Source organism: Miniopterus schreibersii, assembly GCF_964146895.1.
Source record: "Miniopterus schreibersii genome assembly, chromosome: 2".
Classification (NCBI taxonomy): domain Eukaryota; kingdom Metazoa; phylum Chordata; class Mammalia; order Chiroptera; family Miniopteridae; genus Miniopterus; species Miniopterus schreibersii.
In genome coordinates this window covers 14,719,709-14,863,887 of record NC_138102.1, presented here as the reverse complement: position 1 = coordinate 14,863,887, position 144,179 = coordinate 14,719,709, and positions in this window count along the sequence as shown.

The following is a 144,179-nucleotide window of genomic DNA, read 5'->3' as shown; positions in this document are numbered from 1 at the left end:
TTGCTTTCCAATGTAGAGTGATGCCAGCAAAGTATGAACGTACAGTTTTCCTACATTTTGACAGTACTGGATGTTGCCATCAAAACAATTTGTGGGGTTAGCATAGTAGATGTAAATGATAACTCTGCTCAGTGTTTAAACATGGAAACTGCTGCTGTTGGGTAGTGAATTAAATGTCCCAATTCCCTTTAAAAAAAAACCTTTTATTTGCTCTGAATAATTTATCAAAAGAACAGATAGATTTCTTTGTGAGACCTAGATCGGTAACATTAATGCAATAAAAAAATAAAATACTATGTGATGAATATCTGCTGTGTAATAATGAATAATCTTCATATTGTTTTTATTCATTTTGTAGGGCTGCGGAAGAGTTAAGGCCCCCGACTGCACACTAGAGGGTGCTCGTGGCTACTGAATCGCTCTGCCCCATGGTCCCATTCACTTTCCTTAGCCTTGTCTCTGGGGAAATGGCCAAGGGCCCCAACTCACGTGGCCTGACAAATGCAGCTACATTTGCTCCCTGGCATGATAGCCTCCGACATCCGAAATGCAAAGGGATGTTTACCCTTGGGAAACTCGTGTGCCTCTTACTTTTCTCCTGGTAAAGCACTACTTGGGTGCTCTCAAGAACAAAGATTTCAAAAGCGTTTTCAGTGGAGATGCTCAGACAAAACCCCAGGTGGGGTTCCCTCAAACGAAACCTCTGAGGAGGGATGTGAGGGGCAAAAGCAAACAGCAGGGATTGCTCAAGAGCATGGGCACTGACCAGACCGTGGGTTTTGCAGATATTAATTGTTGCATTGGATTGAGATGGGGACTGGACAGGTGGAGACCAAAGGAAGGCCAAGAAGGCAAGAAAGGAATAGACACATGGGCCCTGGGAGGAATGGAAAACGAGGGAAAAGGAAATAGCCTTGAGCTGCTGGAGCCAGGTTGATCGTCTTATGGGAGGAGATGAGGCTGGGGCCCTTAATTATTTGCTTCTCTCAAAAACAATTAGAACAAGCCCAGCCCGGCGTGGCTCTGCAGTTGAGCATCGACCTAGGATCCAGGAGATCATGGTTCGATTCCTGGTCAGGGCACATGCCCGGGTTGCGGGCTCAATCCCCAGCTGGGGTCGTGCAAGAGGCAGCCGATCAATGACTCATCATTGATGTTTCTGTCTCTCTTCCTCTCTCTGAAATTGATAAAGATATAGTTAAAAAAAAAATTAGAACAAGTTTGTCCTGAATCTTGGTTTCCTCTTTCTCTGAGGAGCTCAGAAGACAGGATGCCATTAGCCCTGAGGGCAGCTGTGGCTGGAGGATAATTCCCCCAGTACCACCTGGTCTTTGAGCAGGGATCAAGTCCCTGAGAGGTGAGGGCAGCGAGGCTGGAAGAGGCAGGGCCCTCTTTTCCCCTGTAGAGCGCTGGACCGGGACTGTGGGGGGTCTTCCTGGGGCTCAATAGCACCACTTTCCAGTGAGCTCACGCCTTCTTCAGAGCCTTCCTCTTTCAGTGTTCTGTCTCTATTTCTCTTGGATTTGTCTTCAAACAAATCCAGGTTTCTTCTACATTAAAAACAAACAATACCCCTCAAATCACTCTTCCCTCCACCTGCCATACCCTGGAGCAACATCCTCTCTCTCTTTCTTTCCAACATCAAGAAAGATGGATATTTGTAACAGTAAGAGAATTGAAATAACCCTGACTATTCTACCTGTTTACATACATTTTGGTTTAGGGAAAAGTTGGTCTAATTGCTCAAGAATTGAAAACAGCATTTGACAACTAATTACATAGGAAAATTCTCCAGATGTAACTTAAAAGAAACAATCAGGAATAAACCTACATATAAAGTATGATTCTAGTTTAAAAATACAAATCTCCCTAATGTATGCATAGAAAAATGTCTAGAGGTTACTATCCCAAGATGTTAATAGTGTTTATCTCCCAGGTGGGTATATGGAAATTTAAACTTATTTCTTTATATGTCCATAGAAACATTTTTTAAAAACAATAAATTGGTATTAATTTTTATAATCAGAAAAAGAGTATATTGTTATGTATTTGTCTTGTCTTTTCCACTTCCTCTACCTACCTCTTTAACCCTTGTGTTCCACCTTCCATCCCCAGGTCTCTCCAGAACTTGTTTGTTTCAGGGTTGCAAAGATCACCTGCTTGTTTAGTGTAGTGTTTTGTTTGTTTTTTTGTTTTTTAACTTCAACCTCATGGAGATCACTTCTACCTTCCTCATTATCTAGACATTTTCAGCTGGGTTCCTGCCGGGACCTCAATCTTAAAATGTCCAAAATGAAATAAATATTTTTTATTTCCTTGTCTCAGTCCCTCCCCCTCCTCCTCCCCCAGCCTAAAGCTCTGTCTCATTTCAGAATTTCTGATGAGGATATTACCTTGCACCCGTAGCCGTGGACTTGAAATAGCTGGTCCAGCCTCACTCCATCTTCTTCCTGATGCCTTTCCCCCATCCCCTCAATTGCTGAGTTCCCAAAATTCTACTCTACAATAGATCTTTCTTCCATCAAATCCCTTTTTTCTTTTTCTTTTTTGGTTCTCATTGTGCCTGGTCTAGTTCAGGGGCTCCCTGTCTGATACCTGGTCACTTTGATAGTATCCTAACAGTCCGCTTTGTTTTTAGTTTCTGCTCTTCAGTCAATCAGTCCACCGACAGAGGACCACAGCCCACCCCTGAGCAGGTCTCTCCTCTGCACGGCAGTCTCCATGAGCTCCTCATGGTCTTTCAAACCCTAAACAGATTTTCTTAGGCTTTCTTAGGCCTAACTATCCCTTTTACCTTTGTTTCCTACTTTACCAGTCTAAATCCTATGCTTCAGTCAGCCAGACTATATACCTTTACCCAAACCTACTCCACCAAAAGCTCACTTTCTCCTTCTGGTCAGAGAATCACAGATTCAGAAGGGACCAGGTTTAACATGTCTAACTCCTTCCTTTGATCATTCTTTCTTATCTTTTTTTTTTTTTTGAAAAAAAAAGCTCCTGCTTGTTCATGACCCTCTAAAATTTGGCATCCAGTTCTGATTTCAGTGTTCTGAGTTGAACAGGCCCTTGGCTGGGAAGGGGATTGGAGGTGAGGAGTTGATGCTGCGAAGTGAGGCTATTTGCAGCCACTCGTTTGCATAGGGCACTGGAGAGGTTCCCTTGGAAGAGGGTATGCGACTCTGACTTCCACTGTGGTCCAAGGATATAAAAACATGTCTGATAGACTGAGGTGGCTCAGGCAAGGAGAATGGGGACCCTGAGAGGAACTCACTCTTAAGGACAAGAAGAGATGAGCTGCAAGTAACCTTCACTATCAGGTCCAGAGGTGTAGAGGGGTTAGAGTTACGGATGGATAAGGAGCCCCTCCTGACCTAGCCAGGCTAAGATGGGTGGGTGGAGATGGTTGTGGTAGAAATTTCCTTTACAATTAGTAGTGAAGCCATTAGTTATAGAGTCTGGTTTCTTAGGCTAAGTATAAGTTTCCATTCTCCTGCCAAGAAGTGAGAAGAAATCTAGAATGAATTGTAGACAATTATAAACCCTTTTGGAGACTGTTGGATATATCTAAGGTAAGGAATCCTAGGAAAAGTTTGGACTTCTTGTGAGGCAAACACATGGAGATTAGGAACATCAAGATCTGGAGTAATATTTGTGAAGTGGTCCTTGTTTGCTCTCACAGGCTGGTGAAGCCAGTCACAAAAGTATGGTCTTCCCCCACTAGATTGTAAGCTCCATGAGCTCAGGGCTCTGCTTGTCTTTTTTTTTTTTAATATATCTTTATTGATTTCAGAGAGAGAGGAAAGGAGAGGGAGAGAGAGAGAGAGATAGAAACATCAATGATGAGGGAGTCATTGATCAAGCCTGCAACCTGGGCATGTGCCCTGACCAGGAACCGAACCCCGATTGCCTGGATCCTAGGTCGATGCTCAACCGCTGAGCCACACCTGGCCAGGCAGGGCTCTGCTTGTTTTTTAATTGTAGTAAAGCCTGTGCCTGACTCTTAATAGGCACTTTATCAAAATATGAATGAATGAATGAATGAATGAATGAATGAATAAGAAGTTTGATCTGCGTACAATAGAAAGTCTGATCACCTTTATTTTAGAGGCTCTATTTCTGTTAATGCAGCCCAAGAGCACGTTGATGTTTGTGAGTGCCATGTTGCATTTGTGGCTGACCCTGAGGACTGGTGGTCCTCAAATTGGGGTGTACTTCTGAGTTACTAGTGACATTTAAAAAGCATACAGATGTCTGGGACTACTGAATCAGAATCTCCCAAACCAGGGGTTGGGGCACAGGCTTGTATTTCCATTGGGTTTCTCTGGTTAGGCCTCTGCTGGGTCCTGAAGCTCCTACATAGTTTTCAGAAGCATTCCTGCTACATCATGTTTCCTTCCTATGTTTTTGTAGTTAAATTTTTAGACTCCAACTAAATTTTATCTTGTCAGTTTTGGCTCCTTGCTCTTGCTCATCAACATCTTTTTGATCATGGTTCTGTTGTGCACCATATTAGCTATTTCCCCCCAGATTTGTGTCACATGCAAATTAGATAAACTCCACTTCTTTCTCTTCATGTGAGTCATTGAAAAAAATGTTGAACATAAAAGGATAAGGGTTGGAATCATCAATTAACACCTAGAAATAAAATAAGCTTAAAAATGTTTTTGAACAACATTTTTTCAATATGCATTTCCTAAATCCACTTTAGTGGGAAAGAACATGGGGACACAGTGAGGAAATTGGATTTGTATTTCCAGAGATTAGTGCTCTGAGCTGATCTGAGTCCTCTCCTTCTGTGTTTTCTGTCTGGACCCGCCCGCAGTTCCATTCATTCCTTTTCCAACTTCAGCCAGGCATGGCCCCTGCCATCACCATGCCTGGCCTCTCAAGACTAGTGTAGACAGATCACTTGTTCCATTAGACCAGTCTGGATAAGGTAGAAATTTTTCAAAAGGACTCTTCTAATGGATAAAAAGAATCCTGAGGAAATAGCAATGAAACTGTATAGACAGAAATGGGGAATAATTGTCACTCATCGGTGATTTGTTCGGTTTCTATGATGTGTCAGTCACTGTTTTGGGTCCTGGGGATACAGCAGTGAAACAAAGCATTTGTCCTGATGAAGTTCACATTCTGTCATGGGAGAGACAGATAAGAAACACACAATCAGATACACTAGGTGGTAAAAATATTTCAAAAAAATGAAGTCTGGTAAAGGGCATAGAAAGCATGGGTGAATGGCTGCTATTTCATGTGGGGTATTAAAGGAAGGCCTCTCTAATAAGCTGGCATGCATGTAAGCAGAGATCTGAAGGATGTGGAGTGCTAGGGGAGCAAAGGCCTTGAGCAGGGTACATGCCTGTGAGGTCTAGGAACAGCAAGGAGGCATGGGAAGGGCAAGAGTAACTTGGTGGCAGATGCGATGGAATAGGCAGTGGAGAGGTCAGGTTGCAGGCCCTGACAGTCCATGGTAGAGACTTTGGATTTTACTCTGAGGGAAGTGAGAAGCCATTGGACAGTCTTTGAATACAGAAACAACATGATCTTACTTAAGTTTTTAAAGGATCATTCTGGCTGCTGTGCGGTGAATAAACTTTACTGGGGCAAGTGCGGAAGGAGGGAGGCCATTTGGATTAGGGTGAGGGCGAGGGGGTGGTGAAAGTGTACACTGAGAATGTCAGGGAACTTGGAAGGTCAGCCAGCAGGATGTGCTGATGGGGTTGGATGTAGGGTGTGTGTGTGAGTGTGTCAGAGAGTGAGAGGGAGAGAGGGAGAGAGGCAGAGGTGTCAAAGGAGTAACTCCATGATTTTCCAACCAAGCAATTGGAATGACTGGGTTGCCATTTGTTGAGATGGGGAGGCTTGGGGGTGGGGAACATGAATTTGATTTTGGACATGCTAAATTTCAGATGACTTTTCAACATGTGAATGAGTCAGGGAGGGGTTGGTTTGAAAACAGGAAACCTTCATAGCTATGTCAAGGAGGATTGTTATCTCAGATAGGGGTGCTTTAAAACGAAAGTTAATGCCTCTATAAACCCCAGGTCCTGAAATCCATCCTTGGCCCTGCACATTCTGTCTGTCCCTTTCATTTTGCCTAAGTATCCTTGTTTGCTACTTGCTAAGACAGGTTTTCCTTTGAAGAAGACTGATTTTCTTCAGCTGTGATTTTCATGAACTAGTCTCTATCACAAGCATTCCGGGCATAGACTGTGCCAATCTGACAGCTGATAGAAGACTTCTGGGCTCTTCCTAATTCAAAACTGGAGTCTTTGCCTGCCTGCTAAGTTCTTGTTTCTTCTTAGAGGGTTACTGCTGTTGGTACCGCACTTGCAAAGTGGAGATAACTAAGATACGTGGGCCTGGGTGCCCTTCCAGAAGTAAGCACTTCCCCAGGTTCCCTGTGGTGACTCAGAAAAGTGTCCCCCCATCTCTTCACTTCCTTCCATTACCCACAGGAGTCTGAACACTGCAGGTTTCCAATAGAAAACTACCTTAAACGGAGACAAAGTCTCAATAACAGAAGATTCATCCTATTCACATTTCTTTCTATAAATTAGGGGATGGATTATTATTAAGATAGATAATATCTTAAGATTCTGAGCATTGGGGGTCATGTAATAAACATTTAAGAAAAAAAAAAAAAAGAAAAGCAAAAAGTAGGGAACACTGTTTCTTACCTTGATTCTAAGGAGGATTCTTTGGTTAGAACTATAAGATGCTTATTTTAGATGATGCCTAGATATTAACTAAACCATTTCTCTGTTTCAGGTCAAGTTAGAATCAATAGCAGTTTGCCTCCACCCTTTTTGCTGTATTCCTTTAATTTCTGTGATAGTGTTAATGAACAGTTAATTGCTTAAGGAAGGGCTTGCTGGTAAAGAAAGAAGTATAAAGGCAGGAAACCAATAACAATAGGGAGTTTCAAAAACTGTTTATAGCAGGTTATCAATGAAATCTGTAGATCCTCAGATTAAACAGACTAGGGTGGAGCTGCCTTGCCTCTGGTTCCCACCAAGTCCCCCACCCTCCCCACCCTGTTATCTCTATATAGAGCTTTTGCAGTAGCTGTTGGTGCTTTTCTCACAGACCTCCAGAGAGAAAGCTCTATGCTCTCTCGTTGATTATAAAAAGCAAAGAGACTTCTGGGTAATCCCAGAGGTGTGTTTCTTCATCTAGAAGGGTTTTCTTCATGCTTAGAACCTATAATTGAGAAATTGAGAGTTAGGTACAGGAGAACCTGGGCTAACACTATTATTGGTTTAATATTTGTGGACCCCAAATTATGCTTTGCTTGTACCAACTTGAGAGCAAGAGTTCGAGATTCCGTTCACTTTGTGACGGAGAAGAAAGCAGAGTAAGGGGGGCTAAGCAGCAGAAGGATGCAGGTGGAAGGCAAGCCCGGGACCCATGATCTTGGCAGGACGCCTTGCCTTTTCCTCCTCTCATTCCCCAGTTTCCTGCCTTCGCTTCCACCCCCCTCGGACTCATCATTCTAGCTGTTTCTCCTCTGAGGGCACACACTCCTCCCAGATGGTGGTTTGAGTTTCAGAGAGACACAGTGGCCCGGCAGGGACGGCTTCACCTCTGAACGCTGAGAACATGATGGACCATGACTCACGCTGAGAGTTTCCATCCCCTGCGCCAGCCAGTCAGCCCATCTGAGATCTGTGGTTTGTCTCATCCTTCCTGAGCCTGTTAGCTCATCTCTCTGCTGAGTGTACTTCGGTTTTCTTCCTTTGTTCAAGCCTCTGGGACTGTCTGCCGCCTTACCTTCTTATGTGTGCATTGTCCTATACGGTGCCATTTCAGACACTATCACTGTGCCATTTACACTCTCCTGGATTACTAACAAAAATGTTAAATGAGTCAGAACTGACACCGTGCTTTTGCCATCTGCAGCCTGTTGACATTTGTCACTACCACAAGCGTGTGGCCTCTTCAGGCAGAAATCAAACCCCATTTGTAGCAGTCGGAACTTGGCCCATTCAAACTTGACTTTCAGCATTTGCAGTGATAAACACCCCCATTAACCATAATCAGTATTTACCCATAGTGTTGGCCTAGGTAGCACTGAAGGGGATGAGCAGGGTGGCAAGAAGGGAGCAAAGGGGTGAGGAGCTCTGAGCTGGTGTTGCCAGATCTGTGATTCAGTGGGTTTGGTTTTCTGGGTCCTTGAGGTCTGCAAGCACATACCAGTGACATGTTGTCACTTGGATCAAGTTGGGGAAGGGAGTGTTGACACAGGGTTGACACTCTGCTGGGTCATTTGGGATGCAAAGCAGATTCTTTTTGATTTGAATAATTGTCTACCCTGTCTACTGCAATGAAGTTGACACTAGCATATACCCAATCCAGAGATTTATAGAATATCAGTTATCTTCTTTCCTTGGCCGAATTATTAAATGCTAATTTATACATCTTTATTTTCCAGTGTTGTGGCTTGACTTTTCTTCTTTTTAGAAATTATTCTGGTTATTTAAAAAATTATTTTGGAATCTTATTAACTTGCAACTTTTCTCATTTATTGATTTCTCATAACTTGATTTTATTTCATGATAGAAAATTCTGATTCTCTTTCTTTCATTCTTTCTTCTTTTCTGGAAAATTGGACTGATTCTGTGTGTGTTTAACTCTGGACTGTAACATATTGGCAGAACACAATCTTACAAGTTTTCATGTGTCTTCCATTCTTAGTGTGGGTTATTTTTTTCTCTGTAGAGGTTTGAGTGATCCTTTCAAAGTCCATGCTGCAATTATTTCTCAAAACTGAAATTTCCCTTCCAAATTTCCTAGTTTGATTTCTACACTTTTAATATTCTCCAGGATGGACTATGATTCTTCTTTTGTTTTTGACCAGAGAAGGGAATGAGACATGAACATACATGACTTAAATGTATGGGGCAAAGTAAAAAGTGACACCATGCTGGGGCCAATACCTGTGTCAGGGATCTAGTCCCTGCCAGTGGACACTGACAAACCACTGTTGTCAAAGAAGGTGCTGCAATGAGAAGGAGAAGCCAGAGAAATTCCAAAATCAAGGGTCCATTTATTCTGAACTCAGAATGTCTGCACTGGATATCTGAAACCAGGAAAAGAGAGTTTTAGAATTAGTAGCCATATGTATCATTTCTTGGAGCGCTTTCCTGGAAAAGGTAGTAACAGGCAAGAAGAGGGTGAAAAATGAGCTTTTATGAACTTTCAACCATTTATTTAACTGACTGATCGAGCCAAACACTGAATTAAAGGCTCTACTTGCATTAATAATAGTAATTATGATTATCTTAATAAGTCTCAATAATATTTCCATCAACCAAGTCAGCTTAGAGAGGTTAAGTAATGAAAGCTTTCCAAGGTCACATAGCTTATAAGTGGGAGAGCTAGGACATTGTCCTATCTGATCCCAAAGTCTGAGCCCCTAGTCATTGTTCCAAATGTTAGAGACACAGACTTGAAGTAAACGGTGCCTGCCCTCAAGGATCTCATGATCAAACGGGAAGAAGGTGGGATTCTTATAAGCAAATTTAAAAAATAGTATGTGTGATAGGCGCAGTGATAGAAGCGTGCACAGGGGTCACTGGGGTACAAAGAAGGGCATGTTTGATTCTTTGTAATAGGGGTATTGAGTCAAGATAGAAGGAAGTAGCAATGAGCTGGGTCTTGTACTATGACCCAGAAAATCCCCTCAGGCCAACTTTCTACAGTTTTCTTTGGCTCCAGAGTCATCAGCAATCCTGCATTCAATTTAACTTTCAGGGCAGTGCTTTTTAATTCAACAAATATTTATTGAAACTTGCTACATGAAATGCTCCTTGTTGGAAATTAAGCAGGAATAGAAACAAAATATAAGACTTGGTATCAGCTTTGCAGTAGATAAGGAGAGAGGCTGAGGGGTGCAGACTTGCAGTGCTCAGCAATTCAGAGAGGAGGAGGTGGGTGGGGTGTGTCTCCCATAGAAACCTCCATGGAGAAGGCAGCCGCAGGGGTCCTTGAAGCAAGAGGGGGTGGAACTGGTGGGAGCAGCAAGAGCAAAGGCTGGGGGTTGTGACTGAGATACTGTATTCAGAGGAGGGAGGAGCTGGTCTGAAGCAGAGGCTTCTGATATATTAATAGGGGGCTATAGATGTGAACAAGAGGGCTGGAGCCTGCTTCTGGAAATTCTTTCCTAATGTCAGGCTGATAATGTTATCCTTTCTAACACTATAGTGTCCTCTAGCTCCCTTGACACCGCAGAGCTCACTGCCTGTGTCACTCTCTCCCCCTACCCCACTCAGCCTGAGATTAACTGGCATCCTTCACCCCTCCCACTGCTGGGGGGAGAAGCAGCTCCCTGCTACCCAGGTTGCTTTGTCATTGTCTTCTTAGCTAATTGCTGTGTGGCTTCAACTTCTTCTGGAGTTGGTTCTTTTAAGATCATTTCTTTGACTTAGGGACTGACCTTGAAGGCTCTCCTGACCTTGCACTTCTCACAGGTCCCCTGCCTCAGACACTGTTGTGGGTACCCTTGTGCTCCCCCCCCCCCCACATGTGCTCTGTGTACTTTTGCATCTAGTTCATCTCTGACTATAAACATGTAAACTTGTAAATTGCTGATGGTGGTCTCTCTTGGCACTTCTGTTAAAATGGAGGGTAGGTAGGTTTTCCTACTCCAAGGAATTGCTCTAAATATAAATTTTTAAAAGGGCACTTATCTGTAAATTTGTGGTAGTTCCTCTTACTTTTCAAACATGATTCAGAGTATTTTTCCATCACAGAGTTCATTATCATTATATAATAAAAGGTGTTTTCAGTGACCTCTGGTTCACCCTTCCATTCACCAGTGGTCTCAAGTCTCCTCTGTAAGTGGCTTTAGGAAAAAGGGGAGGAGGCAGGACGCAGTATTAGGCAGTGTTGTGGGAAGTGGTTTTGTCTTCCTGCTGGTCCAATCTTGGACTTTCTGGTCAATTTACTAAATGCAAGTTCAGTGGCACTAGGGGGCAGCATTCTGTTCTGGGCGCTGAGGGTAATGCCAATGTATGTAAGTTGTTCCCATTCCTTGGTTTTGCAGCCCAAACGGGTCTTGTTCTAGGTCCAGCATTCTCAGGTACCTGGAGCCATGGCTCTAGGGTGTCTTGGGTTATTGAGATCCCTGGATGTATAGGCTCATGGGAGCAATTGTGCATTCTGCTCCCTCTGCCTCTTACCCCCTTACCCTGGTGTCTTTAGGAGGAAATAGCTAAGAGAAGACCTGCCATGTCACATCTGAAAGATAGTTTTTCCCCTGCTATAGAGCATCAGCCAACCACAGAAGAGCAAAGGCTAAAAGCTGAGCAAGCAAATGTGAATAGCAGTTGAAGAGATTCTAACTATGAATGTTATTGAAAAAAATTCCAATGAGTCTGTAATGATGTTAATGATGACATTAGCTTTTAGAAAAAAATTATTTGTTCTTGTATTTACTGGGTGCCCATTTTTTAATGATTAGAGAAGTACTATATGAATAACAGTTTAATGCTGCTCCCTGCAGTGCTAACTTGTTACAGCGCTATTTGTCTCTAAAATAGATGAGTGTGTATGTAAAATGATTAATTACACTAAACAGAATATAATATAATTTTTATATAAAAATTCCATTTTCTGAGTGTTGTTGAACCATAGAAGCAACATAATAAACTTTAAAAGAACCAAAAAAACCCTTTGAATCAAGCTTACATAAAATTAGAAAAAATTATGGGTATCAATTCTAATTTATGGGAAGCCTTGATAGGATATGTGTTGTTGAGGGAAGTGCTTTGAGAATTTAAGTTCAGGCTGCTCTATTAGGTGGCTCAGTGAGGTAAACTAGAGAAGTTTAGAGTATCTTACATTTTGCTAACCACAGAGTACAGTGAACAAAGACTCGCTAGATACAGAAATTCCCCCTTATTGATGGGGTATATGTTACAAGACCCCCAGTGGATGTTGGAAATCATGGGTAGTACAGAACCCTATATACACCATGTTTTTTCCTATACATAACTACCTATGAAAAGGCTTAATATATAAATTAGGCATAGTAAGAGATTAAGAATAACTAATAACATAGAACAGTTATAATAGTATAGTATAATAAAAGTTATGTGAATGTAGTCTCTCAAAATATCTTATTGAACTATACTCCCTTTCACTTCAAGGAAGCACTTTACGGCTTCTTGTTGGCATATCCGAATTACCAGCATCACTGCTCTTGCACCTTGGGGCATTTATTAAGTAAAATAAAGGTGACTTGAATACAAGCACTGTGATACTATGACAGTCAATCTGATAACCAAGATGGCTACTAAGTGACTAAGGGACAGAACACAGATGCCGGACAAAGGGATGAATCACATCCTGACTGGGATGGAGCAGGATGGTTCGGGGTGGTGTGAGATTTTATCACACTACTCAAAACGGCATGCAATTTTAAACTTATGAATTGCTTATTTCTGGAATATTCCATTTAATATTTTCAGATCACAGTTGACTGCAGGTAACTGAAACTGTAGAAAGTAAAACTGTGGATAGGAGAGGACTACTGTCTTAGCCTAGTGGGGCAAAGTTCCTGTTAAGATTTAAATCTATATATGCTTTGCTTCTTATCATAATTGTAGTTCTTTTTTTTTTTTAAAAAAATATTTATTGAATTTTTAGAGAGAGAGAGGCAGGGAGAAAGAGAGAGAAAAAAATCAATTTGTTGTTTCACCTATTTATGCATTTGTTGGTTGATTCTTGTATATGCCCTAACTGGGGATCAAACCCAAAACCTTGGCAATATTGGGATGACACTCTAACCAACTGAGCTACCTGGCCAGGGCTGATTGTAGTTCCTTTTTTCATGTTTGCTGACATGCCAGGAGAAGAAGCAGAAGGCTTTCTAAGTCATTCTATTTTTTAACTATAAAGTTTTATTTCCTGGAAAAGTAATATTTTAACTAGAAAGCTGATAACCAAAAATGTTGAAAAGTGTGTTTGTTGTAGGAAACTGTAGTTGTTTACTTAAGCCATAAATTGTTTGTATAGAAAATTGAATTTGTTTACTTGAGCTATATATGAACTCCCCAGTCCGATGTTAATTAACTCACCACTCTTATAAATGAATTTACCAGTTTTATGTTAATTGACTTCCACTAGATATACTGTGTGCATTCTCTTGTTAGTCAGAAAGCAACCGATTCTAATCTAGTTTTCTCCCTGCAGGCCTGTTTGAAATAATGAGTGCCTCTTGCAAATTTTGATCCAGACGTAGTACAGTGTCTTTCTTCCACCATATACTCTCAGCCAATGAGAGCTAGCTCTTTAAACTCTACTTTCTTCTCTGCATACATTGGCTTTCATATTTTAGGCCAATGGTCATTAATACACCATGCTGCAAATATTTCCAGCCAGTGACTGCTCTATTATGCTATCCTGAGTTGAGTGCATTTTGCAATGTGTGTTGTTTACTGCGGCCTCTCTTTGTACCAGTTATTTTGCATTCTGGTGAATTGTCTTGACCCATAATAGCCGTCGAAGTTGTGTGAGTGATGGTGCTGGCCCACCATGAACCAAATGAGAGCATCATGGAGGACATTAAAAGCTTGAGTTCCACGGTGTCTAGAATTTATTCAAGCACATCGTTGAAGCAGCAGAGGTAAATTTCAACAAGCAGTTAGGAATTGGTGGACATCCTTTGACATTATTAATGACATTATTAAAATGATTGCAACCTGGGAATGACTGGGGGACAATTAAACAAACAGAGGTCAGGAGAAATTGGTCGGGTTGGAGAAAGGCCTGTTTTGATGCCAGAGGAGTTGAAGGGAGTAATCTGTGATTGCTGGTGGACAATTCTGAGGACACACCTTCACCTAGGTGTTGCCACAACTACTTTGTGAGCTCTTAAGGCATCAATGTTTCAAATTCCAGGAATGTATTCCCCACTCCACTACCTCCATCAAGTGAAAGGGGAATTTATGTTATTATTGCACATGGTGGAAAAACTACCTGTATGGAGGGAAGAAATGAAAAATACACATCTCCATGCTCTTCTTTCCAGGTCCATTCTGTAAGGGTAACTACTGTTAGCCACAGCAGACATTTTTAATACATATGTCTGCATATAGGTGAGTATACGTAGTGGCAAACTTCAGGCCACACCAGGTGGCAGGAAATAGAATTAATATTTTTTTCTATGACAGAAATTAATTCTGTTTTCATGCTGCCATTGGGAGGTTTGAACTTAAGCATAGACGTTTCAGGGTTTACCTCCTCCCTTTCCGGGAGCTGTGGCTAAGCTTTGAGGGTTTGGTGGATGAAACATGTTTTCTCGGTGTTACCCGCCACTCTGGCATCTTGAAGTTCTTGTCTTGTTCAGTGTCTGGTCCATGCTGACAGCTGTGACAGCCTTTCTCATTCTGGCTTCAAGGTCTCTGAGGTCTGGCCTCTCAGTTACTTCTGGGTCCCTTGGGTGCTTCAGAAAACATCTGATTCTTCCCATTCTTTTAGTGGGTGTTACACAGGGGAAATGTCTCAGGGCTATGTCTCTGGGTCACCCCATTTTGCTGTTTCTGCTCTTTTGCCTCCGCGTCATGGGGGGAGCTCTGGCATGATTGCCACCTCCCTGTGCTCTCTTCCCTGAATGAGGCCCAGGTCTTCTCAGATTTTTCAGCTTCTTTGGGATTTCTATACCCTCCTGGCTGGCACATGTTGGGGAAGGGTGGTGGCAGGGCACAGGGCCCTTTCTTAGGGACTTGATAGCATTTAACTCACTGTCCTCAACTAGTTCAAGGAGTCTTCATTTAGTCTGAGAGTGAGCAAGAACGGATGTGACCGAGCATACATTCTTCCAAAATGGTGGCGGTGGCACACTGTCCTATCCCTCTTCTCTTTCAGCATTGAGTCAGCCTGTTCCTAAGGGCTTTCCCGGCACAGAGGACATGCTGTGCTGCTGGGAACATGACACCCTCTGGGCTCCCTGGAAGGGATTAAGCCCTTTGTGGAAACAGCTTTCTACAAATAGTAAATTTTTGCTTAGCAGTCCGGGTGTGGGTATTTCAACGGGTTAAGTAGAGAAACACCTGGCTGTTTGGGATGAAGTTGGCCATGTGTTAGCTAGGCCCCTCAAGAAGCTCACGCATCTATGTGAATGCTGACCTAGGACCTACGCTCATGGAAGAGGCTGTGTAAGTGGCAGCACCTCAAAGCATTCATCCTACTGGATACTCAGCTCTGTCAAACCATCATTGAGACGTGCTGGTCACCTTCTGATGGTCTCCTCTAAACAGCTCCAATTTTAGTCAACAGCTGGGAACAGCCCTGCAATTGTTGTACTCAGGACCTCTGAGTCATTCCAGGGGGTTCTCTGGGGGGAAAAATTGGCCAAATTCAACCTCAATACAGAGTAGATGCTCTTAACACCAGACATAGGTTATTATAATAAACTTTCAAATTCCAGCTGATAATGTCAGCTTCAATGGCAAGAATATATGTCTGAAATAGTCTTAACAGGATTAAAAAATTAAAAATTCCTTCAGTAAAAGTGATTTCTGGGCTACAGTTCTGAAATCGTGGGTTGTGGTGGCTCTGGCTCTGTAGCAAGTGGGGAGATATTATCTTGGGAAAATTCTATATTTTTACATTTTAAAATATTTTTTCATGTAACATTGATTGGATAGAAATGTTCACTGGAATACCCACGAACACGAATTCTCCCTTTCTTTTCAGCATTGCCTCTTGCACCCTCCTTCACATTGCTGCAACATTGGTATGGCACTGCTGGCTCTGGATGGGGCCAAGCGGGCAGCCTATTTCCCCATCTGCACTCCACACCCATCTCTTGCTCACAACTCCATCTGAAAATCACCTACCTGGAAATGGAGGTGACACATTCTGCTTCCAAAGACAGGAAGGGAGATTTTGATATCAGGGAGAGGGAGAATTTTCCCTAAGATAATAGAGACTGATGTGTATAAAATTCTTAGCACAGCGCCTGACCCATGATATGCACTCAACAGAAGTTGCTGTTTGATTACTGGTCTTGTCTCTAGGTTGATGCTAAGTTTGACTGTTGGGGAAAATTCACCTCCTTCCACCTTGTTGGCTACTCTCTTAATGAGTAGAAACTCCCAGAGGATCTCTACCAGAAGAAAAGCTGTGGCAGAGCAGCTCAAGATTAAATTTAGTGCAGCTGTTTATCATACAAACAAGATTGAAGGGAAGAAGGATGGTTTTATATAAAAGGAGGTGAGGTCAGGGACGTGGCATACCTCCTCTCCTTCTTCCTGAACTTTCTAGCTAAGAGAAAAACAGTTACTGGAATTACCTGAAGTTACTGAACTTTAAGTCACTGAGGAACCCCAATGTGTAATAGATAAAAAGAAATGCAGACCAATAATTAAGCCTCATATTTGGACCCCCATCTAAACTTGCTGATGGAAATTCTACCTCCAGATTTTCACACAGAAAAACTGCTCTGCTCTTAGGATAGTCAATAAGTTAACTTTCCCTTTCCATCAATTGCTGGCACAAGACATTTTTTACTTGTGTTTATTTCCCAGCTCTTCCAGTTTTTACCCAGAATCTCCCAGCATGACCAGAGTTGGTCCCAGTCCCTACATATTGGAAAGTTAGTAGAATTGGAAGCACTCAGAAGCAAAATGCCAACCTCTCTCCTCAGATGGAGGAGACTGATAGCAATTAACGTGCCTTCTATTTATTTTCAACCTGCCTAGATTACTTTGCTTTGGCTGCCATAACAAAATACCACTGATTGGGTGACTTCAACAATAGACATTTATTTTATTGTAGTTCTAGAGGCTGAGAGTCCAAAACCAAGACGCTGGCAGGGTTGGTGTCTGGTGAAGGCCCTAACAAGGTCCTTCTTGGTGTCTGTGCTCTGGGGGCCGCTCAGCCTCACCCTGGGTTCTGGGATTGTCACAGTGGTGTCTTGTCTATGGATAGCTGCTAGTTGGTCTTGTGAGGGAGACTGAAATCGGGAATGATGTATGTCACCATCTTAATCCAGGGAAGTGCAATTTCTACAGAAAATGGACTGGTTTACTTATTTTAACCCAGAGTTTCTTTAACACCTGTTACCAGGAAACTCCCTTCTCACAGAGGCCTTTTTAATATCCATGCAATCCGCTTTGAGAAAGGTTGTCTAGGGTGATCCCCTAATGTAAAACAGATCTAAAGCCCCCAACATTCTATTCACTTATGTTTTCCCTATAAAAATGTGATGAGTAATTATAAATGATTATTATAAAATTTAAATTTAAAGGATATAGGAAAACCAGACTTGATCCAGGGATGATTTATTATAAAAGATGAATTTTCTCTCTCAAGTACCTCTGATACCTTTGAGGGTCTTGGCTGCACAGAGGAGTGTTAAGCTTAATAAACAGTTTGCATATGTGGGGCATATTTAAGTTTCTTAGGACAAGAAACTCTGTTCTTATCCTTCAAAAATGCCTCTAGGGTAGCTCTAAACAAGTTCCTGCAGCGTCTCTGACACTTGACAGAACTAAGAGACATCTTATAATTTCTGCTGGCTTCTGGGGTGACATTTCTGGGACTTGGTTTTCAAAGGAGAACGCTTTTGAAAGAGAATTAGTACATAGGCCTCTTTTCCCCAAGGACCTAGAGCACTTAATTGTCAGTTTCCTGTGAAGGACACAGAGGGACTGAGGCTCTTCTCCCCATTGTGCACTTAGGTCCCCAGCCCCCAGACTGACTAGTTCAAGGTCCCTCTGCTCTCTACTAATTATACTTCCTCTCTTGAGTAAGCAGTCTGGGCATTTAACAAATAAAATGGTGAGCAGATGGAGAAGACCAAACTCTTTGATGGAATTAAGTCCCTGAGATCCCCAAAGAGAGGTTTAGCAAGGTAGCCCTTGGTTGCTAATCAGGAGTTAGATAGATGGACTTCAGCTGGAAAATTTCATGGCTAAAAATCCTTACCAATGGGAGGCTGTTAGCCCAGAAACCTGTTCTAGAAACCTAGAGCAAGGAGCAAGTTGATTTCACATGTTCTGCTTGATTTGCATGTTTACCTCTCTCCTGATGGTGAGTTTGAACTGGCCCGCGAACTGAGTGCATGGATAACTGAGGGTCTTGGACTAGTCGACTTCATGTTAGTATGATATCATGCAAAGCTTTGTATAAGATTTAGGATTTTATTTTAGATTCTGGCCAAGACAACTTGTAGGTTTGATATAAGAAGGTAGGTCAAAGCTTTTACCCAGTTCAATTCCTCCACCCACAAAAATGGATGTCTTTAAGTAAAGACAATTAACTACTTAGATTAGCAAAGAATATATGGGACTTGACATCATGTCTCTAGCTGTGTGTTATTGTGAGGAGCAGGCAACCTAAACCTACATCCCAGTCAACTGAGGCAGCTGCTGCTTTGTCGTTTTCTGTCTTGGATTCTGAAGTTCTCTTTCTTTTGGCTTGAATTGTGTGTGTGTGTGTGTGTGTGTGCGCGCACACACACACACATATGGTGTTTTGGTGGGAGACAGAGACTGAGAGGAGATTTCTTTGTGTTTTTCTCTCTCTCAGTTTGTTGGCTTATAATCTCTTCAGGCTGCTTTTCTTCCTTGGCCAGTATAGTATCCCTGTTCAGTAATTAATCTTTATACAATATGGGAAATAATGCAGTGCTATGAAGGAATTCAGTTATTTAAATGGTACAGAAAACTTTTTTAAAAGGGGCATTTGTAATAATTTCAACATAAAGATAAATTAAAAAGAAGATTTGACTTGCTTTCATTAGGTCATTTTAGCTTTGGGATACCCTCAACTTGTGGCCTAACAACACATTTTTATGCTGAAGTGGACAGCAGGGAAGTACTATATTTAATTGTGGGTCTATGTGCATTTTCTGCTGGTCATGTTTTTATGTTACTCTCATGGGTCTTTATTGTGCCATTGGAATAAAGCTATGTAAATGCAGGGACCCCATGTCTAACTCAAGCCATTAATTTTCATTGCTCTTGAACTTCTTCATTAGTTACCTTTTTAGGAAGTGAATTTTCTTATGTCCATTTTTAATCTTATAGAAAATTGTAGATCGAGTTTTAAGGAAAATTTTGCTCAGTTGTTTGGGAGATATTCAAATGCAAAAGCAGAAAAAGTATTTGTCAGCCATTCAAAAAATTATTCAGATCTTCTGTTGTACTCAGAAACCTCAAAAATAGATCAATTTACATATGACATTTATTATAGCTATTTGTAGTTTGATTTACAAAATATGCTCAGCATGCAAACTTGCTGGATGCATACTAAAATGAATGAATACTTAAAGGAATTTTAAGCTGAAGATAAAGTTTAAGCTGAACTCTTGCTCATCTAAGCTTGGTTGAAATGTGTGTTCTTAAGTTGGGTATGTTTTGTCTAGAAAAAAGATAAATGAATATGCCTTTATTAAAATAAAGAATTATGTATTGAAGGATTCAATATAGGCTTTTACCTTTAATTTCATTACTTCTCTCATTAAATTCAATTATAGAGCAAGTTACACCAGGCACTGCAGGGACTACAAGCGAAAGGTAAGCCATGACCTGTTCTTTTGGAATCCTATGATTTAGGGAGATAAGACTGGCATGTGTGAGACCATCGTGGCAATAGGTAAGGCAGTCAATGACCAGATGGTACACTGTGATATGTGGACTGTAATTACTAAAGAACTTCAGACAGGGAGAGACGAATGGGAATTAGAATAATCAGAAGAGAAGAATCAGTTGTGCCAATTTGAACAGTTGAAAACAAAGCTTTCTGGGTTCATTAGAGTCTTTAACAATAAAATCAATCCCACTTTCCTTTGGTTTTCTCGCCTTTCAGGACTCTTTTTAGGTCTATGTTAGCCCTTTTTATTTTATCTTCTCATAGCCTCTGCCTAATATTTTGATCTCTTTTGTCTCTGAGATGCACACTGAACAATTTCCTTAGGTCATCTTTGCATACACCGATTCTCTTTTCTTATCTTGGCTCAGTTATTTAATTAATGCACTTGCTGAATTTCATAAATTTAATATATTTTTATTCCTAGAAAATTTACTTACTTATTTCCAATGTATCTTTTTTCTGAATGTTTTCTTTCCTGATTTTAATTTTTAAACAGTGTCCTGCTCTTCAGCTTTTTTTTCATATCTTCTTTTATGTCCTTAATCACTTTAAACATAATTAATTTTTTGATCTTATTCAGATTGTTTAATCTTGAAGTTTATTGCGCCCATGGTGGATAGATTCCCGGCGTGTTCATAAAATACTGCTCGTGTATTTACAGTGATTGAGCATCAAGTTCATCTTCATTGGTACTTACTTGATCTGTGGGACTCCTTTGTGGCTGGGATTGGGGGCACAGCCTTTCAGAGCTGTTTTACATTAGCATTCCAGGGTATTAACAACCTGGGTTATGCTGATTTCTTAGATTGAAGGTTGAGGGTTGGCATATCATGTGGTTATTATAAACTCAAATAAAAAATCTGTGTGTGGCCCAGACTCAGATATATGTATTCCTAGGAGAGAAGATTTTTTTCTAATCAAGGTCAGACTTAAAACAGACAAGTTTTTTTGTTTGTAAGTTGTTGTTTTTTTGTGTGTGTGTGTGTGTCTGTGCTTCTGGTGGTCCCCCTCCCCCTTCCCCAATCTACATTTTATGAGGATGGATCTTTAAAGGGTTCTAGTTTGAAGCAGAAGACTGAATTCTAATTCCCACACAGACAACAAAAGAAATCAAAACCCCTAGGGTACCAAAAAACCCAATGTCTCCTGCCTCCCTTCCTCTGCCTTGCAGAGTGATGTCAACTGGAAGGCTGACCTCTCTGGTTTTCAGTGGCTTCTTGTTTCTGGTGTTTGATAATTTTCTTTTCTCGCCAACTCGCCTGTACTGTTAAAGAATGCTTGTTAAATTTTATCCAACATCTTTAGATTGTACTATAGAAGAAAAATTTTCAGGACTTTTTTTTTTTTTTTTTTTTCCAGAAGCAGATCCTTAATGCCTTATAGGGAATATCCCAACCCTTCCTCCCCTTTTGAGCTTCAGGGCTACGTTATCAACAAATCTCTCTTCTTTTGGAGTCTTTCTGTCTGCCTAAAATAAGCACAGATAGACTTCATTTAAAAAGTTTTCACTTGACTCTGCCTTTTTTTTACATCTGACCTAATTCTTTTCTGCTTTGCACAGTTGGAGCCAATAATAGAATATTCTATTAATGTATTGCTAGCTGTACTGATTATCAACTCATTTCTGAATGTCTTATAATATGACTTTCATCTCTAGCTCTCCACTGAAACTATTCTCTCCACTGTAATCAGCAGCAACACATACGCTAAAACCAGCAGGCCTTTTCCTCTTTCCCAGGGCTAACACCGTTTTGCTTCTCCAAGGTTTCTGTGTTGCCCATCTCCTGCTTTAAGTTTTGTTTCTTTGAGCCTCTTGCCACAACACTGTTCTAAGTGTCCTTTGTCCTCCTAGCTATCCAGCCCCTCTTCTTTGACTTCTTCCTTGAATTCCCTTTTTCTTCCCCATCCTTTAAAATAAGGTGACATTTCTCTTCTAGATTCTATGTCCCTTTTCTGCATTTTCCCGACTTCCGTATAACTTTTGTACAAATGGTTCACACAGCTCCATCTTTAGCCTTACCTCTCTCTAAATAAAATCCTTGTTTTTCAGCTGTCTTTCAGATGCTTTTTCTGGGATGTCCTGCTCACATGCCATATTAAACCACTGGATTTAATACCAAACCCAATAGCCCATGCTTGCCATTTACCTAGTTAGGTCTAGGTTATCACTATTCTTCTCATGTCCTGGGCTTAAAAAATGATTAGAGAAATCTTTTATTCCTGTAAATTTTTCTTTCCAGTTTCTTTTTTTCCAGTCTTATTGTGTCTGTCCCTGTTTGTATCATTTTTGTCCTATTTGTCTTCTAAGTGGTTTGTTCAGTCATAGCTCCCTTTTCTACAATCCATCCCACCCTCCATCTTCAGGTTAGCTTATTTAATTTATTACCCAGCCCCCAAACCTAAAATGACTACCAAATACTAAAAGCATTAACCCCAAACTCCTTATTCTGGTGGTTTAAAAAAAAAGTTTAGAGAATCCAGTGCTTTTGTTCTGGGTTTGACTATACTCTAGGACTAATTTGTTTTATGAACATGGTCAAATCACTAGTCACCAGGTAAAAGGTCTCTTTCCTCTAAAATGAAGTACTAGCAAAAGTAACTACAAGAGATTTTTCTGAAAGAGGAGCACCAAATGGCCAATAAAAGACAAACAGATACTCAACCACAATGAGATATCACAACATACCCAAGAATTGCTCAAGTAAAAAAGATAGACAGTGCCATATTTTGACAAGGATGTGCAGTGACAGGAATTTTTACATACTGCCGGTCCACGAACAAGCAATTCTACTAGGTACATACTCAACAAAATGTTCACGTATATTCACCAAAGGGCATGTACAAGGATGCTCACAACAGTACTATTCAAATTAGCTCCAAACTTGAAACGACACCCAAACCCCAGTAAATGAATTGTGGCAACTCACAAATGGAATAGTATTCAGCAGCAAGAACGAGCTAATTATAAAGCATGAATGAATCTCACAAACATGATGACGAAGGCCAGGCACGTAAGAATGCAATGCCGTGTGATTTCATTTCTAGAATGTTCGAAACCAGAGAACACTGGCCTGTGCTGTGGTTACTCTTGGGGTGCGACGGGAAGGAGCACAGGAGGATTCTGTGGTGTTGGTAACTTATCTTCCTGCATCTTGTGGCTGGATACACAGGCATGTTCGGTTTATGAAAATTTATTGAGCTGTACACCTGTGATGGCGCATTTCTGGTATGTAGACTATGCTTAATAAAAGATTTAAAAATGGGGACTTGGGATAATTGCAGACAGTGGCAGTAGTGTAGTAAGCAATCTCCCCAGATCGCCTCCCCAAAGGATATGAAATAACTTCATATCTCCAAAATTTCTATGAAAACATTAAAGTCAAAGAATGCTGAAACTGTAAAATAACTGGAGTAAAAATAGAAAAGTCAACAAATGCCAGTGCTGTGGTCCACATGCCCCCTTCTCACACCATGGGGACTTGCGGCAAGGAAAGGCAGACTGAGAAAAACTGCGAGGACTCAGAGGGACACCAGTGAAGGGGCCTGAGGGTGAGTTGGAGCAACCAGCAGGAAGATTACAGCCATCTGAAATCTAGAAGGCCTGAAAAGGGAGCCGGGAAAGTCAGAGCCTGGCAGCAGAGGAGGAATTTCAAAGTATTCAGTCTTAAAGGACCAGGTCCACTGAGTAAAGGACCAGGCATGCGGCTTAAAGGAACAGACTATTTCAAAGGGAAAGGGAAACCTGATTTAGAAGGACAGGAATGATTTAAAAGGATCGTCTTCTGGGGGAAAAGCTTCTGGGGGAGAAAAAGGCAGAAGGAAGAACCACTCTTTGAAAATCTGGTGGTAAAGGAGAAAAGAAAGAGGGAGGAATTTTGTGTCCTGTAGTACAAAAGAGAATAAATAAATAAATAAATAAATAAATAAGCCTCACAATCTCTCCAGTCAAATAAAACCCCACAGAAGTACTTGGACATTTTTCACCCAAAAAGAAATTGAACGAAGAACCTCCTGAACAATGCAGTATTATAGAAATGAACAAAAGGAACGTGAGAGAGAAATAGTTCAGAAAACCAGGAAATGGATTTGCATGCAAAGCAGCTGAGGAAAGTTTCCTTCCTGAAGAACAGCCACGAAGCAGAAGAAATTGCGAGTCTAGCTCCAAAGAGAATGAAATGAACTGAAACAAGCACCCAAGGACATGAAAGACCACTTTAAATCTGAAACCCCAAAACTCCGGAATGAAATGGCAGAAAATGACAAAATGATCTCAGGAATGAAGAAGAACAAATTACAAGATGCTCGAAGAAGGATGGGCCAAATGAAAATGTGATGAAGGGCAGGAAAGCAACCAAGAGAATGGAAATGAGTTAAACAAAGAAGGAAAAAGGCTCAGAAAGTAGCAGAAATGGAAGACAGGCAAAGACAGAATAATATTCATAGTATCTGAGTCCTGAGAAAGGACAATGAAACAATGGAACAGAGCTAGGATTTTAAGCACAGTCCGAGAAAACTTCTAGACGTAGAGAAACACATTGAAAGGGCTCACCTGGCAAAATTAACCCAGAACTGGAAATTCTCAGACATAGCCTGGTACAATGATTAGTTCTCAAAAACAAAGGTAAAATCCCCAAGGTTTCTCTAGGCAGAAAGACAAATCACCTACAAAGACAAAAGAATTAGACTAGCATTAGGCTTTCAAAACCAATATACAAAGCAAGGCAACAATGAATATGTTTGTATTCCTATAAATCCTTGAGCTTTGTTCTGGGGTGCAGTTAAAGTTGCTTGGAAACAGATCCTGTCCAGCCTGGATGTTATAATTTGTTAGGTAGGTCTAGAGAGGTGCTCAGTCTGGGCTAATTATTCCCCACTATTGGGGCAGAACTCTACTTCATGTCCTGGGAGCTTTTCCCTCGTTTGGCTGGTGGGAATAGGCCCCTATCCTCTGCTCTGAGTGCTGCTTCCTGGAATCCTTTGGCGTGGTTCTCTCCCTTGTCTTGGGGAGTTCTCCACTGTGTATGCACCGATCAGTACTCTGCCGAATACTTGCGGGGGACCCTCCCCTGATGTTCTCTCTGTGCAGCCCTCTCTGCTTCAGCATTCTATCTGATGAACGCTAGCTGCCGTGGTCTCCTCCCCAGACTCTCAGTCCTGTCTCTTCAACTCAGAGCATCCTCTGGGCTCTGCTTCAGTTTCCACTCCCTGGGCCATGGCCTGGAAATTCTCCCAAGGCAGGAAGCCTGGACAATTGTAGGGCTTACCTCGTTTGTTTCCTGTCTCTCAGATATCACTCTCATTCATTGCCTGACGTCTTGAAAACTGTTGATTCACGTCTTGTTCCGATGCTGATTTCTAGCCTGGGGAATTATACTATGGGTATATGAGAACTTAACACCAGGGAAGGCTGGGTGAAGGATGCACAAACATTTCATGTGGTACTTTTGCACTTTTTTGTGAGTCTAAAATTAATACAAAATAAAAATTAAAAATATTTTTAAATGAGTTTAACTTGTTAATTTGAAATTTATTTAAAGCACTTAGATTCTCTTAATTTTAACTCTATTGCATATTAGTCTTCCATATAAGTCTTATAACTGAACATTTGTTTAAAATTTTTTTACCTTGGCTTATGTATTTAGAAAAATGCCATTCTTAATATAATTTTCTCCTCTGCATAGTCTGTCAGCACCTCTCACCTTAAGGATTAAAAGGAAAACTTGCCCAATACCTAAATCTCTGGGGATCAAAATGGAAAATGGGGGTCATGGAATCAGCTGGCAAACCAAGATGGCTGTGGATGTGGATCATAAGAACTGAGCACACAATGTCATACCCCTATGGTCCAAAGGTGGGACTGCTGGCCAATCCAGCACTCAGACTGTGAGATTATCTTCTGTTGAAGAGCTGTGCCTTGTGCCCTGTGCTGGATTTTGGATTAGTGAGACATCAGCACCAAGTGGATTAGCATCTTGGGTGACCATGAAGAACCAGGCTTTAACAGTGACACTGTGTGGCCCCAAGAAGCAATGGTGTTAGTGCATTGGACTGTTATCATTCTTTTCCTGCCTGGCTCTGTGGCTAGACTGTCTCGTCTAACCCCAAAAAGTTTTAGGGATGGCATAAATCCAGTGGTGTGCTGACAAATGTTTAACAATTGGCCCTTTGGAAAAAAACCCAGTCCTTAATTATAGCATTGCCAATCTCCATGGTGTAAATATTCCTACCATAGCCATGGTAGAAATCAGCCATTTCAAGGTATTGATGTGGTGCCACTGAACATGGTGTTGGGAGGAGATGTGCAGCAGTCCACCGTTATATTGTATTTCCACCATACAGATACTATGGATGTAAATAAGCTCAGAATAATTTATAACAGCGAAATGCAGTACAATAATTAGAAAGTGATAGGTTTTAAAAACTTATTACTTTTGTTTTTGATATAATTTATTTCTTAGTTTACATAATTTAATTTTGAATAATGGCTGTATTTACCAACTGCCTTCCAATTTCCTAAAAATTTAGCCCCCATGAGCTGATGAAAGCTAGCTCCAGCACATCACCGGATAAATGCATAGGATTTTGGATGGAAGGAATCTCAAGGTTGAGATTATGGCTTGAGGTAAAATTAGAAAAATGACAGATATAATTGCTTTTGTATTCATATAGGTTGCATAGTACTGTTGTATAGTAAATCCCCCAAATCTGAGACAAAAGAGTGAAAAAAAATGACATGGCTTTGAGGATTTAATGACCCCAGAAGTCTTGATGTATTTTTTTTAAATCTGAATTTTCAGAATGCCTGAGCATTTAGATAGAGTTGGATTGCCTCCCTCACTGGATGAAGTTTCCTTGTTATCAGAGTTTCTATTCTGTTTATTCAGACTGTTTTTATATGAAGGAGACATGGCAATGCATATTATTGTTATGGCTAATGCTACTGCTTCATTAGGACAGTGGCCAAAGAGATAAATTAGCTGAGTTCATTAAGTTGGAGCCAGTGACATATCCACTCACCCCCGTGCTCTTCTGTTTATTCCTTCTTTCATCCACTGAACAAAGAGCTATTGAACTCCTACCGTGTTCCAGAAATTGTATTAGCATCAGAAATATAAAGATGAATAAAATATGCACTGCACCCTCGGGGTGTTGGCAGTGTCCCATGAAACCTCTGTTCACTTTGTGTGAGAAAGAGCACCCCTGGGAAGCACATGTAAAGTAATGGAAGTATTTTTATTATTTTATTTTATTTATTTTTAAATATATCTTTAATGATTTCAGAGAGAGGAAAGGTAAGGGAGAGAGAGAGATAGAAACATCAATAATGAGAGAGTCATTGATTGAGCCCGCAACCCGGGCATGTGCCCTGACTGGGAATCGAACCCCGATCTCCTGGATCCTAGGTCGATGCTCAACCGCTGAGCCACGCCCGGCCGGGCAATGGAAGTATTTTTACAGGAAAAGATCTTGGTTTGGGTTGCCACTGTAGTCTTATCAGACATTGTGTGTTTTTAAAAATTTTATTTATTTGTTTATTTATTTATTCATTATTTTTATTGAATCTATTGGGGTGATACTGGTTAATAAACGTACATAGGTTTCAGGTATATAATTCTATAATGCATAGTATATATATTGTACTGTGTGCTCGCCCCGCCAAGTCAAGTCTCCCTGCAGCACCATTCATGCCTCCTGTCCACTCTTCTGCCTCCCCCACCCCCTTTCCCTCTGGTAATCAGACTGCTGCCTGTGTCTATGAATTTATTTTATTTTTTGCTTAATCTCTTTGCCTTTGGGATCCTATCAGATACTGTGTGTTTTTTAAGAAGTTGAACATATTTACTTTAGTTTTTTTTCACCAGGATTAACCTGAGAATTATCATCATGTAAATAAATATAGATAAGTAATTAATATCAGCAAATGTTAAGAATTTAGAATACTTTATTTCATTAAGTTTGTGCTCAGATTTTACTTTATTTTTCAAGATCATTGTGTTTTAAACTTTAGGGTTGAAATATATTGCTGTTCTCAATATTAAGCTTCCTTTCACTCGATCACAGTGACCTTTCTAGGACTGCTCTTTTTTTTTTGTTTTTAAACATATCTTTATTGATTTCAGAGAGAGGAAAGGAGGGGGAGAGAGAGATAGAAACATCAATGATGAGAGAGTCATTGATCGAGCTGCAACCCGGGCATGTGCCCTGACTGGGAATCGAACCCCGATCTCCTGGATTCTAGGTCGATGCTCAACAGCTGAGCCAGGCCCGGCCGGGCTCTAGGACTTCTCTTAAAATGCTACCCCTCCCAGGAGTATTCGGAGCAAGTATGAATTCAGTTTTCAGAGGTTAGCAAACCAAGTTGTGAAGAAGGGAGGCAAAGGGGAAGGAGGCCAAGATGAGGCTCAGTCTAAGCAGGAAGCAAAGCCTGGGAGAAGCTGACGTAGACCAAGTGGTGTTTGGGGCCCTTGGGTAGCTATAGACCACAGGAGGGTACTGTAGGGGTGTGCAGTGGATGGGACAGAAGAACGGAGAGACTGGTAATACATTTGCCCATTTCTCATTGTTGCCTAACTCAGGTTCTGCTTCTGGTTAATCAAGGCAATATAATGCACTGGTTAAGATCTGCTTTGAAGCCTGGCCGGCATGGCTCAGTGGTTGAGCATCGACTTATGATCCAGGAGGTCGAGGTTTGATTCCTGGTCAGGGCACATGCCATTTATATTTATTTAATCAGGGAACTCACAGGGCACCAAAATCAGGATGTCCTTTTCAGTGGCAGGTAACTCATTTCTGCTAATAGCCACTTGACTGAGCAGCAACACAAGACGAGATAGCAGTTGATTTCTTCCATAGTTACTTACATCGACATCTACTAGATATGGAGGATTCAAGACCAGTTTTTATGCCTCAATACTTGTCCTTTTGGATGTGTAGAGAAGAATGCAGCAAATATTTATTGAGCTTATAGTATGACTTAGGCATCATACTAGACAATTTATAGACACACTTATTTAATTCTTTCAATAATCCTTACCCAGGGATTATTACTCCCATTTTGTGAATGAAGAAGTAAAGGTTCAAAGAGGTGAAATAACTTATCTGAAACTATGAATTTTATAAATAAAAACTCAGGGATTTGAAAACATTTTCTAAGTTTCAAAGCAGATTTTTTTTTTTTAAAAGTATGTCTTTTTTGATTTCAGAGAGAGGAAGGGAGAGGGAGAGAGAATTGAAACATCAATGATGAGAGAATCATTATCGGCTGCCTCCTGCATGCCCCCTGCTGGGGATTGAGCCCGAAACCCAGGCATGTGCCCTGACCGGGAATCAAACTGCAATCTCCTGGATCCTAGGTCAATGCTCAACTGCTGAGCCACTCCTGGCCGGGTGGCTTTTTAGATCTTAAGTTTTTATGTGGAAGTGAGGGTTGAGGAGAATTTAGTAAAGGAACTATTTGTAGGAATGCATATAAAAACACAAGGCATAATGCAGCACTCTGGGGTTGAATTTTGTCCCCCAGAAAGATATGTTGAAGACCTAATCTTTATTTCCTATGTGAATGTGATCTTATTTGGAAAGATTATCTTTGCAGATGTAACCAAGTCAAGATGAGGTCTCTAAGAGGGACCCTAATACAACATGAATTAGGAAAATAACTTAATAAAGTGGTACCAGGTGACTGATGGCAGTGCATTTACAAGGTCCCACGTCAGCAGATAAACTGAAGCCTGAATCAGCAAGCTGCACACATTTCAAGGTCATCTTGCAGGCAAAGGTAGGAGCTGGTAAAGGTTGAAGTGGCCCCAGCACATTCAATATGTGCTATATATGCAACATAAATTTTTGTTATTTGAACTTAATATGGTTTCCTGGTAAAAGCAACTGTTCCACCTGGTATATCTTGATACCTACTTCCTTTTTTTACACCAAAATAAGTTCCAGAAGGATCTAATGTTTAAATCTAAAAATATGGATCTATAAAAACACTAGGATAAAACTTTTATGAATTTAAGAAGCTGTCTTGGAATGGGTATTGCTCTTCTAAGCATGATATAAAACTGAGAACCATGAAGAAAAGGGTAAACAGGTTTGCCTGTACAGAAAAAATAAAATATTCTACTTGGAAAAAACCATAAGGAAAGTCAAAAGACAACCTGGAAAAACAGCAACATTATAACAAAAGGATTTATCTTCCATAATACCCAAAGATCTCTTAAAAATAGAAAAGACAAAGACCAAAACTTCAGAGAAAAATGGCATAAAACATAAAGAGGAAGGTCACAGACAAAGAATGAAAGGAGACTTATGCTCACTGGCAATGAAAGAAATGCAAAATAACTGGACAGATGAGCATTTTACCCTCATTGAATTGACAAAGATTAAAAAGTTTGAAAGTCCCCTCCATTGGCTAAGATATATGCAAACAGATTTCCTTGTACATTGCTGATCATGGGAGAACAAATTTATACACAAGTGTTTCAAAGTACATTTGGCAATAAATATAAAGATCTAAAAAGCTCAATTCCTTTGACTCACCATCTCTATTTTTATGAATTTATTTCAATCATAAACTGACATAAATTTGCAACATTATGTGTAAGGATGTTTCTTTTTTTTTTTAAAAAAAAACCTTTATTGATTTCTTAGAGACAAAGGGAGAGGGAGAGAGAGATAGAAATATCAATGATGAGAGAGTCATTGATCGGCTGCCTCCTGCTCGCCCCTGACTGGGGATCGAGCCAGCAACCCCAGCATGTGCCCTCACCGGGAATCGAACCTCGATTTCCTGCAGCCTAGGTCGATCGATGCTCAACCTCTGCGCCACACCCGGTCAGGCTACAGGATGTTTCTTGCTGCCTTGTAATAATAGCAAAACACACACATAGACACTAAGAAATAGCCTACCTGCCTATCAAGAGATGGCAGCATACATTCATTTTGGTGGATTAATACAATGGTTTGAGCTGTAGAAATGAGGTAGATACATGTGAATTAATATGAAAAGATAACAAATAAAAAGACAAGTTGCAGAATAGTATGTATACTGTGATTCTATTTGTATTAAAAACAAAACAAAAACAGCCATTCAGAATATTCACAACACACGAGGTTGATAGCAGTGGTTGTTACCCTGCTGGTGCAGAATGACATGTTAAAATGGACAGTGGAAGAGGGTTGGGGGGGTCAGGATTGGAGAATTACAGAATCTCCTCATCCATTCTCATTTACAGCCTTCTCTACTGTTTGGTTTTTTAAAATGAAATTCATAAATTTTTTTGAAAAACTTAAAAAAAACTTTTATAAAAACAGATTACTTACTGAGAAAAAAGTGAATGCTTGCTTCATATATTAGATATTCCCATTTGTGTGATGTTGAGAGCTTGGTGAGGGGCCTATTAAGGTAAGGCTGGGGCCTTGGATAATGCCCCTAGACCCGCCTCACCTCTTACATTTTTGGAGAGGAATAGATTGGTGTTTCGGAGAGCAGGCTGTCGGCATCATTGATGCTTTGGTAGAATCTCAGCTGTACTGTTTATAAGCTGTGTTATCTATTAGCTGTTACTTCACCTTTTAAGGAGAAAATTAATAGAGTCTACCTATAAAATAGCCAAGCAAATCCACACTATTTGGGTTACTCAGTGGAAACTGTAAAGAATTTGTTGCATGTTTACAATTTTCAAAGTCTTTTTGCTAGCATTATCTTATTTGATTCCTAAACAGTGCAGTGAAATATGTAAAAAAGATATTTATTTTTTTTGTTTTATATGTAAAACTAGAATCCAGAAAGGGCCTTGTCTAAGTCATGTATGTAATAATAGAAACATGATTGTGGACTCCTGACTACTTCAGACCCTTTCCAGTACATTTCAGAGCTATAGAGCATTATTGGTGAGCATCAAATAAACAAAATGAGCAATGTCATGTGGTTTCCTTTCTTAGGGAATTGGTGGGAGGGTCTTCTATAGAGGCCAGTGCCAAATTCCCCTCAACTTTGTGCACTGTGGAAAGCCAGACAAAGGAGCCCCTTGAATAGGAAACAGGTAGGCACCTAGCATCTTGTTTCAGTTTGCCATTCTGTGACTTTCCTGGACAGAGTTTGTTTCCTTCTGGATTCAGAGACATTTGACTTGACCGTGTCTGTACTGAGTGAAAGCTGCTATGCTCCCAGCATCACATCCACGCTGGATTCAGAAGCAGGGTTCTTTGGCTTAGAGTTATAGACCATTTTGGAATAAGGGCAGTGCTAAAGACTGAATGCCTATGTCTCCTCCAAATTCATATGTTGAAAACTAACCCCCAATGTGATGGTATTAAGAGGTGGGGCTTTTAGAAGCTGATAAGATCAGGAGGGTGGGACCCTCATGAATGGAATTTGTGCTCTTATAAAATAGAGCCCAGAGAATTCCCTTGCCCTTCCACCATGTGAGGTTATAGTAAGCATATGGCCCTCTATGAACCAGGAACCAGGTTCTCACCAGACGCCAAATCTGCTGGCACCTTGATCTTGGACTTCCCCACCATCAGAACTGTGAGAAATAAATTTCTGTTGTTTATAAGCCATTTGGTCTATGGTACTTTTGTTACAGCAGCCGGAAATGACTAAGACAGGCAGCGTAAGAGAACTTTAGGATTAATTTAGGAGATAGGATTGTAGCCAAAGGAGAATGTTTAGAAATGGAAAAAATATCAGTGGCTTTTATGATGAAGGTATTGTTTTTGTTACCTAGGAAAAAACAGTAAGCATTTAGGGATGTATCATCCTTTAATAAGAGTCTTTGAGACAAAACTACCTGAATCTTCCTGAACAGAGAGGAATAGAGAGAGGAAAAAAAAAAACCCCTTTATTTTCAGAGTGAAGGGAAATGAGAAAAGGCTGAATTAGCTTCTCATTCCATCTAACATCCTTTAAGCAGTTTTTGTCAAGCATCTGCAAGTTGACATAACGTCGATCTGTTCAATCTGGTTCTAAATTGTTCTGTTAAATGCTAGACAACTTTTGTCACAGAAGCTGTCCCCCCTCCTTCAGAATGGTTGTCTATAATTAAGGAGGAAACCAGGAAATAATGATAGGGTTCTCTTTTGCCTTTCTAATGGCTTTCTTATTAAGTATGTCTGAAAAAGCTACTGAGATGTTGATTTCCCACATAACCAAAAGAAGTCAGCCATTATATAATTACTTCTTTTTAAAAACTACAAAGAGAGATGTATGAGAAATGCTTTCAGTGGACTGAAGATACCAGGAGGCACAAAGAAAAAAAATTCCTCTCCAACAAGAAAAGCAGTAGAAAAAAAAAGGCCTGGCTGGGCATAGCTCAGCGGTTGAGCATCTACCTGGGATCCAGGACACCACAGTTCGATTCCTGGTCAGGGCACAAGCCAGGGTTTCGGGCTCAATCCCCAGTGGGGGGTGTGCAGGAGGCAGCCAATCAATGATGACTTTCTCATCGCTGATGTTTCTATCTCTCCCTTCCTCTCTCTGAAATCAATAAAGATACATTCAAAAAAGAAAAAAAAAGAAAAGCAGTGAACAAATTAGTTATTAAAGAACTATCTCTGCCAACAACCTTGAAGTGCCAATTCCTATCACCCATGGCGTGATTGTTGGAGGTATGTTGTGGCAGGAAGGGGGGTATGTGGTAGAGGGCAGTGGGGCTGTGGGTGGTGTCTTGGTATTTGTGCTTTCTAATTAACTCCTCACTTATGAAAAGAGTACTCACTTTATAGGGGAGACAGACTGAGACTTAATTCAGATCCCTGGTAATGTCATTGTCAGTCATATTTGTTGGGAAGGGATGCGGTCCATGTTCTAAACGTCCCAATTCTCAACTACTAATTTATTATTATACAGGGTACCTGTGGAATTGTGATAAACACATGGCAGGATGGGCTTCCTTCCCCTTCCACTGCCTTCTTTCTTTTCCCTCTTTCCTCCTCCCAGACAGAATAAAGAGACTTTGTTAGTATAAAAACCCATTGAAGTTTCTCAGTGAAAGGTGGCCAATATCAGCAAGAGCAAGGCTTGTTTGTCTTGTAGATGTTTTATTCTGAAAAGTCTGAGAGGTGGAGATACCTATGTAAGCAAGAAGTTACTTTGGGCCAAGGTCACATGTTATGAATGGCTGGGGATTCTTTTCTAAATTCCACAATTTCCGCTCTGGTGATCTGGGCTTCCCCTCTTGAGGTGTCCTTTCCCCTGAACCTCGTTATGGTCCTTTTGGGTTGGGTATGAGTCCTTGCCAAGAAAAAGGGAGTTGATTCAGGGGAATGTTTGTTTTAGTCCAGTATAAACTTTGCCCCCCCCCTACAATGCCCCATTTAGTTTTTGGAGTCTGTTTTATGCCCTGCACCTTTAGGAGTTGCTCCTCCTTGAAGGCGGATTGATGAGCAGGGTGGGAGAGGCTTGGAATGGTCTCAAGAAGTAAAAGTGTGTGGCCATTGATTGTTTTGAAACATCTCCTTAGCATCTCAGATCACACTGTAGTGAAAACAACTGGAATGGGAAACTTGAGCTCAATTTCTTTGTCCATAAAATGGGGTGGGGGAAGGGTTAATTATTTAGTAATAGAATTTCTTGTAGTTAAAAGTAGTTTGCATGAATTAGCTGTACTAATCATACAATAATGGGATATTATAATTCAGGAGAATATTTAGAGATCATTAGAGATCCTCTGGTCTAACATCCTGTGAAGAAAGTTATCTTCTGTGCCCCATTCCTGAAAGGTGATCATCCAGTATCAGTTTGAATATTCCTGGGACTAGGAGCACATTGACTCACAAGTGAGCCATTTCAATTATTTTTTAACAACTCTACCAGATGGCAAAATATGCATCTTTATAATATTTTCTCATTGGTCTAATTCTTGCTGTTCTAGAAGTCCTGTTATGATGGCTACTTTTATGTACTGACTTGACTTGGCCAGGATACCCATCTGTTTGGTTAAACACTAGTCTAGATGTTGCTGTGAAGAATACTTTTTTAAACAGATGAGATTAACATTTAAATCAGTAGACTTTGAGTAAAGCAGGTTATCCTCCAGAATGTGGGTGGGCCTCATCCAATCAGTTGAAGGACTAAAGGAAATACAGACTGCGATCCCTCAAGGAAGAGGGAATTCTGCTCCTGGACTGTGTTAGACTTAAGCTGCAACATCAGCTCCTCCCTCAGTCTCCAACTTGCTGGCCTACCCAGTAGATTTTGGAATTGCCAATCTTCACAATCACGTGGGCCAATTCCTTAAAATAAATCCCTATCTTATCGATCTATCATCTATCTATCATCTATCTATCAATCATCTATTTATCTACACACAGTCATGTACTATTTAATGACATTTAGGTCAACAATGGACCACATATATGATGGTGGCCCCATAAGATTATAATTGAGTTGAAAAATTCCTATTATTTAGTGATGTCATAGCCATCATAAGGCTGTAGCGCAATGCATTCTCACGTGTTTGTGGTGATGCTGGTGTAAACAAAACTACTGACCTATTATGCAGCCAGTCTTATAAAAAGTATAGCTCCTACAATTATGTCCAGTATATAATACTTGATGATGATAATAAAAGACCCTGTTACTGGTTTATAGATTTCCTATGCTTCTTATTTTAGAGGGTACTCTTTTTACTTATAAAAAAAGTTTGCTGAAAAACAGCAGGCTGTGTTATGCCGGCAGCAGCCTCATACATCTCATGTTTCCCTTGTCTCTTGATTGCATCATTTTCCTTGTGCTTGATTTAATCTTGTGTTGTTTTGTATAATAACATGCTGTACAGACTTGGAGCCTAGGAGCAATAGGCTATATCATAGAGCCTAGGTACACAGTAGGCTGTACCATCTAGGTTTGTGTAAGTGCACTCTATGATGTTTGCTTAATAACGAAATCACCTAATGATACATTTCTCAGAATGTATCCGCGTTGTTAAGTCACACAATATACATATATATTATGTATAGAAGGCTACTATATAGAATGTCATATTACATATATTTTTTGTTTCTCTGGAGAACCCTGTTTCATATACCCACAGAGCAATATGTCAGGCCTTAAAAGAGTCTTCCATCACACCATGTTAAGTTGGGTCCTGAGAATGATTGGATGATTTGATGGAGCTCTTTCTGGGCAAATAAGAGCAAACTTACCTTTAGATTCAGGATGGGCAGAGACAAAATGCCAAGAGATTATAGAGAAAATAAGCCTTGCAAAGTCCTGAAGGTGTTAGCACAGAGCTTTGCAACTACTAAGTTCTCCTGTAATGAGCGCTGTTAAGATGAATAAAGAAACACTAGGCCAGGAAAGACAGTCATCCCCACCAGTGTCCTAACACTTGTAGAGCTTATTGGGCTATTGCAATATTTGCTTTCACTCTTGGGAGATAATTGGCAGCAGTAGGAAAAAAACACCCCAGTCGCAGGGAAGAGGGTAGGTCTGGTTCTCATCTGCTAGATCCTGCACATGCCCACGTTAATGAGCAATAGCAGCCACGGGATGGCTCAGCGCCTGGACATCTGTTGTCACCCTGTCTGGTAGCTGCGCTTTCTTCTTTAAGCATGAATGAAGTGACTGAGGGGAACTGGAAAGTCTCTGCAGTGTGGGAGCCAAGGACAGCGTCCGGAGGCAGTCCTGCAGCCAGCCAGCCGGGGCCTGGCTGTGGGGGGGCTTACTGCGGAGCACTCGCTCCAGGAATGAGAACTGTGCCTGTTTGTCTTGTGCCTCCAGGGTGGGCTCTCCCTGCCCCAACTGTGTCTATGGTACCAATTCCCTGAGATTATGACAGAAAAACAATGAAGTAAAATTCTTTCAAGTCCACAGCCCAAGCACAACTGTTTTCAGATTTATTTATTTTTTTAGTTTTTATCCACCTGCAGACATATTTTAGTGTAATTATAATCAGTAGATGAATAGAATTTTGTATGGTATATTTTTTTCACTTAACATTCTATGATAAACATGTTCTTATATTGTTTCTTCTCATCAGTGCTATTTTATAGCTGTGGTATTATGGGATTTCAGAGCTGATGTACCATGGTTAAGTTAACCATTCCTCATTGTTGAACATTTCTAGTACTTGTTATAAAAAAAAAAACCCAATGAATATTTTTTTGTATGTAGATTTTTTTTTCCTTCTGAATAACTTCCTTCAGCATTTCCAGAGGGTAAGTCAAGAGGTGTGAGTACTTTTACATCCTGATATATATTGATTGCTATATTGTCTCCTAAAAGGGCTTGTATTGGTACAAATTACTGAAAACAATGTGCCAGAACATTGCTAGATTGATTGGATATTACTTATAATGAATATAAAGTGATATCATAGTGAGGTTTTCTTTTTTTATTAACAAAGGTTACCATGTTCCATATATTACTTACCAATTACATTTCTTCTTGTGTGTATTGTCTGTGCTTGCTGGGATCCTTTGAGGTATTGATTTTTACAAATTAATTTGAATGAGTCTTTACACATTAGTCATAATTGATAGAACTATTTCTCTAGTGTATTATTTTAAGTTTTATCTTTACTTTTGTGTAAAACTTGGATTTTTAAGAATCTTAATGGGCTTTCCAATTCTTCATTGTCTTATTATGGAAAACTCTTTAATCAACCCCATGTTCTCTTGTACTTGTTTTTCTCTGTGACTTGAACTTGGTGGAAAACTGCCTAATTTTAGGGAACATTCTGATATTCAATGTTTAGTTCTGAGTCAAAGTGGTTCTGGTTACTTTAAACTCAACCAACCAATCAACAAAAAATTCAAAAGTAAGCTTTGGCTCATTATATTATTCTGAATATACAACTAATAGTTCAGTTTCTGAACTCTTAAAGTGTGGCTCATTCCCATTTTTTGTTTCACAGAGTGTGTGAAGTCCTTGAGTGGTTTTCGTATCTTTCATATGGGCTCCATATGCTTTCTCCACGAGGGGGAGGTATCTTTGAAAGCAGGGTTTATGTAGTCCATTTCCGTGATGCTGAGCCCTCTCTTTGGCTTGAGCAGTTTCCAGCTGTATTGCCTGGGATGCCCTTTGCCCTGGTTGCTGTCTGGGTCAAGGCCTGTCACTTGCCCTGAAGCAGCCATTGGTTTCAGGTTTCCGTTCTGACCGGTTGGTTTGTGGCTTGCCTCCCTCCCACATGGCAGCTGCGAGGTTGGACAGGAACTCCACCCCAACTTGGTGGGCTTGTATCTGGCCCTCCTCTGCTCTTCTGGGTTAAGGCCAAGAGTCTGCTATTCCCAGCAAAGGCTGTGGCTAATTTGCAAGTGGGCTCCAGAATGGGCTGTCGGAAGATACTGTCCTACAGTGTGATCTGTTCAGAGTGGCTCTTTATAAGTGGTGGACCTCATTTGTCGACAATCCGGGGATCTTTTCGTGTCTTAGCCTGCAGACCGCCTTAGAACCCAATGGCTGAGGGACAGAGTAAGGCAACAGGAGATGTGACCCAGACTGAGAGCAGGCTCCCCGAAGGGCTCTATCTAATTTGTGGTGGGTGAAGATAAAGCCTCTGGGTTCTTCGGAGTAAAATGACTCATTGATGGGCATGTTGCTGAGTCATGGTTCTGGATTCAGTGGGAAAAGGAAGAGGGTGTACACTGATGTGGACACACACACACACACACACACACACACACACACTCTCTCTCTCTCTCTCTCTCTCTGTTCATTTGTGTCTCTTGTTCAGTGTGTGGCTCCATGAAATCTCCTGGGGATGTTCTAAGGACTGGGATATATGCTACAGAAAAACTACAGTTTTAGCTGTTATAGGAAGCTTCTCATGATAAGTTGATACAACCAACCATACAGCACGCACATTTTTTTCTGTGGGACGCTGGCAGTCTCTTCCATGTCTTCTTAACCACCTTTTCCTTGGTTGAAGGATACTGATGTTTTCATACAGATTTGGAGCTAAAAGACCTGGTTTTATTCATTTTTCCTTCTGAATGAATGATGCTTTTCAAAATGAACATACTGAACAGCAAATTATCATCCCATTAGGTGCATAAAATTATAGACAGCTGAGCAAAACCTGCTACTCTCCTACCCCTTCCCCTTCCCCTGGATATAGCCTACCAAGCCAGCTACAAGTTCCAGATGATCAATTTTCTTAGTTGTGATGGTAATTTACAAAAACCAGTGTTTTGCTTCAAAACCATTGATAGGCAGTCTTGAATGACAGGCTGAGCTCAGGCTGTCTTTGGCAAGAAGGCTTCTACTTGGGCTCTTGCATTTTTCATGGTTTTGGTGTCCAGCCCTGGTAGTTCTTGGTATTAGAAAGGAGCCCTTTACTGATGGTTCTACCGCCACCAGCATCACCACCACATTTACCATTAGTATAGTGTCTCTTCAAATGACTGCAATTGTTGTCCAGTATTTTGCACAATACAAGTGACTATGAGGAGTAAGGATGCAAGATTATATCCATTAACTCATTTATTAATTAATCCACTCAACATTTACAGAGCAACCACTGTGGTCTAGGCATTGTGTCAAGTACTAAGGATTAACAGTCACTGCCCTTGTGGAACCCACAGTCTAGCAGTAAAGAGAGACACACGAAAAAGAAGGCAACGCCATGGCCCACAATAGAAACAGGGACAAGGTGCCACTAGTAGGTCTGTATTGACCAAGTAGTTTCTGAAGAACATAAGGAGCCATTCCAATAACCACGTTTCTCCATCCTCACAGCCCACGGGGTTCTGTAATTATTGTTCACAAAGATGAAATGAATGCCTGTTCACGACAGAAAGAGCCTCCAGAAATTCCAATTTCCCAATGTTCCCTCCATGCTCCCCTGACATAGTACACTCCACACTCCAAATGAATTGGATTTAGCGATTATCCCCAAATACACATGGCCCTGCCTTCCTTCTGCCCATGCTCTTTCCTCTTCTTGGAATACCTTTTGTTGCTTTGTTTAGAGATCTTACTGGTACAAGGCCTCGCCCACTCACTTTGCTCTGAGCCCCTGGTGCACTTGGTGCTTTTCACAGAGCAGAGAGCATGTGGTCTTACTTGAGTGTTTCAGGTTCATCTGAGTCTCCACAGTAGACTGTGGGCTTCCCAGGGGCATAAAGTCCTTTGGAGAGAATAAGTGCCCTGTGAATTTTTAAAAAGTACTTGTTTATGGAATGAGAACATTTAGACAGCAAGGTGAAAAAGTTCAGTTTAGATTTTCTTGGCTGAGCTGTTACTGAAATCCCTCAGACTCACAGCTTGAATCTCATCACCCTTAAAGTGAGGAATATTTACAAGTCGAATGACAAAAATCTCAGTGTTTTGGAGCTATAACCTGGAGGGTGATCGAAGAGCTTTCTTTCTGTGTTCTGTTTTTCAGGACATATAGATTCCAATTAATTTTATGCCGGGCCAGGAAAAAAAGCTTCTAATTAGATAAGGGGGACCTGCCTCCAAATAGAGGTGTTGACTCACATAATTTAAGTCACATGCGTTGCCTTGGAATTCACTTGTCACTAACCTGACTTGCGCAGCTGTGGAAGGAGGGTCATTCTATCAGCCAAGGGGCTTTCTATTTCCCTAGCTTCACAGGCGAGGCTGGTCTATGGAGGCAGAATCCTTCATCCTGTAGATCCTGGCTGTGATATTGATTGTGGTCTTCTTGGGGTCATGAGACCCATATGCCTGATACTTATTAACCTCATAGGGATTTGTTAACCTTTGTCTGAGTTATCATTTTCATAGTTAGCAGAGTAACAATGTTTGATAAATTATAAGTTGTCAATTCCATTGTGTAATTGAAAATATATGTATATTGTTTTTAGCTTCAGAGTCTTACAATTTAACAGAGGAAAGGACAAGAAAAACACATATCCCAAAAGCATGAAAACAAGAAAACAGACACCCCAAATTTCATATAGCTTTGATGACCTGCACTCTGCTCCTGGCTGAGCCAGGTGGTCAGTGGGGTCTAGGTGCCTGGGACATCAGCCAGGGAACATTTGCATCTGGTCCTGTGATGATGTTAGACTCTGAAGATAGTCCCACTTCTGAGTAAACCAAAAGGGTCACAGCACAGTGATCGGTTCAAGCTGGCATTGTGTTGCAAAAATTCTTTGGTTGATTTTATTGGTATTTATAGGGCATATCCAAGATTTGGGAGTAGATGTTGGTGAGATGGATATTTGAGTGTCAGCAGCCATGATGGGCAGTGATGCTGATCATGTTGAATTTGGATTATCTCATAACCAGATTTTAGGAGGATGGTCCTGGTCCAAGCTGGAGACATCTGCAAAGTTATAACAAAAGTCATGTAAGTAAGGGTCAACTCATGGGTTCCAGGATTCTAGGCAAAAAGGCTTAGAGGTGGAATTTGGGCTGACAGAAGGATATTTCAAAGTTTCCATTGAGGCAGTGGACTTTAGCTGTGCTTTGGTAGAAGGAATACTGTATTTACCAGGAGGGTGGAAATATTGAAAGCAAAGGAAAATGTCTAGTGATTTCTATGTGTTCCAGAATGCTGCTCTGTCCTTCTGGGCAAATTAGAGGTATCAGTCTCCATGTCTCATGGACTGCCTGGGAGTCAATGGATGAGCATGACAATGTCATACTAATAACCAGGCATACACTTCTCATTTCAAAACCGCTGTCAGGATTATTTATTTGTCTTTGGCAGTCAGCAAGAGTTGGCAACCTCCCTGGCATCATAATCATGAGGGATTCTTGAAAATCTGTTGCATTTTAAAAATTGTATTTGAAATTCTGTGATATTTTAATCAGTTTAGGATCAATCTACCTCAGAAAAAGAGGTTGCAAATTTGAAAACCATGCCATTGTAGCTCTTTAATATCTAATTACACTGAGGGAAGGAAATGGTTAGGCAGTGACTGTTAGAATGAATAATGACATTAAATGAAATACAAAACAAATCTGTACCAGTTTTATTGGATTGGAAGTAAGAGACAGAGACAGGCTGAAAATTTACCAGAATCTGATTAGGGAAACAAACCCTCAGACAAAGAAACGGTGGATGATGGTGTGAGCTGATTAACTTGAGCCCCTCAGGAAGATAAATGGGAGAGAATGCACCACAAGGTTTGGTAGCTGGAGGGAGTTTAGATATTTAATCCAGATAGGCTCATTTTTACAGATGAGAAAACTGAGACTTCAAAGGAAAAGCAACTGGACAAAGGTCCTACCAGGTAATAAGGGACAGAGTTTGAACTTGAATCCACATCTGAGTGTTGAAAAGTTTGAGGCAATTTGATTAATCACAGTGCTTGGCCCATTGACAGGCCTGCCTGCAGGAAGTCCTCAGTACTATCAGGCTATTTGAATCAGTTTTCCTTGCCATGTAAGTCCCTTTGCCATGCTGTCAGGCACTTGGGTGATCAGTAGGAGAGTAGCGTATACCATCCCGTGTTCTGTACTCTTTTGCATGTGGTAGGACTCTGATCTGGCTCTTGGTTCTCTTGGTTCCCAAATAAAGCTCTCAATCTCCGAGTTGGCTCATTGGACTTGGTTCCACGTGTACCTGCCTCCTGGAGCACTCAGTGTGCCTGATGGCCATCAGCCCAGAGAAGAAATGTGGAAAACAGATCAGCTCATCTTCTTCCTCACTCTCACCTGGGCCCCTCTTGCTTCTCCAATGATCAGAACTATGCTTCCCACAGCCTCAAGCCAGGGAGACCTCAGTCATGTTTGTCTTTCTGTGTCCTTTATTTTGTACATGGAATCAGGGCTAAATTCAGATTCTTCTTAAACCATGCATCTTCTATTTTTTAGGCTGCTGCCTTACATCAGAAACTAATTGTTTTCTAAGCAACCTCTCTTGCCACTGACAAAATAATTTTCTAAGCCATTGATCTGGCCGTAGCATCTTTTTTCATTAGGTCTGAATGTGGTTTTCCACTCCCTTTTGGATCAAATCTAAGATTTTATCCCATCCCTTTTCTTATCTTGTCACTTTATATTAAATTTCAATATATTTTAGTTTCAGGGAAGAATATGAATCTATGGAAAGACTTGGGACCTACAGGGAGTAAAATGTAAGCATGTTAATGTTAAAACAGGCACAACCCACAATGGCTGTGGGTTGAATTCCTTTTCTAGTCCCAGAGCATGAAATAGAATAATGTATTTTTTAAAAACATTTCTTAAAAGGGACCTCTAGAAAGTGAAAGCAGTTAGCTTTCCATTTGTGGCAGTTGATCATCTTTGTTTAGAAAAAAACGCCTCATTTTAAAAAGATCTGAAGTAGCACAGTACTATCCATACAGTCTGTCTTTTTGGGGCTGAAGATGCTTTTAGTTTCTGGAAGCTTTTTAGTCCCCATACATGTATGTTGGAATGGCAAGTGGCTATACTTTTCCAAGATGACACTGCTTTAATCATAGTGTTTAAAACAACAGATTCTGAGGTTTTGGTTTCTGGTTGAAGATTAAGGATTGAATCAAGAACTGTTGGAAGCTGGCCTCGTAGCCAGTGGGCAGAGACTGGAGGTGAGGAAACCCAGAACATGTGACATGCTCAGGGAAGGTCTGTGATGCCACATAGCCCTGGCTCAAATTTTGCTTTTCCTTTCCATATCTCCCAAATGCTATGTCACAAATTATTTCTGACAATATCCATTAAGGATTAACTGAATTCTGTATTAGGTGCTAGGGATTCAAAATTAACTAATGTCCTACCTTACACTGTACACACAAATCAATTCTAGATAGATTGCAGATCCAATTATGAAAGATAATATAGCTTTTAGAATATGGGTAATTATTTCATGACCTTGGAGTAGGCAAAGATTATTTTAAAACAGGACACAAAAATGAAAAAGAATTGATAAAGAAAAAAAGGGCTATATTAAGGTTAATAATTTCTGTTCCTCAAAAGACACCATGAAGAGAGTGAAAAGGTAGGTAAAAAAGATATTTGCCATATATATATATTCCACTAAGGACTCATGTCCAGAACATATAAAGAACTCTTATAAACCAATAAGAAAAGACAGAAGCACAATAAAAAAGTAGGCAAAAAACTTGAATAGGAAATTCATGAAAGAGGCTATCTAAAAGGCCAACAAACGTGAACATTTGCTTAACATTTTTAGTTATCAGGGAAATGCTAATTAAAACCACAATGAAGTATCAGTACATTTACACCAAAATGGCTAAAATAAGATAAAAAATATCAAAATTGGTGAGGATGTAGAGCAACCAGTACTTTCCTACGCTGTTCATGGAAGGATAAGATGGTAATTTGGAAACCACCTTGGAAAATTGTTTAGTGGTATCAGCTGAAAAAATGCTGAACTCTGATCGAGAAATTTCAATCCTAGGTGGAAATACACCCCCAACAGATGATCCATGGCAGTGGCTGATGGTGGAGTAACTAGAGATAAAGGAGAGGCAGGAGGAAAGCGCAGACAATCGTCTGAAGGGTTTGGCTGTTCAGATGGGAGAGATGGGGCAACGAGGAGAATTCTAGGTTGAGAGAGGGCTGTTGTAAGAGGATATGATAGAGAGATGGAGGTTAAAAATATAGGAGAGACTAGAATTAATTTATAGTGTAGAAGAGATATTAGAAGAGATTTTAAGTTAAACATTTCCTGCCCTAGATTTAGGAAGAAACATGAGAATAGATGTAGGTAAGTTGTATGTGGGTAGGTGTGTATTGAATGAGTTTTCTATAGGTAGCTTTTGCTTTCTTGGTGAAGTGAGATGCTAATTAATCTGCAAGGTGAGATGGACAAGGGTTAGGCTGGGAAATTGTAAAGAGTGGCCAAGTTTGGATTAGCTACTATAGGGGAGCGGGAGGGAGAGGTGATCAAGGGAGGCAATATTGTTAAGTCACATTCAGGACTCAGCTGCTGTGGCATCAACTCACACTCCTACATGCCTTCCTCTAGGATTGCTCGGCAGCCAGGTGTAGGGCAGGGAGGAGTTTGAGGGAGCTGAGCATTTTGGCAAAAGGGCTTGAAGAGATGCTTTCTGCAAACTAGGTTGGGTAGGAAAGGATGGGAAGTGATGAGAGGGGATGGGCTGATGGAAAGATCAGTCGGGAACCGAAGGTCTCGATGGATATAATGAGAAGGAAGACTCTGCCCGAGGGGACGAGCTGGCTGGAAGGAATGGTGGTTTTGGACAGACCTGGGTAATTTGGCCTTTGTTTCCCCAGGATGATAAGGTCAGGGGGATGTCTGTGACAATAGGTGAGAGGGTGACTCTCACAGGGTTCAAGAGGTCAAGGAACTTCACAGCCAGACTGCTAGCTAGGGCCTTTCTCCTGGAAACAGACCAGCATTATAATGACAACACTAGCGAGGGAGAGAAAGACCAGGAGAAAGATACTCAAGCTCCCGGTTGAATTAGGGGTGGTGATGGGTGGTCTGTGAAGAGGGGGCAAGGAAGGGCCAAAGGTGACAGAACTGGGAGGGGCGAGTTACATGTTGGCAAAAGAAGGAAGTCTTGAGGAGGGTCGGGGAAGGGATAACGCAGAATCAAATGTTGAGCTCTAGGAATGAAGAATTTCTGAAAAAAGAAGAGGCTGAACTGGAGAGGATCCTTGTCCCCAACAATTCTCCAAAGCAATGAGTCCATAATCATGCCAGCAGTCAGTGTAAGGGGCAGCTACTCTGACTTCTTTTTTTTAAAAAACATTTTGCTTTTTAAAAATATATTTTTATTGATTTCAAAGAGAGGAAGGGAGAGGGAGAGAGAGAGATAGAAACATCAATGATGAGAGAGTCACTGGGGATCGAGCCTGCAACCCGGGCATGTGCCCTGACCAGGAATCGAACCGCGATCTCATGGATCCTAGGTCGATGCTCAACCGCTGAACTATGCCCAGAAGGGCTACTCTGACTTCTAAGAATAGGTTCACAGAGCAGTAGGCAAGAAAAACAGTAAATAAAGGAAGGATAACACTAGACTGTAAGCTCCTTAAAGGCTGCTTTATCTTCCTCTGCCCCACTGCAGTGCTTGGCACCAACATTTACATGGTGTACCTTCCCATGTGGGTCAGTGGTGTGAGTCTACATGTGTATACACATATGTGAGTGGGTGTAATATGTATGTATGTGTATATGATCTCCTACATATATGATCTCATTTGACTTTCTGTGTATATATGAATTATATGTATTTATGATCTCATAGATTGTCTAAGTATTGTATCCCCTTTAGAGGAACAGAAACTGAGGCTTAATTAGGTTAAGTGTCTTGTATGAGTTTGAAGAGAGTGGGAGGGCCAGGATTTGAACCTGGATTTTCCAACTGATCTAGGGTAAAAGAACTAAAAGGTGTTGAAATGTATAAATTCAGAAGAAACATACTGCTTTAGTGTGTTATATTTTATGTAGAATAGAACCTTAATTTTTTTGATAGCATGCACTGCAATATATTTTAAAGTAGCCTTAAAGTGAAAAAATGAAAAACCCACAACAAAGAGAAAAACCCTGCAGCCCACACTTTTTTCTCTTCTTGATATCTCTGTGGATATATACACCTGCCTGGGACGAAGTGAAACAAATCAATTTCTCCCTGACCAACCGTAGATTTACAGACCTAAGGGTGCTACAAACTGGTATGAACACAGAAACCATACTATGATCATGACAACCGAACAGGACCACTTTGCTACTCTCTGACATGCAGAGGTGGTTTGATTGGAATTAATCACATGATATTAATAAAGGGAAAGGTTCTGCAAGGTGCCCTCCTTTGAACACACCCCATAGAAATGGCTTCAATTTTAAGGGAAATGAAATCTTTTGCTCTGAGAACCTGGAGCACATTGTCATTCAGTTCTGAATATTTTGTGAAATGGTTCACAGCTGATGGAGCAGGGGACGCCTGCAACTGTGTTCACTTGCATTCCATTTCCACCTCTTTCCTGAATCTACTGGAGATTTTATTGCCACTTAGAAATCCTGACATTCTGCAAATTGTATAGTGAACCCTTAATGATTTCTGAAACAAGAATGAGGTAATCATCCCAGCAATTTCAAATATTCCAGCGGTCAAGGGGGCATTTATGGTCTCCTTTATCACAGACCGAATTGACTTTTTCAGTTAATCATTTAAGCGACAAATTATGTATATTATCGCATAGGAATCTGGTTTTGTGTTCCTTCTCCTAGGTGCTTTGGGTATTTGTCAGTAAGGCAAGGAAGTCAGGCCAGATGGTATGGATTATTATTGGGAGCAGATCATTGATTCATGTCTGCCTTTCTTCTTTTCCCCTTCCTCCACTCTGTCTTCAGTTCTATTGGCAAAAAACAGTAATTGGCTCTCTGGAAAAAAAAAGGGGAAATTGACTCTCTTGGAATGGCTGCCTGAGTAAATGAAAAGGTGCTTCTCTTCCTTTCGATGACCACATGTGTGCTTTGTTCTGGGCTCAGACTGAAAATATTAGCTTTGTACATAGTGTGATGGAGGTGCCGATAACAAGAGGGGTATTTGAATGTACTTTTATGGCTTTGAATTTCTGTGTGAGCCTCTCAGGGAGAGAAGCTTGGATAGATTAGGTGTCTTCTTTCCCCTTGAAAACATCTTTATGAATAGGAAGTGTTTATTAATTAGGTCATTTCTGTCTTTGTAAAATTCTGAAGGCAGAAGAATGGTGCATGTCTGCGTGGCACCTGGTCCAGTGCTCTGCTTGATCAGTTGTTTTTGGATAATAACAGTTATATGAATAAAAACAATAATGAGTCATGCTTTTTGAGTCTAATAAGACTGTAAGAAGGGCATGGGTTTGTCAGGTTATTATCAACAAGGGCCATTGCTCCATGAGGTGGGCTTCCATGCCCACGACAGCTGTTTGTGGCTGAATTTGCAGCTTTAGGACTTGCTTTCAGAATGCCATTTCCATACACTCCCCACACTTTCACTTACAAAACTTGTAAATACAGGTCATGGGGAAGGATTGTAGAAAGCCCCACAGAGCCCGGAGCTGGGGGCCTGAGCTTGCCTGCCGGTTTAAAAGTCGCTGCCTCTGGGTACCATTTGCCAAGGTTGCTTGGCTGCAGTCGGGAAGGAGGGAGGAGGTGGGAGGGCTTCTAACTATGCTCAGCATTTCCTAACTACTTCCACGGTTTAACCTCAACAGGCAAGGAAATGGAAAGTTTAAGAAAATATACAAGAAATCAAGTCCCCAATTCTCTGGGGTCTGAATATAATTTGGATAATTGAGGAAAAACACTTGAGGTGGAGAGATAGTGGGAGGACGATACTGTGGGAAGTACCTAAGCCACTGCGCCCTGCCTCCTCTCCCCTCTGCATTCTTACAGGAAGCTGCTCTGTGAAGCTTGTCTCAGGACCTCTCCTACTTCGATTCTCCTCTCCCTCCCTGGGCCTGGGGTTCTTTTTGAGCTGTGAGCCCTCCATGTGTGTGGGAGCCACAGTGCCCTCTCAAGATGGTGGTGACAAAGCAAACTTCATTTCCCTTCAATCAGAAGGCACTTCATAGTGGATCAGCTCTGCAGGGTCACATGCCCTTATTTCCTCCCTGGCTGGTACCATTTGCTGTCAAGCGGGCATGAAGGCAACGATTATTATGGGTTATGGTTGCTGATTGTGGCTACTCTCAGTAGAATCAACCAACTCCCCCTGTTAGAGTGATTTGATCTCCCTGGAGAACCTGCCTGTACCGGGGCAGCCATATGTGTTTTTTTTGAATCCTCAGGGCCCTAGCTACTCATTCACATTTGTCTGATCTGAAAGCAGCCTCTTGGAGAAGTGGGTGGTGGCTGCGGGGGAGATATTTGCATTTCTGACCTGCTGCATGCCTTTGCTGAATGAAATTCATATAATTACTACACACCGTGACTTCCTCTAGAGTTGTATCCGTTCTGGTTGGCTTTTTTTCTTCCTCCACTTCATCAGCATCCAATTAATTAACGGTTGCCACGGCAACGGTTGCCATGACAGCATAAAATTCTCCCCAAGGGTTTCTCATTCATATTCTAATGAAATACGGGCACATAGCTGGGTGGCTGGAAAAAGTGGGAAGGAGAATCCGGGAAGAATGGAGGAGGCAATAGGCCCAGGCTGCTTTGTCTCAAAGTCCAGCCTTCTCTAGCTTTGCCCTGGGACTGCCTGCCTTACCTTACCCTTAGGAGGAGTATCTTTATTTGTCATTCTTGTTTTTTCTAATTTTGACTTATTTCCTAATGTATTTTCTATTTCAAATGTGTGGATGTTCCTGGGGCTAGGAATACTGTAAGTATTCTAACGGAAAATGGGCTTTTCCTGCCTTAGGGCCATGTTCTCTCCCTCTTTTTCTAGTTCATAAACTATGGGGCACATTGATTTTTTCCTGTCCTTTATTTAGTCTGACAGGTCTGCTGGTGAGATTTCTCATGGCTACATCAAAGATCAAATAAAGAACGTGGAGCTTTGTCACTTAGAGCCATTGGCAGGTTCTACCTCTCAAAAGAAGATAATATCGGTCACCAGCCCACATGTAATTTCCCAGAAAGCAATAGTTCTAACATGATTCCTTAAATGCCCTTACAAATCTGTCCACTGATTGTGCATCTCTGTTTGATGTCTAACTATACTCATTCGCTCTTTCAGTTCCTTAAGAAATGTCTAAAAATCTCCGGGACTCGGAGACCTTAACCCACCACCTCCTCCTAATAGGAATGCCTGGTATTCCTGCCTGAGGCCTTCAGTAATTCTGTAGTTCAGTTCAGGTCCTCTCACCTTCCTTGCTTTCCTGCCTCCAGGTTCTACCTGCTCCAAGACATCCTCCACATAGCTGTTTATTTCTAAATCATGGTTGTTACTGTAACCTTCAACTGTTCTCAACCCTTCAAAGGGCCACATTGTCTATGGCAGTGGTCCCCAAACTTTAGTGTGTATTAGAATCACTTGTGAAATATGCAGATCTCTGGGTGTCCCTCCCAGAGATTATGACTCAGTAACTCCAGGGTAGGGCCCAGGGACCTGCTTTCCTAACAAATGTTGTAGGTTATTGTAATGTAGACAACCCATGAGCCCCATCTTGAGAAACAGTGGCTCAACATGAAGCCCAAATTCTTAGCATGGCAGACAAAGCCCATGACAATTTGATGCGAGTCTATTTCTGCCCCTTTAATTTCTCTGCAGATCTTCTACCCTAGTGTCTGGAGTTCTCACCATATCAAATTTTCATTATATATCTATATCATCTATATCTATATCTATACCATCTATATCTATATCTATGTCATCTATCTATATATCTATATCTATATCATCTATATTGATGTTTATCTATATCTAATCTATATCTACATATCACATACTACATATGTGACATATATGTAGTATTATATTATATATAGAGTCATTTCATATATATATAGTCATTCAAACAAAGCAAAGGCTTGCAGCTTGCATTGTACATAGTATATACGGGGTATTATATATTTGACTTCACTCTTGAAGGGGATCAGAATATGCCACCCCAAATAAGCCACTTTGGCATAAAGATTATTTTGTGCTGAAGGCACAACAGACACAGGAGAAACTCATTTTTTTTTTAAAAAAATTATCTCTCTAAGTCTTTTATTCCTTGTTCCTTGAAGGTTTCTGCTAATAAAAGAAAATAATTACTTTGCATCTACTGAGTACTGTTCAAAGTACCAGTTAGCTATTCTCACCATAAACTGCTTTTTAATAAAAAACAAGAACAGTATAACTACCTGAATGGAGTCCTTTATTCTAGGCAGTGTGCCAAGAGATAGCCATCCAGCTTAGCATTTGGGAAGGTCAATAACTTATTCAAAGTTGATAGGGCTAGTAAAGGGCACAGCTGGAATTTTTTCAAATTAGTCTGACTCCACAGCCTTCCTGGGTTATCAAATTTTAAGGTGGAGAAACTTGCCCAAGGACACCTGGCTAGAGGTTCAGAAGAGGCACACCAGTGGGACTCTAAAGCTTGGTCATAGGTACCTTTCACACTTTGGGCCCTCAGTTTTGCCTGTAGTTTTTAACACATGGTTCATTGAATTGAAGTAGCCCTTTGGGTGTTAAGATGATTCTTATTTTGAGACTCAGAGAAGTGAGTTATCCAGTGGAGTGTAGCTAGAAAGAGGCTGAGCAGAAACTCTAACAAAGTTGTTCACACACTAAGGTGAAATTTCCACCAAGCACTTGAATGAACTTGGGATTCTGACCACCATTTATAGTATCATTTCAAGAGAAAAATATATCCTGGGCTTGTTTTGTAGACCATGGTGGTGAACTTTTAGAAATGGGCAAAGTGGAGCCTGAAATCGACATGCCTATCGCCAGCAGCATTTGAATCTGGATCCAAGCAGGAATATGCAAAGTGGTTATAGTCTTTGGAATTAGGAGATTTCAGCCGAATGTTTGGTACTTTGTCCAAAAAAGGAACATTTGGAAGAGGGTTCAACAGCACCTGGCAGCTGATGAAGGAAGAGATGTTTTCTCACCTAATTTTCACAAATGATTTCCGCAACTTTACCTTCAAACCACTTGCCAAACACAGTTCTGCCTACAGAGGAACTAAAAAAAAATGCAATTAACCCCATATGTGCCTTTTAGAAGAGCATCTGGGAGACAGCTTAGAGCCCGAGTCTGATATGCCAGGCGCTTGCTGATGAGGGGGCCCTGATGATTTTTTTGTTCCTAGGAATTTAATAAGCCAGAGATCCATCTGTCTACCAAACACTTGACGTCAGATCATTGGTGCCCAACCCCGTCTTTACCCCCTGCCCCACCGTGATGCTCCTAACCCCATCCTGGGCCAGCTGTTAGCCTGTGGCTGGAGCTTTGTTCTGACTGAGCTCCTGGGGGATGGGCAGCTGTTGGCTGTCTCCCAAGGTAAAGTCTGCGTGAGATGGTCACCGGGTGCGGGGGGGAGGAGAGAGGGCCCCTTTGCAGGTGACAGAGCTTCGCTGGTTTCTACCTTGCCAGCTCTATCGCTCCCATGCACCTGCTGTTGGCCACCAACATGATGAGGTACCCTGCTCGGCCTGAGGGGCGGATGTTGTGAACAATTTATCTGGATGATTTGTTGGGCTCCTGCTTCTTGTTCCACTCCTGAGCTCCCCCAGCCCCACCCCACCATGTTATCAGCAGAAAGATAACATTTCTGATGATTTTGAAGAGGTGGAGGTCAGAGGGCGAAATTATTAACCTCCATGTCCATTCTAATGAATGCAGCAAGCCACTTGGATATTTAGTGACTGGAAATGAAATCAATTTGAGTTTTGAAATTTAATTTACATACAGCTGGTATGATAAATCAGTGACCCATTGCTAAGTAAATCACTTCTCTGTAGTTAGGGGGACAGTTTCTGTCCTTATTGTTACCTGGGTAGTATGGAGATTCAGAAATTAATCCAGTGCTGTTGGTCTTCCAAGAAAGAGCACACTGGTGTAATGGCTTTGAAAATTTAGCGCTCACTGCAGCTTGGAAATGAAGAGGAAGTGTAATTTCTATATTTTACTTGTAGCTGCTTTAGTTTAATTCCTCATTCCCCTCCTCCCTACCCCACAGGAGAAAAAAATAACTAAATGTCTAATTTGGTTTGAGAGAATGTCTGATTTGAGCATTTAAACAGAGCCTTCAAGGACTGCTCAGTCTTTCTAGGAAAAAATGCTTTGAATCTCAGATTGCCTCCATCCTACTGCTTCTTTTCCTAAAGTGGCATCTGGTGTATGGGAGGCATCCAGAGTCTGGGGGTAGGGCTGTGGCTCTCAGGGCCTCATGGGGGTGGGGAGGAGCCAAGGCCCATAGTTATGGGGGCTGTGGCCTTGGGTTGCTGCCTCTTTGTACAAGTTCCTGCCTGTGTCAGGCATTGTGCCTCCAGTGTGGCTGGTATAACCTGTGCCTGGTCATGGGCTTGTCCCTGGATGACTTCTGACCCGCAGTGGCCTTGGTCATCAGATACAGGCCCCTGAAGTGAAGGTGACTTGGAATAGTGAAACCTGAGTGCTCTCCTTGCTCCCTCCTTGTTGCGTGGGCCTGGCCCTAGGCGGCCTGAGTTATTCTTTTTCCAGATATCAGTGTAAGGGGTAGGAGCCATGCCTCCTAGTCTGTTAGGTTCACTTATTCAATGCCAGAGCTCAGAGAGGGACACCTTGTCTCCCTTGTCTAACGCCTTGTCTCCTCCCCTCTTCTCCCACCACCCCCGGCTGGAAGAGGAATGGATCTTTCCTTTACTCTTCTGTAAGATGCTCTCCTTCCTTGGGATAGCAAGCATTCTGGCCTTCCTGGCCCAATCGAGGGGCATGGACTCAAAGTGACCGAAAGGCTTTTATGTATTAGTGTCATCCAGGCTTGGTCCTTGATCATTTAAAGTGGGGAAGGGTGCTAAGGGGTTAAGGTGACAGGCAGAATTGGGAACATCTGCTCTTAAGACAAGAGCATGCCTTCAAGGCTAATGTTTTGTTGTTTAGCCCGGTTTCCAAACTCCACAAACTGAAAATTATTCTTGCCATTCATTTCGTATTCTTTCAGTAAAAATTCTGCTTTTTTAGGCAGATGGGAGTTCTCGGTGCTATTGGCAGCTCTAGGGTGATGGCAACATAGTCAGAAATCCAGAAGAAAAAACACATGAATGATTTTCAACAAAATTTCACCTTCATTACAATCCTGTGTCAGGTGTTTGTCACAGTTTCTCAGTTCAGACACATCTGACTGTAGTTCCTAGAATGTGCACCCTTAGTCAGCAGCATTTAAGAAGCATCAACAGCCAGTTGCATGTGTCAGCACACATGAGTGTGTGTGTGTGTGTGTGAGAGAGAGAGAGAGAGAGAGAGAGAGAGAACGAGCAGGTGGACAGTTGATGACTGAGCAGTATGGAAAAGGGCTCAAAGATCTAGAAAAGCTGGCATTAAACTTGCAAACAGCTGAGATGGGCCTGCACTCTTTGAGTCTCACAGGGCAGATGACGAGGATCTGTGGCCAGCACCATGACAAACCATGGGGTGATGAAGGGGTGTCTGCCAGAGGAATGAACACAGCACCCATATCATGGGAGTCGCTGTTGGGCCAGCAGGGAATTCTCCAAAGAACCCAAGAAAGCACATTTGAGAGAGAAGAACCATCTCAAAACACTCCTTCAGAGGTGAACTTTCTAGAGTCCTCTCCCCCTCCCTCCCTCCCAGTTGCAAGGAAGAGCTGGTGAGCAACAGAGGGGAAGCTGACCACACCTCCCCCAGGTCGCAAGGGCCCCACCTTAACGCCCTACCTGAGGGAAGAGAGAATATTCACCTCTAAATTAGTTTGGGAGATCTGACTACTACCCAGGGATGGGCATTCCAATTATAAAATGGAAACTGTGTTTGTTGACATAATAACCCTAGGACTAAAGGTAAACAGAAAGTCTTGGGGCCTGCCAGGATTTTCATCCAGGGGTAAAGGGATAATTTGTTCACTGAACACATTTAAAACACTTAAAAAAATTAAACTTTGTCAGATGGGTACTAGACTTATTGGGGTGATCACTTTGTAAATTATATAAATGCCTAATCACTAGGTTGTACACTTGAAACTAATATAATATTGTATGTCAACTGTAATTGAAAAATAAAAAAATTAAAAATTAAACTTTGTATTTTGAAGTAATTGTAGATTCACATGCTGTTGTAAGAATCATCAGAGAGATCCTTCGTACCTTTTATCAAGTTCTCCCCAAGGATAACATCTCGCAGAACTTTAGTGCAGTCTCACAAGCAGGATACTGACATGGGTACAGACCCTTTCCAGGACCACAGAGACCCCTCCTGGTGCCCTCTCTCATCCACAGCCCCCACCTCCTGCCAGTCCCCGCCCCATCCTTAACCCCTGGCAACCACCAATCCGCTCTCCATGTCTATAATTTTGGCATTTCAGGAATGTTATATAAATGGAATTGCATGGCATGTACCTTTTGGGATTGACTTTTTCCCCCCACTAAGCCTGACTCTCTGGAGAGCCATCCAAGTTGTCGCATGTATTGGTAGGTCTTTCTTTTCTTTACTGCTGACTAAGTATTCCAAAGTATAGATGTCCCTCAGTTTGTTTAACCAGTCACCTGTTAGAGGATGTCTAGGCTGTGTTCAGTTTTTGGCTACTACAAATAAAGCAGCTATAAACATGTATCCATGTTTTTGTGTCCCCATTTTGTGTGAACCCATCTACATTTCCCTGGGATAAATGACCATTTGCTCTGCACAGCACATTCTTAACAGCCTGGGAAAGCAGGGGCTCCACATCAGCCTGAGTCATATAAGCTTGGGAAACATTGCATTCCATTGTTACCCCCCTTTGAAGAATCATAGTGCACATAACATTGTCAAGGCTCCGGGGAATCCTGTGGTAAAGAAACCCCTTTAACTTTACTTATCTTGGAATTTCCCAGACCTGTTTGATCAGAGAAGGCCCCATGTTATTTTTACATAACATGCATTATCTCAGCAGGATTGGTGCTCTGGAACCTCACTTAGGAAATCCAAATTGAGGCTACACTATCACCCGTGGGTACATACTTGCCTAGAGGGAAAACCTAGAGGAAAATGACTCCCTGATTTTGTCACTAGATAGAACTCAGCATTGGGGCAGCTGCGGGTGGTGGTGGGGAGCGCAAAGATGTTCCCAGTTCAAGAGCACAAGGGACAGGTCTCACACGAGGTTGGCTATGCGCACTGTGGCAGCTCCCTAGAGTAAGAATTGCTTTCCCTGCTGTGAAAGGGGCTCTTGGTTAAGTTTTAGACCAGGATGCCAGCACCCACTCAACCTGTCATGTTTGAATCCAGTGGACAGATGTAAGCTGGGATTGCGAGGATGGTTTTTAAAGAGCGGCATTGTTTGGTCCAGGAGGTTAAGGGAGGATTAGCAGCTATTGGAGGGGGGGTTTGGTAGGGGGTGATTTCAGCTGTCCTTCCTCTTCATGGAGGGAAGAATGAAAGAAAATGAAACAGAGAAGTCCCAGGATTTGTCAGGAAGAATTTCCCAATAATTGGTATGACTTTGAAGTGGTGGTGTCAGAACTCAGAAACAGGTCTCAGACTAAATCCTGTGTTCTTTCCACTGTGGGATGCTGGTAGCAGGTGAATCTCAGGTTTTGGATTCAGAATGTATAAGGAATGCAACTGACTTTTCTATAACTCAGTTACTTCAGATCCCCATGGTCACAGGAACTCAATGTTAGTCCATTTAGTAGTTGCTTTTGCGCTGGGGTTGTACCCAGTCCCAGTGCTAGGGCACCATAGAAATGGGTAGACCAGGGCTGTGGTCCTTGCTGTCATTTGTCTGTGTAGGTGTCCTGTGGGGTATCCATCTTCCTGTCTGGTTCTTGGTCATCTGTTCATGAAGATTACTCCTGTCACTGTGGCCACTTTAGCTTTGGTGGCTCTACTTGTGTGCCAGGCAAAGGCATGGGAGGCTCTGGCAGGATGTCTCTGTGCTTGTTCTACATAATTGCCATAGTCACTTTCTCTCTGTCAGGAAGAAAACTTTATTTCTTTGTGTTCTACTCTGAATATTCTTTCCCTCAAGAAGTGAAAGAGAAGAGCCAGGGGTGGAGGATGGGGGAGAAAAAACACACAAAACTTTGGGAACTACTGGACTAGTGGAAGGAAAAGTCCCGTCACTGAATAGTTCAGTAACAGTATCCTTCCCAAGCTCTCTCCTGTTGCAGTGGTCTCCAGAGGAAGGATCTGGAGTCTCCGCTCTCCTTGCTTGTGTAGATGGACAATTTCTGGGGCTCTAGGACTCTACAGAATATAAGTGTTGGAGTGGGGCTCGTCACCTAATATCTTGGTCTTCCAGTTCTTAGTGACAAAGAACCTTCCCAAGTTAGGATGACCAACTGTCCTGGTTTGTCCTGGACTGAGGGGTTTCCCAGGACGTGGCACTTTCATTGCTAAAACTGGTACAGTCTGAGGCAAACTGGGTCGATAGTCACCCTATGAGACCCTTAGTCTGCCCTCTGTGCAGACTGACCCCCAAACCTCTCCAGTTGGGCATGTCTTCTCTCTGCTACATTAGATGCAGTTGGGACAATCATTCAGGTATCAAGTTCTTGTTAAGAATTAGGCACTTTGTTTTCCAGATCTGCTGACCTCACACTCCAGATGGCCACAGGATTCACCTTTTAGGATGAGTACCATCATTCTGGAATCTGTCCACTGAGAGCCTTGAAGGCCCTCCCTTCATCACGGCTCATTATCACCAGCTTGCTATCAGCAGCTCATCTGTTTTTACTCAAATAATTATTAATTTATGCATTTGCTTATACTCATGCCAGGAGATGGCCTCCCAATTAACCACTGAAAATGGGAAGGGGACAGATTTCTCTAGCGGTGGGTTAGTTGACAGTGCTGGCAGGCAGCAGGGAGGGAGCTCATGAGGTGTGTGTGTGTGTATGTGTATACACAGCACTTGGATGGGTGGGTGAGTGGGTGTAGGAAGGAGAGAAAGGAAGGTGGGAATGCAGTAGAGAGGACCATCTGTTCCTTGTAGCCAATTTTAACTCTTTCCCCCCTTCCTCCAGTCTTTCCATACTTTCCCGGTTATCATTGTCTGAAGAGAGATTTTCAGTACTAGATATTTTTGAGTTATTGAGCTATCAAAACCAAAAAGTGACTCCTGCCCCATTCCTCTACTCTTTAGGAGTAGCTGGGGCAATAGAAATCCTACAGTTGAAGGAAATCTGGGTTCTTTTACATCTGCACACTAACTCCCCATGTTCAGTTCTTATTTATTTGCTTTGTAGCTTTGAGAAAATTAATTAACCTCTCTAATCATCAGCTTCTTTGAAATAAAATGATAGTACAAGCACAGATCCCTGGACATATTAAAATATTTGCAAAATGTGCTTTTGATGATGTGACTGTGGAATCTTTATTGTACCATTCTCCTGTGCTCAAGATCTAAAACAGGAGCTAAGAAAGCCCCATAGCCTATAGAATAACACTTAAACTACTTAGTATGCCAGTCCATAACCTACAAAATCTAGATTCTGAAAGCCTGAGCTATTTATCATCTGTTGCCTTATTTGGCCCTCTAGCATATAGTAAATTGACTTTAGTTACCTTTAATGAGTACCTGTCTTACTTTTTAATTTATTTAAAAAGTCCTTGACAGATGGATTGCTTTTCACCATTAAAAAAAAAAAAATCCCCAAACACCTGGCAGTTCTTTTGCACCTAAAAGTACTCAATAAATATTAAATTAAATTTGAGATATACAAATACTTTTTCCAAATACAAATAGCTCATGGATTTTTAATTATCCTGAATCTATTCTTAATTTTAGGAGGAACATTCAGAATTTCACCAGTAAGTATGATGTTAGCTGTGGGTTTTTCATAGATCCTTTTATCAGAATGAGAAAATTCCTTCTCTCCCTAGTTTGCTGAGAGTTTTTATTAGAAATGAGAGTTGGATTTTGTCAAATGCATTTTCTGGACCATCAATTGAAATGATCATATGATTTGCTCTTTTATTCTGTTAATGTGGTGAAATAAATAAATTTATTTCCGATTGTTGAACCAGTCTTGTATTTCTGGGATAAATTGTACTTTGTTAATTTCTGTTATCCTTATTATCAATATATCATGAATGGTATTGGTCTTTTCTTGTAGTGTTCTTTTCAGGTTTTGGGATTAGGCTTCTGCTGGCTTCATAAAATGAATTAGATTAATAAAAAAGTTACAAAGATGTAACAGAGAATAGTCATATACCCTGTACCCAATTCCCCCTATTATTAACAACTTACTTCAGGGGCACACCCCCTTCCTCTCTCCACTCCCCTGAGCTGTGTGCACCATTCTGTTGTAGTTGAGCCTCGATTGCTGTTGTCACCTCAGTGGGAGGGATTTACACTCAGGCTGATCAACTTCAAGGCCTAGCTGTGACCACCATGGAGGATCTGCTGTGGAGGGGCCCAACCTCACGGAGCAGCACTCACTTCAGTGGGCTCTGGTGCCTGCTGAGTCCACCCCTTGACTGTGTTGCTTGAAGAGATGGTTGGGTGGTTGGGTGGTGCTTTGGTGTGGTCTGAAGTTGTCCACTGGGTGTGCTGGCTCTGGGGCCTCCCTGGAGGTGCAGCCAAGGTCAGCTGCCACCTGTGCCCTGCCTGGGGCCACCCAGCATGAACTACAAAGTGATCTGCAGATAGCTGCTACTTGTTCTAGGCTTGAAGGTGCCTGGGAGAGGCCAAGCTGCGAACCAAGGCTGGCTGCTGCTAGTGCTGGGTCTGGGGCCACTTAACAGGACGTAGGGGCATGCTGAGGCCCCATGCTGCTTGTTTGGGGTTTGTGAACCTTTGAGAGATTTTAGGAAAGTCCACAGCAGGAGCCACGGTTTGTATGGAGAAGCCACTGGAAACAGCTTGGGTGGACCTGCAAATTGGGTGGGGCGGGGTGTCAGGGAATCAGGGCAAACAGCGTGAGCCAGGTTGATGGAGACTCAGATACAGCACCTGCCTGCCGGCTCTGTGCGTGCAGGGGGAAGGTTTAGCCTAGGAACAATGGCCTCTGCCAGCACTTCTGTCTAGGAGAAAGCTACCCCTCCAGCCCTCTCCTTGATGCCAGACAATTCAGTTCCTCCCAGTATGTCCAAGGTACCTTTCGAGCTCTGTCCCAACGCTGGAGCTCAAACGGAGTGAGTCTGAGTAAGTCTGTGCTCGGAACTGCCCCGGACTCCAGCGGCCCTCCATCTCACTCAGCCACAGTCCCCACTGGTTTCACAGCCAGAAGTTATGGGGACCTTTCTTTCTGGCACTGTAACCCTGGGCTGGGGGGCCTGGTGTGGAACTGGGACCCCCTCATTCCTCAGGGGGGACGCTCCACAGCCGAGATATCCCTCCTGATTTTTAACCACAACATGTTGGTGTGGGACCAGCTGTTCTGCGTCTCTGCCCCTCCTATCAGTCTTAATGTGGTTTTTTCTTTAACTCTCTAGTCTTGTAGGACTTCGGTTCAGCTAGATTTCAGGTGGTTCTGAATGATGGTTGTTCTGTAGTGTAGTTGTAATTTTGATGTGGTTGTGGGAGGATGGGAGTGCTACATTTACCTACACCACCATCTTGACTAGTTTTTCTATTTTTCTGAGTTTATTTTTTTTAGCCTCTTAAAGTGGAAACTTAGATAATTTTTAAAACGTTTTATTTTCTAATATAAACATTAAAAAACATAATTTCCCTCTAAGCCATTTCACAAATTTGGATTTTTAAATTATCATTCAGTTAGAAATATTTTCTGATATCATTTGTGATTTCCTTTTTGATCCATGTATTATTTAGGAGTGTGTTGCTTCACTTACAAATTAAGTTGGGAGATTTTCTAGCTATGTTTTTGTCATTATTTTTGTAATTTAAAGTGATCAGGGTGTGGTTAAAGAATATATTTTGTATATTTTAAATTTTAAAAAGTTGTTTTATGGTCAAGGATATTGTTTAGCTTGGTGAATATTCTATGTGCACTTGAAAAGAATGTGTATTCTCACTTGTTGGGTGTAATGTTTTATAAATGTCAGGAAGACCAAGTTGGTTTGATATAGTTGTTCTGATCCTCTAAATTCTTGAGTTTTATCTGTCAATTTGCTGATACAGGGGTGTTAAAATTTCCAACCATGATTGCGGAGTTGTCATTTTCCACTGTAGTTCTGTCAGTTTTACTTCATGTATTTGAAGCTCTGTCATCAGGAGCATGTAATTAGGGTTGTTATGTATTCTTGATGACATGACTCTTTATCATTCAGAAATAACTATCTTTATTTCTAATAACATTTCTTGTCTTGAGGTCTACTTTGCGTGATATTAATATCGTCACATCTGTTTGCATGGCGTATGTTTTGCACCCTTTCAACCTTTTATTTTCTGCTTCCCTGTATTTTTACCTTTGAAGTGTGTCTCTTGTAAATAGTGTACTGTTGGGTCTTGCATTATGCATTCTGAGAGTTTCCTATACCCCCTCACTTCCAACCCCAGTTTCCCTGTTTTTTAACATCTTGCATTAGTATGGTGATTTGTTACAGTGAATGAGCCAATATTGATACATTATTAATTAAAATCCGTAGTTTACATTAGGGTTCATTCTTGTTTTGTACATCCTGTGTTTTGACAGATGTATGACGACAGGCCTCCACCCTTATTGTAGGGGAGCGAAACTACTGACACTATTCTGTGTGCAGAATAGTGTCAGTAGTTTCGCTCCCCTAAAATTTCCCTGTGTCCCACCCATTCATCCCTATGCTTCTCCCCCTCCCTCAAGCCCTTCACAACCACTGATATTTTCACTGCCTTCATAATTTTGCCTTTTCCAGAATACCGCATCATTGGAATCATTCAGTTTGTGGCCTTTTCATGTTGGCTTCTCTCTAACCTCTTCTTAGTATAGGTTTAATTTTTTTCCATGTCTTTTTGTGGCTTGATAGCTCATTTCTTTTTATCACTGAATAATATTCCTGAGGAAACACTTCAGACCTGTTGCTAAGGAAGAATCTAGAATATTTTCTTTTGAATGGCCAGGCCACTTTTTTTTTTTTTTTTTTTGCAGACACCCCAGACCCATTGCTAGCCCTTTTAAAATGAAGAGAACAAAGCATTGAAATCTTTGAAAGAATTCAGGGACTTCTGAGAGCCAGGACACTTAACTTTATAATAATACTATGCAAAGAACCTACCTGTAGGTGAGCATGGTCTCGGGGAAAGAGAGCTGGTGATTTAAGAACCCTTAGCTGTCAGATTTATCTTCTGTTTGCTACAGGGAACCAGTTCACCTGGCGCAGTCAGTCTCAGAGGCCAACACTGATAAACGACTGTGAGAAATGTCTCAGCCTCTCAGATGAATTTAAAAGCTGCTTCTCCTGCATCATGAACTGAACGCTGCAGCCTCGTTTGAGTGGACTAGGAGGGACACAGCACTCCCTTGAGGGATGGATGGACAGTTCTGGGAAGCAAGGAAACAGGAAAAAGTCAGGGATTAAAGGTTTCATGGGTAAAAAAAGTTAAAGAACAAGATATGGAGTGACTCTGGCATATGGATGCAGGTCTCCAGGGTTCACTTTCCCTTTTAATTGAACTTACCCAGCTGGATGTAAATCTGTATCTAAGGAGTTGCGATCAATATAAGCAGCTTCTGTACATCTATCTGCCTGCTCTCACATCAGCCTCTTCCTCCCTCAAACCTGCCCCCACCCCCAAAGGACCGCAAAAAATTGACTTCCACCTTTTTGTGGAAGTACCTTGGCTAGACCTCAATGTCAGGAGGAGAAGCTGGAGACTCATCCAAAGTCTCAATGTCTCTCCCACCCCAACAGGTTACCAAGCACTCTCGACACCCTGTTACCAGGTTAATAAGTGTAATCTTAGACTCTGAGGAGGGCAAAGGCAAGTCAGTTGAGGTGGATGGAATTAACTGCATTCTAAGGTGGATAGTAATCATTTTGGCGTCATGATTCACTTGACATTTGAAGGCTGAGTCAATACTCTTTGGCTTTGTCCTGAAGCTTAATTGAGAGTGAGGCTGCTGGTTAGTCAGTCATTTACCTTTAAAGATGGTAAAAAATGTGCTAGGGGAGGGAGGCTCTAGACTGGACAAGATTTCACTTATCATAATGCCCTCAAGGTCCATCCACATAGTCGCAGTTGGCCAGATTTCATTCTTTTCTATGGCTGAATAATATTCCAGTGTGTGTGTGTGTGTGTGTGTATACATTACATTTACTTTATCCACTCATGTGTTGATGGACAGTTAGGTTGTTTTCATACCTTGGCTATTGTAAATAATGTTACAATGAACATGGGGGCACATATATCTTTTTGAGTTAGTGTTTTCATTTTCTTCAGAGAAATACCCAAAAAGGTACACACACTTTGAATAACAATTAATTCCAATGAGTTAAACCTGAAAAGAAAGAAACATCACTAGAGCTATCAGCTGTATACATTTTTTGGGACACCCTGTAGATATCCTGTTGGTTCTGTTTCTCTGGAGAACACTAATACAGAGGCCTTGCCATAGATTAAACTGTAGTCCTTATTTCTCCAGTGAAAAAGAAGACAGTCACTTTGGTCACCCTAAGTTCTGCTGGACCTGGAGAGAAGGCAGAGGAAGGAGCATGGTGGAGGTCTAGATCTGTAAGCAGCCAGTCATTGAGGAATCCTCACCCCATGGGTCCAGCAGCGTGTGGTCAGGAGCAGGGCTATGTAGTAGAAATACTATATGAGCCACCAGTGCAAGGCAAGTATATATTTTAATATTCTCCTGTAGCCACATTAAGTAAAGGAAAATATAACAAGCACAATTAATTTTAATAATACATTTCATTTAATCAGTACATTTAAAATATTATCATTGGAACATTTAATCAGTACAAAAATTATATATGAGCTATTTTTACATTTCTTTCTCTCAGCCAAGTCTTCTAAATCCGGTGTATATTTTATATTTCTAGCACAGTTCAGTTTGGACTAGCTCCATTTTAAGTGCTCATGTGGCCACATTGGCCAGTGGTTACCCGCTTGGACAGTGCAGACCTAGATTTCTAGCATGTTTGCGTGCATATCTCTGCCTACTCATTTGACACTGATTTAACCAATTTTTCTTGAGTGACTACTCTACCAACCACTGTTCTAAGAGTTTGGATACACGAGTTAAGTACAGAATTTATATTTTACTGGGGGGAAAGTGGGACAAAAATAACAAGTAAATAAAAAAGAATTAGATATCAAAGAGTGTTATTGATATGAAGAAACTAAAGCAGGATAAGGAGGCAGAGCATGACGGATGGGAGGGCTGCTGTTCCCCACAGAGCGGCCACGTGGGCTCCTCCGAAGAGGAGGAGTGGGTGAGATCTGAGTATTAGGAAGAAGTGTGTTGTGCGACAATGGAAGGAAACACTCTGGGCTGAAGGCACAGTGCACACAGGCCAGGGGTGGGGACGAGCTCAACATTTTGAGAGTGAGAAGAGAGACAAGTGAGGTGGGATAGGCGGGTGGGGCTGATTTGGGTGAGGTTTTCTGGGAGTGGTACAGAACTTGGGTTTTCTTGCAAGAGCCACGGCAGCCAGGGTTGGATTTTGGGCAGGTGGGTATGATTTGATGGTATTTTTATTTTTATTTATTTATTTATTTATTTATTATTTTTTTAAAAAATCTTTATTGATTTCAGAGAGAGGAAAGAAGAGGGAGAGAGAGAGAGATAGAAACATCAATGATGAGAGAGTCATTGATCAAGCCCGCAACCCGGGCATGTGCCCTGACGGGGAATCGAACCCCGATCGCCTGGATCCTAGGTCGATGCTCAACCACTGAGCCCCGCCCGGCCGGGCTGATGGTATTTTTAAAAGGTCACCCTGGTGCTGTGTGGAGAGTGGGTGGCAGGGGAGCGTGAGTGGGAACCGCAGCATGATCAGGAGGCTGGCTCGAGCTTTGGGGGGGTTAGGCGGCTGGAGAGGGTGACGGAGGCGCAGGCGCTGCGTCTCCAGGTTGCACCGAGGCTGGGGAGCCGCCTGGAAGCGGGCTGTGAGGGGCAGGGGCGAGGTGAGGAGGACTTCAGTATTTGGGGAACTGAGCAGCTGGGGGAATGAGGCCATCGAACGAGATGGGGAATAAAGTGGAGACTGGATTTAGGGGGGCCATCAGAAGTGTGAATGATTAGGGAGAGATTTGCTGTGAAAGGCACTAGCCAGGGTTTAATCCAGGGTTTAAAACCCTGAGGATTAGCAGGATATAATCATCAACCGGTGCATATGGCATTTCTTTACCTCTCGTCTCAACTTTTATTTTCTCTCATGTTTAACATGTAAATTTCAATCATCAGTATTTACTAAAGTTCTGTTATTTAACTACAATCTTTTATTTCATGATAAAGGACAATTGGTGGACCGAATATGCTTGTGTTCATATTATTCCAAGTGTGTAAGAGAAAACTCTAGTGGCTCCCAGACACAGTGCCTTTGGGGTACCCAGCCTGACAATTTGCGTGTCTTGTAGATTCAAACCCTTTACATACCTGTGAATGTCATGGCCAGGGTCACTCCAGCCTAGTCGTCTGTTCAAAATCTCGTTGTTGAGGGCAGCGCCAAGAGTATGACCTAAAATCCTGCATTAAGGTGATCAGTAGCAGGGTAGAAACACTGCTGCCAAATAGAGGCGTCAAGAACGATTCCAGTCAAAATGAAATTTTCATACGGATGACGTGTTGCAAGGAAGTGAGCGGTTTACCTGAGCAGAGGACATAACATAAAAGTCTTCCTCCTTGAGGCTCAGGAAGATCAGGTGGCTGAGTCACACAGACGCCTGCCACAGTGCTGGTCCTGAAGTGGAGCCACATTTTAATCTTCTCATTGGGATTTCCAAGGTTGAGAAGGAAATGCTTTTATTCTTTCTGAATCTCGGCAGGGGTAAGCACCCACCCCCATGCCACTTACTCTTTAAGCTTGCACCAGACAACAGAGGGGTCCCGCTCTTAGGGGATGTTATGGATCTGAAATTTGAATCGATGGGCCAGGCTATGTGGATGTGGTCACAGTCCCAGCGTCCTAGAGGTTTGAGATGAGAGCAAAGTAAGCCTATGTGGACAGATCCCTCTGGGACCATTCTGGACCTGCCATCAATATATATTGGACTGGACCCGAAAGATGATAAAAATAACACTGACACCAATGGCAAGGGTTTTCCTTGTTTGTTTTTGTGCCAGGCTGTGGAGTAGTGCCTTTATCTGAGTCGCCTCAGCCCTTTCTTCCAACACAGCATCCAGGTAACATAGGATCTGAAGGGGTTTAGAGTGGAGACTGAAGACAGGCTGCTGGCCTCAACTCAAGCTTGGAAGATGGGGGATAATACTAGCAGCTAGAGTTTCAGGGGTTAATTGAGTTGATACATGTGAAGCACTTACAGTGTCTGGCACATTTTAAGTCCTGCACAAGCATTGGTGCTTATTATTTTTATATGAAGACATTAAGGGTCAGAGAGGTTAACCTAGGTTCGCCTACAAAGCCTTTTTCTTTGCACTGGACTCCTCTCCCTCTTTTTGTGTGTCCAGGTCTTGAGAATGAGGCGTGTAATAGAAAACACCAAACCCAGCAGAAATGGCACTGCACGGAGGAACTTCCTGTCCCGGAGGCTGGTGGGGCTTTAATTAATTCCCCAGGGGGAGAGCAGGCAAGGGCTGTCCCTTGAGGCCTTATCTCTCCCCACAGCTGCATGTGTTTTGCCTGTCTCAGGCAATTCTTAATTTCGAGGATCCGACCGGAGAAGAAGGTCTCTAGGCGAGTGGCTTGGTTTGTTACTCAGCCATCTTGAGGGGGGAAGGACACTTCTTTCGGTTACCAACTATGACCTGGTTCTGAGCTGGTCTCCCCCAGATCCTCAGGGTTCCCTGGCCTGCCCAACCCCAGCACTTGCCCAGTGGGAGCTGAGTTGCCCACTTGAGCTCAGACCCCTTTTCTGGCTCACAGAACCCACATGATCTTGACTAATTCACTGATTCTACCTGAGTCTCTTCAGTAACATTATGGTGTCAAACTAGATCATCGATAAGCTCTCTTGTTGCTTTAAATTGCTGTAATTCTAAGACCAATCAACATTTGGATTAACTTTGCTTTCTGCTGGAATGCTGCCAAGCTCAGCAAGGAACCTATCCAAGGTCCCTGACTTACTGATCCACTGTAGGTAAGGCCTGGGGCTGGTGTAACATCTGGGGGAAGCACAGTTCTGAAGAGTCCAGAGCAGAAGATTCTGTCTTGAGTAGATGCCATTAACAGCCACTGACTACCTGCAGTCTTCACTTTCAAAAGTGCAGAGAAAGTGCTGCAGACAATAGCGAGAGAGTGTGGATAGACTAGAAAGGAACCCAGTCCAACTGATTCATGAGTAACTTGGGAAATCGTCAGGTCATTTCATATTTTAAGCATGAGTTCATTTACACTTCTGACTTTTATTGAGAATTTTGAGAGCAAAACGACTTAGCCTTTTACAGGTGGATATGAACTCAACTATACTAAAAATGAAGACTCCCAGGACTTTGGAGTGATTTTGTGCAAAGGATTAGAACAGATGAAGTGGTCCTGAATGTTAGCGTGGCAGTGACAGTAATCCAGAGGCTGGTGTGGACGCAGTCATGGACTCCTTGCAATATCACAAAGGAATTCTCCAGAAAGAATGTCAGTCATATCTCTCCCTTCTCCCTTGAAATGCATCACCATCAAGATGCAAGGTTAACTAGGGGCCTAGTGTGTTATTGGATATTACTTCCAAACTCTATGCTAATATCCTTCTCAATCAATTCAATAGGGAAAAATTTTGTTGTTATTTACGCATGGCACTTTCTTTGTAAAATGAGCAGATCCTGGGACTGGGAACTCTGGTTTGCTGATCCCTGGGCAATGAATTATGTGAGTTTGTAGACAGCAGCTGAAACAAAGGGGTGAGATGGGATCACCAAGGGATGGTTTTGGAGCTGAGAGACTAAGATCCTAGGGATGAGAAGTATGAGGGAAGAAAGAAGACTCACTGGCTAAAGGCTGGGGAGAAATCAGATATTAAATGGAGATTCAAAGAATTGGTGTGGTGTACATGATGCAAAACCCTCCTCTAACTTCCCCATGAAATCTTCAGTAAACTCGAAGTCACACTGTTGGCTGAGATGTGAGTAGGTTCTTTCTGGAGAGTGGAAAGCTTGCCTGAGCCCTGCGTTAAGGCCGGCAGAGAGGCCGGCATGGGGATTGGAGATGGGTTACGGTGGACCACAGCTGCTGCTCAAGCCAGAGGGTCTGGTTTAATGAACACACACGCACACACAGAGCTGCCTAGAGCCTCATGGCATGGTGTGTGTGTGTGTGCGCGCGTTTGCTGTACTATCTTTATCCATTTAATGCAGGCACACAGCTGTGTAGGTCTCTACAGCCATGCGTTTGCTATACTTGCTTTATTTCCTGGCTTTGTCCCATAGTTTTTACCTTCCTCCCTGTTTTCTCACTTATTATTTTAAAATCTGGACATTCACTATGCATCTTATAGCCTGCTCCTAATCTTTTTGCATGAAGCTTGTGTGACTGAGTGCATACCATCCAGGGTCAACCTTCTTCTACTGGAGCAATAACCAATGTCATAGTGACCAGGCAATTCCCCTGTTAACACTGGCACCCAGACTGCTAAAATCCCTTTCCTTTCAGCTTCATTGTAATAGGAAAAGGAGTGTGATTAAAAACACACATCAACTGACTGTGGTAACCACTGCCTGCTGCTGTCCTGGCTGCAGGATGCTCTGTGCCCAGGTTTCGCTGTACATCCCCCTGCTGGGAGGGGTGTTGTTCACTGATGATGCTGTCTGCGGTCTTAAGCATCCTGAGGCTGGGCCTCCTTAACTTCTTGTAAGTGTAACTCGGGCACCTTGATCAGATAAAAGCTATTTTTGCTCTGGCTCAGCTAAGCTAGATTCCATCTCAGATTACATTAAAGGGACTGCCTTCTTTCTTTTTTTCCTTTGTTGCTAGGGAATAGCTTTTCCTCTCAGATTGATTTTTTTCCCTTGAAGAAGCCCCAACCTACACAACACTTGGTAGTAATTTAAAGTGAGCCAAAGAGCTGCAATTCCTATTAGAAGCATAAAAAGACCTGCTAAGAGTCATTAAGGGTCAGCAGGGTCTGTCTTTTCACTAAACACACAAGTACTATTTTAGAACAAAGGAGACTTCCTCTCTTTGGCAAACACTGATCTACTGCTCGGTTTTTCCAATTATGGGCTGAGCTCCCCCCACCCCCCCAACCACGATCTAGCTAATCAGGCTTTTATGAGTCTTCCTAGCTCACGCCCAGGGCTCCTAGCTGACTGCTGGCATCCGGGGGGAGAGGAGGGCATGCTTTCACTGGAAGCCTGGTCCTCTCTGATCTATGAGTCAAGGATTGGATGGGGCTGCTCACCTGCTGTGGAACAAAATGCATTAAGTGCCTGCCCCTCCAGATCCTGACTGTGTGTGTGTGTGTGTGTGTGTGTGTGAGAGAGAGAGAGAGAGAGAGAGAGAGAGAGAGAGAGAGAGAGATTCCCAGTGCAGATGGGCAGGTCAGCGGTGGAGAGCTGGGCTGCATAACCAGCTGGGAGCAGCTAAAACGATTTGCTAATGCTGTGCTCACGCAGGCTCTCTGTGGGTTGTTTCTGCCCCTTCTCCCCGCAATGCTGGATTCCACACCTAGGGCCATCGTCAGCTTGTGTGGCCCTGGGGATCAGAGCGGGCTTAGTGTTGGTACAAAACTAATTCACAAAATTCTATTGTTGCTAAAAGAGCTCGTTCTCCGGAAGCTGGTTTGGGGAAACTAGTGTGTTGATAGAAACATACCTTTTTATTTAATTTATTTTTTGGTGGCAGACGTTGCCTGGTACTTACTGAATACTCAGACATTGAGGATAGTAGCTTTTCCTGATTGCCCAGACTAGGCTGGCTCCAGCCTGGCTGCCTGTTTTCTTAGCAAACTGCCTGCTTAGATCACAGCATCCCCATTGCCTCTGCCGGGCTGGGTGTGCTGTGAGGAGCAGAGGCCGGTCTTGTCATTCCCACATACCCTGGCATGCAGGAAGCAGTCACTTAAGCTGCGCTACATGTTTGGTGGAGGGGGAGACAACTAGGATGCTCAGTTTGCTGACTCAAGATGTCAACAGTGTTTGTCTAATGAAGTGATTTAGACAGATTCCTTCCAATGTGTACATACTTTCTAATACTGTGTCCCATACAGACCCCAGTTCTTTCCTCACTGCTTCCAAGACTCTCTTCCTTTTTCATCCAGAACCTTAAGAGCCCTGGGACCCCAAACCCCACTCTAGTTCCCAGGGCTCTGAGCTCTCCTAGGAGCGCCCAGCTCCCTGGTGGGAGGGAGGGCCTGGGAAATATGCCAAGGTGTCTCGAGCCAGAGGTTGGCATGAATGCTCCTGCAGAGCTACCTGTGAATTGTGCCTGGCACGGTGTATGATCTGGTTATTGGTGAGACATCTAAACATGCATGTTTTCCACATTTTTCTTTGAGAAACTGTGCTGACTGCCAAAGAATTGAAACCCAAATGGTAATGCCTAGAGAGTGCCCGGATGTGTGGAAAATACTGATAATTCCAATTATTTTTTAAAGTCTAGCTAGCTAAGCCTAAGTTTTACAAAAAAATAAAATAAAAGCTTTTCTTTACAGGATCCTGAACACGGCAGTGGCGCATTATATTGACTACCTTCAGCTGACGCAGGAAAGAACAAAAAAAGAGAAGTGGTAATGGGTGAGTCATCGCCCTCAGCAGCGGGGTTACCAGTTGCGAAGGGCCCCAGAGCCGGGAGCTGGGCGCTGCTCGGAGCCAGCGGAGGGGCGCAAACAAAGAGCAGGGCGCTCCGGGCACAGGGCTCGTGTGCACGAGGCCATGCAGCCAGGTGGCCCACGTAGGATGGTCACCATGAGGGCTCGACCCATGGAGAGCTGGTCCTTTGAAGTTTCTTTTATAAAAGTGGGTTCAGTTTAGTGCAGTTCCTATTTTAACAGTGTTCTGGGTGAAACCAGGCTCTAAGATTTTGAAATCTTGATGAGCAGAAGCTAGGAAAACGGTTTAAAAGCTGCGAGCCATTTTCATGAGAACGTCACGATTTTCTTCAGACAGAGACATTGCTGTTTTCTGAAAGAATTGGAATGGGCCCTTGAGTGAAACCTGTGCCCAAGCAGGTGACCCCTGTCTGCAGAGAGAACTGGGAGGCAGTCTAAGGCAGATGTCTTACCTGGAGACACAATGATCTGTTTGGGAATTATTTTCTCGGGGGATGATGGAGGTAGAATTGGGCCTCTTTGAGTGCGTGGTTTTTGGTAGGGGACAAAGGGAGTAGAAAGGTGGGATGTATGGAGTTATGGCATACTAAAAACTCAGCAGAAAGGGACCCCAAATAAGGCTGTTCTGATACCTCCTGGTTGCAGTTGTATGCCAAGTATCTATGCTCTATTTCTCTTCTATTAATCTCAAAACCATCAGTCAGTTTTGCTCAAGATTTTAATCTGGTGTCATGATTGCTGTGGGAAGTCAAGGAAAGGGCCTCTGTCTACTTATAGGGCCATGAGTTAAGAAGACAGCAGCTGAGGTGACTCGCAGCTGACGGCTGGTGTTTAGGGCCAGAGAGAAGTTCACTTTATGGGGCTGGGCAGCGGCTCTTGGGGGCAAGCCACACCAAGACTGATTTGCAGAATATATGAGAATTCTTAGTGGTGATGGAAGATATCTCAGAAATCCTTGGGAAAGGGAGACTGAACTTCGTGCAGCCAGATGGGGTGGACGTTCAGAGCCAGTGGAGTCTGTGGTATTCACAGCTACATGATTTCACAGACTGATGGAGCCCAGGACTTCTCAACTGGCTGTGACTGTCCTAAGGTTTCTGATGATTATGCTTGGTTACCTAAGGCTATTAGGGCAGCTTCATTCTTTTCTCAGGTTTTGAACTTGCTCTGAGTCTGATAGCCTCAGGGTTTGGTCTGATCTTTTTCAATGTGTTGAAGCATCTCTCCTGGATCTTATTTATAAATAGAGGCTGATAGAATAGAGTCTGACCACTGCAGGGCATGGTAATTAACTTGGTGACATACAGCATGTTCTATGCTTCTTAGCCCTAAGAACCTCCACATGGACCTAGCATAATGTATGCCCTTTGACTGTTCTTTCTGGCCTTGCCACCACAGCTATTATTATATTATTCTCTGTAGGATATACTTTGGCTTCTTTTGTTCCCCTTACTTTTCTAATTTCTACTTTTTCCAATTTGGAAAGGCATGTCCAGTCAGGGTCATTTGGTCCTCGAGTCTTTCTGGAGAGCAGAGTTCCCAACACAGAGACTCATATCCAGCCACAGCCTCTGCCCGAATCACCACCTCGGAGCAGGAGAGGATGATTGTGACAGATGCTGCATAATACCTAATGTAAAATAATAGTATTGAAGATAGCTCATGTATATTGAGTTCTGCTTTATGCTGGGCATTGTGGTAAGTGATGTAAAAAGCATGATTTCACTTAGTCCTTACCAAACCCCTATTTGGTTTAAGACAATGCTATCTTTGGGGAAAAAGGGGACTAAGGTGATTTGGGTGCTTTGGCTAAGGTCATACAGGTAGTAATTGGCAGAGCCGGGCCTCAGGCCTGGGGCTGCTGAATGCTGGACTTGCAAATGCTGGGAGGACCGTGTGTGGCTCTGCATCTGGGACATCAGCAGAGGTTGTTAGAAATCACACACCAGCTTCAGAGAGTCGGGCAATGGTAGCAGTGCCATTAGCAAGGCTGCGAAGGAGGAGGAACAGAACTTGCTAAAATACAGGACTGAGTCAGTCACTGTGTTTGTGTCACATTAAGAGAAAATTATAGTCTGATCTACACTTTGGGGGCGTGACAAAGTCAGAAGCACAACACAAGTTTACAAGAGCCACTATTTTGGACTGGTTTCATCTTATCAATTAGTCTCTTCCTGTCTTCTTTCCCACCCTACTCTGGTCTCTTTCTCATTCACCATTAAAAGTTACCTCCTTGAACTCCATCTCATGAACAAGGTGTACCCCAAGGGAGTTGGTGAAGAGGAGGGATTTAGAGTTCAAGACCATTGTCCAATTCCTTAGAGTAAGGTGGAGTGAGGAACCCGTTAGGCCAAGCACATCATCTGCACCTGAAGGCCAAGGCCACCTTTTATGCTGCCAAGTTCAGGGACCTGAGGAGGACGTCATCTCATGTTATTATTACTATTTTTTTATTTTAACTGAAGGGAGTAGAAGAATACTTACTATATATCTACCACATGGGAAGATGAAAATGACTCTGGGACAGTCTGTTTGTTAAAAAATATTAATGTGTAGCCCTGGCCGGTGTGGTTCAGTTGGTTGGAGCGTCTACCCAATGCCCCAAGGTTGTGGGTTTGATCTCTGGTTAGGGCACTTACAAGAATCAACCAATGAATACATAAATAAGTGGAACAACAAATCAATGTTTCTCTCTCTCTCCTTTCCCCTCTCTCTCTAAAATCAATAAAAAATTCCCTTTGTTTTAAAAAATATTGTGTAGCACCTGCATATTTGCTGCAGGAGTCCCAGGGAAGAAACTCACAGAGAAGTGATACATGAGCGTAAGCAATGACTACATCAGCGTCTTGGCATCCTGTTGGTTTATGTAACACTAGATTTTTTTAGGATTCTCAGGGACTGGAAAAATAAATATGAAAAAACAGACTTGAATGGGGATTACTCATATTGATCACACACACACACACACACACACACACACACACACACACACACACCCTCAGTTTAATTCTTGGAAAGCATACTGGTAATGAAAGATATCTGTAGTTCTAACTGCTGGGTTTGTTGTTCATGGGCTGATTAAATTTCCCCTGCCATCGTGAATCCTGCTGAGTCCTTTAATGGCCTCAGTAGCTAGGTAGTCTTTCAAAAGCCACAGTTCACTGGAGGGTTGAAAACTTGATATCTTCAGATGCCAGGGTCTACAGGCCAAGTGGGAGGTCCTTAAAGAACAAACTATGGTTTCATGGATGTCTAGTTTGGTTTGTTTTCACCTTACAGGGCAGAGGTAGCGCCTGCTGTTTGAGGACTGCATGGGGTGTGCTAATTGTTTAGCTGTTGCCCCCACCCCCCTCTTTCCCGTCCCACCTAGACTGTGGGCTCTTCAAGGGCAGGACCGAGTTTTACCTTTGTATCTCCAACACTTAGAACTTCACCTGGAGCATGATCCCCTCAATAAACATTTGTTGAACAACTATTAGAAAATAATGAATGAACTTTCTATCAGTCTAAAAGACACCAAAAGCACTTAACAGAGATGTTTTGCTAGAGGGTCATTTCCAGAATTAGCCTTAGGTTCTGTCCACTTGAAGTAGATATGACCTTCCTAAGAGACAGAAACAACTGAATTTATTTCAACTGGGTTGGGAGTAGAGAGAGGAGAATTAATCCATGCAGTGTCAGCCAACTAATTAACAGATGTGTTCACACCTATGCTTAGGGCCCTTTAGAAGGATTTTCAGTATAGACTCAAGTTGCTTTTAGCAGTATCTTAAGAGGCACTTGAATCAACCTTCCCAAGCTTGAGTTGTTACTTTATCCTTTGTCAGCCTCCCCTGGAATATCTTAATTAATTAATTAATTAATTAATTATTTTAATCCTCACCTGAGGATATTTTTTCCATTGCTTTTCAGAGATAGTAAAAGGGAAAGAGAGAGACAGAAAGAGAGAGAGAAACATCAATGTGAGAGAGACACAAGTGGTTTCCCCCTGAGCATGCCCTGACCAGGGCCAGGGATTGAGCCTGCAACTGAGGTACGTGCCCTTGGCCGGAACTGAACCCAGACCCTTCAGGCCACAGGCTGACGCTCTAACTGCTGAGAAAAACCGGCTAGGGCTATAGTATCTTATTTTTTAGAAATATTTTTAAAATGCATTTTTAAAGAGAGAGGAAGGGAAAGGGAGAGGGAGAAACATGGATCAGGTGCCTCCTGCACCCTCTCTCCACTGTCTGGAGCTCTGCTTCGAAGAAGATGGACTCTCTTGGTTCCCAGAGCTTGCTGCCCACTTGGTTGCTCGTGGTGGCACTGCCCAGAGTCTCCAACCACGGGGAGGATTGATACTTGCCTGGGTGATACCCCCGTTGTCACATTGCCCTGAATACTGTAATTGGGTTTGAGGGTCACCCTTCAGCTGTTAACCTCGGTTGAATCAGGCTCATATGCAAACCCATGCAATCCTGTCTTGCAGTCTCTGCCATCCTTGTAACCATGTCTGCGCACGTGGCAATACCAGCTCTCTGTTTGAGTTGGAAGAAACCAATGATTAAATGAGATATTTTGATTATATACCTATCTCAGTGAGCTCTACCCCTTCCCCCCATAATTTTTGTCACCATAGAGAGCTTTTTTTTCTTTTTTCTTTTTGTTTAAGTATTTTGCTGGTTGTTGCAGAGAGGGACAAAGGAATCTGTTGTTTTGCTGTAAAATTGCCTGGAAAATGAATCGAAGCCAAGTTGGCTGGTCTTTTCTTAGAAAAGTTTAATTCTTCTGCTTTTTTCATGGTAACAAATGAATGATCCATCTGAAACAAAGAAGGGTTGGAGGGTCAGGACGAGGGAGAGAAATAGGGGGGTGGAGGTCAAACATGTTGCCAGTACTGGACTTAATTTCCCTGGCAGGAGAGCCACGGCTGTGGGTGACATGGGCAGAATGAGTTTTAAAAGAAAGCAAACAAGTGGAGACACAATTTGGGAGATCGAATTTGGCTTTATTTGTTTTGTGTGTAAAATGAGATTGTGTGGGAAACAGAGACATTACCCACGAAGAATGCTAAGGTAATTTATGTTGCTTCCTTCTATCAATTACATTCTGTGAGCCCGACTGGAATTGCCTTCTCTTGAGTTACAGTAGTCTTTGCACCGCCTGTCTCCATAGAAATGACTCTCTAGAGTAATTTCATAACCTGCACTGACAAAGATATAATTCATACTGTGCTGCCTTTTGTGGGGCTTTAAAAAAACAAAGCATGTACCATTTCACAGTTATTTTTAAAAAATTTGACCAGGGAAAGGGAAAATACATTTCTCCTTCCCACTAAATTATAAAACCAACAGACTTAAGGGGAAAAGGCAAAATCAGGCTTCTAAGACTTGTGGAAAAAACTTGAATCACGCAGACCATAGTTTTCTCATATGAAAAGTGACAGGATTGAACTCAATCATTTCCAAGTTAAATTTCCACCTTCCAAAGTCCCAGCTCTGGTCCTGGTTTTTATTTATTTTTCTCAGAAATATGACTGCTGAATGAAAAAACATTTCTCTGGAGGCTTTTAAAAAAATGAAGTATAATTGACATACAATATTATATTAGTTTTAGGTGTACAACTTAGCAATGTGACATGTGTGTGTACTGTGAAATGATCACCTCAATAAGTCTAGTTACCATCTGTCACCATACGAAGTTAATGCACTATTACTGATTATATTCCCAATGCTGTACATTACATCCCCATGACATTTGTTTTTATATCTGGAAGTTTGTAACTCTTGATTCCTTTTACCCATTGCCCTCTGGCAACTACCAATCTGTTCTTTGTATCTATGAGTCTAGTTTCATTTTGTCTGTTTGGTGTGTGTTTTTAGATTCCACATGTAAGTGAAATCCTGTGATATTTGTCTTTCTCTGACTTATTTCACTTAGCATCATATTGAAGGCTTTTCTTTAGATGATAATTTGTCTACTGCGGATGGCTTCCATCAGATTCTGGCTGACCACTTCCTCTGTGTTTCCTGGCAGGAGTGGTGGAGATGAATACTGGAAGGAAGAGTGCCATTTACGGAAGGTTTGGGCTTAGCAGAGGATGCCCCTGGCAGCAGGTGAGAGGCAAGAAGGTAAAGAGAAGAGCTCACATGTTTATGTGGCTGCGGGCTGGGCTCAGGACACAGGCATCAATGAAATAAAATAATGGGAAAGCACTCCCAAAAAAGATGGGTGGCGATAGGAACCAGAAGATCCCATGAGTGAGGCCAAGGTGCCAACAGTTTGGGAATGATGTTGAAAAGGGAGGCAGTGTGCTAATCTGCCTTCATCACCCCATTTCTGTGTGACCCACCCAACAGGAGGGTGGTAGGCAAGAGATTATTACTGAAACAGCTGACTGTGGAGTGTCAGGGTGAGTGGATCCATTCTCCTGGCCCAGCTGATTTCCACCCAAGAGAAGAACATTTTCTGTGATGTCTTGGAATTGGTCCTAAGCTGCCCAGTTTATTGATGCATGAGCTGGTGGTATTTGCCACTCTGTCCCTCAGGCACTTCTGTTTCCAAACAAACCTTGCATATTCCCTCCTCCATCAGGGTATTTAAAATCCTTAGAGGCCCCAGGCACTCTAACTTTTCAGTTCTTTCAAACATATTACAATAATTCATAATTTGCTTATGAAATTGGCTACACATTTAATTTACATCTGGCCATGCTTTCTCAGTAATCAGCTGGCACACTTGGGAATTGTTGTGCAGTGAGAAAATCTAATGTAACATGCAAATTATTTTCAGTGATCATAAAATTTTATGGATTATAAATTTAACAATGAAGGAAGTTGATATATTGTTGTTTCACTCAGTGTTTACCAAATTGTTTTTAAAAAATGTTCTGGGACAAATATTCTTTAGCACATGAAACTGTCAATGCCCTTAACCAAAACTCACTAGGAACACACTTGCATTTGAATGAGTTAGGTTTATTACTACTTGCAGTGAGGGGAACCATGGGCATCTCAATAGAGGGTGATAGAAAGTCCTTCTTCTAGGATTGGGCTGGTGTTAGGTCATTTGGGAGAGAGTTCAGGGAAGTGGGGCTTTGCTCTGGGCTGGATGTTATCAGTAAGTGTGGTTATTCTGGTTGAGTATCTTCATAAACCTTATTTAGAAAAAAGGCAGACTAACTGAGGCTAAAGTTATAATTGGTAGAGTGGCCAAGGTCACTCATTTTAGCCAGAATAGGGCGATGTTTGATATTTTTTAGCTTGGCCAGTGCTCCACTTACAGAAAGCAGGGTGGCTTCCTGTATTGGTTACTATGGAAAATGGTTTGGTTTCCTGGGCTGGTTGCTGCAGGTTGTGGGTGATAGTACTATTTTTTTTTAATCCTCACTTGAGGATATTTTTTCTATTGATTTTTAAAGAGAGTGGAAGACAGGGAGGAAGGGGGAGAGAGAAAGAGAGAGAAACATTGATATGAGAAAGACACATCAACTGGTTGTTTCCCGCACACACCCTGCTCAGGGCCGAGGACCGAACCTGCAACCCAGGTACACTTGACTGGAAATCAAACCTGCAGCCCTTCGGTCTGAGGGCTGATGCTCTAACCACTTTGTCACACCAGTCAGGGCCATAGTTCTATTTTGATATATTTTCTGGAAATTGATAATTTGTATATTTAATCTCTCAGTAAATTGACACCAAATGAGTCTACTTCTCATTCATTGTATTAGGCAGGGTTCACCAGAAAAACAGAACCAATAGAATGTGCCTACCTATAGAAAAAGATTTATAAGGAATTGGCTCACATAATTATAGAGACTGGCAAGACCCAGTTCTGCAGGGTGAGCTGGCAGGTCGGAGACCCAGTGGAGCTAATGTTTCAGTTCAACTCTGAAGGCCACCAGCTGTCAAACCAGGAAGAGCCCATGTTGTAGTTGAAGTCTGAAGGTCATCTACTGGAGATTTCCCTCTTGCTCAGGGCAGGCCCATCTTTGTGTTCTATTCAGGCTTTCAACTGATTGAATGACGCCCACTCACATTATGGAGGGCAGTCTGATTACTCAAAGTCCATGATTTAAGTGTTAATCTCATCCAAAACACCTTCATAGAAATATCCAGAATAACATTTAACCAAACATCTGGGCACTTCAGGACCCAAGGTGACACAAAATTAACTATTACGGTTCTCCACCAAGTCTCCTTGAAAGGTGTGAATCTCCGAGTGTGCTGGCGACCCTTACTTTCTCTCAAGCTACACCTTGGCTTCATGTTTATCCAGGAAAGTGAAATAAAGTCTCTAGACTGCCTTTGGCTTCTCAAGATGCACATGCAGGGCCATCTTTGTGTTTGTGGCAGGACTCATGAGCTGAAATGGCTTCCTTAGGGCCTTCATTCCAACTGGATGTGAGGAGAAGAGACAAGCTCATTCAGGCATAAGAAAGGAAGGATAAGGCTTCCAAATTGAAGAGGCGGTGTTATTACACACGATTATCTCACTTTTACTTTGCCTTTGGGCCAAACCATCCTATGGTCTCATTTTGTCTCTCTGGGAGGCCTAAGCTGGTTGTGACAGTAGTGAAGTTGGATGGTTTGGAAATCTGACAGATCCCTCAGAACGCTTTGACAACTGGCATCTCCCCATGTGTCTGGGGGTTAAAATGGGGACAAAATGGCACATTCCTTTCTACCCTGATTCACTAGACCTGATGGGGTTAAAGTGGGCTGGCAGGTATGATTGCAGAGTAGCATATTATCTACAGTAGGATCACCCCATTTAAACATCGTTTTTTCAAGTTTCTTACCAGTTCTTTTATTTTCCTTGTCAGTCATGAATGTAGATTATAATTGCTCTTTGCTCTCTACTGGTACAAACTGGTCTGTATCATCTCCTCTGATTTAAGGAGCACCTTGGTGAACTGAAAGCTGGTCCCTCCTTTTCTCCCTCTTCCCTCCTTTCCTTCCTTCCCTTCTCTATTTATAAAGATGAAGGAGAACCGGTCGTTGCCCTTGAGATGATCACCACCTAGTAGGGGAAGTAGAAATAAAAACAAACCTTCATAATGCATTGTGGGAAATTGAGGCGGGAATGTCAAGGAAGGTCACGTTCTGCAGATTCTTGAAAGATGAGCTGGAGCTTCCCAGGCACACACAGAGCTGGATGCGGAGAGTGTCTCAGGGAGAGAGGACAACATGATGATGGCTCGTCCCCAAACAGCTCTGCCCTAGGCTGTGCTGTGGGGCTCTCCTATAGCATTCAAGACCTGCCTGATCAAAAGCATTTTTGTTTTCCCTATTTTCAGACCCCACTCCATCTCCCTTTCATTGTTTTACCAACACTTGAGTTGATGTCTTGCCCTCTGAAATGTGTTTCTGATGTGTGGCAGTCTCTGTCCTTGGGCATGCTGACCTTGGCCTAGTCCAGCTTTCCATCTTTTGCTTGGGGCTCAGGGCTGTGATTGATCCTCTGATGATTTCTTATGACCCAAAAAGAGCTGCAGCAGGCACCAGCTCACCGTCTGAGCTTTAAGTGAAATATCAAGCAATGATTCACCGTTACTCAGAAACTTGTCAGTTCATAAATTTCAAGCAACTCCATTTCCTTTGCTTTTGAACAAACAAAACTGCATGGTGCATATATATTGGAACCATTGAGCGGGATATTAAGCTTATCCTTGCGCAGGTTTGTTTCCCATTAGTTGGGTGAGGGAATGCATGTGCTTTTGTGTACCTGTGTGAACTAGGCACGCTGACGTCCTTCGGGACAAGCAGGAGTGAGAAAGAGTGGCTGCCCTGCCAGTAATACGGGAGGGGATGAAAATAGCAGATGAAAGCTGTGATTTTAGCCAACAGACATAGGAAACTGCTGCTGGGCCATCTGCCTGGTACCCAGCACTGGCCTATTAGCCGTCATTAGCCCTTATCCAGGAAACAATTTACATCCTTTGAAATCCTTATAAAGTTGGATTTTTGCCCACAGACTCAACACCCTGTTTTTCTTGTGGGTTAAGGAGAAACTAGCCTATGAACGTCTTCTGTTTGTGGGCAGAAAGTGCTATCCTCTGGCCTGGGAGAAGAGGGTTGGGCTACTCCTAGTTACAATATGGCCATGGACTCATACTACCCAGGACGGAAGAAACTTTGAGAGGTTATCCTGTCCTATCTCTTGTCCAGCAGACCCTATTGTCTCCCAAAGCTGGGAAGCTGCAAAGGTTCCATTGGAAATGAACAATTCCCAGAGGAATCCTTTCCAGGGACCCCTTACGTAACCGTCAAGGTTAGAATTCCTTTGTGTGTTTCCTTTGGATATTCCCAGTCTTGATGATGGCTCTAAGAGACGTATATAACTGAGTGTCCTGGGATCTGGCTTCAGGATGAGCCTTCTACTCTGGGTTGATGGGCTGCTTGAGGCAGGTCACCATGTGGGGTGACCCTGTTTCTAATTCCCCTTGGTTTCTGTCTGCTCTCAGTCTGCTGTGGGTCAGTCTGAATCCTCTCCCTTCTGCTCAGATCATTTGAATCTTGAAATTTTCCTTTTAAGAGTGACCTGGCTCATGGTAAGAAACACCAGCTCTGGGCCAGAAAGCCTGAGCGGGGCTCTGCTTCTGCCTCTTATGGAATGTATGCTCAGGACCTGCTTACCTAACAACCTGGCACCTCTGAGCTCCAGCTTCTCTCTCCCCTTCTCTCCCTTTCCTTCTCCCCCTCTCTCCCTTCTTTCCTCCCTTCCTCACAGAGTTACTATGAGGCTATAAAAAGCATGTTATGAGAAATGCTGAGAACTTTTATAAATGGACCATGAAAGACATTTAAAGACCTTTTACACTAAGAGTTAAAGCTCAAGAAGGTCTCTTTTTTCTTCAACTGTATTTGACATATGAATCTCTTTGGTGCCTCCACTTAAAATTGGAGACAAAGTCTTTATGATGATTTACCACCTGCTCCCACTCAATTTTTACTCATCTTTTGAGGCCCACCCCCTCAAATAAGTCTTTCTTTCACATTCAACCTACGTAATCTTTCATCTTCCTAATCAACACTTACAGAACATGGTTGTCCTTAACACGTATTTTAGCACCTGGTTGTTTCCTGCTTGTGTTATTCAAGAGTTGTCTTAAATTTTTAGTTTTCTTTCCCAGTTAGAAAGTGCAGCTCCAGTTTTCAGCTCCAAGGAAGCCCTTATTCTACTATACTGACCTTTTCTATTTGGATTCTATTTCCCAATCAGCCCATGAGTGCTTGAGGGCAGGGATGGGTGGGTCACATTCACTTTTATATCTCTAGTGCTGCTACATAGTAAGGACTAATAAATATTTGTTGAAATAAAATAGTAAACTTCATTGTGATCTTGTACTAACAGAATGTGGGGTAGCTAGCAGAAGCTATATGTGTGTATGCTGCATTAAGTAGGACTCTCAACATTCTCTTTTGAACTTCTAACTTTTATTTATTTATTTTAATTGTAATTTTTTGTTAAATTTACTTTGTTAAAGTATACTTTGTATACAATAAAATATACACATATTAAGTGTATACTTCAAGAAGTTCTGACAAATATAAAAGCCTGTAATACTAAGATGCCAATCAAGAGAATCTATCAATTATTATAAAGTAAGTTGAACTTTAAAAAAAATACGTATATCTTTATTGATTTCAGAGAGAGGAAAGGAGAGGGAGAGAGAGAGATAGAAACATCAATGATGAGAGAGTCATTGATCGGCTGCCTCCTGACTGGGAATCGAACCCTGATCACCTGGATCCTAGGTCGGACGCTCAACCGCTGAGCCACGCTTGGTTGGATGAACTTGTAATAATTTTGCACACGCAAGGGTGGCAGTTGGAGTCACTGTTCCTGGAGACCCCTGCCGTGTCCACCTCTGCTGGGATTCTGATATCACCCATTCCACCCTCATGTATGATCTCTTAGACTCAGAATGGTACAACTGGGAGGGTCTGTGGCCAACACCCCTAGGTGGCCCCAGTGTTCATTCCCCATTTCTTCCTAGGTAATAGTATTTTTAGTGAATCACCTGTTCTTTCAGCCACCCTGTTAGGGAGTTGTAGCCATGTGTCTAAGTTCTGAGTCACAGGTATAATTTCCTTAAAGAGAAATAGTGTGGCCTCCACTTCCCTTTTCCCCATTTCAGTGCACCAGGGCAAATCTCTAGGGGTGGCAGAGGAGTACCGCAGGCACCAGGTACCTGAGCCCCTGAGTCATCGTGGAGCAGAGCCGCTGTGTCCAGCCTTAGCTTTTGTGCAGGACACAGTGTTTAAGCATTGTTGTCTTGGATCTGTTTCAGCAGCCAGACCTATTCTTACCCACTGCAGGGCCTCTGGAGATGGGTCAAGTTTAGCTCGTCTTAGAGATGAGAACGCAGATCCAGAGTGAACAGCTTGTTTCCACAGAGCAGTGGTGGGGTCCTCATGCCTAAAGTCCAGCTCAAGGTCTGGACTGAGCAGTACACGCCCAAGTGTGACCTTCATGATTGCTCCTCCAGTGGAGGCAGGGAGGAAGGGACTCTAAAATCTTGCAAATTACAACCCCAAAGATGGGTAAGCGGGGATGACTTCATTGCCAATGCCCTCTTCTTTGGTAATGTGTGAACAGGTTGAGGGGGCAGACGGGGTGGAATCCAGGGCCTAGCACAGCCACAGAGAGCTCAGCCCAAATGTCCTGTATTTTGATAGGAGCCAGGCAGCTGGAAGTGTAGGAATGTGGATGACTTCACCTAGGTACAGGCCAGGGATGGGCCTTAGAGAGAAATGAAGGTAGATCATCTATCTTCTACTCGGAGAAATATGGGATTTTGAACAACATTGAAGCAGCTCAGAGTACATCCCGGCACAGTCCTGAGTCAGTGGCACTATCTCAGTGGGAGTGATAACTTCTATTTATTGAACAGACCCTGTCTTCAGCTCTTTAATAGGTATTCCCTCATCTAATCCTTACAACACCCCTGTAAGGTAGGTACAATTATTATCCCCATTTTAGGTCCAGCGTGGGCAAGTAACTTCTTTTGAAGTCACTTAGCTAATAAGTAGTGACACCTGGGTCCAAGCTTGTCTGACCCCAGAGCCCACACTAGTATATGATACACTCTGGGCTTGCTGAACAAGAATCTTTGTTTTTTCAGGGCCAAGCCCAAGCCTGACACAGCCTAAGTGCTCACTGAATGAATGAATGAATGAATGATGAAAGGGCAGTGAAGTCAATGATTGTAAGGCTGGTAAGAAAATTTAAATCCTGTCTCAAGAATCAAATTTTCCTAATAGATTTCCAAGGCAAGCTCTAAAAAAGAGAGAGAGTCTGTTTTTCAGCAATGTTCATGCATCAGTGAAATTTTTTATTTTTGTAACCGCAAGGGGCCCTGGTTGATACAAGGTTCCTTTGTGACTGAGCTCAGCATCCTGAAGTTTTTAAGAGGAACCAACTCGGACACTCCTTGGACCACTGTGGCCCTCTTTCTAGCCCACCCCTGAGATGGCCTCAAACACACTCTAAGGAAACACATTTTGGAAGGAAGCATGTTACAGAGCCCAGGGCCCAATTCTGCATTTGGCATGGCCCCAAGGACACTCTACATCGTCAGAAATATGATTTCCAGTTGACTCCATGGGATGCTGATTTCAAAAGGGTTGTCATTCTTGTCTGTTTATCACATATCTCTTCATAACAGACTCTCCTTTTCTAGAATTTTTATATTTTCTTAGGCACTTTGTGTTTGGTAATTGACTTACAAGAATAGTTCTATAGCATAAATCAACAATGAAAAACAAATTACCCCGGCTGCATCCTTCCATTCCCTTTTCGTCTCTAATGACATTTTCCGTATGATGACTAACCCAGACTGACGTAATTTATCAATCGAGCTCCACGATGTACGTTAGAAAGCTCGTTCCGCAGGCCCCGGCAAGCAGCCTTCCTCGTGCGCCACGTGGCTTTAGAAAACCTATTAGTGCAACAGAAATATCTAAAGCCCGGCCTTTTTGCTGAGAATATTAGAGCCGGAGCTAATTACTTTATTAATCATAAGGTGAAACAGCAGTACTTATGTCATGGCAGCCGTAAAATAAGTGCTTTTATGGCAAATGTAGTTAAAAAGAAATGACAGCTTGAATTTATAGTATTCAGCAGTTGGAAAACAAAGGAAATCACCCATCCCAGCAATTTTCATTCTTTAAATATTCATTAAATATGTACCACTAAAAGCCATTTGTAACTAATTCCCTAGTGGGTCCATGTCCTAGGAAAATTTATTTTAAAATCCAGATTAAAGCTTAAATTTGCCTTTATTAAAAAAATATATAGTGAGTCAACATTTCATCTCCCGAGAGAAAGGAGAGAGAGATGCAAACACACCGAAGGCAGGGATCTGGCGGCTGGAACCTGGAGGTGACGTTTGCGTCCGGGACTCAGGTGGAGCCTGTTGGCACTTGCCATTTGTGAGGGCAGCAGACTTTGGAGACTATGGCCCAGGCTGAAGCCCCAAGGCAACCACTGTCTGAAGGCAGGGAAACTGCAATGACCAAGATAATCATTTAAGGTGATGTTTGCATTTCCGCTGTTAAAGCACATCTTTGACTTTGATGCTTAATATTTTGTGTCCTTAAAGTCACTATTGTTATGAGTTAAAAAAAAAAATCTTGAGTTTCCACAGGTTTGGCTTTTACACATCTAACAGTTAAATCAACAAAAAAGAATTAGGATCGGTCAACATTTTACTTTCCATTACTGATTAAAGCTGCGTGTGTGTGTGTGTGTGTGTGTGTGTGTGTGTGTGTAGGAGTTGGAAGGGTGAAAATTAACGTTTGCTGAGTGCTGACGACATTCCGAATGCGTCATACAGACCCACTTAATACTACACAGCTCTGTGTTTTAGATAACATTACCCCATGCCTATATGTTAACCTAGACTCAGCATCTTCTCCCTGAAAATAACTCTGTGAGTGCAGATCTGGAAATTCGGACTCAGAACTGCCAAATTCCGAAAGCCATGATCTGTTGCCCTATACCATGATGTTTGCAACTAATATGAAACGAAGTTATTAAATGCTGAGTGCCAGGTGATTTTGCAAGTGGAAAGTTGAGGTGTGCATTCTTGTGCCATTTTTGAAGTTGACTAGGGTCACACAGATAGTGCGGGAATTCAAACCCAAATCTGTTTACTGAGGTTGAAGGCCGTTTCTATAAGGTCTAAGGAACCTCTCCCACCAAACAACTGCTAGTTCTAGGAATAGCCTCTTTGTATTAAATCCCTCTTGGCCAAAAGTTAAGTTCATTTTCTTTTGCCTGGCTTTTGGTAATCAATACAAAAACTCACCACTATCCTTTTGGTAATCTTATCTACGAAACGCAACTCTTCAAATCTTCCTTAAGCAAATGAATCGAGCTCGTGATATTTTCTCTGTGTGCAGATGGTATTACTGTTACTTCTGATCAGCCAGAATTAACACAGAGAAACCAGACGAAAGAACTGCTTCATAAAACAGAGCATACCACCTTTCATGCCACAGCTGGGGCTAGTATTGCTTGAAACAGACAATTGGAATTAAGGACTCAATTGTGATGAAAAGCTGGCATTGAGGAAGTGAGCTGTCTGTCCTTGGCATGTGACTGGTCTGGGGAAGAGACCTGAGAGGTTCCCGTAAGAGAAGACGAGGGAAGTTCTGACAAGCAGGTGGCCTTAGGATCTGGTATCAGACAGTAGGGATTGGGGTGCTGGAGGACTTCAGACAGGGAGACAGGCGAAGTGGTCAAGATAGAAACTCATCATTGACCCTGGGTGCAACATAGGTCAGAAAGAACAAGTGCTAGAATGTACATCCAAGCAAGGATTGAAATCTTACTTACAATCCTGAGCCACCTGGGTCCTTAAATTCCTTTTTGGACATGACAGGTCCCAGGGCTTGGGCTAAATCTAAGCCAGGCCAGCTTCTATAATTTGATTTTGCCAAATGAAAATGCAGGGTCCTTGTTCAAAAACCTGGAAAAGAGTGCTGTTAAAGATACTAAAATATACAATTCTTTCTTTTCTTCTTGGTCTCTTTCTTATGTTGACTTTTTATTTGCTATTTAATGTCACATTCCCTTGAACAAGGGATATTTGCAAGGTCAGTAAAAACTCTCCCAAGTAATGGGGACACATTTCTTGGTAGTGCGGCTCACCAGCTTCAGGATCCCCTCCCACCAGCCACTAAGTGACTTGGTTGCCACCTTAAGTAGAGGGCAGCAGGGTGGGGAAGGCTGGTGTGGGTCAAGGCCCCAGGAGGCAGCTCAGACCCATCCCAGAGAGGCAGGGAGGTGGTGGGCGGTGGGACCAGTGTGTGAACTGGGCTCCAAGTTCCCCGTGCATGCTTGACTTCCCCTTTGGACTTCAATTATGAAACAGATTAAAGCTAAAATTAAGAATTTCAAGGCAGTGACCTTAGAACATTAAGCCCCACACCTGGGGCCCTGGAAACAGCCTTGGCCGCTTGCCCATGTGCCAGTCCTGATTTGAGGTGGGAGCCTAAGTGTAAGAAAACAATGGTGCTAAACACCAGACAGGTCGTAGCACTTTGAATTTTTATGCATGTCTATTTACATGTGACTCTCTAAGTTTTCCATGGCCTTTTGATAATTTGGTGTATCATCTTGTCCAGGTTTTCTTTCTCTAACACTGGTGTGCCACCATTTAGTTATCTGCCTTTGGGCCAATATACATATCTTTGGTCCAAGTTTCCTCTGTCCCTTCAGCTACCACATTCTGTATATTCTACTATCTTAGAGGTTTTCAGAACCTCAGATTGGCTGTTGAGATGAATGCTGTCATTTTGGGTAGTTGTCCTGTCCATCAGTCTGTCCGTTCCTCCTGTGAGTTTAAACAAAGGAGCTGCTGGTGTTGCCAAGTCCCTCACTCACCATCTGTGAAACTGCCTTTTAAATGATGTTTTGGCAAAGTGAGTCCCCTGTGCCCCGTTACTGATCAATAGGGGAGAAAGAAAATGACCCTGACCCTCCTCTTGTTAGGAGTTGACCTCTCTTTCCAATAAGCAGCAGATGCTCCAAGGGGTTTTGAAAGAAATCCAAGCCTCTGGGCACACAGAACTCAAGCCTGAGAGGTGTGGTGGAGAGTGTGTGTCTCCAGGAAGCAGCTGAGGAACAGAGAACCTGACCGGTGTGCCACTCCTTGGCTGTGTGACCACAGGCCAGTCACTTTCCCTCTCTGGGCCCCAGACTTCTTGTCTTTAAAGTAAAAAAGATTAGGTTATCTCTGGGGCTCCTGGTGGCTCAAAAATTTAAGATTTTGTGAATATACAACTTCTATCTCCCCAGCGGCCTCCAGTTAAGTTGTTCTGGGGGGTCACAGGCCTCCACTGTCTCCTGAGCTTCATTCCTCAAAGCAGCTCAGCACATTTCTCTGCTGGTTAGAAAGAGGATGGGTACTGAGGCTGACTTCTGGCTCCAAGTGCCCTTCCCCAGGTGTAAGGTCCAGCACATGGGAAGCCAAGGGCTGCCCCCGCAGCATCCCTGCCCGCAGCAAGAAATCATCTGTTAGGTCACATCGCCGGAAATGCCTGAGAGTGAGAAATGGACCCAGTGACTCAGAGCCTGTCCAGGACTCCCACCCAGGAGCGGCCTTCGGAGGAGACCCTGCAGGCAAGGCTTTGCTGCCGATCCTGCTGAGTTCATTACCGGAACAATACAGAGAAGCCAGCAGTTAATTATATACTGAGGAAGCTCCTTTACATCAGCCTCTACCCAGCTCCCTTTTTCATGCCCTCTGAAAGGACGTAATCACCCATTATAGTCATCACCAGCTTTGTTACTTTTTGTGCCTCTAATTGGCACTTTTCTTTTAGACAATGAGGTATATCAGAAAATATGCTCATTGAGGAGCCAGAGGCCTGGCGTTCTACTTCTAGGTCTATTAATATTTCACTGTGCAGCCCTGAGCCAGCCCCTTTACCTCTTTGGGTCTCTGTTGTCCAATCGAACATGGGGTTGGAGAAGACCTACTTACTCCATGCTCCTGCCAGATCTTCTGTTTTTTTCCCCATGACATGCCCGGCAGTATGTTAGTTATCATGGGAGACTTGGAAAAGTAGCACATGCTCTAGTCTTAGCTCTGAGGAAGCTCCGGGGTTGGAGAGGCCAGATGGAAACAGGAGTCGTTATTGTACGACGCTCCAAGGGAGACAGGGTTCCCCAGGAATAGCTGCTTTACAAGCTGGAACAAGAGTGAAGAGGCCATCCTGACGAGAGCAAAGGGTCTCATGTTGGAAGCAAGAGGCTGAAAGGAAGAAAGGGGGGAGTCACACTAACAAGGATGCAAAATAAGGGCAAGGGAGCCTGAACTTCACCAGCAATAAGGGACCAGTGTAGACATTTGATTAGTGGAATTATAGCATGGGATTGACCCCTTAGAAGATGTATCGGTTAGGAATGTATTTGGCTGCACCATCCACAGTGGTCTAAACACATTGGGGCAGATTTTTTTATTTAACAAGACATCAGGAGGTGGCAGACACTCTTGTTGGTTTATCAGGTAGGTGATGTCAGGGTTTTTTTTGAGATTCTCTGGCTTTTTCCTCATGGTTGCAAAAAAGCTGCTGCAGCTCCTGCTCATGTCTCCATATAAGGAAAAAAGGGTGAATGTAGGGAGGGTTCTGGCAGTTGAGTGTTTCCCTTTTTATCACAAAAACACTTTCCAATAACACTCCAAGCCCAGGCCCCTCCTCCAAGGAAAATAAACTAGACTTCTGTTTCTGTCTAAAGAAGCATGGTTTAATCACACAACCCTCCTAGCTGCAAGGAGGATTTCCAACCTCTAGAGAAACCATATCCAATCCCACTTTTCTTTGCAGACTCCTGCTATGCATTGTGCATTGATTTGGGGGGAGGAATTTTTTGTAGCTAACTGTGAGCAACTTAGGAAACTTCTTGGCTTTGTACCTCAAGTATTTGGTATGGAGCTGGGTTCACAATGATACTTCATTCGTGACGGTGAGAGTGAATTGAGCCAGGATGGCTGTGCTGGCGAGCTACCTGCTTCTTTTCTCAACTAACCAAATGTCTGATGTGTTGGCCAGAATTTGTCTTAGTATTCTGGCCCTATTCCAGCATGTTTCATAGTGGCCATTAAATATATCTTCTTAGGTTCGTACTTATAAAACTTTATTATCTTAACCCATTTATTATTATCATTTGAAGCTTAAGCCCCGGAGGGTAGCCTTAGCTATGCTGTTGCAACTACCTGCTGCTGGTGAGGCTCCGGTGACTGGTTCAATCACTTTACCAGGCACCTTGCAGCCTCTGTCAGTGGTGGATAACTTTGTAGTGGGCTTCGCTCTTTCCTGAATGACTACAAGAAAAGTCATAGTTTGGTCAAATAATTTACTTTGCTTCATCTGTAGATTTGCTTTATCTCAGCTGAATTTATGCAACTAAAGAGCAGGAAAAACTCTGGATTTCTGCTACTGGACAAGTTTATTTGTGAGCCTCCCCTCTCCCCCTTTATCTTTATAAGTTTCTGTATATATAATGAGTCATTTTGGCCTGGCCTGGTGGCTTAGTTGCTTGGAGCATACTCCTTCAAGCAAAGGGTTGTGGGTTTGATCCCTGGTTGGGCATGTACGGGAGGCAATGATTGATGTTTCTCTCTCATATCAGTTTCTCTCTCTCTCCTGCTCTCTCTAAAAATCAATAAAAATATATCCTCAGGTGAGAATTATAAGAACAAAACAATCCCTTCCCCCCCAAAAAAAACACACCAAGTCATTTTACTGACGGTTATTGCAGGCTGAATTCGTCATCTGTGAGCTGAATCTTCACTCCTGATTTTTCTCATCGATTCAGCACTAAAACACATACTTCCATATGCTGAGAGCCCTATGGATTGTTGTTACAGCATGCAAAGATTATTCACCCGTTCTAATATGCACATTAACCTCACTGTGATGTGGAAGTGGTCGCTGCAGGGTTGTGCTCATTAAGGCACATTTTAACCCCATATGCTTTCTAAAATTGATGGCTCAAACATGGGAACTGCCCTGCCACTGCTGACTGTCTCACTGTCTTGACGCTGGAAGTGTCAACAAACATCGTACAGTTGTGAGCTTCTTTAAAACAGATAAAATTGACCCTTGTGAAATTGGGTTGTTTACAGAATAGATTTTGTTGTCCAAACCTTGCCTCTGGATGCCTGGGTGGGGGGTTGCTGTCATGGGGGCTCACTATGGTAAGGAATGGGGTGATCACAGATGGCAGGTGAGGAAGGAAGAGGGCGGGAGAGACACAGCTCCCCACGCACGCCTATATATTCTCTCTCACTAGAGGCGGGGTAGATCTCTGCCTAGCAACCAAGTGTTCTGACACACAACCCCAGCCCTGGATTCCAAGTTCCTTTGTGCTCAGGGAACAATGGTTTGAGTCAGCTAGATGAAGCCACTGTTGATCCACGGCACGAACAGTGCGATGTCTCTCAATGAATGAAGGAAACGCAGTTTTGTGAATGGGATTCGTCTGCCTGATGCGTGGAGCTGAGATGTCACGCAGTGTGGAAGGGCAGGCTGGAACATCCGCATGCCCGGCTGGCTCCTGATGTGTTTCTGTGTTTTTTGCTCTAGAGGTGCTCTGGGTGGGGACTGTGACGGGGAGTCCTCCCTTTTGCCACCCTGCTCACAGACCACACAGGCACAGACAAAGCTTGGGGTTGTCCCTGCCTAATGGAACCATCTTGGAAATGTCCCAAAGTCCTTGCGCTAAGAGCCCAGAGCCTGCCTGTTTTAACCCCCGAATGGGAGTGTCTTGTTTCTATAGCTGGAGCCAGATGTTCACATCCATATAAAATAGTATCTGCTGGACATTGAGGACTATGCATGAAATAATTAAGATGGGCTGCTGTAAAGGCGGATTTTGATAGCCTCCACTCAGAATTGTTATGCTTTTTTTTTTTTTTTAGGGGCCAGATAGAAGGGAGAGTCATACATCTCATATAATTAGTCTTTTGTTGGGAAATTTGTAAATGGGCTACTCTGAGTCCAAATAGGTGTCATTTAATGTGCACTTGTCTTCTTTCTTTCTTTTATAATCTTCACCCAAAGATATATTTTTATTGATTTTTAGAAAGAGAGGAAGGGGGTGAGAGATTAAGAAACATCATTGTGAGAGAGAAACACTGATCAGTTGCCTCTGTATGCGATCCCAGCTGGAGTAGAATCGCAACCTAGGCCTGACCGGGAATCGAACCTGCAACCTTTTGGTGTACGAGGGTGATGCTCCAACCAGCTGAGCCACTGGGCCAGGACTGTCTTATTTCTTGAAGATAGTAACATGTCTGTCTCCCTCGTCAGCCCCACCCACACCAGTCAAGCTGACTCGCACTTAATAGGTTCTTGCTATTCTTTGTGTCTCGTCACTGTTCCTAGGGCTGCAAGAGTGTGGATATGAATATAATGAATTCAGAGAACAAAGGAGATAAGGGGGAGAGAACTAACGTTTCTTTAGCACTTATGATGTGCTAGGTGGCAACATGTCATCTTATTTAATCTGCCCGCACTTAGGAGGTGGTGATATCACCCCCACTGTACAGCTGAGGACATGGCAGTTCGGCCACTGGCAATGGTCCTAGTTAGAAACAGGGCTGGGTTTGCTTGAACAAACCCCACCCACTATACATAACTCCCATTGCCTGTAAAAGAAAGCATTTAATTCGATTATTTAGTTCATTTGTATATACTGACTTACATATGTAAATTCCTATCTCTTAGATAATGACATTTTATTGGGACAGTTTATAAACCGCATCCTACAAATACTGAAAAAAAATCTAAATACTCGAACTTTGAAAGTTTAATCACAGTCCTTAGCTCCCGAGATTTTCTGGGAGTTTTAGCTCGTTTCATTTCTTAATGTGGCAGGAACAGGTGGGTAGGAACAGGGACACCTCAGGCCACGCACAAACCTGCACCGGCTCCCTCAGGGGAATAGACTTAAGAACAACAACAAAAAAAACGCTCTCTGGATTTGCATAACGGTGGCACTAAGGGTAGAGGAAGAGGGGATGGGGGTCAGATCCCGGGCTCTTTCAGGGATAGAGTGGCGACATACGAAACTTTTAAACCTGTAGAGATTTTTATAAGAGTTTATCTGGGCCGAACTGATGACAATTGCTGGGAAGCAAGATCTCAAATGCTCTGCAGAATAAGTTTTGCAGCTTCTTTGATGCATTTGAAGTTAAGGAGGGGACCTAAGGAAGACTGAAGAAAGCAAGGTGGGGATTGGATTACCAGATAGTTAACCCTATTATGTGCTCTCTTGAGGGTGGTTACCACTTACTTCAAAGGCATGTTAACCTAGATGCACAGAAACAAAGGGCAGGGCCACTTAAGGCAAAGGTAGAGCTTTTACTAAAAATTTATGTGCCTGGGGTGGGACTATCCACCATGACCTGCCCAGTTAGGAATTTAGGATCAGATCACCCTGGGAGGTTATTTCCCATAGAACCCCCCCCCCTTTTTTTTTTCTGTCCACAAGGGCTCCATGTTAGAAGGGTTAGGTGGCACCTGTGCTCATCTTCAGGGTCCGTCCTAGACTTTGGTTACTCTCGCAGATGTTTAGGCTCTCCGGGCCTCTCGCTCTCTGGGGCGCATACCCATTTACTCTGGCTCATCCTTACCCACACAGCACAAAAGAAGAAGGGGGATTATACCTAGATCAAGTTGCATCATTGGCTCTTAGCCGCCATTATCTTATGTTATCAGCAATTAATTAGGCATCAACAATCTGGTTAATGATAGCATTCGGTTAATGTTTAAAACAGACCTTTCTCCTGCACTATTTGAGAGCCCTTAATTAACCGTCTGGCTAATCTTTGGAGGGCCCAACCCCAGAGTCTAACCTGTAACACATCTAGATTCACCCTCTATCCATATGTGTACTCAACGGAGTGCCATCCGAGGCACAGGCCGCTAGGACAGCTCTTGGTGCAGCTGAGTTTGACTGTCAGAGATGCGTGGGGTAAATGCTATTAATATGAGCTTGATGCTGCTTGATGGAGCCGAGTGAGTGGTGCCATATGGCAAGGCTGTCATCATTAATAAGAGCAGCTGTGTGAGGAATAAAACGGTGTCTGTGTGCAGCGATGTGGGGGAGGGGAATCTGAACTACGTCATGGAACCCTTTGGGGGGGAGAAAGCAACAGACGTGGAGTCAAAGCGTGGCTTAACCCCTTCCTTCTCACAGTGGGCCCTGCCAACAAGAGAAGTGGAGTCCTTGCAGTCAAAACACAGCTGGCTCTCCCTTTTCTTTATGACTGGGGCCACTCTGCTTAAAAAAAAAAAAAAGATGCAGATTCTAGGCCCCATGCTCTTCACATCGACTTTGTTGAGTGACACAGATTGGAGGGCAGGTTGTCAGGCCTGTGTTTGGTGGAAGAGCAATGAATGAGAGCGTGGAAGCAGAGGGAGGCTGCAGCCCATGTCTGAGGACGTGGGTGGGAGGCAGGCTCATGGCCAAGGGGGAGGCCAGGGCTCAGGGCAAGTCTCACTGTGTCCTCAGCATATTTGCACCTAGCTGGAATCTGGATGAAACAAGCCACCTTCTCCAGGAAAAGGAGTAGCTGGAGTAAAGCTGTCATAAAGGCCACATGCTGCCAGGAAATGAGTGTGGAGAGAGGAGGTGGGAATGTCTCGCCTGAGAGCCAGCTCCAGCCCCCAGCCCTGTGTTGCCTTAGCAACAGTGATGAAGGTAGAATTTATAGGCACATTCCCATGTGAGTACCTGAGGTCTTTTTAAATACCTGCTGGCTCCTGTAGCCACTTGCTGCTTCCCTAAATCACTACACAGGCTCTGGGGGATGCTCCTCACAGTGTGAACTGGGCACAGGCACTTGGAGTCCAGGGTGGGGTCTAGAGGCTCGGGGCAGCTTTCTCAGTGTTTTGCTTTGGTCCCTAGAAGGCTAATTCAAGGGCCTAGATGGAAAAGTAACACTTTGAAATGTAACTGTTTGACTCTCCTTCATTACCCTAAAGCATGACCATCTGAAAGGATCTTCTAACTGACTCTGTGAGGAGTAAGGGCATCGGAAGTCAGACTCACAGTGTCCACTCTGCACTGTTTAATGGTGTCACCTTGGCGAGTTACATGACAATTTCCTTCTCTCTAAGTGTGAGCAGGGGACTACCTGGCCAGGGAGGGCTCTCCCGGACTCAGCATTCTGTGCATCCCGGTTGGGCTTCTTCTTGGTCAACCAGGGCCAGTTTAAGAGCACAGCACCTGTCCCACTTCCCTTCGCCAAGAACTTACAGAACCAAGCTAAGCAAGCTGCCTTGTCAGCGCCAGAGAACAGGAGTTGAGAGCCAGGACTCAAGCCAGATTTGGTGCCAAAAACCAGAATAAACTGAACCAAGTGCTCAGCTCCCAAATTACATTAAAAAACACACTGCACTTAGAAACTAAGAACCAAATGTGTATTTTTAAAAGCAAAACAAGCCACTTTTTGAACCAGTTAAAACCAGAACAGGTTCTTTATATTTTTGAAAAGTATTTAACTTGAACACCAAAATATCCTCTGGACTGAATCAAACAGATATTTCCACCAGTTTTGGTCCCTGGTTAAAAACAGACAAGTGAGCAGGCAAGCAAACAGATTGAAAAAGCTCTCTGACATTAGAAGATTTTGTTTGGGGGAAAAAAAAATCAAAGGCGTTTTTAGTACTTTTTAGTCACTCAAACCTTCTGTAACTAGTAGGGAAAGTATCAGTGACCTCCACTGTCCAAATGATAATGGATCTACCACAATTCACCTCTTCGTCTTGGGCCATAGTTTCTAGTCACCTCTACAATTTTCTTCTCTGCTCATAGCATTATTTTTGGAGGATTCAGATAACCACCAACTCTATAATGAATGTGCAGATGGGGAATAACCAGCATTTTCTGAGGAACTTGATTGTCCAAAGCTCAGATGACTTTTGCTCAGGGAGCTGGTCCAAGTGACTTGCAGGGCAACAGGGGACTAGCCAGTGACTCTAGTGTGTGTGGTCTGGAGCTCACACCTGCTGCAGTCTGGGGAATTTTACCAATGAGATGGATTTGATGAATGAGTCTCTCACTAAATGGTGACATGAGGGCCATACTGCTGGAAGTGGATAAATCCCTGGGGAGATAAGTTATATCGGCTCAGTGCTGAGCCGGCTAATCTGTTTGAGCGGTGCTTCTGAGTATCAGGGAATCTTTTGTGTCCAGAGTCTGCTTGTTTGACCGTTTCTTCCGGCTGTGATTTTCTCGGACATTCCTCTCATCTCCAGTCTGTCCCTGGTAAGGACATTTGATCTTGGGACTTGGTAAACTCCATAACTGGGTGGACATAAATATCACCTGCTATTTTATATCTTATCACAGTGCCTGGCTAAGAGGGCGGCATGCAGCCTTGATGAAAGGAACAGTGAATATAATTGTTGAACTTGGTCTCCAAAGTGACCCCATTTCCCCAGGAAGCCTTCTGTGACCAACCCCAAGTCTGAGTAGTAACCCTTCTCCCATTACACCTTGTCCCTTCCCCAGAATAGCAGTAAATGCAGGCATCTCTTGACTCCTCTGTCATCTCCACTAGACTGAACCCCGTGACCAAAAGGACTGGCTGTGGCTTGTTCACGGCTTGTTTGGGGCCTCGTGTGGGGCGTGGCAGAGAGAAGGTTCTCTCACAGGATTTGGGCTCTTTGGAGCGCTTTCTCATGAGATTGTCATACTTTGCATAATGGAATCTCTTGCTATTGGTCCCATTTTAAAGATGTGAACATTCCCATGTTTAATAAGAGAAGCTCACATTTATTGAGTTGTAAAGTGTATGGAGCACCATCATGCCAATAATTTTTTAAGTTAGTTTTTCTTCCTTCAAAGTTATACATGCACAGAGTTTAAAAAGCCTAATTATCTTCCAAAATTAGTTAGGAAATACATTAGTCCCCACTCTTCTCAAAGTTCCTATTCCCCAGAGGCATCCATTTTCAATACTTTCAGTGAATTATGAGTATTAACCTCCATAACTTTACAGAATGTGCTTATATTGCTACTTAATTTATCAAGACTTCTTTCTCTGCAAGTGATTTGCTCTAAGACACACACACACACACACACACACACACACACACACACACACACACACACTTCCTGGACTTCCCATTTTTGCAATATGGTTATATTGTAATTTTGATCGACACAATAGTTGTCATTTTCATTCTATGAATATACAAATACTCTACGCAACTCCAACTGAGTCATGTAGTAAACTATACTAGTTTTTGTGATGTACAAATTTTCTATTTTCCTAGTTAATAATTAGCTTAGGTTTGTGTGTGTGTGCAGGTGCATGTGCACTTAATGTTCTGTGACTTATCACTAACTCTATCTTAGACTTTCTCGCTGCAAATCTTTCAATAATTTCACACACACTAGGCATTCCATTGATTTCATTCTTTAAAAAATGAAATCTCGTTCCTTGGTCTTATTTTGTAAGGCAGGGAATAAGAAGAATTTTAGCTTTTTTCTAAGGGTTCCATGAGGCCAAGCCAGTTTGTAAGGTTCCCAGACCTATCTCTCTAGATGAGAATTGCTCTAAGTTCAGATATTATTCTTCCAATGTTGAAACACCTTTTTTTTTTTTTTTTTTGTACACCGCCTTCTAACAGCTGCTAGAACTTTCTAGTATAAGACCTATCTGCAAAACACTTGTGGAAAAATGTCTTACAAGCTATAAGCATAAAAGCAGATGTATCCTGCCTGCTTCATCCTTCCATCGGCCCACATATGCCTCGTCTTTGCATTTGAAATAAGCCACAGCTAAAGTGAGAATCAAAATCCTTTAATATGCACATCATAGCTGAGATACCTACTCCCATTGTCAAGGAGCACTATTCCGGCATGGGGTTTGATTCTGTAAATGAAACGGCTTTTGCTCCTATCTTAAGTGCTATTTTGTACCTAAATGTATAAGACTACTCTGGGAACGACTTCCCCACCACCCTCTCCAGGGTAAGGGTTAAATGCACTTCCCTCCCTCCCTCCCTCCCTCCCTCCCTCCCTCCCTCCCTCCCTCCCTCCCTCCCTCCCTCCCTCCCTCCCTCCTTTTCTTTTCTCTCCTTCCTTTCCTCCCCACTCCTCCTCTCCTTTCCTCTTTGCCTCTCTGTCTCTGTTTTTCTCTCTGTAACCTAAGAAGGGGTGGGTACTAGGGTAAAACAACAGTCCTGGGTTCAAATCCCTGTTTGTCTGTCTGTAGGACCTTGAGAAATCAACACAGGCTCTCTAACCCTTTCTTCCCCTGTAACATGGGGATAATAAGATTACCTAGTGGTTGTGAAGATTAAACAAAATTATGCAGGAAAAGTGCTTAGCACAGGGCTTGAGATAGATTGATCACAGAGCAATGATGATAATGTCTTTAAAAAATTCACCCCCCAAATTCAATGCTGTTTAAAAGAGGTACTGCTACTCTAGGAAATTTTGGTGATATTAATTCAATGGCTCTCAGGTCTTTGGCATATTTGAATGGGATAAAATATTAGTTTGGTTCAGAGACCATTTTCCTCCAGTTTTATTCTGGCTTAATTATTTTAGTAAATACACAGATTGTATTTGGGTTTGTCTTGTGGATTTATAAGAAATGTAACATTAAGGTTTCGTGTGGGCTTTCTATCCCAGTGTTTTGTTATGATCCTCAAAGCCTGGGTGTACATGTGGCCCTGATAGGATCCCCGCCTTCTATCTTGCCCAGACTAGAACATTCAAGATTTGTATAACAACAGCTCTCTGGCTCCCAGAACCTGCTGCCCAGGTGAAGTGGCACAGAAGGAATTTGATGGCTCTGTCACCTAGTCATGCAATGCCTCCATTACCTGGAAAAAGCAGGTAGCTCGCGGGCCCCCTGGATCAGGGCCTCCCGCCGCGGCCTCTGCGTGGGGCCGCACCTGGCGCGCACCTGCCGGGCGGGCGCTGCGGGCGCTGGAGGGAGCGGCGAGGCGAGGGGAGGGCCGCGCTTGGCGCCCTGGGTCTGGAGCTGCGCCTCCAGGTGGGCCGCCCGCTGCTGTGCGCTGTCTGAGGTCCTGAACCTGGGAGCTCTGCGGGCTTTTATCTCAATGAAGCACTCAGGCTGTTCCGGGGGCTTAATTAGAGAGAAGTGAGTGTTGTCAAGGCAACCTCCTCTTGATTCATTCATGGGATGGAAGTTGGAGTATAGAAGAAAGAACCAGAAATAATGATTAAACTGGAACTACCCACCTCTAGCCAGTTCAGAAAATCTGGGCAATGAGAAAGGAGAGCAGCAGTGAGAATATATACAATCAGGCGTAGCTGGTGTCGGCATTTTCTTCTGCAGGTTTGATCTGAAGAAACAGTTTGGCTAAGAGAATATTTAACATCCTACTTTACTCTACAGTGTCACAAATTGCCACTGGTGCTGTGACAGTTTGCAGAAAACACTCTGTCTAAATCTCTGTTCTGTGTAAAATCTTGAACATGCGGTGGCTGACATTTCCCAGATTTTAATGGCCTCTGCTGGGTGCAGAACCCAATGTGGTTCATGCCTACATTTTACTTACTCATTCGTTTATTCATTCAGCCACTCTTCCAGCCGATATTTATTGAGTATCTACTGGGTGCCAGGCTCTGTGCCCACACAGAGCTCATGTTTTACAGTATTTGTTGCTGAATGCTGTTCTGGCGTCACTGTTGCAAGCACAGGCAGGGTACCCCAGGAACACTGAAGAGCCCATATGAGGGAGGCAACCTCCCAGAGAGAAGCTTTAGAGGCAACTGGACTCTCCACCGAACAGCCCAACAGAACCAAGCCCTGTCGTTCCTCCGTGGAACACCTCTTACACTATCTCTCTCTCCAGCCAGAACTCCTGCCTCGGGCAGGGTCTTCATCAGTTATGGACAGATTGTTGAAGGAGGCTTCTAATGGGTCTTCCTGCTCCTGACTGTAACCTGCCTAGTTTATCCTGTGTAGTCTGACTGACAATTCATCCTTCAACACTGTGTCTCCAAGAACCTATAGTAGCTTAAATCCAAACCACTCTGGTTGACATTCAGAGTCCATCCTATATCTGGCTCCAGTGAACACGGCTGATTTTTTTCCTCTCCTTCAGTAGCCATTCCTGACAGGTTGATTTCTTTGTGTCCAGAATGCACCTCTCAGATCTTGATCATGTAGTCCAGCCTGCTCAGGGTGCTGTCTTTTATCCCTTTAGCCACCTACATCACTGGCCCTGTGCCCCCACCACCCACTCTTACCCATCCCTGAAGCTCCAGGTGAACCTCCAGCTTATGGCTGAGACTGCTGGTTATTTTCCAGCTCATTCTCCCTTCTTCCACAGTAATAGACATGGCTGCCCAGAACAAAGACCACATGTCCCAGTTTCTCTTGTAATGGGCCTTGGCCAAGTAGGCAAGTTCATTCATGAGCAAGTTTGTGCAATCTGTGGATGATATTCTTGAAGAAAGGGCATGCTCTTTCTTTGGCCCTGTCTGTGGCTCAGAAGTAGACAGTGTCTAAGCTCTTTAGACTGGATGGATATACACTAAGAGGGCAGAACCACAGGAGTCTTGGTCCCTAACAGCATGTAGCTGTCATATGAGTTCTATGTCAGATCATCCCTGGATGCTCCTAATTAGGCACATGAGAGAAATAACTTCTGACTTGTGTAAGCATTTTAAATTTGGGTTGCTGTTATAGCAGCAGAACTATACACCTCATCCAAGAAATCTTCCTGGCTCTTCCCTTCTTTAAACTCTCACCATGACAACAAAGTCTGGTCCATATTTGCTTTCACTTTATTTCCTTACCTGGACAGTTTGGCACAGTTGAAAGAACACGGAGCTAGAAGTTAGAAGACCTTGGCTCTAGCCTTTTCTGATTAACAGTATGTATCACTTAATCTTGCTGAGCCTCAGTGTTCTCTACTGTTTAAGGGAAATAAAAATCATATCTCCCATGAGACAGGAGATGTGAAACTATTTTGTAAACCGCAAAATAAGATATGATGCTAAGAGGGTAGTATTGTTCTGCTTGAATGTTGATTGTCATGCTGTGTACACAATGGTGACTCCAGGTGCTGAAGGAATTCTGGGCCAGTTTCACCAATGATGTCCATGGACATCTGTCCACTAATCCCCAACTGTCAGTGGTAAAAGTGACCTATTAGGAGATTACTAATTATTCAAATAACTATGGAACACTTCATAGTAGGAATAAATTTTTAACAATTCATGGAAACCTTGGCAATATGAAACACATTGAGTTATCTCAGCATCTGCCCTGTGGAATAGAAGTCAAGTTAGAGACCCATCATATACTGTGTAAATTCCTTTATGGGAGTTACTGACCTAATGTTGTAGAGCACTGTACATGGATACATGGTTATGGGAGGTGGATTTACAGAGAACACACACGTGTGCATGTCTACCTACCATTTACTAAGTATCTCAAACATTCAAACATTTCTCCTTCACAGAAAAGGAAATGTCCACCTTTGTTGCAACTACCCAAGGGTTAAGAGGACTATTTTTCCTTCAAGTCCTCCACAGCAGTTATCCCTAGTGAACTAGGATGTTTTAATGGCCTTTCACAATAATTAGAAATTTAATTAACCTCCCTACTTTCTCATTACCTTTCTCTATGCCTGTTTCTGAGTCAAGAGCTATTTCTGAGCCCTCCCTTTCCAATTATAAAGTACTGTTTATGCTTAATTTAGCCTGGCACAGCTGTAAAGAAAGCAACTCCCCTGCTCAACAGCTTCCAATGACTCCCTGCTGACCACTGAATTAAGTACGAACTCCATAGCCTGGCATTTGGGCTTTCCGCAGACTGGCCCCAGAACGCTCTTCTAGTCTCTCTACTCTTCCCGCACTTGAACATTACGGCTTGATGTTTCTCAACAGGCCCCTGTCTTCCTGCCTTGGGGGCTTTGCTACGGCTGCTCCTTCTGCCTGAATGCTTGGCCACCCATGTCATGCCCCTGCCCCTGTTGGACCTGTCCTCTTCCAAAAATCTGCCCTCTTTCCTGCTGCTCCTTCCCCACCTGTCACCAGGGATTGTGATCTTTCCTCTTCTGAGTTTACATGGAAATTTACACCGTTTTCCATAATCCTATCTTGATAGTTACTGTACATTTACCATATTCTCACGCTTCGGATTATAGGTTTTAGAAGGAAATATCTTGCCCATTCTTACTCCCTTTAGCACTTAAAACAGCACCTTACTAACAGCAGTCATTTCTGAGCTCTTCCTTTGTGCTATGGGCCTTAAATAAACTCTGACGCTTGCATTCACCAGGTGAGATTAGGAAGTGAATCTCAGGCAGGTGAACTGGCTCCTCCAAATCAATAAGCAGGAAACTCAGGTTGGAATGTCCTGTGTGAGGGGCTGGGCACAATGACAGCACACTTGGCAAGAACAGATATCTGTTGTTACTCCTGACCATGCTTGTGAGAACGTGGCCCACCAGGTCCCCCAGAGAATGACGGCAGATGTGTTTCTGAACCTCTTGTTGAGTGTTGGGACCTGTGATGTGTTTACTAGGTCTCCCATGGTGGTGACGGTTTGCCAAGCAGTCCCCCATCACCCTCTAGTTGGGACCTGCTCACCTAACACAATGTCCCAGAGTATTTGAGCTCTGTTCACATCATTTGTCTTCTTGCCCCAGTTTTTTGGCTTATTTATGCTTGGAAATCGGGGCCTCTCCCTGGAGCTCCCTTAAATCTCTGTGATGACTTCTTTGCCCTCTACCCTGGGAAAGAGAGAAGATGCTTATAAAGCCATTCCAGCACCCTGTGGTCATAACCCCCCTGAAAAGCCCCCCAAAAGGAGGAGGAAGAGTGTTGGGTTCAGCTCAGGGCTACTTGTTCAGGGAGTGTCTCCACATGTGGGTGGACAGTGAAGCACACACAGGCCAGGCTGGGTCACCCAGTGATTAGAGGAGGGGTGAGGACTGTGAGGGCCTGTGGAGGTGTTGAGGGAGGGAATGATATACAATCCTGTTCAATTGACAGCTACATTTCCTTGCTCCATGCCATCCCCTTTCTAGGTAAAAATGTGCCTTTTTTGCACCAAGAGGTCTCTCAGCACCCATTTACCCGTTCCCCCCACCTCTGTCAACTGTAGTGGGATCATAGTGGACCTTAGATGCCACAAGTGACCCCAAATAAGCCTTTGGCATCTCTGTGTTTTCAAAATTATCCAGTGGCTGGTGAGTCACTCAGTGCTGGTCATGATCCAGCCGCTGAGCAGGCCTCCCTTCAAGGTCAAGGACTCAGGCAGTGACTGGTCATGATATTCTCAGGAGTCATCTGGGGCTGATGCAGAACCAGTAAGAACTTCCCCTTGTGAGCAACTCTAGGTTGCATTTAGCCCAGCACCTTCCTAGAGGATGGGGCTAGAATCCAGTCATGACAGTCTGACGTCAGCACTGTCCTCACCAGCCTCCTCACCTGCTCTTCCCTCCTTTCATTCTCCTACGCCCCTCCTTCCTTTGTATCCTCTGTTTCTCTATGGCTCAATCTCCCATCTTTCCGTATGTTCCGTGCTTCCATTCTGCTGACCCTCAGCACCTTCCTTTTTTCCTGGTACTGTTCCTCACCTGCATCTCAGTCCTTGCTCCCCATGCAGGCTGTCATGCCCCAGTTGGACCTACAAGACACTAAAAGAGAAAGTATCATCTCTGTCTGGAGAAAAAAAAGTATTATCTGAAACATGAAAATTAAAGCCAATAGAAACTTCATGTCTTCTTTTCTTTCCATCTTCTTTTCTTGCACTGTCTTAGGATTCAAATATATTTTCCCAACTAAATATGGGCACGAAAGACTTTGGCATTCTGCAGCATCATTTCCTGATATCGTGGGTGGACATTCTGTTACCAGCGAGGTTGGTCTTAAATTTCCATCTTTATTTCCTTTTATGTTAAAAGAAATAAATTTGTAGTAGCAATATGTGATCATCACAGTCTTGAAAATGTAGGAAAGTTTTAAAGAAAGTAAAAATCATTCCTAATTCCATGTCATACAGATAACCACTATTAACATTTTCACATACTGTTTTCCTTCTAGGCTTTTCACTCTCATGTATATTCTTGTTTTTACGTAATTTGGGTTATACTATGTATGCAATGCTTTTTTCACTTAGTGTTGTGAACAATTTCTTGTGTTATTAAAATAATATTTGCAAACATCATATACTGAACCACAGGCATGCTATGATTCATTGAACTTTCGCCCATTGCTAATTGCTTAGGTTGTTCCTAAATTTATATTACTATGAATAATGTTATAAAGAACTTTTTGGCATATAATTCCTTGCCTCAGGCACCAATTTCTGCTTTGAAAAAGATTCCTAGAAGGGAAATTACTGAACCACAAATGTGAACTTTAAAGATATTTGATTGCTTTCCCCCAAAGATGAATCTCTACACACTTGCACTCGCAGTGTCGGAGAACACCCGCGCCAGCAAAAGCTAATTTTTACCAACAGGAGTATTATAACTCTTTAAAACACTGACTAATTTGAAAGGAGAAGGGTAAGCTGTAATAATTCTGAATCCTTTCATTACACATGCCAGTCACCTATGTTTTTTCTTAACCATCTAGATTTCTTCTCTTACTAAATACCACTTACATTTTTATTTATCTATAAAATGAAAATGAATATTTATTTTATTAAATAATACACTTGCATTATTTACCTGTTTTTGTTTTGAGATTTTAATTTATCCATTTTCCCAGTTGTCCATTCATGAAAAGTGATTCAGCGCCTGCTCTGCGGCAGGAACCGCTCTGGCTGGGCTCTGGGGGCGCTGCGGTAAATAACACAGAGGGGGCGCATAAGGACAGAGAGATTATGGGGAGCGCTGCGCAGAGGGGCAAAGCAAGGGGAGGGCCAAGGGGCGCCACTTTGTCAAGTTCCAAAAGAATACCCTTGGTATTATAGTTAAAATTGGCATCTTTGAAATATTGTTTGCCTTTCTACAAACTCCTGGACCACGTTCATCAATCGAGGATGACCAGTTTGCTGGGACGATTTGGAAACCAAGGTTCTAACCCTTGGAAGTCTACATGACAAGGATGGGTAAGCAAATGGAAGGATTGAGAAGAAATAGTTTTCTGTCCACTGTGTTTTTCTGACCCAGCACCGACCTCTCAGACAGCACGCCCTGCTCTGCTTAATGTTTTCCCCACAGCCATTAGGTTTCCCCTCACTCCCAGGCCCCCAGCACACACAGCGGGGGAATGAAAAGGAGCCTAAAGAAAGATAGCTCTTGTCAATTAAAAAACAACCATTGAGCTCAAATATACAGGTGAAGGACGTCACACAATTTGTCATGGTTTGTAGCATTATGTCCCCCCCAGACTGATGCCTTTCTCTGAAAGCAGAAGTTTGACCTGAAGCTGGTGGGCCTCTTGGGTCTGTCATGCTCACAGTTACAGATGTTGAGAATCACTCTATTGTTGGTGGAAGTCTGGGATGGAGCCCTGCCTTACGTCTGCTCTGGCTATTGCTCTGCCGTGGAAAATGGAAGCTGTGTCCTGTGCTGGTACAGCTGTTAGTGTCCAGGCTCAGATTTCGTCTTTCCTTTGCGGTGGATGGTGATGAATAGTGGAACCTGTGAGATAGTGTAACTTTGTGGGTTACTCCATTACCATGAAACACATGCCTCCTTTACACCTGACTTCTCGCTCCATTTCCCCCCCCCCCTGTTTTTTTCTCTCCATGTGATTCTAATGAATATTAATAGTCCCTAGTTCATGTTTTCCTTTTACTATAAACTTCCTGGCCCTTAAGTAACCCCAATTGCCCAGTATTGCTAAGGGATCCCTGGCCTCTTTGCTTAGCATTTCATGAGACTCTGGTTATTATACAAAGTTACAGTTGCCTTGATCAAGGAAACAGTCAGAGGTGTGTGTACTTCTGTGTAGAGGTGAGGTGGCATCCTTACTTCGAAGGGGCTTTCTAAAAAGGAGCGTAAACCTTATTCTGTCTACCCAGGAGAAAAGACAAGTACATGAGTTATCTTGGTATCAGGAATGGGACAGAGACAACAAAGAGTCTCGCATAGCTTGAATCATGGTGGCACATGGTACCTGCCATACCATGGGAGGGGGCCAAAGGATAGTTAGGAAGAGCTCGTCAGCCCCAGCTTCCGTAACTTGGGTCTAGTTAGCTTGGATGCAGCTGGGAAACTGTAAGGAAAAAGCACACTCCAACAACTCTGACTTTAGTGTCATTGATTCTCTCTGCCAGCCAAGTAGCTCTGTTCCTGGAGGAGCACTACAGGTGGAGGTTAGGAAGCAGCTTGCTAGAAGGTTTCAGGCTAATGTTAACACGACCCTCCTTAGAAAGTCATAAACAAATCGTATACATAGATACAGTGTACACCCACATGTGCACACTATCCCCCCAATACTCTGTTTGCTCAATACTCTGAATCTCAGAGCTTTTACGGTGTACTCTGATAGTAACAGCTCATTATGGATTAGGCCCTATGCCAAGCACTTCAAAATCCTCACAATAACCCAGTGAGTTATGATTAGTTCCTTTTCTACAGAGAAAGACATGCATAGTGAGGTGACTCAACTTGTTGTGGTCTCATGGGATGTAAGTGGCAGACTGAAGGGTAGCCACCAGGCCCCATGACCGCAGAGCCCTCACTCTCTTAACCTCCACAGTCCTACTTGTCTTCTTTTTTAAAAATAATTTTTTATTTTTCAATTACAGTTGACATACAAGGCTACATTAGTTTCAGGAGTACAACACAGTGATTAGGCATTTGTATAATTTAAATTGCCAGCTACCTGTCTTTCATAGGGATTTTGCATGTGTCACATTTGAGCCTGTGTTTTCTAGGTCTTCGTGGCAAGGCAGAGGGAATGGAGCTCTTAGTGTTCCCCGTTTCCCTCCTCTTCCTGGGCCGCTTCCCTTCCCCCACCTCCTAAAGACTGTTCTTCAGTCTGAACAGGCTGTGGCATTCCAGAGAAGCAGGCCTTTCTTCCTGCCTTAGTCAAAGCATTGCATTGGTTTTCCGCTTTGCTCTTTGCTGTTCAGATCTGGACAATGACTGCAGGCTAAGGTGACATCTCATTTATCTAGGCATGCGAGGGTGCTGAAGCTTGACATCCTTATTAGCCATCATGAAAAGTCTTTGATGGGGGAAAGAAGAAAATTGACTGAATGACTGAGAACCTTAGATTGATGAGGGTGAGTGAGGGCTACAGGAGGCACCGGGAAATTCCGGCGCTGGCTCTTTTCCATCAATTCCGCCTTTCCTTCCTGAGTTTTAAGACCCTTAAGTAAGTGGAACACACCCATTATTTATAACAAATGACAGAAAAACAATTTTCCATGATGTCATGTCCTCTCTTCTATGTTTTTAGTTGTGATAAAATATACATAACAAAATTTACCATTTTAAACATTTTTAAGTATACAATTCGGTGGCATTAAGTACATTCATAATGCTGTGCAACCATCACCACCATCCATCTGCAGAGCTTTTTATCTCAAACAGAAACTGTAGCCGTTAAACAATAATCCCCTCTCCTCTCCTGCCAGCCACTGGTAATCGCTATTCTACTTTATGACCCTTTGAATTTGTCATTCTTATATAATGTGAATTTATATAATTTTTGTCCTTTTGTATCTTCCTATTTTCAATGAACCTAATACCTTCAAGGCGCATCCATATTGTAGCATGTGTCATAATTTCATTCCTTCTTAAGGGTGAGTAATAGTCCATTGTATGTGTGTAGTACATTTGGTTTTACCCATTCATCTGTTGATGGACATTTGAATGGTTCCCACCTTTTAGCTGCTGTGAACATTGGTGTTTGCCTGAGTCCCTGTTTTCAATTCTTTTGGGTGTATATCTACAAGTAAAATTGCTGGATCATACGGTGATTCTATGTTTAATTTTTTGAGGAACTGCCAAAGTGTTTTCCACATTGGCTGCATCATTGGTAATTCCCACCAGCGACGTACAGTGTTCTAATCTCCACATTCTCACAACACTTGTTAATATCCATTTTTGTTTTGTTTTGTTTTGTTTTTATAATGGCCAACTTAATGGGTATGAGTTGGTATCTCATTGTGGTTTCTTTTTCCCCCAGCCACAGTTTACATTCAATACCATTCCTAACCAGTTTCAGATAGATATACAACAAAGTGCACTCTACAGCGTGGTTCCCTCCACTGCTCCAAGCACCACCTGGACCCATACCCAGTTATCTCCACATTATTGACACTATATATATGTGTATATATATACATATATATACACACACACACACATACACACACATATATATATTTGACACTCTCTCTCTATATATAAATATATTTTTAAATATATCTTTATTGATTTCAGAGAGAGGCAGGGAGAGGGGGAGAGAGACAGAAACATCGATGATGAAAGAGAGTCATTTATCAGCTGCTTCCTACATGCCCATTGCTGGGAATTGAGCCCTCAACCCAAGCATGTGCCCTGACTGGGAATCGAACCTTGATCTCCTGGATCCTAGGTTGATGCTCAACTGCTGACCCATGCCTGGCCTGGCTTGACTACACTTTTTATGCTGCAATCTGCATCTCTGTGGCTGTTCTGCAACTACCAATTGTACTACTTAATCCTTTCACTTTTTTCACTCAGCTCCCCAACCCCCTTCCCTCTGACAGCTGTCAGTCTATTCTTTTATTTATTTTATTTTTTATTTATCTTTATTGTTGAAAGTATTACAGGTGTCCCATTTTCCCCCTCCAATTGACCCCCTCCCCCTCGCTCCCACCCCTTCCCGAGGCCTTCACCCCATTATTGTCTGTGTCCATGGGTTATGCATATATGCTTATAACTTCTTTGGTTAATCTTTTCCCACCCTCCACCCCCCTTCCCTCTTCCCTCTGAAATATAATTGTCTGTTGCATGCTTCAGTGTCTCTGGGTCTATTTAGTTTGTCAGATTCTTTTGTTCATTAGCTTCTTCTTAAAGAAGACCCTTCAACATTCCCTGTAGTGCTGCTCTGGTGGTGATGAACTCCTTTAGCTTTTCCTTGTCTGAGAAGCTCTTTATCTGACCTTCAATTCTAAATGATAGCTTTGCTGGGTAGGGCAATCTTGGTTGTAGGTTCTTGTTTTTCATCACTTTGAATATTTTTTGCCCTCTCTTCTGGCCTGCAAGGTTTCTGTTGAGAAATCAGCTGACAGTCATATGGGTGCTCCCTTGTATGTAATTAATTGCTTTTCTCTTGCTGCTTTTAAGATTCCCTCTTTGTCTTTAACCTTTGGCATTTTAATTGTGATGTGTCTTGCTGTGGGCTTCTTTGGGTTCCTCTTGTTTGGGACTCTCTGTGCTTCCTGTACTTGTAAGTCTATTTCTTTCCCCAGGTAGGGGAAGTTTTCTGTCATTATTTTTTCAAATAGGTTTTTAATTTCTTGCTCTCTTTCTTCTTCTGGCACCTCAATAATATGAATGTTGGGCTGCTTGAAGTCCCAGAGGCTCCTTATACTATCTTCATATTTCTGGATTCTTTTTGCTCTTCTGGTTGGGTGTTTTTGTTTCCTCATGTTCCAAATTGCTGATTTGATTCTCAGAGTCCTCTACTGTTGATTCCCTGTAAATTATTCTTCATTTCAGTTTGTGTAGCCTTCATTTCAAATTGGTACTTTATTATGTCATTGATCGTCTCACTAGTTTCCTTAATACTCTTACTAATATGGTTGAGCATCCTTATAAACAAAATTCTGAACTCTGTATCTATTAGCTTGCTTGGATCTATTTCATTTAGTTCCTCTTCTAGAGATTTCTTCTGTTCTTTCCTTTGTGACATGTTTCTTTTCCTCTATATTTTGGCTGCTTCCAGGTGTTTGTTTCTATGTATTAGGTAGAGCTGCTATGTCTCCTGGAATTTGTAGAGTGGCTTTGTGTAGTAGGTGTCCTGTAGGGTTCAGTGGCTCGGCCTCCCCAGTCACCTGAGCTGGGCCTTCTAGGTGCTCCCCTGTGTGGGCTGTGTGCACTGACCTGTTGTAGTTGAGCCTTGGTTGTTGTTGGCGTCACTGGGAGGAACTAACCCCCAGGCCAATCAGCTGTGAGGACCAGCTGCAACTACAGCCAAAGACCTGCTGTGCTGGAGACACCCCTATGGAACAGGATTTACTTCAGTGGAGCTTTGGTGTTCACCAAGTGCGCCCCTTGAGTGTGTCACTCATGGATGTGGTAGGGTTGTAATCCAGCGTGGTCCAGTCTGACCACCAGGTGCACTGTCTCTGGGGCCTTCTGGGAGGTGCAGAGTCAGCCTGTGCCAGTGCCTTGCCCAGGGCCACCCAGCATGAACTACTCAGCAAACCGTAGTTGGCTGCTACTCCTGCTGGGCTTGTAGGTGTCAGGAGAGGCCAAGCTATGAGCCAATGCAGCTGCCACTAGTGCCAGGCCTGGGCCCCTTATCAAGCCATATGGGGCTCGCTGCTGATTGTTTGAGAGATTTTAGGAAACTCCTAAGCATGAGGCTCGAGAGGCTACTTGCACAGAAAAGCCCCTGGAAATGGCCTGGATGAGCTGCAGGTGGGGAGGGGCGGGGCCTCCGGGAATCACGGGGCGGGGCCAAAGGCAAGAGTCAGGCGCTGGGGATTCAAATATGGCGCCTGCCTGCTGGCTGTGTGCGGGTGGACTCGCCAAAGGAGCCATGGCCTCCGCCAGCCCTTCTGCCTGGGAGGAAGCCGCCTTCCAGCTCTCGCCCGGATCTCAGGCAGGTTAGTTCCTCCCCGAGTGTCCCGGGTCCTTTCAGGCTGCTCCCGGCGCTGGGCTCAGAGGGAGCGTCCGAGTGAGTCCGTGTCGGGCCCTTGAGAGGAGCTGCTGGGGCTCCCGCAGCCTCCGCGACCCTCAGCGACAGTCCCCGCTGGGTTCACAGCCTGAAGGTGTGGGGATGTCTCTTCCCGGCCCTGGAGCCCTGGGCTGGGGGCCTGCTGTGGGGCCGGGACCCTTACTCCTCTGGGAAACCTCCGTCGCTGAGATTCCCTCCCAGGTTTAAACCGCGGCACCGGGTGTGGGCCGGCGCCCGCGTCTCCGATTCAGCCCCGATCCGCCGGCATCTCCGCCCCTCCTCCCGGTCTCGGTGCTGCTTCAGTTCCCTGGTTGTGGGGCTTCTGTTCAGCTGGATCTCAGGAGGCTCTGAGTGACGGTGGTTCTGGATTTTAGTTGTGACTGTGATGTGGTTGCCGGAGGCGGCAGGTACCGCGGTTACCTACGCTGCCATGTTGTTCAAGCTCTGTCAGTCTATTCTTGTATCTATGAGTCTGTTTCTATTTTGTTTATTTTGTTCAATAGATTCCACATATAAGTGAAATCATTTGGTATTTGTCTTTCTGTGTCTGACTTATTTTACTTAGCATAATACCCTCAAGGTGCATCCATGCCGTTGAAAAGGTAAGATTTGTTTATTTTTTATAGCTGAGTATTCTATTGTGGAAATGTACCACTTTTTTTTTTATCCACTCATCTACTGATGGATACTTGGGTTGCTTCCAAATCTTGGCTATTTTAAAATAATGCTGCAATGAACATAGGAGTGCATTTATTCTTTTGAATTAGTGTTTTGGGTTTCTTCGGATGTATTTCCAGAAGTGGAATCACTGGGTCATAAGGCATTTTCATTTCTAATTTTTTGAGGAAACTCCACACTGTTTTCCATAATGGTTATGCCAGTCTGTATTTCCACCAATGGTGCACCAGGGCTCCCTCTTCTCCATATCCTCGTCAACACTTTATGATTTGTTGATGGTACTGGTAGCCATTCTGACAGATGTGAGGTGATATCTCATGATGGTTTTGATTTGCATTTCTCCGATGATTAGTGATGTTGAGCAACTTTTCATATGTCTATTGGCCATCTGTATGTCTTGCTTGGAAAAGTGTCTATTCAGGTCTTTTACCTACTTTTTAATTGAGTAGTTTGTTTTTCTGGTGTTAAGTTGTCTGGGTTCTTTATAAATTTTGGATATTAACCTCTTATCAGATGTATCATTGGTGCATATATTCTCCCATTCAGTAGATTGTGTTTTCGTCTTGTTGGTAGTTTCCTTCGCTGTTCAAAAACTTTTTAGTTTAATGTAGTCCCACTTGTTTATTTTTTCTTTTGTTTCCCTTACCTGAGGAGATATATCAGAAAAAGTATTGCTACAAGTAATGTTTGAGAATTTGCTGCCTATGTTTTCATCTAAGATTTTTATGGTTTTGAGTCTTACATTTAAGTCTTTAATCCATTTTGAGTTTATTCTTGTTTACGGCATAAGAAGGTGGTTTTATTTCATTTTTTGGCACGTATCTATCCAGTTTTCCCAACACTATTTATTGAATAGGCTGTCTTTATCCTATTGTATGTTCTTGCCTCCTTTGTCAAATATTAAGTGACCATACAGGCATAGGTTTATTTCTGGGCTTTCTATTCTGTCCCATTGATCTATGTGCCTGTTTTATGCCAGTGCCATGCTGTTTTGATTACTATGGTCTTGTAGTATAGTTTTATATCAGGTAGCATGATACCTCCAACTCTATTCTTCTTTCTAAAGATAGCTAAAGCTATTTGGAGTCTTCTGTGGTTCCAATAAGTTTTGGAATTATTTGTTCTAGTTCTGTGAAATATGCCATTGGTATTGTGTTGAATCTATAGATTGCATTGGGTAGTATGGACATTTTAATAATGTTAATTCTTATCCATGAACACAGTATATGCTTTCACTTATTTGTACTTTCTTCAATTTCTTTCTTTAGTATCTTAAAATTTTCTGAGTTCAAGACTTTTACCTCCTTGGTTAAATTTATTTCTAGGTATCTTTTTTATTTTTTTATGCAATTGTAAATGGGATTGCTCTCTTAGGTTCTCTTTCTGATAGTTTGTTATTGGTGTATAAAAATGCAACTGAGTTTTGAATGTTAATTTTGAATCCTGCTACTTTATTGAATTCATTTATCAGTTCTAGTAGTTTTTTGGTGTTGAGCACATGATCTTTTCATTCACTTATTGGCCATTTGTATACTTCTTTGGAGTAATGTCTATTCAAGTCCTTTGTTCAATTTAAATTTTTTTTTTTTGGTTTTTTTTTTTTTTTTTTAGTTGTGGAAGTTCTTTGTATATTCCGGATTCTGGATATTGTTCCCTTATCAGGCATATGATTTGCAAATATTTTCTCCCATTCTGAGGATTGCCTTTTCATTATCTTGATAGTGTACTTTTATATACCAAAGTTTTTCATTTTGATGAAGTCCAATTTATCTATTTCTTTCTTTTGCTGCTTGTGTTTTGGTGTCATATCATTTTATAGTTTTAGTTCTTCATTTCAGTTTAAGTTAATTTTTATTTGTGGTGTAAGGTAAGTGCCCAAATTCATTCTTCTACATGTAGATATCCAGTTTTTCTACCACCATTTGTTGAAAAGACTGTCCTTTCTCCCACTGACTGGTCTTGGTACTTTGGTAGAAAATCAATTGACCATGTAAACAGGGTTTTCATTGTATTTTTGAGCATCATTTGGTTTGGGGGAATTAGCCTCTGATAGTGCTGAAACAATGATTATTTATCCAGAGTGGCAAGCCAATTTTCTTGGGTAAATACTATTTTTTTCAGTCTATTTAATACTCTAAATGAGAATATCTCTAATAAACTCTTATTCATTGTTGTTGATATTTACTTGTTCATTGCTGTCATTTTCTTAAACATGTGGATTTAAATTCTTTATCACCCTGCAAGGTGAACAGTGACTTCTTCATTAAATAATCCTGAAATTCTCAGATGAGGATTTGGAGGAGTCTAGGACTTTTAGAAGATTGTGACCTTGGACTGTGGAGGAAAAGGAAGCATTCAGCACCTAACATCTTTATCTACTGGGAGTTAGCACCAAACGGTTGTTGGAAGTACAGTTTCTATGATATTGGTGACATGGTGACTCTATATGTCTTTATTTCTTGGGGGCATCTTTTGGCCATCTGAAAAACCATGTTTATTGCAGTTAAAATTTCAAATTATTTTCATAAATGCTGTCTCATATGGTTTTCATGACCGCCCAATGAAGTAAGATATATATGTATGTGTATGTATATACATATATGTATTTATGTAATTAGAAAAAATTAAATACCTGAGGCTCAGAGATGTTGAGTGATAATGCCCAAAGCTCGCAACTGCAGCGAGCCAGTGGAGGACCTGGAATGTGTGTCCTGACTCCTGATCCTGAGGTCTTCCTTTGACAATGCACAGCCAGAATATGGCACCTGCTGTCTTCACTTAAATCATTTCTAGAAACGGAGTATTGGTGGCTTAGACACAGTGTTCCCCCTCCTAATCATGGAAAGATGAGTGCCAGCCAGAATGATGAAGAGGTGCCCTGTAGAGACTGAGTGCAATTTTTCTCAGTACATTCCCACTTTAAGTGTCAGGTCAAGAGCTACCAGAACTCTAGCTCGGAGAAGGAAAGGCCTCTGGCTGTGAAAGACCTTCTCCCCACAGGGGAGCCCTGGTTGTACAGGAAGATGGCAGAGAGTGGGATGATCATTTTCATGAATCATATCACATGCTAAAGGCAGAAGGCTCCCTATTTAGAACAACTCTCTCACTTCCCAGATGAAGGAGCTGGGGTCCATGGAAGAAAATGATTTCCTTATGGTCAAGCTGCTGGAAAAAGTCAGAACTGGTACTAGTGCCCTGGCCTCCTGATCCTAACCAGAGTCCTCTATAAGGTACATTCCTGTTTCATAGCTACCTTTTCTGGCATCCTCATTTCTGAAAATGTGCTGTCATTATTTTTAGATATCAGGATGAATCATTAATCATCTTCAATAAAAAATATGAGCATAGACTGTTTCACCAAATTGTCCTACATTTTTTTCAAAAAAGAAATACTTTGAATCTTGGGCAGAGTAAATTGTTGCAAATAAAAGGAAAAACTGCCTCAAATGACAGGCTATCTAATGTGATTAATATATATACTATAATATCAAAGCAAGAAAGAACCCAAGAAAACATAAATTATTGATTACTTAATTGATACATTTATTTTTATTATTCATTGGACATGTTTTTATTGCATGTTAGTATGTACCAGGCATGGCGATTGGTGTTTTGGATACAGTGATGAGCAAAAATAAAGCTGGTTTCCTCCTCACTAAGCTTATAGTTTGATGGGAAAGACAGGTATCAACCAGATGAACACGGAAATAAATGTAAAGTTAATGCTCTGCTAAGTTTGTGAAGGAGAAGTATGAGGGGCTGTGAGGGTATTTAACGGAAGAGAGCTCACTGTATTCATGGGGTCAGTCTTCCCTGTGGTGGGATAAGCTTGGGAAGGTCAAGAAGTTGAAAGACCAGTGCCACTGGAATTCAGAGAGCAGGGGAGAGTATGGTGAGAAACGAGGCTGTAGGATGGGTAGGAGCTGGCACGCAAGGGTTATTTATTATTTACTTATTTATTATCTTTTATTGATGGTTAGGATTTGGTCCCTTTTTTAAGAGCATTGAGAAGCCATTGAAGAGCATGGATGGGGCAGGGAGAAGAGATGGTGGGAGGCATCATCCGATTAATATTTAAAAAATATCTTTTGGTCCCAGTGTAGAGAATAGACTGGAGGATGGTAGGAATGGGTGCAAGGAGACCAGTTAAACACTTGCTGAAGTAGCCCAGTCGGGACATGATGGTGGTTTGGATTAGGGATGGAGGGATATAGATGGGGAGAAGTGGACATACTTGAGAGGGGTTTAGGAGGTAAAATGGACTGAATTTGTAGTGGATGAAATGTGAAGGGCGAGGGAAAGAGAAATATAAATGACTTGAACTGCACAGCTGCATGGATGTCAGTGACATTGGCTGGCATTGACATTGGAAGTGGACTGGCTCTGATATAGGGAAGAAGACTTGGTCTGAAATCTCAAAGTAAATTTGAGACATTTAAATTTAAAAATAAATTTGTAAGTAGAGGGGAGCATACTACACAGGTCTGAAACTCAGAGGAGACTATTAACTGGAAATATAAAATTTGGAGTTTATTTGTTAATAACTGGTGATTGAAGCCAGGAACATGGACAAGATAAAGTACAGAGAGAAGAGAGAGGACTGCGTCTCGAATAATATAAACCTTTGACGGCCTGCGTAGAGGAGATGAGCAGGTAAAAGAGCAGCCAGGGAGGAAGGAGGAGCCATGAGTGTGGAGAGTGTTTCAGAAGAAAGCAGTGGTCTTCTGAGTCAAACCCTGCTTAGAGATGGCATAAGGTGAGGACTGAAAAGATCTTTTGGATTTAATGACATAAAGATCATTAGATAGGCTTAGCTAAAGATGTAGCAGTGGAGAGCTGGGAGGGGAAGTCAATTGGGAGTGAGATGAGGAATGACTGGGAGGTGATCAAAGAGTGTGAAAGTGGTGCCAGTTCTTTTGATTCACTAAACTCTAAATGCCAATTATTTAAAAAACATTTTTTGTTGTTAAAAATATGTTCACTCCTGTGTGATGATTTTCAGTTTATTTTTGTTTTGTTATGTATTAGAGAGGGATTTGTCCACTTTTCAAATCTCTCAGAAACAGAAAGTTCCTATCTATATTCTCTTGTGACCTTTGTCTGGGTGACAATGTCAAATATCCTATACATTGGCTGGGAACTTATTTATTTATTCTTAAGAACTGTACTCTTTGAACCATCCTAAGTCTTATGTGGAAGAGGAAAAAAATTTGCTTTTTGTTGTTTGTTTATTTTTTAATAATAATTACTTAGGTGAACTAGAGAGAATATCTTTTGAAAGTATGCTACAGAGTTGAAGGTGACCAAAAATCCCTGAGTTTTAGAAGATCTGGCCTTGTGACTTGTTCCATGTGTTTAATGGTAATATAATGAGCCTATATTTACCTTTTAATTTTTCTATTAATTTCTAAAATTATCACAGTGGTGAGTAATTGAATATTAAGAGACAAAAATGGAAGCTGTCTCATACCAGCTGGCCCATAATATAAAAATTCTTGCTGGCACCCAAAACCTTACAATGGCGTCCCTTGGAGGAATGGTTCCACTGCAAACTGCAAAGGCTATGGAGTTACCATAGACTGGACAATGGATATCTGGTCTTTTCCTCTTGAAGATATTTCTAGGCCCCAAATCAGTGGTATGCTGGACCAAGGGTCCTGCAAGAAATACAGTTAGTGGATATGACCTGTTGTCATGGAGGGATGACCGGAGATTGGGTTAGACCTGGCCCCTAAAAAACTCCCACGCTATACTCCATTCTTTCTTTTTCTAACTGTCCTTGTGGTTGTGAGTGAAGAACTCCAAGGTCTTAGGACATAGCAGAGGTACAAGATGGAAATAGCCTGGAACCCTGAGTCACCAGTTGGCGGGGAGCCACCAGGAGGAACATTCACATTGGACTGTTGCATTAGCAAGAAATAGAACTTTGTTGTGTCAAATCACAGAGATTATTGAGTTGTTTGTTATAATATTTGGCCAACCCCAAGTAATACATAGTGAATCTATAATATGATGTGAGCTGTACTGTCAGTGAAATTTATATAAAGTGTTACAAGAAAAGACAAAGGTCTAATTAATTCTACCTGGGAAGATTAGGGGAAGGCAGAAAGAGGAGATGACACTTGAGTGGAGCCTTGGGAAACAAAGAGGAGTTTGCCAAGTGAGAAAGTTTAAATAAGTGGTCCAGTGTGGGTAAAGTCCAGGCATGGAAATACATTCTGTGTTCCGAGTGTATGGCAAAGTTCTTCTATGGGGTCTCTGTAGCAGGTGGTTGGAGCAGATGCTGGGGAGCCAGAGCAAGCTCTGGAGGGCTACACCTTTTCAGTCCTTCCAGAAGGCAATGAGGAGCTGTCAACATTTTCAGGTGGTGAGAAAATGCTTTAAGAAGAGGCTCTAGTATCCACATGGAGTAAGGATGAAGAGCGTGGCATGTGGAGGCTGGGAGACCATTTAGAAAGTTGCTTCAGAAACCTAGTGAAGACTCATCTGAGAGAATATACATAAAACACACAAAACACAGTGCCTGGCACCAAGAAATGTTAGTGCCATTTGACTCCTCTGCCCTGGATGAGGGAAATGACTGCGGGAATGAAGAGAGGGTGAGCACATACAAGAGGCATTTTGAAGCTATACATACCTGATGAACAAATATTGAATAAATGATGCAGTGTCTTCTGGGATTGCTGAATGTTTTACTGTTAAATGCCCCCTGGTGGGACTAAGGGTTATCAAATAAGTTCGTCCACCAAAAGCTCTTTAAAATGCAGACAGACATCCCACATGAGACCAATGCAGAGACTTGCTGCTTCGTGAGTGAAGCCAGGACCAACCTGGGCACTGAGCACACAGGCCGAGTTTCCTCAGGATTCAGAGACCTGAGGTGGGCTTATCTGTTGGCCAGCCACGTCTGCCAGTCAGAGGCTTCCTTCTCCTGGGGGTGGGAGGGCATGTTGGGGTGCTTACACACAGGTAGGGAAGGCAAGGGATACAGACACCTGGAATGAGGAACGTGGGGCCATATATCCACAGTTGCCTAGCAGCCAGTTCAGCCTCTAGAAGACACTCACCCCTTGCTCATAGTACCTAAACTCTTGCTGTTTGGCGTCACCTGCTCAGGAGGGCAGGGCCTGGTGGTGAAGTGGGTTGGTAATGAGGACCGGGTGGGAAAGAGTAAAGTTACAGCTGCCAACACTATGGAGCTTATCAGGCAGTTATCAGAGAGTGAATAATAACTTGATGAAATTGATAGGAATTTGATGTGATAGGGGCAGAGGGACACTCTGATGGAGTCCCTGTCATCATTCTAGTCCTGGAAGGGACACCGATTTCATTGAGTCTCTTCTAGGTCTCTAAGCAGGACTGCATTTACAACCATTCAAACATCCCCAGGAGAAGCTGTCTGCTCTTTCTAAAAATATCTTGAGATTTCGTTAACATATTGTCTCTTTTAATATTCACCACTGTCTTACTACCACCCTATGAAGTTTTTTTCTCTTTTGTCTAATTTAATTCCTTACAGCTGCAGTTTATTCTGTGTTTTTTTTTTTTTTTCTCTTTCATTTTTTTCTTCCATGTAGTTCAGTGGCTATAAAGAGACACTACCCGGCCACCCATACAGCATTCCTTTGAGCCAGACAATGGCACTTGAGAAATGCCACATGCATTAGAAGCAGGCACAGATGTCTGAGGATCCCTGTGCAACGGAAACTCCAATAAAAATTGCACATAATCACTAACATTCTACCTACTTCAAGGAGGATGGGGGGTGCTAAGAAAAAGCCTCCGCATCACTTTCCAACAGGCACACGGGAGCTATAAATACACCCACGCTGCAGTGACAGCACAGGTGGGTAGGAGCTGCGTGGGCGAAGGCAAGCTCTGCCTGGCCGGCTCCCTGCCTCATTTGTGGCAGAATTGAGTGCTGGACTGTTGAGTTTGTACCATGGGAGTCTGAGGTCCATATTTCCATTTTGCACCCCCGGTTTCTGGAAGGGACAGTAGTCTCTGCTAAGACAAAGGCGATCAGGGCTGTTGACATTGGCTGACATGGCTTGGTTATGGCCAGTGTCTGGTTAATCAGGGGAGTGGAGTGGGGTCACTGTGACTCAACCCTGCTTTGTTTCATAGAAGCCTTTCATGTATCAGAAGGGACTGAAGTCAGGATCTTAAAACCTTTAGAAACTGAGGTTTCTTAATCTCATTGTCTCTCTTTTCTATGTTTGCCTCTCTGCCTATCTGTTTCCGTCTCCTTTTTCTCACAAGTCCTGTGCCCTGTGTGCCCTCCCAGTCAGTATTCAATGGAGATGAATGGTGGCCTTGGTATACCACTGACTCTACTCCAGTGAGAACTTTGTATAAGTGAAGATCTTAGTGCCCCACCTGGGCAGGGGCTCCTCCCTAATCCAGTGAACTGTGGCTAGTGGGACAGGTATATAATCAGGGTCAGATCCAGGCTTCATAGGCCTGAAGCTTGTACAACTTGTGGAATCGACTTTAAGAATTGCTATAAAACCATCAATACAAAATTAGGTACAGAAATGAATATTTATTTAGAATGAGAAACCACAATAAGTTACTGGAATCTTGAAGATCAGTCGCTCTCTTCTGTGATACCCTCTGGCAATGTGAGAAAAATACTTACACAGATATGCTTTACACCTTGAACTCTAGAACCTCCAGCACTTATATGGAGAGCATACACGTGAGGGGCTCTGAAGTTCAAGCTTCTTCAGCTCCTTTGAAAGTCCACCAGTGCTTCCCCGACCTTCACTCACTCAGCAGAGATTGTGGAGCAGATGTTCTGAGAAGTGAGTGAAGGTAGGGCAAGGAAATTGACTGGCTTGTCTACCGCCATAACAGAGGTGGCCTAGAACCAGGTCTCAGACTCCTTTTCCTGAGCTTTTCACTACACTGGGCTGTGCCCATAAAACCACTGAGAAATCAAGTACAAATTGAAATAATAATTTGGAGCTCGTTTGGGACAAGAGATGATAATTCCTTTTCTAATGGAACCAACACCCTGTGCTTTAGCTTAAGCCTTTCATCTTTTTTCTTCTTTTTTTCTCAAATTGTTTAGAGGGATAAGGGACCTACTTACTGAGTTCCCTACTTAGGGATTTCAATGGCTAGCTTGGCATTATTCTAGAAGCTTGGCTTTATTGAAACAAATAATAATGAAAATGATTTTGCTGTGGATGACAATTCAGCTCAAACCAATCTGTCTCTAGAATCATAGGATCTAGAGCTAGAATGGAAAAGACACATTAGTCTAAACTTTCCCTCCCCCATTTTACAGATGGGGAAACTGATACCCCAAGAGGTAAAAGGACTAATCCTAGCTATCCTAAAGGCTAGTGGCAGACCTGGGGCCAATGGAGAATCTCTCTGTTCCCATTTGGCTGTTGCCTGAAACAATAGCTTACAACAGCTCTTTCCTTGGGTCTGGACTAGCCAGCCCTGAGGACTTCTGGGAAACGAGAATCCACTTGAAATGTCAACTAGTGGATAGGCCTTCTTTGCATGTTTCTAAAGGGCCCAGAGAGCCACTGCCTTCCTCAGAGACAGCGAGAAAAGTTGGCTCAGCTTACAGAGCTGCTGGCAGGAGCCAGGCTTCAGGGGTGTTAGTCCCTGTTTCAGCTCACCCACTCCAGAGAGGAGCTAAAGTGACCGCATAGTAGCTGAGAAATCTTCCTCCAGCCCTCGAACATGTACTCTGCACAGGGGCATCCTTGCTGCTTCCAGACAGGTTCAGCTGGCAGAAGAGCTGCCTTTATGGCTCCCCTGTGAGACACGAACCCAAACATGCCCTGATTTCATTTTCCTAATGATAGCATTTCTAGTCTTCGCATCACACTAATGAATTGCCTCTGGAGTATCACTTGCTTCAACATATTGCCCTTCTCCTTTGCTTGTTGGAGCACCGGCAGTTCAGGAATCTCACCCAAGTTGAGGGCAACCTTCCTCTTCGGTGTCTTTGGGGTAGGCCAGATATATATGTTCTAAAGACAGCCTTCTTATCTGTCACCCCTTCGCAGAATCCTGAGCATCTTCAGTTTATTTATCAACTGTGAGTAGAGCCTGTGCTGCAGGACACTGAGCAGAATTCCATGGCAGTGGGATGGCCAGAGGGTAGAGATGTCCTTCACCGGCCAGTCCTGACCTTTCTCTATAACCAATGGCCTTGGGCAGTGTTCTTTGTCTCTCAGCAGCTTAGATGTCTCACTTGTAAAAGTGGAAGAACAGAAATGGCAGGGGCAAAGCATACAGTTGGCAGTCAGTCTACTGGGCAGTTTCTGGGAGGGAGTGGCAATCCCCTAAACTACATTGTACAGCATACCCCTCCACACCCAAGTAAGATGGCCCTCACAATGGCACACTTGGTACCAGAATTCTAAATGCAAAATTTGGCCAAGAATTCTCACTCTAGCCAAGAAGTCCAGGTTCCCCACTGTCCAGGCCAGGGGAATGATGGTTGAGAACAGGGCTCTGAGTCAGAGACTCTGGGTTTGAATCAAAGCTCTGCTGCTTCTTAGCTGTGGGGCCTGGGACAAATGAAATGTAGTGAGAGTTCAGTGGATCTGAGCTAATTCCTTACGATACTCACCACTGCTACAGGAAGCTTGCCTTAACCGGGCTGGCCCACCTCTGTGGCCCTGGTTCTCCCTCTGGCTGCAGTTCCACACTTCTGGCCTTCAGGTATATCTCCGGACTTTAGGCCCCTTTCACCTCAGCTTGTCCTTAGTGATTTGACACACAAAATCTGAGTTCCTTCTCATGAAACCCATCACTAACCTTCTCCATAGATGCTCAATGTCCTTTCATGGAAAAATGTTTTAGCAGCATTTTGCACGATGAATCCAAAGATGACCTACCCATTGAGTGTTCATGAATAAATGGCCCAATCTAAGTATCTCACAAGGAATCCATTCATTACACCCATTGAGACCAAGGTGTCTGAATCTTGAAATGAATCAGAGGTCCACTGGGGATTTTTTTGCTTGTCTTTTGGTGAGATTTGCAGACAGGGCCTACCCCAACTATTTCTGAGTCTGTTGTGTGATGCTATTTTGAGTTCTCTCACATGTGGAATTTATTCCTATACTTAGCTCTTACACCAGCACCCAGGGGTATTTGAAAATGTTTTCAATTGACCAACTGTAGTGTATTAACAAATCCTTACATGTGCTTTCCAAAGAACTTAAATCCAGCTGACTCCCCATCTCCGCCCCCATTCCCAGCATAATCACTAGCCCGGGCTGTGCTGACCACACCTTTTGCAAAACTTTGACCAAAGAACAACCCCAGTTCAGGATCACAGATCCCACAGACATCAGCAGGCCTCTATTAGTGGGCAAGCCACAAAAATAAAATGCGGATGCCAGAAAGTGGGCGGTCAGAAAAATTTTAATTGGAGAAATAAAACAGAAATATACATGATTAAAAGCATTGCCCAGAGTTTCTGAGCACTGTAGTTTTGTTTTGTTTTGTTTTGTTTTTAAATTTATTTACCCAAAGCCTTGTCCTTCTGCGCTGATCAAAGGATATCTCTTGTCAGGCAGCACGGTGGCAGTGAGTCTGACTTCCTTATACATGAACAGGAACAAAAAAACCCACTCACCCTTCTTCTCTCATTGGTCAGACAAAGCCTTTGGACTCAGCATTATCCCAGGACCAGGACAGAAGAAGCAATTGCCCATCCAGGGAACAGAGAGAAGGGTAAGGTCTGGCAATGATGCTCTCTCTAGTACAAGAATGCTATCTCCCAAACCCTAGGAGGTTCAGCCCGAATTAGGGACTTTGTTAGCGACAGATTGCCAAAGCCCTTTCTCTTTCATTTCTTCTGTCAACTGCAGCGAGCTACACAAAAGGAACTGCTTTCTCCTTCTGCCCACAGGGTCCTTTCTCAAAACCTTCCCAGGAAATAATCCAACTCTGTCTCAGATGTAAGAGCTGTCATTCTCAGTCCTTTGTTCTGTTTATCTTGGGAATTTCTTTCCAATTTTAGGGTTTTTGTTTTTCCTTCAACCCAAAGTTAAGCACATGGCTTGCCAGGGGAGGGAGGCTGCACAAGGGGGGTTAAGTAGACCACAGTCTCTGTGTTGTGACCAGGCCAAATGGGTTCTGGGCCTAGCACCTTGTAAGCATGCTCAGCAGAGGGAAATGTATTTATTCTTGGTGAAGAGGCAGTTATCCACAGTTAGAGTGATTAATCACCTCTCAGCTGTGGCAATAATGGGGCTAGGATGCAGAGTTTGTAGGGAGCTGAATTATGCATTAGCAGGTGAAGAGGGAGCCCATGAAACATGAATATATATCCATGGTGTGTCTGCGTGTGGTGTATGTGTGAAACCTAAAGACATGACTACCTCTGCAAAAATAAATCAGAAAACTTGATGCTCTCTGAGCTATAGGAGCACCTCAGTTATTAGCATCTTTAACCAACTATTCAGACAAATCCAAGTGTTCTTTGATTCTTTTAAAATGTTTTATGTATTTGAAATGCCACCCACCAGTACAGTATTTTGCTAACAAATCATAGAAACAAATGACAAAATTCTTAAACACAGATTCAAAAAAATAGCATGATGGAACATATACAGAATAAAAGCTCTGCCTGTGACCACTTCACAGCTTACGGTCATGACTTATACAAATGAAATCTGTTTAGAATTTGTTCTATTAAAAATGGCAAATGGGCTACTTAGTAAACTTTCCAAACCTTCAAGCTGACTTAAATACACTTCTTCAGGAGGGAGAATGTCTTGGCATAGCTGGTAACACAAAGGCCAATAGTCCTGGAGTATAGAAAAGGAAACCAGGACAGATTTCAAATCTGTCTCTTCTGCTCCTTGAGAGGAGCATCTGCCTATGAATTTGATCATAGGCTGACATGCATGGAGCAAATTGTTCCTTTTCCTGCTCCCTTCCTAGGGAGCCATTCTGGATACTTTCTTATACCTTGACATCTCCATCTAATTGGCCATCAGATCCTGCAGATCCACCTCTTAGTAGCTCTGGACTTCGCCCCTCCTTTCTGCCTCAGCTGCCATGGCCTTAGATCTGGCCTATAGCATCTGGTTCTCAGCTTCCTGTGCCAGCTCTCACCTCCTCCCTGCATTCCCTGCATCTAGCACCGCTGCCTTCAACCTGTGCTCCTTGCTAGGGCCAAATAGAACTTCCTGGAATAGAGTGCTACCTGCCATTTGACTGCTTAAAAACCATCCATGTATTCTGGTTCTTGTAAAGATGGATTAAGCACACACCACCCCATGTCTCCCACTGAATGCAGCTAAAATCCCTGAGAAAATGTGTGGAGCAGCTACTCGAGGACACAGAAATGTAAAATGATAGTAAGCTGCTGGGGGAAGGACTCCAGAACTCTAAGCACCACAGAATAGTAACAGATACAGTCACAGGAACAGCAAGGCATGACAGGAAAATTAAAGTCCTAGATTCCTAGTCACTGGACCAGAAAGGAGAGCTGGAAAGTTTCAGGGAGACCAAGGCAGTGATCCCATAAAACTGTGTATGGACTCCTGGCTCAGCCTCGGGCGTCACATGCATGGATCTGACCCCTGACCACCGGCCACCAAAAGTTAACAAGAATTTGGGGGCTGGGTGGGTAATAAGAGAAACGATTAGAAAAACCCGCCATAAAAGGTGCTCAGAAAGAACTTCTTGATGGCTTGATGGAGAAAGGATTGTTAGTATACGATTCTTTAAAACTTAATCTGAAGCTGTTTGCCATTTTTTCTTTACAATTAAAAAAATTTTTTTATTTGGCATATAAAAGCAAAACTAACTATAGTTATTTATATAAATTGCTTACTGATTATGCCTAATTACTATGAAGCACAATAATGATTATATATAGCGTTAAGTGTTTCAGATTGCCTTTGCTAAAAGTTTTGATTATAACACCAACCTCTGTGCACATGTACTCAGTGTTCATTGTCTGTTGCTCTTCTATGATCATCTACTAATGGAGCATGGTTGTCTGCTCACATTAGAAAATAGTGGGAACATTGGCTTGCCACAGGCTTCCTTCTCATAGCCCCCAAATTTTTTTCTTTTTTTAAATTTACTGTTTTTATTTTTCAATTTCAGTTCAATATTATTCTGGATTAGTTTCAGATGTACAGCATAATGTTTAGAAAATCATGTACTTTACAGAGTGGTCCCCCTGCTGCTTCAAGTACCCACCTGGCCCCATTCATAGTTATCAAGATATTATTGACTATGTTCCCTGTGCTGTAACCTACATCTCTGTGGCTATTCTGTGACAACCAATTTGTATTGCTTAATCCCTTCACCTTTTTCACCCAGCCCACCAACCCTTTTCCCCTCTGACCACTGTCAGTCTGTTCTCTGTATCTATGAGTCTATTTTTTGTTTGTTTATTGTGTTCATTAGATTGCACATATAAGTGAAATCACGTGGCATTTGTCTTTCTGTGTCTGACTTATTTCACTTAGCATAATACCCTCTAGGTCCATCTATGCTGTCGAAAAGGTAAGATTTCATTCTTTTTCATAGCTGAGTAAAGTAGTACTCCATTGTGTATCTGTACCACAGCCTTTTTTATCCACTCAACTTTAAAATAAGTTTTATTTACATAACAAACTACCACCTTAGATGGTGGTAAAACCTCTTTACCATCCACAGACCTTCTGTAAAAGCTTCTACCACTCAAAGACCTTGTGTGAGAGGGAAAATAAAGAAAAGTGGTGATATCCTTGTGGCAAAGATGGCCTGTTGTTCAATAAAAACTCCTGCCCACCCCTTCATAGTACAGAGCTTCGCTGGGAAGCACTGCCAACCAGGAGCACATTTCTTAGCTCCTCTTGCATCTGGGTGGGACCCTATGGTTGGCTGGTTCTCACCAACAAAATGAAAACAATGTGAACAAAAGTGATGTGTGTCAATTTCCAGAAGGCAGCTAAGAGGCATGTTGATGTTCTCCATTCCATTAATCCATCTACCAACTGGATGCATAAGCCTCCTTGAACTTGGGACAGGGGAGGGATCTTTGATCAGCATGTGGAGCAAAGCTGCCTGCCTGCAAGGAACATTCACATTAGACTTGAATGTGAATGAGAGAGAAACAAACCCTAAGCTATAGACTTCCTTTTTTGTAATAGCTATCACTGCCCTTCTGCATTTGGGTGGGTCAGTGTCTACCCTCACCCCCTTCCCTGCGGGAAGAGAATAACTGGAGTGTAGGGGTGGGGGCGGAGTACATGTGAGACTAAGGATTCTGTCCAAGCCAGAGGGTGCCTTTAAGACAAATTCTTGAAAATATGCAGAAACTTTGACTGGGGCACAGAGCTGCCCACTAGACATGGCCTAGGGAGCTGAAGCTAATTTATGCAAATCTCCATGGACAGGGTGACCTCAGTGGATATCTGGCTCTTCTCTGCTGCTTTTTGATAGCAGAATCCACTGCTTTGCATTCCAAAGCTGCCTTAATACCTGAGGTGCAGAAGGATTCAAAGATATCCTGCCATAAATGCTGCTGTAAAAGGAAGCATCCTTTCACAAGGTGAATAGTATTACCTGATGTGTCCATTTCACTGAGCTTAGATTTTTGTGCCATTTTTTAAAAGTGATACCCAAAAAGGGGCAAAAATCCCATTTTAAGAACAAATGCAAAAGGTGACATCTGTAATTCTTTAAACAATAAAGATAAATTAAAAAAAACCAAAAAACACCCCAAAACAAATGCAATTAAACCTTCCTTCTCCTCAACCTATACCCAAGGACCCAGGACAGAGATGGATCTCAGGGAGTACCCCAGACATTCTCTTTGGCAGCTTGCTCTTTTCAAGTGCTTTAAGGGGTTTGCTGTCTTTGCCCTTTACAACTTATTTTCACTTAGCAAATTAATTTTACCGTGGGAGCCTGTGCTCACCCTGGAAGGTCTACGTGTCCTTTCCAGAAGTTTATAGAGGAAGTGGACATCATGTGCCCTGGGGCTAGAGGACAGGCACTGACCTGCGAACAGAGAAAGGGAGCAGCGGAAAGCTGACATGCTGGCTTGCCAACACATCAGGGACACACAGGAATGGGGGTGACTGAGCCCCACTTTCCAGCCTCCGCACAGGCCTGTGATCAGATTGGGTGACATATGGCGTTGGAACATTCCCAGGGCCTTTGAATTCTTTCAGTTTTTGAAAGTTTTCTTAGTGTTAATGGGAAGATCTCCATTTCCTTAGTTGACCTCTAACTGCCGCCTGGACAGAGCCACCTGAGTAATCAGCACATCTGTGCGCCCAAGGACCCGCGTGTTCCATTTCTAAAGAGGCAACTGGAGCTAGTGGACATCAAAGAGCGAACACATTTCTTTCCATGTAGTGTGAGAGAAGATCTCTCTCTCCCTACCCATGAACCTTTATGTAAACCTATTCCTTCAGCCTCTCACTTTCCTGTCCCCTTGACTGTCCCATCTGGGGAATCTGCCTGGCCATTGAGGACCCTCAGGCCTTGATGTTGTTCTTGATTATTCTGGACCGTGCTCCAGTATCCATTCCATTCTAACTCCATGCTCCTAAATTTTAAAATGTTAAGTTGAGCGTGTCAGGTGGCCCACAAACTAAGATGAGAATATTGATGAGCAGAGCTTACTGTTTATAGATATATATTCTTAATAATAGAAGCTCATAAATTTTCAGAATTTGTGTGTGTGCGTATTATGTTTTATTGTAAGTGGTTAAAAAATAGTGCAAATAACTCCCCTTTTGCAGCCAGTCGCACCCTGTGGTGTCAGTAGGTTCTGGTGACTGGAAGGACATGAATGAGGAAGGCTGACTTATGTTTCCTTCTCACCAGTGGGGTTGAAAGGAGGAGCTCACCTCTGCAGATTTCCTTTTAGGCCACACTGATCCCTGGGCACTTGGATACTGATCCTGACTCAGTCCTGTTGCCAGGAGGGCAAACGTCTCTGCTAAGGTGCCTGGGAAACCTGTGTGGGTGTCTCTGATTCCAGGGGCAGCCTGTGAAGTGCCAGGCAGCCTCCAGAGCCCTTGGCTTGGGCATCAGGGGAACTAGGGGTCAGATCCCTGTTCTGCTGCTCAGTCTCCTCACCAGCTGTATGACCTGGAAAGCCATCTACCCTCTCTGAGCTCCAGTTTCTTCATCTGTTAAGTGGGGATAATCTATACCCCCTCCCCTCCAGTGCTTTGTGCTTCACTGGTGGATAAGAAATGTTTTTTTGTTTTGTTTTGTTTTCTATCTCTTTGCCTCACTGTAACCACAGTCTCTCCTCCTGCCCAACCAAACCCCCACCCTGCCCTGGATGTGCAACCTGGGCCAGAACATTCCTCTCCCTTTCTCTCTCAGGGCTGGAGTGGGTTGACTGTTATGATTGTACAGTTCATTTGCAAGCAGATGGACAGGCGACACTTCCTGCTGGCAAAATAAACAGCTGGAAAGAAGGCAAATGTAAGGGCTTAACACCAGGGTGAGGCAGCTGAGTGGGGCCTGGGCAGTTTCCATATAACCTAAACCAGAGGGATGTGCTTGGCATAACCACTGTCTGACAGCTCTCACAGCACTGAGATCAAGGGGACGTGCTGGGACAAGAAGGCATGTGCAATGTGGGGACCTTCTAGAGAGTGTGTGGCTGGGTAGGGGAAGGATGTTAGGAGTTGGGTGTCAATGGCCGGTAGTCGTATAAAAAGTGAGCACAGATCACAGAGAGTAGATGTAGATGTACAGCCTTCTCTGATTTGCTTGTGGCTTTTTCAATTGCCCTCCTTTCAAAGCAAGAGTTGCTCAGTCCAGTCCCTTGAAGTCCACTAGAGTAGCAGGGTCTTGGACAGGACATGATCAGCCAACCGAGGGGCCAGCTCTGCCCACTGTGACATTAGTGGGGCCAGGTCTAGCTGGGAGCCCCTGCCGTCTGGAGCTGAGACGCAGGCTCCCGCTCCCTTTCTCTGCCCTGGGCTCCATCGTCCCTGACCCACATGACTGGCCCCGCATATCTGACCACCTGCTCTGGGACTGTCCCGCGTGGAGCTGCCTCTCTCCTGTTTCTCAGGTCAAAGAGAGGAACAGATGGACGGGGCATGCTGAGAGGCTGGGGACAGCTGTCCCAGCTGCCTTCTCTTGTGCGCGTCCCAGCACCTGACATTTGCTTTGTGAGCTTTAATGGGCGTGGGGGTGGGGGGAGAACAGGCGGCGGGAAGACCCCACAGCAGCAGTGACCAGACGGAGTGTCGTGCCAACTGGCTCCCTTCCGTTCGGTTGTAGAGACCAACTTCCCCGTCTGCTGAACCAGGAAATGGGAGGGCAAGACAACGGACAAGGCGGGAGATAAGGGACAATCTTACACAAACAGAAAGTCTGCTGTTCCGATTCTTCAACAGCTTGGTCTTTTGTTTTTCTCGCCACAGTCCTATCAGGAATGTCCAGTTATTTGGGTGTGTGGAAACTGCACACACAGGATACCCCAGGCCCCAGGAGTTCAGCGACATAAGCTGTACTGGGGGTGCAGACGTGCTGGACCTGGGAGCTGCTGAAGTAAAACAATCACCCTGCCCAGCCCTCTCTCCTGAAGGCCCCCAGCAGCAGGTGGGTTCTTGCTGGCCACAGTCACCTTTGTCCACAGACACTTCCTTAAGCCCCAGTGCCTGGGGCAGCGATTGGGGAGTGTGAGTAGAAGGGACAGAAACACAGTACAGTGCTGAAGTCTGGCTTAGCTCCCAACAGCAACACATCTGGAAGGGAATGCCCTGTCCTCCCCTATCACACTCGAGCCCTAGGCCACATTCCCCCATAAGGAATGTCCTCTTACATTGGGGCTCTTTCAGGCCATTTTCCAGCTTTTCTCTCTTCCTCCCTCTTTCTGCTGAGTTTTCTGGCACAAGCCCCTCAGTGGATGGCTCAAGGAGGACTTGAATGACACTGGGCTTTGTTCCCTCACCACTGTTCCTCCTTCAGACCCACCGCCAGTGTCCCAGGACCAAACTCAGGGTGTGTTGTGCAATTTTTCTCCTTTCTCTCTGCTTTTGTGATGTAAAGAAGGGTGATAGGTAGCCAGAAAGATAAACAAAACCAGCAGAATCAGGGTCCCCTTCAATTAGTTCTACCAACCGGCAAGCCCTGCAGCCATCACAGCAGACAGTGACCACATTTCCGAAGGTGGAGGCAGCCAGCCGGAAATCCCTGGGTCATTGAAGCCCAGGATGTCAGGAGCATTCAGGTGGTTTGAAAGGGACATTCTAATATCAGGTGAAAGATGAAGATTAAGGAGGCTAAGTGTAAGGGTTGGTGAGAGAGGTACCACGCTGTTCCTGTTTTTAAAAAATCTTTATTCTACTTGCGTGGTTTCAATATATTCTCTAGTGGAACTAGTACACAGTTTTTAAGATCTTATGTTTCAGTATCTTAATTTTGTTTGTAAAAAGGATAATTGGATGGAAAAGTAAGTGACTATTTTCTCCTCATAACACCAAAACTGCCACGTAATCCACATGGTGATCAGCAAGGCACTTTTCTGCAATGCAGGCGAGCCCCAACTGCAGGCAAAGTACCTGGGAGGAAATTGCCAGTTGCTCACAGATGCAGGCTCTGTGACTCATCTCCAGTTAACAGCATCAGTGTTATTTGATTTTACACTATCTGTGTGGTTGGTGAAATGAAAATGATTTTTCTCTTCTGCTTGCCTGTATCTCTCTCTAAGCAATTAGTATCTTATGAAAAGAAAATAAACCCAATGATAGCTAGCATTTATTAAATACTCATTATGTACGTGAAAATATGTTAGTCACTTTTATGTAGTATCTCATTTAACTATTCGGGAATCCTGTGATGTAGACATTATCATCTCTACTTTGCAGAAGAAAATGAGGCTAAGAAAACATGAAGTCATTGCTAAAGGTCATAGAGCAAAGTGGTGGGGCTGGGATTCTGTCCCACATCTGGCCAGACTCCAGCAGCTGGACAGAAGTTATTCTACAAGTGAGGGAAAATTTTCAGATTGTGCTTAAGTCAAAAATTGTCCTTTGTCTGCCAGAATTTCTCATAGCTCTTCTTAATCAACATTGAACAATTTTTCATTATTTGATAGGGTGATTACATTTTCCTCTCAAATTTAAAAGGTTTGTGGAATTGGGTTGGAGCCATTTCTGCCCCAGAAATATTCAAGATGTTAAACAGTTTGGTTGTCTTCCCAGTGATCTGGTGTTCCTATAAGCAATGTTTCTTCTGATGTCATCAAAGTATATGTCTCATTTTTGCATTGCCATGACTTCGTTAAGTCAAGGGTTTGTAATGGGACACTTATGGATTGATTATTATAGGCAAACTTGCGTATGTGAGAACATATGTGCATTTTCCTATGTGAGGAACACAATATTTTTAAGAAATATCAAATTATTTCAACAAATAGCTGGATACTTTTGATAAAACATTGCCAGCCACAATAATAAGTACATAATATGCAAAGTTGTTGGTTACAATATCCTTATATTCTTTATCTGGTTATATGCCTTTGTCAATTTTATATTTTTTTCAATTTTTTTTTTTTTTTGCTTCTATGACTATTTTAAAAGTTTTATGTGTCAACTTGGTTAAACCATGGTACCAAGTTTCTGGTTAAATACAAGTTTAGATGTTTCTGTGAAACTGTTTTTTTTTTGTTTTTTTGTTTTAGATATGATTAACATTTACATCAGTAGACACTGAGAAATCAGATTACTCTCCAAAATGTGATGGGCCTCATATCATCAGTTGATGATCTTAAGGAGAAAGATACTGAGGTCCCCCAAGGAAGAAGGAATTCTTTTGGACTTGAGCTCCAACATCAACCCTTCCCTAGGTCTCCAGTCACTGGCCTGCCCTGCAGAATTTGGACTTGCCAGCACCCACAAACATATGATCCAATTCCTTAAAATAAACCTCTCTTTCTGTATACATATTGTATTGGTTCTGTTCCTCTGGAGAACCCTAACACAGCTTTCAGCCAAGTAACAGACATCTTAAAGAAACACAAAGCTCACTTTTTTGTGTCTCAGCACATAATAGTCTGGGCACAACTGTTCATATTATTGAGAACACTGAAAGTTATTTCCATGCTGGTTTTTGCTGAGGAAAATGGAAAAAAGTTTAACCTTTCACCAATTTTGGAGTAGCAAATTCTTTGTGAAAAAGATATTTCCACTTCTCAGAAAATATGTTCCATCAGGAATTGGACATATTGTAGGGAGCCCCTTTCATGGTGACAACATTTGGATTTAATTGTCATTTGAACAAAATTTCTAATAATTAGCTTAGACTCAAAGCTCCAAATTTGAGTATAGTGAATTTTCAGTAAACCCTGTCTCCCAGTATTTGGGGATTGATTATGTATGTATATAGGGCCTCAGAAGTAAATCTCTCAAGTACATGAACTCATAAATAGTCCTTCCACAATAGAAATAAATATGCAAATGGTGACATAGGACTTGCAGGTGAAAGGATTCTGGGACAGGGGACTCCAGGGGGGAAGAGTAGGAGCCCAGAATTAGTGATTGTGGTGGGTGTGTGGTCTACTTGGGTTTTCTTCAGAGCCCAGGCTGTCATATCCCTTTTGATCAGGATTACGGTTAAGCTCCATGTCACCAACTTGGAGCATAAACAATGTCATTCCAAAGTAACATCTCAAAGCAAAACAAGAGGCCTAACTCCCAGATTAGCGGGAGACCCATCTTATCCCATTTCATCTTTAGAACTTCCAGTAGCATATTGTAGAATTCTTAGATTGTACACCATGTCAAAAGATTAGTCCCAGTTATTTTCACTTTTGGCGAGTGCCAGACTTTATATTGCCTTTAGAACAGGGATGGGGAACATCCGGCCCATGGGCCATGTATGGCCTGCGAAGTCATTTGATCTGGCCCTGCCAAGGCAACCGCAGGTGGGAGCTTCTTACATAGCTAATTTTTAAGTTGACAATTTTGTATGGCTCTTGAAGGATGTTATAAATATCCAAATCGCCCTTGGCAGAGAAAAGGTTCCCCACCCTTGCTTTAGATGGTGCTACTGGCCTGTTCTTGGAAGAGTGGTGGCTGGTTCTGCTCTCTCACCTCTGGCAGCCATCCTTACCAGTCTCAGAGCTGCATTGAGATCTGTATGTCCTGTGTAATGCTCAGCCAAGGGTGAGCCCCACAACGGTGTGAGCTCCCAGTGTTATATCTTTTTTGGGGTATAGCTCTTGCTTTTTACTCACTCAGCCAATTCCATTGGGGTGCAAGCCTATCTCTATGATAACTCACCAGTAGGGGCAGCTTCTGGTGTTGGGGGCTTTTAAAACCTAGACCACTATTCCCTGTCAAAGCTTGGCCTTCTTAGGTGCTGTCTCCTTTTTCTCTGCATGGTGAATTACTTATTTTTCAGATAATTATTGATGTATAACCAATAACCACAAAATCTCTATGAGTTCAAGACTGGCATTTACTTATTGCTCATATGTCTACAATCAATAGTGGTTTGACTGACGTATGCTAGCTCATCTGGGCTTGGCTCCAGGCTGCAGGTGACTTTTATGCCTGCTCCAGAAGTCTGTCATTCTTTTAGTCAGTAACCACCTAGGCATGGTCTTCTCATGCAGAAGTGCAAGAAGCAAGCCCAGTGGGCAAGCATATTTCCAGCCTCTGCTCTTATTCCATAGACAGAAGCAAGTGACATGGCCACGCCCAACAGCAGTGGTGAGAGGAAGTATGTTACTCTTATGGTGGGAAGGGTGGGAGTGAATTCTCACTGGACAAAATTCAAACCAGCACACTGTCTCAGTGACTTGACACAGCCTTCTCTTAATTTCTACCTTGGTGACTGTTACTCTATGAAATGTTACACCAGTCTGGCAGTCTTGGTAGACCGGTTCCCCTTTATCATCAGGGGATACATCCACGTCCCCCAGTGGGTGCTTGTAATTGCAGATAGTACCGAACACTATATATATATATATGTACACACTATGTTTTTTTCCTATAAAGTTTAATTTATAAGTTAGGCACAGTAAGATATTAACAACAATAAGTCATAATAAAATAAAAGTAATTATAACACTATGCTATAATAAAAGTTATGTGAACGGCTTTGGGAACATTAGTAAATAAAATAAGAGTTACTTGAACACAAGCACTGCGCCAGCTATTAAGTGACTAACAGGCGGGAAGCATATACAGCTTGAATACTCTGGACAAAGGGATGGTTGACGTCCCAGGTGGGATGGAGCTGGACAGCATGAGATTTCATCACGTTACTTAGAACCTTAGATGGTGTGTAATTTAAAACCTATGAATTATTTATTTCTGGAATTTTCCATCTAATATTTTTGGGCTGCAGTTGACTGTGGGTAACTAAAACAGTGGAAAGCAAAACTGTAGATAAGGGGGGACTACTGTAATTTTGAATCCTAAAAGAAAGTGTTTGGAGTCTCAAGCTCTTTTTCCAGGAGTCTGTGCTTCTCCCAGGGACAGCTGTCTAGCCACTCCTTGGCAAATCTTAAGCTTCTTAATACCAAGGCCCCTGTTAGTTTCAAGCTATGACTCACCAACTGTCTACCACGATGAAGCTCAGGCCTGGTTCAGGCAAAAGGTCATGACAAAAGACTGTAGCTCAAAAGAGGTATTATTGTGATGGCTCTGAGCTCTTCATTCCTCATTATTTGGGCAGAGTCTCAAAATATTCAGGGTTATTCTGCCACTTTGCTGCTCACCAACCAAAGGAGCTTTGTTTGCCAGTTAACTAATATGGAGTTGAATTAATTATAGAGGAATAAAAATTATGGCAACTTAACCGTGTTCATCATCTATTTGCGAGCCATGATGTTTGGAGAGATGGTCAATGTAAAAGATGACTTTTAGACCGTATAACATGATTGCATCGAATTATCTGATCAAGTTAGACATTAATGAGTACATATTTATTCCCAGTGGTCACCAATAGTCTACCACTGATTTAATTTAAATTTGGAAAGATTGAGTAGAGTAGGACATAACTTAGATGCATAACTACACAATTTACCTGGCTTAGTTAATTTTAAGGAGCAATATTTGCTGGTAAATAATTAGATCAATTTTATAAATCTTTTTTTTTTGTGTGTGTGTGGTAAGTTTGAAATTATAGCATCATCAGCCAGTAAATGAATCATGTGTGATACATTACCAGTTTCAGTCCCTTATAATTTGGGATGATTTCTCCCCATAGCTGTGGTTGGTTCTGCTGAGAAAGGCCAAAAAGGATTGGAGGGCAAGAGGTGGTAGGGAGCAGGGGGCAGCCCTACCTTGTTTCTCTTCTAACTGCCAAATCAAGATTCCATGAGTGCTCAATTCTTAGGGCTTTCTCCCCCACACAGGGTGGATGGCATGTGACTCAGTGGTAAAATCATAACCCTGGTGTCAGAGACTGGGATGTTTGTCCTCATGACATCACTTCTTATTTCTGTGCTTTAAGTGAGTCATGTACTCTAGCTAGTCCTTGTTTTTTTCTCTGTGATATCCCTAAAGTGAGGTAACAAATCTAAAAGGATTTTGGAGAAGGTAAGGTGCTATACAAGTATTTATTTTCGTCATTCTTGAGATTAACAACATCCACAGAGAGTTTTCCTTCAATTACAGTTTTCAAAGGAATGAATGCACTTACCTTATTTGGTTTCTTTTGATATCAATATTAAAAGGGGAAACAGGAAATTTATAGTAGTTTATTAATATCACAGCTTTTTTTCTTTCCCATGCTCCCTGCCTGTTTGTGTTAAATATATTTTGGTCATGGTTTATTCTTTCTTTAGTCTTAGATGACATAATTTTGATTCTTTGATAATACAAACATAAACAACTTTATGTCTTAATGGAAGGGTGCTGTGGCCCAGCCCCACCTTCACTCTTCCCATCTTGGATTCTCCAGCTCCCACGATGGGTGACCCATTGTCAGGCTCAAGTTCCCAGACCAACCTTGACCTACTGCTTGAGTGGGGGCTGGCCTCAATGCCAGAACAAGTCTTTGATGTTGACCACTGACCTTTCATGTGGTTTGACAGGTGCACCTTCCTTCCATTCCTTCTCAGCAGTACTTTCCAGGAATTGATCCTATCCTATGTCTTTGATTTTCAAATCTAAGCCTGTGATTAAGCTTCTGCTTTAGTCTGAGACCTAACTTGGAAACTGCTTCTCTCAGGGCCCCACCCTGGGTCTGCAATTCTGCCAAGGGCTGGTCTGCTGACCTGTCAAGTATTGTATGCCCACTTTTCCACACTTCTAAGAATCTTATTATTTTAAGAGGTGGCACTACATTTTCTCTTAGGGAGAGAAATGTCTTTCTCTCTTATTTAGGAAAAGTCCTTGATAAGTCACTTGGAATGGAAGGTAAAAAGGGGAGAGAAAGATGTCCATAGGAGCCCGAGGTACCAAATGTTGTAGGTAAGTTGGTCCTTATAAGAGACTGGTGGGTTGCAGGGTAGGAGAGAGAAGGGGACAGAAATGGAGCCACTGTTAACTGGGCAGCGTGTGCATCGATCAGGGACCCCATGGGCAGGTGACTGTGCGTTCTTCTTTATGCAATATATGGGGTCACCTGAAAATCATGAAATTTAGTACACAGATAACTACATGAATGCAGTTTTCAAAGAAGGACCAAGTTTTACAAACAGAGGCAATACCACATGTATCCTGACGGTTCTGAGATGAAACAAATGACCCAATCAGACTGCGCCATGGAGAGAGTTTAACAAAGGAGGTATTTTCAAGGAGGTGGGCAGAGTTAATGGAAACCAACACAACAACAGTGGGAGCTATTTCTACCCCAAGGCCAGAAGGAGTAAGGGGAGGGAGCAAGTCCTAGAACGAGAAGGTTGTAGCTGTCGCTGTAGGTTGGCAGCCACTGGGAGAGGGCCCCAAAGGCAGGAAGGGAATGACTGCCCTGACCTCATCCTCCCCTTCTCTCTGATCTCCTGCTACCCCTGCCTTGGCCAAGCCCAACTGCAGGCCAAAAGACAAGGGAGCCTATTGGTGCAGCCTGGGCAGGCCAGACACTCAGGCCATGGGACAGAGTAGGGGAGGGTGGGGCATTGGTCTGAAGGGCTAAGAATATCCAATATGCCATGAAGAAGGGTTCCTTAGGCAGAGGTGACCTGAGAACATAATCCTCTTAGGAATTCCCCAGCATATTTTGAATGGCTTTGCTGTTCCACAGGATAGTGTTCAAACCAAACTTGTTTAGTTTTAGTGAGGTTGAGGAACTCCAGGTGAGAATGAGTTATAAAAGTTCCAGCCAGAGACCGAGGGTACTTCAGTTAAATTTTGAAGGATTTGGAAAAGAATGACAACCAAATTTTCACAGATCGAGGCCTACAATCCCAATGAGGAATTATTAAAAAAATAGGAATAGAGAGGAGAGTGAGAGTCTGTAGGACTTTGGATACCTGATGTCTCCATCCTGGAGGGGAAGGAAATTTTGTGGAATGTTCACTATGTGCTAGGTAGTGTGAATATTCTCTCCTGTGTACAGCAGCCTTGTGAGACTGGTGTTACAATGCCAATTTCACTTAAGTCACAGAGCTGGGTCTCTTCTCAGGCTACCGTGCTACCTCCGGGACACTGGTGGGCCCGTGTGTGTGTGCTGGGAGAAGTGTGCCTGGACCTCATCAGGTGGCTCCTTTTAGAGTAGCATCGTCTCCACAAACCAATGAAGAAGACATAGTCTCCTTCCATTAGTGACTAAGAGCAGCATGGTGTCTGTTAGCCCTGTGACCATTCCCTGTTCCCTTTCACTTAATGAAAGGATGGTTCTGGTTCTGGGTGGTGAGGGAGCCCAGGATGGATGGTGACCTGGCTCCAGCAGCTGTGAGGGGAGCAGCATGGAAATGGTTTGGAATATTATTTTAGAAACTCTCAAACCCCCCTAATACCTGCAAGCTGCCTTTCTTCCTGCTAGCCTCCCCTCCCAACACACACACACACACACACACACACACTCTCTCTCTCTCTCTCTCTCTCTCTCTCTCTCTCTCTCTCTCTCTCTCTGCCCCTGTGTCTGTTTGCCTGCTCTCTGTCTGTGAATGCCCTGCATTCTATTTAAAGTAAATCAGGTTTTATCTCTGCTGCTCACCTGAGCCTGAAGCAGCTCTTTTGGGGGGCACTGCACTCCCTTGATATGAAGAGGGAGAGAATGGTTTGTGAACTGGCCAAGAAGCGTTTGGGCCATTCAGGAATCAGGTAATTGGATTTTTGGAAATAGGTCTGTGCAGAGAGAATAGATGTCTTTAGAAGTTAACTGATGGAATTACAGTGTGAGAACTGAGCAATTAATTTTCTTCCTGCTTGGATCCCTGAACTGTAAACTCTCCTTCCAGCTAATCTATATATTTTTTTCCAGTCAGCACCAATCCATTACTGTGCGTATAAGGTTTCAGCGCCCCTCGCAAATGCTAGACCCTGTCTGGCACAGAGTGCAGAAGCTCATCTGAAATCCCTGGCTGGACCCTGGCTTGCCTTTGGACTTTGGGGACTCCTGTAGCCCCCACCTTTGCTAACTAGACAGTAGCCCTCCTAACATTTCTCATCTAAAACCCAAGTTCAGAATGGACCTGGGGAGGAAATAGAGGGGGTAGTAATAGCTTTTGGCATTCTTGGAGCAGTGTTTCCATAATTACTACAAAACTGGGAACTCTTATCTTTCCGGGGCAGTGGCGACAACTCAGAGACTGCAAAACCAGAAGCCCACTGAGACATGTCCCCGAAGGGCTTACCACGCCCTGCTGCTGCCCAGGATACTCCTCCCGCCGTTTGGCTGCCCATCTACACTTGAGCCCTTTACCCCTGGGTACTGCCTGTCCTGGGTACCCAGAGTCAGGCTCCTGCCCCGCACACAGCTGCACAGGCTGTGCGCACAGTGACACCCCTGCAGCTGGGCACTGTGGTGGCCATGCAGAGGGAGTGTGCTGCTTCCCAGCCCGAACAGAGTTGAGAACTCCAGGCTGACATGCACCCCCCCTCTTCCAGAGCCGCTTCCTGTACCCCTCACCCCCACACACTTGACCCCAGGGTGGAAGTGAAGTGGCCTCTAAGTGGTCCTTTCCAGTGTGACACGTTCCACTGGAAAGCATCCAGAATGGAAACTTGAAGCCGGGTTGCATGGAAGAGTCATAAGTCAAGATCCAGTTACCAGCCTAGTTTGGCAATTTGGGGATGGGGAACAAGGAAGGGAAGATAAAGGGGACTAGAGTTAATCAGGCAGTTTGAGTTGGGAAACCATGAAGTCCAAGGAAGCAGTAGGGGGACTGCCTGGCGGAATGAAGATGAAGACCTGCCAACGGAGAGAAAGACACATCACTGAAGGCTTCTTCTTTATATCGCCTTAGACCTAGAGCTTCTCCATGATGTTCTGGCAAAGGAAACCAGAATGGGTCTTCGGCCTTCATGCATCTCTGGAAACACTTAGACTCTTCTTAGCATGATGTTGCCTTTTTAAAGAAGAATGGTGTGCATCCTTGGGTGGTATCACAAATCACAGGTTTGGAAGATACCACTTAAAGATCTCCAACTCTCCATTTGAGTGTTGGACTCCTTTGAGCTTGCTAAGTGGTCATTCAGTCTGCGGTTGAAGGCATTGCTTCCTGAGGTGGTATATTTCACTTAGTTTCTTAACAGTTCTTTATACTGAGCTGTAAATCTGTTTTGCTACAGCTTCCAACTATTGGTCATAGTGCTACCTACCTCTAGGAGCCAGACATGAATCTAATTCCTCTTCTTTCTGTCCAAAAACATTTACTGAGAATCTACTATATGCGGCAGAGACGAAAGTAAGACAGTCTCTGTCCTCAAAGAGCTTACAGTCTTGTGGGAGGAAATTAACACACAGACAAATTTCTACCATATTAGAAATATGCACATAGTGCTATAAATATGCACAGAGGATGAGACCCTAACCAGTGTGGACAGGGATTCTTCCATGTTCTAAACTTTGAAGACAAGCCATGCCCTCCCAGTTACTCCCAAGCCATCCCTGCTTTAGGCATAACACACTTTTCCTCCTATGCTGTGGCATATATTTCACTCTCTTGAATCCAGTCCTGGTGATCTATATCCCCTTGAGAGATGGTACCCAGAGAACCAGACCTGAATACCTTAGGGTGTGCTCTGACCAAGGCAAGAGTGTGCCAACTTTTTCATTCTAAATTCTATAAGCCCATGTATAGAGCTTCCAACTGAATTTCAGGTTGGCACCCACAGTGGCACTTAAGCCCCCTCAGCACTTTCCACAAGAACCATTATTTAGTTGTATCTACTTCGCCCTGTGTGCATTGGGCCCAAGGTCAGGGCCTAATATTCCTAACATTTATTAAATGTTAAATATCTTATGTTCATATCTTGATTTCAAACTTTAGAGCCTGATTTTGTCATTAGAATATTACCTATAATTTACTGCTCACAGATTGAATGAGGTTTCCTTTCCTATTTTTACGTGTCAGCAAATTTTAACCTTTTTTTCTACCCAGCGTGTGAGTGGTATGATACTCTCTCATCAAGACCACCGGCTCGTTACTCAAAATATAGGTGCTTAGGGGGTGAGAAGCAGGACTACCTCAATGTTAGGTTACGGGGCAAGTGTAAGTTGAAGCTCATCACCTTTCTCCCCCACCTCTGCTCATAATTCTGATTAGCCACTTAGAATCACTGATTGGAGCTACATTAATGATTATGTTGAAAATACAACATAGTCGTATACTAATCACTCCAGACTGGCCTCCATTTACTGACCATTTGGAGAATATATATGTATATATGTTCATAAAGTAATTAACCTTCTTGTCTACAAGATTGTCATTGAAACAACTTGTTAAAATCCATGTACACACACACACACACCACCACCACCACCACCCACCTCCACACTTCTTGCATGCAGAATTCAGAATTCAGCACTGATAACTGCTTTTGAAATTTAAAATGTATAATACCCAGAGGACATGCAGATTTGGAGAGAGACCTGAGCCCTCCTCATAGCTCCATATCACAGCATCTCCCTCCGCTCTTTCCACAGCTAAAGCAGCACGTAGAGGCAATCATATAACTTCAACATAATATAATAGATTCTTATATTAGAGTTATTTTACCTTGTATACACATTTCCTCAAGACTTTTTCTGGCTTGGTTTATTACTTCTATTTCTTTTAGTCAATTATATGTTAGCCTTTTTCATTTCCTCTGAAAAGTCAATAAAAATGTAATTACAAAAAAGTTCTGGGAGAAAAGGCTATCATCCATTTCATTGTCTGGGTTGCTTAAGAAATGTTTATTTCTGGACCGGGAGTTTCTTATTTGCATTGGCTCTGCCTTTGTGTATATATCCACTGCAAAGCAAAAATCCCTTTCCTGAGTTGGTGAGCCTTGAGGGCCTTGGAAATAAACGCCATGTGGCAGATGCTGAACAGGTGGCCACGAGTGCCCGAAATTAACCCTTTCAGGCAAGGGGTTTGCTCTCTGCTACCCACAGATCAGGCAGCAGCAGTTATCACACGCCCACATGAAAAAGAGGTTTTAGATGTGATGCCCTAGTTAAAAAATATCCCACATATTCTTTTGAAAGGGACACAAAAAACACAAGGAGGAAGTTTGTTAATCAGATAAATATTTATTTATTATTTGCTACATTAAGAATAACATCCTGGGCCTGAACCCTGTAGGAGTTATGATGCTGTGGGTGATGTGTTCAATTTTTTAAAAATGGCCTTGAGAAACTTAAAGTTTAGTTAAGAAAATCATGATATTAAAGAAAAATTTTTTGTTTATATAGATGACATATGTTTATTGTAGAGAATTTGGAAAATATATAAAAATATAAGGGAGAAAATTTAAATCACCCATATGCTACCACCCAGAGATAATCACCATTAACATTTGGTGTAGTTTTTTAAAAATGTGTTTATGTTTAAATTTCTTTTTACAAGGTTGGAATCATATTATACACATTTAAATATGTGTATAATATGTCTCTTTTCATTTACTACAGTGGTAATATTTCCCAAGGTCATGAAATATTATTTAAAACTATTTTATGGATATGAGATATTTCATCATTTGGATGCACAATAAGGAATTTAACAAATCCTTTTTGGATGTTATGTTGATTGAAGCCATTGGCTATTACAAATAATACTGCAGTTTATCTCTTTGTGCATTTTGTACATATCTATAAATAGTTTCCTAGGAGAATTTCCTAGATAGAAATTTGATGGATTGAAACATATAAATATGTTAAGGGATTAAAAAAATATGCATGCAGAGTTTGAACCAGTATTTTTTTTCTCATAAAAAAAGCTGTAGGAATTTACACACACCCCAACAATGAATAAGGGTACTGATTTGCTTCATCTATGACCAACCCTGGATGTTATTGTTTTTAAATGTTTGTCAATTTGGTGGTTAAAAATATCTTGACTTAATTTTTGTTTCATTGCTTACTAGAGAAGCGTAACATGGGTTCCTGTTTATTGGCCCTTTCTTTTTCTTTTTTTAGTAAATTGTGTTCTTGTGTTTTTAACCCCTGTTCTCATGGAGTGTTCATAGATTTTTTTATTTTTATTGATTATAAAAGGTGTGTGTATACTAATACTATTCTCTCTTTGTGTGTCATATATATTGCAAATATTTTACCTGGCCTGTTGATATATTTTATAAGCTTTTTCAAGCTTATAGAAATCTCTGCTTTTATGTCATCGGTGCTATTAAGGCTTTTCCTTTGGGACTCCTTCTCCTCTTTTGGGTTATTAAACACCTTTGCTACCCCAAGATTGGCTAAATTTTAATTTATATTTTTATCTTGTTCCGTTATTGTTTTTCATTCCATCTTATACATTTAATTCTGGTTTATTTGGAATATATTCTAATGTATCATAGAAAGAGTAACATTTGGTTTTATCTTTTTCTAAATGATTCACCCAGTTTGCGATCATCATCTTTAATTTTTCTCCCAGCCAGATTGAAAGAGTATCACATATTAAACTTGCGCATAGAGTTAGGGTTGTGCTTTGTTTTTCTTCTCTGTTCCACTGACCTACCAGCTTACTAAAGTCATTGTTTTATTTCTTATAGCCAAAATTCTAATATCTGTCATGAGCCCCTTCTCCCATAATTCTTGTGTTTCAGAATATTCTTGTTTGGTCTACCAAATAGTCTTTCAAATAAAGTATAAGTTATTTTGTTAAAATATTCCATTTGTAGTTTGATTGAGGGAAGAATTAAGTAAAACTTTGAGAGCCTTTTAGATAAAATTGATGGACCAAATACACATGTCTATTTTCACTTGTAATACCCCAGTAAATGAAGGTAAAGCCATAGAAATGTGAGAACCTACAGTAATTCAGATAATGAAAAGGGTGATCCAAGGACATGAACTTGAGCCAAATTCCTGGAGGATGGGAAGCAGAAGGAAGCTGCAGCCTGCACCACGTGTCCAGCAGGGAACCGACGTGGCCCAGAGGCTCCCTGGACCAGGAGAGGGAGGGCTCGTGTGTCAGAGGGGGGAGTGAGGGCTGGGGCTGGAAACGGGGTTTGTTGAAGTTACACATGTGGAACAGACAACTCCTGTGTCCTTTTCAAAACTCCACAGGGAAGAAAGCCCAAGGCCAGGAAAAATAGGAGGTTCTTTCCTATATAATTGCACCAATTGTCGGAGAAACTGGTGTGGCTATGTGGGTGCTAGCAAGTTCTTCCTAAAACTTGGTTTCTCATACTGAATCTTTTCTGAAGCGTATCATCTTGATGTCTCTTTTGAAGATTGTACTCTACTTTGTTGTAGAATTCTTTTCTTGACTAAATACTCGTTTTTGTTTCTCCCCATAAAGAGAGTGGGTAAATTCTCTCCCCCTGGCTATTCTCAGAACCTTCCTCTCCTTTCTTACTTATGAGAGATGGTTGATATAAGTTTATACGATTATCAGCTTTTAATCTTTCCAGTAAGGGCTCCTGCTAAGCTCTTCCACTGGCTTTTGCAAGGCTTCTCTTTGACTTATGAGGGGGAAGGTGTGAGCCTATCTTTGGTTTGGCTTTGCACCTACAGATGTGTGATGGATATGCTAATGACATAGTAACCATATATAGTTTCTGACATGTAAATAACATCTATCCCTATGTTACAGTGCCAGTGGAAATTTCTTCCTATTTTTATAATCCTTTTGTCATTTTCACTGGGATATAGAAAGCAGACTGTTGGATATCTGAGTTCATCTCTTCTTACCTGGCACTGTGAGGTCATTATTTTTTATTTATGCATGTATTTAAGTTAGGTGAGAATTTCCAAATGAGTGGGAAAGGTCACTAGGAGCTGGGATGGTCACAGGGAATCCCAGGATAAATAATATCTAAATGAGGACTTGAAGGATGGGTGGGGTTCAAATTGATAGAGCAGATATGGAAGGGATTCCAGAGTTGGGCAAAAGTGTAGAGATGCAAATATATCAGTTGGAGTTTCAATACCACAAAGAAAAAGATTTTGCTCCAGGGGAGAACTCAGCAGGCATTCATGGAAAGTTACTTTGGAAAGGCAGGAACCAGATGACCGTGGGTCCTGAGCACCAGGGAAGGGAGTTTGTTTCATGTCCTATAAGTCATATCAAGCAGAAGGCTCACATGTTGATAGATGTGTTCCAGAAAGATTGGGAGCAACCTCCAAAGGGAAGAATCGGCCTTGCCGGTTACAGGTAGGGCCAGGTCAGAGCACCTGCTGAATGCTGGTTCCTGCACATTGTGGTGTCCAAATGAACTCCTTGAATACATCTAAGCCAGTGCACAAACCAGAGAGTGAGACCAAGAAAAACAAAGACTTTTTACACAAAAGAGGAAACACTTTAGGAGTATATGGTGGAGGAAGATTGCTGTGCCCTGCATCTAAGGCGTTTGATCACTGGCTGGGAAGAAAGTGGACTTTGCTT